Here is a 121,896-nt window from a genome sequence, read left to right as displayed (position 1 = left end):
TTCTCCAGGTTTAGTTTTGACTCTGGGGACAGAAAGCAGACCTGATCCCAGACCACCTGAGACGGTCTGGATGGTTTAAAACGTGGCAGAAGATCAATTCTCTGACGGACAGGAAGCCGGTGTAAAGACCTCAGGACTGGAGCGATGTGATCCTCTTTGTTGGTCTTAGTGAGGACTCAAGCAGCAGCGTTCTGAATCAGCTGAAGCTCTCTGATGGATTTTTTTGGAAACCCTGTACAGACACTGTTACAGTAGTCGACTCGACTGAGGATAAACGCATGGACAAGATTTTCCAGATCCTGCTGAGACATAAGTCCTTTAATCCTTGAAATATTCTGCAGGTGATAGCAGGCTGACTTTGTAATCATCTTATGCGGCTGCTAAAATTCAGGTCCATGACTACACCAAGATTTCTGGCTTGGTTTGTGGTTTCTGGAGTCACAAAACAAAATGTAACAGCCAATCAAATTAATCGGATCTGGGCTATGAATTGAGATATTGAGCATTAGGCCTGCAGCGTGATCTCAGCCTAAGATGGCTGCCTCTGCTGGCGGGGAGGCTTGATGCAGATCTCCGTTTTGTTTCAGAAAAGCTGCTCGGCCACATTTGTTCCAACTCAAGATGATCGGTCTTATTTTACAAATGAATTTATCTTTAACCTCATAATGATTTAACAACATTTATGCTTCAAAGCGCAGTATTGATCCTCTGACCTCAGAGGGCAGATCCATGAGTACGACCCTGCGGACTGTCCCTCGGTCTGTAAATGCTAACGTCAGCACGTTAACAATGATATGCTGATGTTTAGCAGGTAATGTTTACCATGTGCACCATCCTGGTTTTACTTGATAGCATTTTCTAAAGAGCACAAAACACAAAGCACAGCTGAGGCTGATGGGAATGTCATTAGTTCTGCAGGAATTTAGTCAAAAGCCAAATATTTGGACAAATTAAAACTTTGACCTGATGGTGGCTTAAGATCAGAAAATCAACAAAGGCAGTAAGATTCATCCTCTGGGGGACAATAACTACTAAATTTCATGTCAATCCATCCAGTAGTTGTTGAGATATTTCACTTCAAGACCTTGTTTACTGCTGATTTTGTGTCTCTCCTTTGTGTTTATTGTGTGCAGCAGCTCTTAAAGTAAAGAGCTCTACAAATACAGTGTCTTCTTCTTCTTCTTCTTCTTCTCTCTGCTTTACAAACTGTGTTGTCTGTCGGCGTGTGTGTGACAATGAGCAGTAAGAGCTTCAGGAAGGATGGGGATTAAATGGGATAATGTCAACGGTGCTAATCTCTGTCTGCTGCTGCACTCACGGCCCGTCAACTGCAGACAAACGTATCACACGAATCATTAAAATATTAACGACATATTAACGTCAAAACACGGATAGCAGTACATGGGACAGACACGACCACTAAAGGTGGAATTATACAGTTACCACTTTTGAAAAGGTCTGTAGTTAATATGTTGGTAACCATTGGTAAGTTAACCAGCCACCACAGTGAACTGGACCTTTAACTCTGGTTCGATCTGTCAATTTAAGGACCTTCATCATTCCCCGAACTGAGGCCTGTCGAACAGATTATCATCCCAAATGAGCCTGTAGCGTGAGGGCTTTACAGACATAATCTTAAAGTTGCCGACTCAACTGAAAGCTCCCTGATTTCAAATTGTAAATATCTGTATTAGAGGAAATGGGGGAGCCTCTACACAGAAACCCTTAACAGCCAATGACATGTTGTGTATTTGCTCGTGCTATAAAACGTAATATATATAACGTAAGAAATGACTCTTTGCTACAATGTAAAGTAGTGAGTGTGCAGCTTGTATAACAGTGTAAATCTGCTGTCCCCTCAAAATAACACATCACACAGCCGTTAATGTCTAAACCGCTGGCAACAAAAGTGAGTACAGCCCTCACATATTTGTAGATATTTGATTCTATCTTTTCACATTATAACACTGAAGAAATGACTCTTTGCTACAATGTAAAGTAGTGAGTGTGCAGCTTGTTTAACAGTGTAAATTTGCTGTCCCCTCAAAATAATCACACAGCCGTTAATGTCTAAACCGCTGGAAACAAAAGTGAGTACACCGCTAAGTGAAAAGACAGACACATCATGATACATTTCCAACAAGCTTAACTGTTGGGAGGTCTCAATGACAAAACAATCGCACCACAAGGTCCACTGTTCTGGAGCTTTCAATCACAATGCATGATCTTCAACCCAGTTGTTGTGGAAATGTAGATTCATTTTTCGGACCACTTTACAGACTTCTATTCCACGTCGTCGTAAATGTTGAGATTAAAAGTTCTGTCTTGACCTTGCAAACAGCAACTGACAAAACAATCTCACCACAAAGTCCATTTAGTGGCTGCTCTGGAGCTTTCAATCATATCACACAATCTCCCTCAGCAGATGGAGTTTGCATAGTTGTCCAGATCATCTCAGAATAATCCCTTTTTCATCATGGTTAAAAAAACAAGGTGTTTACATTCTACTCTCCAGTTCAGGAGACACAGAAAAACCTGAAAAATTTCCATCACAACCAAGCAAACTCCATCCACGGATGAAGAGCACAATATGTGGTTGAAAGCCCCCCCCAAAAAAGCTAGTAAGTAGACTTAGAGTTAATGTTATTTTGCCAAACTGAATCACTGTGTTACGGCAATCAGTGACAGACAGCAGCAACAAGGACAATAGCTTCCAAGTTGTTAATTTCTATTTTAATATTGTAAGGATTCACTGAACAAGCTCATAAGTGGGACGACAAAACACAATTCAAGAGTCATGAATGTTTTAGTGGTCAGTAACACAACACTAAGTCCAAGAATAAGTCGCTCAACACGAGGCTGAAAGCCGAGAGCAGCATTTCATAGCAAACAAACCACCAGAGACGAGCAGGACACACGTCCGCCTTTAAAAACTGCACTCTTGTGTCTGCATTTACATTTTAGTCATTTAACTGATGCTATTTTTCAAAGAGACTCAGAATCAGTGGCTTAAGAGAGAGTGTGATGCCCTGCTGAGATAATGTTCGGACTACAAATTAAAGTTTTCTTTGCCTGTTTAGTGACACTTTCATGTACGCTTTTGTTTTTGTCAACAAACCCCATGAAAAGACCAAACCAACACGTCCAGAACTTCCTGTCTGTGGCTCTCAGCTCCAAGCTCATTGGTTCCTCCTGGAGACGTAACGCCTCACAAATATATATAGTTTATTTTTATTTTTTTAAAGGCTCAGTAAGTTCCTAAAACAGCTGCTCACTGTAGCTCCTACCAAACAAACAGGAGGAAATAGTGGCTTTGTGTGGGACTATTTCCAGCGGAGGATGAATCCACATTTGGTGCAGCAGGACAGTGTATGTGTTCATGGTGATGAAGGAACATGTGACCCAGTGCAGCAGAGATGCTCACTGATGGGTTTAATAGTTTCTGCGGCGCTTTATTTGTTTGGCTTCGGACTGTGTAAAAGAACTGGACACAGCCACAACTACTTAAGTTTCATTTTGGCCGTCGCCATCTTGATTTTTTTTAGAACTAGAAGTTACCACATTCAGAGGAGAGGGTGGCGCTAGGTAGCTTAGTTAGCGAGGTGCATCAGTAATTCACAATAACCATGATATTAATTAGGATGCAAATTTTGGCAAGTGTAAAACAGGCTTAGAACAAAATGTACTTAGCGGAAAAATGAACAGCCGACTCCTCAAGAGCGTCTTTTAGTACAGCTGAAGACATTTTTGGGCGAACAAAATGCTAGTTAATTTTCATGAAGTGAAAAACACACTGTGAAAGGGTCAAAGATGAGTTCAAGTTCACAGCTGGTTAATTAAATTGTACATAGAGCAGCAGATTGACAGGTCACCATGGTAGCGACTTGTCACTCACCTTGTGGCCCCGCCCTAAAGCCTCCCCTGCTTCCTGGTCTCTGTTCTTCTAAATGGGACCATAATTTACTAAATGAACATCATGCTGTGTTGAAGAAGACTTGAAACTAGCGACTGAGGCCATAAACTCATCAGGAAAGTGTTTACTGAGGGAATAAATCAGCTGACAAGTAGAAACATTTTCTCAGAGACTTCTACACAATCGAGTGGAGTCGCCCCCTGCAGGCTGCTGGAGAGAATGCAGGTTAAAGGCTCTTCAGCACTGGCTTCACTTTTCAGACCGGAGACTGCCAACAAAACATCAGTTTCTCATCTGAAAAGGCCATCGATCCGTTTACAGGGTAACCCTCAAGTTTAGCAACTTCAAACGGCATCTAAACTGCAGTCACTGCTTCCACACCGACATCGCTGCCATTTACTGCTCATACTTTAAAATCCCCGTCGCTGTCATTGTGTACATTTCAGTTTCTTACACTTCATCTGCTTTCGGTGCTTTTAAACAGTTTTCAACTACTGATATTTTAAAGACATTTCAACCTGTTTACACCTGCATTTTCAACAAGACTGTTTGCAGTTCTATATACATTTATGCTGTCTTTTTAAGATCATACAAGATTTTACTATTTAGAAATTAATGCAAATATTTGAGCTATAGCATTAACCTTTAACCTTGCTTATACTAAGGCACAAGTAGAGTTAAACTGCAGCAATGTCAAAGAGATAGTGGCTTGCAATCCATAAAATGCGTTTCATTTTTATTTACATACTGGATATTTTCTTATATACTCAGTATATAATCAGTTTGTCTTATTTAAATCCTTTGAGTTGTGATTCTTTCAGTTTTAATTCATATTTAAAGGAGGAGGCGTACATTAAGCTCTTTGAAACTTCCCCAGTGTATAAATTGTTCCCCATTTTTTGCAAAAAGCATCCAAGTACCTGGAAATAATGCATTTAAGATCCAGATCTGTGTCAAGAAGCAACACGCACACACAAACACAGAAATCACCATCTATGGTAGATGAAGAACTTTCCGATGAAACGCAGCACAAATAAAGAGCTAAGGCAAACAAAGTGCTCTTGCATCTAGTGTCGCTTTTAATGCTGAAGATTCATCCACTCCACATCGAAGAGACACAACAAGCACCGAACTACGTATGTGACCCGTGACCGGCGGTCAACTTCTTGACAGGTGGATTATTAACTTACAAATAACAGCAACTTCCTCTATGTTGTTCTTTTTTTTTTTTAAATAGTTTTTCTTCCTCTACACAACTAGAAAGCATAAAAAATAATGATGCAAGAGCTCAGCAGTGTCCTTCCGCTCGGGGATCCTCCTGGAGAGAAGAACGTCTATGAAAACATAACTTAACGGGCCACTTCATGAGTCATAAAACAGTAAATTACAAAGGCAGCGGGAAAAACTCCAGCATATTTACAGTTCATGTTTTATTCGATACAAATTTAAAGGTGTGTTTAATGTCTGTGGTTAACGGAGGGAGTTAAGGAACGTTTCCGACGTGTTGAAGTGGAACCAGCAGCGTACAATCAGGCTCGGCCCCCCCGCAGGGCCTGGGAGTGACGGGGAGGAAGAGGAGGAGGGTGGGCTTGTTTCAGGGGCTTAAGTTTGGAGGCCCGCCCGTCGACCCAGAAGTCTCTTCAATCTCAGGCTCTTCAGGAGAGCCGGGCGGAGCCGCGACCCGGTCGGGCTCCTTCTTTTCCAGTTCTTGTTGCTCTTGGATCTTCAGGATCAGCTCCTTGATCTCCTCGCGCTTCGTCTTCATGCGCTGCTGAGGAAACCACTCCGACAGGTTCACCGGCAGGTGGAAACTGGGAATCGGATTCTGGATTAAGAAAAGAGAGGGAGAAAGAGTATTTAGTGATGAAACCGGGACGGTACGGAAGTCCAATCGGCGTGGATCCTCCTCTCACCTCGAAGAAGCTCTCCACATACTGCAGGATGTAAACTCCACAGTCGCTGAAGTTATCCTGCTGAGGCACACGGGGGCTGGAGCCCTTCATCACATCCTTCCCGAAACTCCGCTGAGTCCCTTTACGCACCTCCCACTCCACCTCCAGGTACCTAAAACAAACGCACCCTCTGTCTCAGTCACATGCGGTGTTGGTTTTCCTACTAATCATTACCAATGAAAAATGTTAGCTTCACTTAACAGTCACACAGAAATCTAAATAACTAAATTCTGAAGTCATCCTGGTTTAATAGTGTTGTAAAAACGTGGCACTCCCATTGCAATGAATTAAAAAAAATAAAAAGACGCTGGCGTCAGAAAAAAGACGCTTTGGTGGACACAATTAAATGATTTTGTTTTGTGTTTTGTTTTAACCGTGTTTATTGTTGTTTTACGATCGGGAGCCTCCACAGGGTGTTTTATTTTGAAAATTCACTGAATTCTCTCTGCCGTACTCGGTCTGACTTCCTGCCTGGTTCGATCTGCTCTGTTTGACGCGCCGAGCGGCAAAAATAGACCTGCTAACTGCGACGGCGTCTGCTGGACTCAAAAGAATAGACTATAATGGCCGCGATTAGCTCCGGCAAACCGGGGCGCAGCCGTAACGCGCCGTAGCCTGAGTCAGTGGATTTTAAGGGTAACACAGCAGCTTCAAATCCTCCCGCGCCTCCTACCTGCCCTCTGCTCTGTAACAGTGAACCCCAACCTCTGGGTCAGACCCCACAAAGCAGTCGCAATATGAATGTGAGGGGTCCTAAGTTGATTAATGGGATGGCAATAAATAAAAAAACATTTTCTCCTACACCACATGATGTATATTAGTCTGTCGTTTCTACAACAATTGTTTATTTCTAGTGAGATGCAGGATAGTTTGATCCCTTCGGGTTAATAAAACATATTTAAATTATAGGTTAATGCGTGCCACTGCTTTGTTTTATGGGGACAAGTCAAAAAGTTTGGGAATTACTGCTCTTAAATCAGAAAAATGCATAAAATGAAATCTCTCCATCCTCTGTAAAGCCCCTGTTTGGACACTCACTCTCTCAGAGTCTTCACCACAGTCGACCTGGCCGGACCTCGCAGGGAGTCCATGATGAGGATACAAGGCCTGATGGAGCAAAAAAACCTAAAGTTAAACACCAGATCTGCATTTTCACTTGCTCTCGCTGCTTGTTTTCTGCAGCGCAGCAGTGCCACCTGCAGGTGAAAAGGCGGGAGGTGCATCAACTTACTGTTTGCAGAGGTTTTGTTTGGAGGCCAAAGCAGAGACGTCAGAGCCGAGAGAGTCTTCAGCCAGAGTCCCGTCCTCGCTGCACTCGTCCTGGAGACAAAACACCCACCGGCATTAACCACTTTTCATTTAAGTCAAGGCTTCATCAACTCCTTCGCTGGCTGACGGTCAACTAATTAAATGACAGATGGAGGGAGATCGAGTGATTTGGGGGCGAACAAGACAAATGGAGAAGAGAGTACCTGAACGGAGCTTTGGTCATCAGAGAAGGTGAAGGTGTCGTCGTCTCCTTTTCCTGAACCGTAGCAAACACTGATTCTGTGCAACTCGCCTGAAAACACCAAACCACAAGCAAAAAAAAACACCTTTAATCTCTTACATAAAAAAATAACTTAAGTTCCTGGCTTCTCTTATTTTTAGCGGCGTTCATCAGCACATCTAAGAGTATTATATGTGATGTTTTCCAGGCATTTTAATTGCTTCTTGGAATCAGATTAAAGACCACAATCAGTTCCTGAGTGGAGGCAGAACAACGGACTCTCCACTCATCAGTTCATATCCAGCTGTCGTCTCACCGCATCATGAAAACAAAATTGAACAGACAAAAGGTTAAAAAACAAACAAAAAACAAATCATGTGTACACCACACTTTTGTTGCTGCAGCCACTTCAGGTACATTTAGGGCCCGTGTCCACCAAAGTGTTTTTTACCAGCTGAAAACGCCACCCGCTCTTCTGAAAACGCCAAGCTGCGAGCGCTAGGGTGCGTCTTGGATGCGCAGCGGGTTGTTAATGAATGTAAAAATGTCACCACAAAGTAGGGTAGGCCTACTTGCTGTGGCCCTCGCTCTGCATGAAGAGGAGGCTGAAACATGAGGGCACAGACTGGCCGTACGTGGGTTCATGGGATTTTGCGTGCGAGGAAACACCTCGGCGAGCAGGCACATCGTTTGTCCCGCCCCTCCTGCACTGTGATTGGACGGCTGGGTAAAAAGTGACAGTGACGAGGGCAGCGAACATTTTTCAACGCTTGGCGACCTCAGAGTTGAGCTTGAGAGCAACTTCTTTGACAACAATAGTAAGAGAACTATTTATTTGCTATATTTATAGTTTATTATATACTATAAATCAGATTTTGACACATTTTACTCGTAAAAAGTTCATTATCTGTGCTGGACATTAGTTTCTACCGAGTTCTTGCTCAACTCCAGTGAACACTGCGGCGTACGCTGACGTGGTGACGCTGTAATCAGTACAGTGCGGCCGGAAAGACGCCGCTAAATTTTACAGTCTGTTTGGACCGCAGCGCTTTCAAAACGAACAGGCCGACAGTCTTTACCGCAAAACAAAATAAACACTAAAAGAAAACAAAACTGAAATGTAAAGAGATAAAAAAGGTTTAATCTACTTTTTTCCCCACTTTAATGTAAAGCTTTCAACTGAAACCTGCAGGGGTGATGTGCTCTATCGAGCCTCGGGACATACTGGTGTGGTATCTAACAGGCAAAGCAGGGCCGGACGTGAAAGTTGTATAAACCTGATGGTTAATTGTGGTTTAAACTTTTCTTTATGGTCAGAACAAAACAGCGGATCACTTCACAAATCTGAGGCAGAACATTCAAAACAATTATGAGCAAATATGCACGAGTAAAATGAAGTAAAAGCTTTTTTCTGTCCTTTTTCCTCGACAAAATAAACATCTTAATAAAAAAAATGATTCAAGTGAATAAAATTAAAAATCTAACATGGAGAGAAGTTTTTAAATCAAGAATTTAAATCAGGACTTAAACAGGATTATAAATCTGACCAGACAGACTTATAATCAGCTCACTTGTGTATTGTTGCTCTGCGTCCGGCGGGCCCGACCCTGCGGGGGCGCCAGAAGGCTCTTGTCCCGCCTCTGTGAAAGCTGCGTTGTCACCGTCGGTCAGACCCTCTGTGGACGTCTCGGGGGCTCCGGGGGACGGGTCCTCGGATGAGCTGTCCAGTCCGTCTCTGTCCGGGGACAGAGGACGACAGTGGTCCGGGATGTTCTCCTCTGACGGGGGATCTGCAGCCGAGGCGGGGGCCGGAAACGGGCCGTGGTACAGCGGGTTCTGCTCGTACACCAGACCCTCGAGACCCGGGAAGCAGATGACGGCCAAGTACCAGTGAGCTCTGACAAAACAAGAGTTCAAAGTCGTTTAAAAATTTAAAAATTAAAATAGCGCAGGAGGGAAATCAAGCTCTGGGATTTGCAAAGCTGAAGACTCACGACTCGTTGATGGGGACAAAAATGAAGTCCTTCTGGAACAGATCCACGTGCCGAGTCCACGTCTTAACCCTGTTGTGCTTCCTTTTCTGGATTCTGGAAAATCCAAACCAAATATTTCAGCATTTAGTAGAAGATGATTTAAAACCACGGTGTGTTGGAAACTGCTGGACACTCACGGCAGGTTGGTTGTGTCGGGAACGTTCCTCCGCTCCCTCTGGTTTAGCCTCTTGTAAAAGAAGGAGCTGAACACGTGGATTCTTTGGGCATCTTCTTTTTTCAACTTCTCTAAAACTAAATATCTAATATGGAAAGACAACAGGAGGGCTCATCACAGCGTGAAGGCATTAATATTTTTTATTTTATTCTTGTGTCTCTGCGGCTGATTCGACAGAAATGACCCAAACACTTACTTTAAATAAAAGTCTATGATAACGTCGTTTAGGAATTCTCCATCGTTAAGGCAGTGGAGGTCTTCGTTAGTGACCGATATCCCACCCTGGCCGGAGGAGGAGGATACACCATTAATCTGGAAGACAAACACCAACAACACTGTGACACTGGGAGTGGAAGCAGCAGTACCGCTAACGTCCACGGGGTGCCGCCGTGTCCACAGTCTTAGACGACAAACTCACTCCGGTTCAGTCTCTGCTCTAACGTGGAAACAACAGGCAGGTGACAGAAGAGAAACTCACTTGACGATCGGTCCGGAGAAGGTGGGCTGGAGGTCGGTCATCTCCTCGTCTTCCTCTTCAAAGTAGGCGCTGGTTTGCTGGCGGGTGGCCATCCGTGTGCGTGCGGGCATGGCGACCGGGGTCACCGGGGTGACCTGCGTGACCTTGCTGACCGGGGAGACTTGGGTGATTTTGGGAGTGGTTTGTGTTGGTTTCTCCTGCACAGGAGGGACACGTGTTCAGTCAGGAGCAAGAAAATAAAAAAAAGTATTTAATAAGGCCAGCTGTAAACAGACAAACTTGTTTTCTCACCACAGTTTTCCAAGTCAAAATGTTTAAATTCAGAAAAAAAAAAAATAAAATCTGTAACTACGGCAGAAAGAACTTTGTTTCCATGGAGCACAAGCGTTGATCACCTGCACTGCACTATAAAATAGAAATTTAAAATAAATCAAACTAAAGTTAGTCGTGCACATATGAGGAAACTCTCAGATAATATTGTTCAATATTACGATAAACAAATATTAAGGAGAGCATTTTAGATGCCTTGTTGTTTTTCTGTTCACTACGGGATTAGAATTGAATAATTTAAATACAACTAATTGTTGTTTATAGAGCAGCAACATTAAAATTTACAGCAGCAGAGTCACTTTTTTAATGTTGTTTAACAAAACATTCGACCTCCGTGGCCTCTGACAAACTGTGAGGGGAATTTTCTGACATTTTAGAGACTAAACGGATAAAAGGATAGATCTAATCATTAGCTGCAGTCCTACTGATCAGCGTTTCCGTGCACTGCGCTCACCTTCTCCTCCTTCTGTTTCGAAGCCTTGTTGTAGTTGACCAGTCGGATGTTGGCCTCTTCGAAGGGCAGCTTGGCGGGGAAGTTGCTGACGTTGTTGGTCTTGCCGATCTCGCCCAGGATGTCTTCCAGGATCATCTGCTCCTTCATGCCCAGGCCGTTCTCGAAGATCAGAACAATGTACTTCTCATCCGACTCTGTCGGCGCAGGACAAGAGACAAAGTTTGTTGTTTTTAGAAAGACATTTTTGCACATTTTACGGCGTAATATTTGTAAATAATTTATATTTCTCATTCATACTCTTTCCTCCAGTCGCATCCTGTTTTCCTTAAGCAATTTGTATTATAATATATTTTCTTTTTGTTTTATATTTTTAATGCTACATCAGATACTTTCATGACAACTTCTGCTTGAATCTTCTACGAGTAATTAAGATTGGATATATATATTTTGGCAGAATATGAGCAATGAGAGCAGAAAGCGACTCTGCTCTGTGTGAAGTCACTGTGAATACTGTGTGCAGCACGAAAAAGTACAAACATCTAGTGAGTTTAGTTTATTACACAGTTTTACTACGCATGTGTTTCCCACACATGCACTCAACTTGGGCAGGCTGCCCAGGTTTATTAACGGCCACCCGGGTTTATTTGGCAACCCACATTTGCATTTTGCTGAGAAACGCAGAGAGAGATGCTATCAGAAGTTACAATCCTGATAGCGGCTCAACATTGTCACGTTTTCCAGCCATCGGGCATCGTCTATCGGCCCAACCCTGATGCAGACTCTGCCAGCTTCCTGCACACTGATAAGCTGACTGAACGAATTCGTTTCATCTGAGACCGGAGGTCAGTCTGATGCCGTGTCTTCTTTTGCATGTTTACACTCCACATTATATACTTTAAGGTGAGTCTGAATGAGGGAAGAGTTAATCAAGAGGAAAACATATCTGCAGGAGTGGGACGGGCGTGTATTTCTACTGTATGTGTGTAGTTTTGTACATATCTGCAGGAGTACAGAGGGACGGGCGTGTATTTCTACTGTATGTGTGTAGTTTTGTACATATCTGCAGGAGTACAGAGGGACGGGCGTGTATTTCTACTGTATGTGTGTAGTTTTGTACATATCTGCAGGAGTACAGAGGGACGGGCGTGTATTTCTACTGTATGTGTGTAGTTTTGTACATATCTGCAGGAGTACAGAGGGACGGGCGTGTATTTCTACTGTATGTGCGTAGTTTTGTACATATCTGCAGGAGTACAGAGGGACGGGCGTGTATTTCTACTGTATGTGTGTAGTTTTGTACATATCTGCAGGAGTACAGAGGGACGGGCGTGTATTTCTACTGTATGTGTGTAGTTTTGTACATATCTGCAGGAGTACAGAGGGACGGGCGTGTATTTCTACTGTATGTGCGTAGTTTTGTACATATCTGCAGGAGTACAGAGGGACGGGCGTGTAGTTTTGTTCTTACCGTCCCCGGAGCAGTCGTACCACTGGCCTCCCTTGGACATGTTGAGCTGCGTGCGCAGGCGGACGCACTCCTCCGGAGTCGTCTGGAAGAACAAGACCGGAAGTTTCCGGACGCTGCACCACTCGCAGCTGATCAGCGCCGACGCCTGAAGACAAACCTGCTCTATGACGTTGCGCTCGGGGTCTGACGAGAAACCGCACACACAGAGTTCTGAATCAAGATGCTTTCTTCAAAATACATTAAAAAAATATTTAAAATGTGATATAAAAAGCAAAACAAAAGAGCCCGTGTTCACTACATTAACTTTTGTTCCCTCTGTAGATGAATGCAGTTTTTTCATGCTTACTGAAGTCCTAATATGGGATTTTATTTTCCAGGAATGATGAAAGAATAAAAAAATAAATAAATCAAACAAATACAGAAAAAAAATTATGTTTGCTTTAACTTATAAAATTCTTCATGAATCCAAAAGGACAAGATGTGATGTGGTCCGTATTTCTGCACGTCTCCCGAGCTGCCACGGGTGAGACTGAACTAATCTCGACTGTGGTGCCGCCCCACGCCACTGATGTCTGATCCAGCAGCTCTGCACAACGTGTTTTATCTACTGAATTCATCACTGCGGCTTCATACCTTCAGTTTCCAGCTGGATGTGGTCGATGGAAAACTGAAAAGAGAAAGAACAAACAAAGTCATTTATCATTTCTGCTTCATTCATCTTTTTCTGGACTCACATCGCTTGACTGGATTTTAAAGCCTCTGGTTGATATTCTCTGTTCACCACGAGCCCTTTCTGTGAGTGATGTTCTCTGAATAATCCCGTCCCGGCAGATAACCACGGTTTTAACCGTTTAATGTCCAAGCTCTTTATTTATTTACCTCAACTGAAGACAAATCCAAGGTTTTAAAACACTTCATAAAAGCCAAAATCAAAATCTGACCCGTGGCTCATTCACTGCATGTCTATAATCAGCTGTTTTATCCTCAATAAAGACAAAATCACCCAAAAAATAATTATTATTAGATTTAAAGGTTTAATTTTGATCACATCTTTGTGTTATTTAGCTGTTGCTGCTGTTAATAAAAACACAATAAAAGCAGTGTGGGAGTCCAGGGAACGTAACACCTTCACTTCCTTGTGAGGCTTTAATTGTGAAACATCTAAAGGAAGTTTTGAAGTAGACTTTTACTAGTGAGCGATGGCAGTACAGTCGTCGTTTATGTAATTATGATTTTGGGTCATCAGTTAAGACCAAATCAGCCATTATCAAGCAGGTATTATGCGAGAGTAGTGAAATATATTAAGAAAATATTTAGTTAGATAATTTTCATGCTTTTCTCCACAGTTTGTGAAAAGATAAAATCCTGCCCAGGAGTTGTGTGTTATTCAGTATCTACACATACAAGTCTTGCAGGCTGTATTTCAATACGAGAGAAGCCAAAGTACTCACAATGACGGGCTTTGTCACCATCCTGCGTAGAGTTCCTACTCTTACGCTCCGACACTCCAGTATGATGCTGTCGCAGACGCTGGACACAACTTTGGGCTTCTTTGTTCTCGGTGAAAACTGCTCGGCGGGCTGATTTCCAAACTGTAAAAAAAATACAAAGAGGCAAGTAACTTTGTGCACCTGTGAGGTTTTGTTTTTACTTCACATTCAAGTCTAGTTTATGCAGAGAGAAATAAAGAAAGTGATTCTCCTCCTTTATACCTCTATACTCTTTACTGCTTTTGGCACTTTTCATTAGATGCTATACTGCATTTCTTGACCACAGTACAATGACAACAGAGTTGAATGCAATCTAAATTGAATCTCTTCGAATCTGTTGAAGTTCTGCCAACTTTGTGACAAATGCATTGCATTTCCTGTAACTGCTGATTCAGTTTCCAAAAGTACTGAGAGGTTGAGAACTATTAAAAAAAACAAACAAAAAAAACCAGCTTGGTCTCTGCAGCACAGACATGCCTGTTTTGAGCCCTCAGTTTATCACAGAGAGCGTCTCAAGTTGACTGCGGTCGTCTCTGCAACCACGCAGAAGCACGACGGAATCACGTTTTTACGGCGTGGTGCGATTAAAGCAGGCTGAACCGCGTCTGTGAAAAAACACCATTTGACTGGTTTATTATGACGACGACTGGCTGTGTCTTCCAATTAAAAATACACATCCAAGAATCCTCTACGTCAGCAGTAACCACACTTTTGTCTCTTGCCGGTAGTGATCAAAACGCTTGATAATTTAAAATACTCCTGGTTTTGGCGAGCCGAAGGGTCTACTGAAGTCTCACCTGATCTTTCATCCGGGCTCTCCGCGGTATCGTGATCTTCATGTTGACGTCTTCGAAGAACGCAGTGCTCAGCTCCTCCTGCTCTCCGGCGCTCTTCACCGCAGCCTCCACTCTTCCTCCAGAGGGCGCCGGCGAGGAGTGAGCCGAGTCCGCGGGTCGAGGGGAAACGCTGTCCAGTCTGCTGACACTTCCTGTGCTGGCGTTGTCGGCCTCCTCCTCGTCATCACTGGACAGGACGACTGCGAGGGAACATCAGAAAACTTTAAATATGATTGGTATTTTCTTACTTTTACCTGAATGTCGACCAGCTTGTTTGTTTGTTGGTTCTCAGAAACGTGTTGAGAGATTTCAGTGAAATGTTTGTTGCAGATCCACATCTGGATGCGGAAACATTCAGGGCAGCCAAACGGGGTATATTTTATATATTTTTATTAGTAAACTCATGAACTACTGTGCTTAAGCTAACTTTAGAATCATTAAAACCTACAAACACACCCAACACTAGAGATGAAATGGTGTGAAAACTTTCAGTTCTATCGCAGGATTGTTAAAATGTGCTGAAACCATTTCACCAAGTTTCATATTGAAAACCACAAATTAAAATTGGCAGCACTTTGTTTGCATGGACATTAAATTATATTAAAGATGTTATAAAGTATGTGCAGTGACCCAACGCACAATTTACATAAATGCAAATTAGTCTTTAAGGGGACAGTGAACGTAACTGACATGAGCTAAACCTGACATAAAACTGGGTTTGTTCTGGATCAATGAAAACATGGCGGAAAGCCGTGACGGCACTCCAGAGATTATTCTGAAGCCTGAAGAGGTGCCGTATTTTGTATTATTATAAGAGTGCAGAGGGAAACCTGATCACTTTAAAAAGGTCATATTATGCTCATTTCAGGTTAAAACACAGTTCCTAGTTAAGGACTACTAGCCAATCAGAAGCAGAGAAGGGCGGGTCAGCGGGAAGCCGGTAAACAGCTCGGGTTCAGCCGTACGTGTTGCCGACCAGCTCGGCAACACGGACTGGAGCGAGAGTTTCAGAGCGGTGAGTTATTAATCTGTATCCATAAAGTTTTAACTGAGCTCTGTCTCTACATCACAGGAACAACTTTATGTCCACTGACTGCCTGGAGGGTAGCTGGTGTTTGGAAGGGAGAGGAGAGCTGTGTGCTGCAGCTCAGTTATTTTCCACCGCTGTTTTTGAGGGCGTGTCGGAGAAGCCGCTTGGCGAGCGTTATATGAGGGCGCATTTAGCTTTCATCTCTGTGACCTCACAGGGATGAAAGGGAAGCTGCTGGACTACAAACGAGCTGTTTTCAGTTGAGAGCAGAGTTTTCTGTGGGAGATGGGAACTCACTTTGGGCTTTTTCACTTTGCAAACCTGTTACATGCACAAAAAAGATATAAAACTCAATAAAGGAGAGGGGAAAAAGCCAAAAAAAGCATAAAACCACCTCTTTAAAGCAAAAGTAGGGTGAGTAAACTTTTAGCTTGATGTCAAACATGTCATGGTTTCTCTGTCTGACTCGCTAACAGCTTGTAAACACAGTATAGCTGCAAAGATCAGTAGATTAAGTTGTCAACTATTAAATTGTTTAAAAATAAAATTAATTTCACTGATTTCAGCTTCTAAAATGTGAATATTTTCTGGCTTCTTTCCTCCTTGATGACAGTAAACTGAATAGATTTGGGTTGTGGACAAAAGAAGACATTAGGGGGCGTTGATGTGGGCTTTGGGAAACGCTGATCGACATTTATCACAGTTTTCTGGACCCAACAACTACTTGATTAATCGAGAAAATAATCGTTTAATCGTTAGCTGCAGCCTTGTAAAACTGAAGCTCTCTGTGTTACCTGCTCCTTTAAAAACACTACACATTATTCGGTTGTTGCATGTGTCGTGTGTCTGCAGACTAACATGTTATGTCCATGTGCAAATAAAAATGTTGGCAGTCGTCTAATTGGTTGTCAAAGTGTTCCAAAAGGACAAACGCTGCAGACTCAAGGGCTCATTGTAGTTATTATTATGTCTTCTTAAGACTCATTTGTACTTATGAACAGTGCATGGGCTCATTGAATATGTTAATGCACTTTTGATGTGGCTTTCATGTGTTTAAATAAGGCTGTTATTAATTGTATTTGTGGTTTTCAATATGACACTAGGTGAAATGGTTTCAGTGCTTGTTTCAGTACTTAACGCAATAATACTGATAACTGTTATGTTGTTATCATACCGTTTCATCTCTACTTAATACACTGAGTCCAAAAGAAAAGAAGTCTCCTGAAAAAAACATGTGGTTTTTACACACATGGTCTTTTGACATCACATCAAAAATTCAAACACGTTTTATTATTAAATAGTGGCGACCTCTGAGCGGCTCCCAGTACTTCTTTGTTGTCTAATTTTTATTATTTACTTATGTGGCTTACATTTGTTTTTCCATCTGGTTAAGAACTATACAAGGTAATTCTCCAAGTGGTGTTTTGGAAGGACAGCATGCTCTGAATATGTCGTATACAGTAAATGACACACTTGGCATCTACCTGCCTGTAAGTTCTGTTGACTTTTCCTGCAGCAGTGACGTCTGTTCGGTGGTGCGACGTTTGTTTGTGTTTTTAAGCCCGCAGTGAAAATAATTCCAATCATCCAAGTAGGTTGGTGCAAAAATCAGCATTCAGCAAGTCCAGACTTGTTACAGTCTTTCCACATCTAGGAAGATTTGGATTTGATATTTTAATTTATACTCCAAACAAAACTGTAAACACCAAACACGTCCCAACATGGATGAGGATGAAAAAGTATCTACAGCTTTAAGCGCAGAGTTTTTAACTGGACTTTTTCACCTTGGGTTCTTCACTTGCAATGACAGAAATAATGATATTCCTTTTATTCACCTTTAATTTAAATTTAAAAAAGCTTTCTGACAGGCGGAGTGGCAACTGACAGCTTGTCAGAAGATCTCCGCAGTTTCATCTCTGCTCCCTGTAGCAATTTATGTCGTGTCGCAGGTTGATATGAAGCCTTTGACAGTGATGTCTGTATTCATTTTAGCAGCATACAGGAGCTCATACCGGCTGCGGTAGTCTGGACGCCGATGCAGGAGAGAAGAGGGGAGGCTGAGAGCGATGACATCATGGTGAACACTAGTGGAGTGCAGCTTTGAGGTGCTTGTGCTTTTACTCAAGAGTTTTACATCATGAATGATTTTGATAGAAAGCTTTCAGTCTCGCTATTGAAGCCTGACTGCAGCCATCATGGTGAGAGAGCTTGAAAACACAACAACAGCTTTAAACTGAGTCTCAGTTCGTCTCCACTTTTCGTAGGGTTTAGTATCAAGTATGCAAAGAACCAAATTTTCAAGAACCATGGATTTGTTAGGAACCGTGGATTTGGATTCTGCTTCTCGGTTCCTGACTTTCTGCATATTTCAGCTCCTGACTGAACTGCAGTGAGCATTTTACAGTCCATCAAAGCGTCTCTTATGTCTCGACCTAACGTCAACTCATGTGTCACGTCAACAAAGGATGAAGAAGAGAGTCCTTCTGTTTCCAGTGCTGGACCGTGGCGGACCGCAGCTAACGCTCCAGAGTCTGGCTTAGCTTCACTAAAAAAAAAAAGAAAAAAAAAAAGAGAACAACGCAGCAGAATGCGACAGCTCCAGTAAGGAGGTTTGGTGCGAGGCAGGAAGCAGCTCCAACGTGACGAAGCGTTTCCTTCAACACGTCGTGAATCTGAAGGAACGCACCGTGTTGAACGTGTCGCGCTCTCCCAGCTACAATGACGCCCCAGATCCAGCTGACGCTAACAGTAGCAATGTCTCAGGTACAAAAGACAGGTGAGCTGACGTTCACCTTTATACTGAAGGGAAACCAATGATGTCTACAGATGATTAAATATATATTTTTCTTAGAGACGCCGCTCTAGCACAGAGACTCCTTTCACTTTAGTCACGAAGGGGAAGAGGATCGAGGAGGAAGAGGATGAAGGTCACCGAGCGCTGACAAGATCTGTGGTGAAGGGGTTGGAGTCAGAACAGAGACTCCCTAACTATTTGACAAACCTGGTGTCAGAAGTCAAATGCAGCACAAACACCCACTCAAGATCTGCACAAACACACCGCTACAGATCTTTTGACTCGCTGCTGAGTTTCTGTCTACGTTTGTTGGTTGTTGCTACAAACTTTTAGTGAGCGCCTCCCCCCGTTTTGGTAAAACCTATGTTTAGCGACAACTTCCTCTCGGGTCTCCTGTCAAAGAACCAACAGCCAGCTGACCGCCTGTATGCATGTTATGAGCCTGCATGAGAGAAAATCACGAGTCAGGAAGAAAATCGACTCTGTGTGACGCACTGGGATTCTCTCTCTCTCTCCCTCCATCTATTCACGTTCCATTTCTATCTTCAGACTTCTCTTACCTTCTCTATTATTTTCTCGCTACTGAGTCGACATCTTTTAAGGTTTTGCAGCCTTGGTAATTTGGCTACTTCTACACAGCACAGTTGTTTGGAGCACAGAGGGTGTCAGGTGATTAGAAAACCTTTAGGTCTTCATATCTAGTGCAGGTTTGGAGTTCGGCCTCATCAGAGAATTTACATCCTCTGGGCGACAACCGAAATGTTCCTCCTTCATCTTTTTTTACTCACTGGGGTCGTTGAGCTCGTGCTGCCGAGCCGCGGCCGCCCTCTTCCCTTTGGGCGGGTTTCTGGCTCCGCAGCAGCTCGACGTCCCGGCTGACAGAGGGGACCTGCCGTTGTTCAGGGGCACCAGAGTTCCCCTGGTGCACGAGACCCGGATCGGCAGAGTCTCTCCGCGGGGCGCCCTCATGGTTGTAGCCGGTTTGTAGAAGTTCTTTTGCAGGCAGTTTGGTCCGGGGGAAGGCTGGGATCGGATGGGGGCTCTCGGAGTTGGGGACGCTACTGTGGCCGGCTGACAGGGCAGCAGCGCCGATCCGTTGCCGCAGCTCTGACACTTGCTGCTGTCGGCGCTCGGCTTGTTGCACTTCACGCATACAGCCTGGTAGACGGTCGGCCGGAGAGGCTGCAGAAGAGAACGTCGTCGTTGCAGTAAACTTTCATGCATTCATAATCTTTACAAAGATAAAACTTTCTTTTTCCTTTCCTCTAACAATGATCTGATTGTTTTGCAAATTAACGCCATCATTCATACGGTGCTTTGGCAATACTGTATCTGAATACACTACTAAGTGACACCTTTCACAATCAAGTCTGGTGTAAAGCAAAGAGCAGATCAACACTGTGTTTCCTTCTTAATGTTTTAGGTCTGGTAGAAGGTGAAAAACTGCCTCCTCAAAAGGATGAATTTAAATTAAAATGTTGCATTTTTAGCTTAAATTACTTTTTTCCTGAAAGAGCTGCAGGATTAATTTCACTTTTAGATGATCTGTAATCTGCCTGTTGACAACACGCAGGAAGACATCTGGACGTCTCATACATTCATTTAACTTTAAGCTGCAGTGACAAACTTTCTAGAGGTTGCTGGCTGAGAAGAGATGAATACGCAGCACTACAGGCTCTGGATTAGCTCTGCGTCTGTGTGCAGCTACAGCGTTGTGACCAGACAGGTGAGGGGATGGCGGACAGGCAGAGCGCTCATTCAGCCGCCAGCTAACAAGCCTGAACCCCCCCCCCCAAAAAAAAGTCTGCACCGTAGAGATAATATCTCATATTTAAAGGATGGTTTTACATCATCAACTGCAATAAAAATGCTTTGGATATGTGCAACACCGTCTGCAGCTCAGACAGATTTGCAGTTCACATGAATCCTGGGTAATGAAGTCCTAACCTTTGTGCTGCTGCTGCTGCGTCAGCGGCGCTTCTCTTACCTCTGCTGCTTTGATCTGTGAAGGAAAACTACAGCAGTCTTCTAACGGTTTCCTCTTCTGCTGGACGCGCCGCTTTATGTTCAGAGACTCCTCTTCTGAAAGGTTAGAAACAAATCAACAAGACATAAGTCACTTATTTATTCATCTTATTTCATCTTTAAATATCTAATTTAATCTGTCATTTATATGATAGACTTATCAGTGTTAAAGGGATGCAACGGATCACAGAACTGAAGGTTTGGATCATACCCTGGTTTTGAGTCATGGATCAGTTCAGTTTTCAGATCAGCAAAAAATAAAAAAAACTTTTTAGGGTTGAATTCATTGAAAATAAACGTTTTTATTTATTTATAAATAGCCTACTTTTGTTTGGACTTTCAAACTTTTGTAGCTATGCGTTACTCTCCGGATGCCCGATGGAGTCCCAAAAAACAAGCACAACAGTAAGAACTAGCCGACATTAGGACGCTATTATTATTACCGCCTATAAAACACTACAACAGTCAGTCTTTTTTGTAAACTGTATGCTGAATTTAAATTCAAGCTGTGAATGTAGAATGTAACTAGGCTATAACATCTATAACAGCGGCGAGTGGATGACATCAAAAGAGCCAGCGTGTGAATGTGCCCTTCACCGACCTGCACGCTGAAGACAATGAATAAAATAGAATAAAACATTCTGTAAATGCCTGAAATATGGGGATGGTGTTTACAGGAAATGCACAGCCAAGGTGCTAAATGTTTCTCAAAGTGTGTTGGAGCAACATGTAGCAGAAATAATCACAAAATCACGGCATTTGTTAGCGGTTTTATGGCGGTTATAGGTATACAACGAACCCTGGCGGTTCTAGTGTTAAATCTGTTATTTAATAGATAAGCATTAAAACACTGGTATACATAGTCACGAGACAGACTTTCGATGCCGATGTAGGATGACCAGAAACTCCACAATAGATTAGGAACAGTAATCGAACTGTTTTAAACGATTTCTGTGATATGCAAAACTTGGACATTCTCAATTTTGCCACTACTGATATCAGCAGCGGTCAAGAACCACTTAGAGTCTACAATTTGTAAATGTGGGATTTGCCGCTAAAACGTCCTTACCAAAGACTATGACGGGAGTTTTAACATAGAAACACAATTTAATGCTATTAAGCTGACCGGGGATTACAAAAAAAGAACATGCAGAGGAAGTGGAACTATTTTTCTTAGCCCTGAATCGTTGCCTGCAGTCTTCCTTTCAGGATGAGCAGTCTCTCTAAAACCCTCCAGCAAGAAGACAGGGCAGCGTGCGCGTTACCTATGAGGCACTATTCAGGGCAAACAGCTTAAAAAGCACTTGCTTCTGCTGGTAAAGCTGCGAGTGCACGGTAACGTTAGCCAACATGAGACTCAATTATGACGTCCGCATAAATGTCTGCATACATTATCAGACTTTCATAGTCTAGCTATTTTGAGCACCAGAGCTTTAAAAATTATCTTGCAGTAACACAAGGACACTCTGTTTAATCTCTATCGCATCCTTTCACGCACATTTTCTTCCTTCTGAATTAAAAATAAACCCAGCGAGTGAAAAGGCTGATGACTAAAAACTGCTTTAGGCGCCGTTATCCTCCACGCTAACCTTTGTTTGTTTTTTTGTGCAAAACTGTCTGATTATTCCCCATATTTGGGGAGTTGTTTCTATTGGAGAGCGAGTGTTTCATAAGCTCTCCTCCCTCGGCCAGGAGCTTTGAGGATTAATGTGGGAGGCCTGAGATCTCCTCCTCTGCTGGCAGGAGCAGGGAGGAGGGCTCAGCCCAGATCTGCAGCCCTGCAGACGCTGCTGGCTGTCACACACACACACACACACACTTTCCACTCATACAAAGATACTGATCACTGCTCATCCTGCAGACACAGGCCAAACCCACATGCATGCAAACCACAAGCACACACAACTCAACCCCAGTTATCTGCCTGTAAATCCAACGTTGTCTCTTGAGAAACAGCTTGACTTTTTAAAACTCCTGCGTGGTGCGCTTGGTGAGCTGTGAACTCTAACCTGGGATCTCTGGACAGGTGAGGACGATGCTCTCCACTTCTACATCTTGCTGTGTGGGAGAGAAGTCATTTCTGCAGAAGAAAAAAGACAATGTGCTCAGTGACATCTCCGCTTATTACAGGTTTAACATTTACAGGTGCCCGGACTGAATTATCAATTATTAAAAAGGTATCATCATACAACACGTGGCTGTGGTGAGTGTAAACAGCAGCATCTTCACATAAAAAAAAACCCTAATTGAGAAACCGCGTCGTAATTTTGACTACGTTTACACAATCATCCAACTCAATTACCTACTCATTTCTCACCGTGTAAATATTTTATTAAAAGCAATGATAAACAGCTAAAAACAAAGAAAAAGAAAAATAGGACAGTAAAACTTACAGTGCCGTGTAAGTTATCAGTAAAAAGAAAAATCTTAAATATTTAATTAAAAGCAATAGTAAAAAGAAAAGTCTTCAGTCCTGACCTGTAAAACAATAATGATTATTATCGCAATATAATTTTCCTCAATAACAATATAATAAAATGTTCAATACATCGTCAAGAAATATTTGGTTTAATTCATTTGAATCACAAACAAATTAGCACTTTCTACTAAAATATTTATTTTGTTGAGGAAAAGGGACTGAAAAAAGATTTAGTTATCATATTTGTTGAAAAAGACTTCTACCTCAGATTTGTTTGGCATCGAGTGTTTGTCACATTCTGACCATTAAGAAAAGTTTAACCACATAATTAACAAACTGGTTTCTTCAACTTTCACTCAGGAGCAAAAATCTGCCTGTAAACTTGAAAGATATAACAATTTGACATTATCGTGATAATTATCGATATCGAATGATATGAAATGTTTTTATCGTGATAAACATTTTTGGCCGTATCTCCCAGACTTGTTAGGAGATACGTTCAGTGATAGTTTGGGTCTTTTTATGGGATTATTCGATGCCAATAAGAAAATTAACATCACATCCTAACATCTGGAACAACAACTAAAAAAAAATACAGACAGCTGATTGATTTCAGAGGGAGAGTCCAGTCAAAGGTCAGTGGATGGAAGCTGGACAACAGACATGACAGGCAGCAAGCTACAGGTATTTCACCACCGCCTGAAAAAAACAAAACCAGAGCGCCGGTTCTCTTCCAAGCTGAGCCGGCTAATCATCAGCCAGACTGCAGCGATAAGTTTGATAATGTCTAAACTCACTGCTGCCTGAACAACAAAGTCAGACTGTTTTACTCACATTTTAATAACCGAATTCCTCCATATGGAAACCAAAGACGACAGCACACTAGCGAATCGTCGTCTAATGCAACACGATCTCCATGTATCCGACAAAATAAACCTTTTAACGAATGCTGAACGAGCGTTAGCTGCAGCCCTACTGATATGAGGTGCTACAGTTTTTGCAGCTGAACTTGAAGACCTGCAGTCTCTGTGTGAATGCAGCATGAGTGAAAAAGGTTTGCTGCAGAGATCTCAAACACTGACATTAAACTATTGGCTTTGGATGTCCTGGCAAGAGGTCTGCTGGAAGAACATACAGGCCTGGGCTGAGCCACAGTGCATCAGGCTGCGATGTACATGTACAAACACTGACAGGGGATAAAGTATGAAAGTGGTAATCCTGCGTCCACGTGTAATTACTTATACTACAAGTTCTACTAACACTCTAAGAAGTGAACTGCATTACTGTATACTTCCTTTTGCAGGAGAGAGACAAGAAAAACCGAAGCAAAAGGAAACCAAACACTAACAACGTATCACAGTATGTAAACAGAGACGCTGCTGACGCACAAACAGAACCTCTTAATAAATGAAAATGAGGTTTCTGTGGACATGAATATAGATCCAGGCTGTTAAAGATTCACTCTGACAGATGCAGCTGGATCAAAGACTTACCTATGATTCAAATCAAGGCGGCTTGAAGATGCAAATCAAAGAGAGAAATGTCTCACTAATGCAATCAACTCATGCGCTATCATCTCAATTAAAGCGATTTTCTTTCCACACCAAAACGCAACATCAGAGTTTGATCTACTCGGAGGACGAATGCAACCAACCAGAGTGCATCTTCAGATTCAAATTACTTTCCTCTACATTAAAAGAACATCTTTCTGTGCATCTAATAAAAGCTCAGTCTCATCCAACACAAGGAAACACGCGCAGAGAGAGAGACGTGAGGTAAACACACTGAGGTGAAAGGGACAGGTGCATCCTGGAGATCTGAAAACGACAACAGGTTTCTTATTGTGGTCTGGCAGAGTCAGCAGACACACAGCTCATGGAAGCACTAAAGGTACATGCAGTAAAGTCTCAACGCTCGTGTTTTCAGATTCAGTGTCTTACAATATCTGTCCATATCCATCATCAGTGATGTACAAACGTCCATATATCTGCTTTTCTTGGGCGGCCCAGGTATATTTGGCCTATTTTAGCATTTTGCAGAGAAACACAGGAGAGAGATCTTATCTGGTATAACGTTACAAGACGCAGACATATTTTAAGAGCACGGACTAAATAACGCGACAGTGAACACACCAGTGCAGACCAATCATTTCGATTGATAGGATACGTCATTAACAAGCGTATGTGTAGTTACAAAAAACATACAGAATGTGTCTCTAAAATAAACAGAGAGCAGCATAATTAACTTTTCCCTCACAGTGACAAAAACTGTCTTAAAGTCGGTCTTACCTTTGGACTGGCTTCCTTATTGCAGAGGGCATTTGTGCGTGCTGAAAGTGTCGCCCTTGTAAAACGATTCCTTGTGAAGGTGCAGGACTGATGATGAAATAGTTAGCTCTGCTGGACATGGGGGAGGATGTTGCTACTGTGAGAGGGACCTCGCTGCAGGAGAGCAAGAGAACAGTCAAACACTGAGTCAACGTAAAGACAGTCGCTTCACACTGACGTAAACCAGAAAATACAGCGAATTAAAACGTGTAGGTACAAGCTAACTTTACCTGGTACGGGAACGTGCTTATGTTATCTTAAAGGGTTAAAAAGCTTTTGCAGTTGATTATCTACACAAAAAATTACAAGTTTTTAAATTTTAAAGCTCTTATCGATTTCCTTTCATTTTTATTGAAAGAAATTTTATTCTATTAATTAATTAACCAATGATTTATTCTGATTGTTGACTTTAGAAGACCTTAAGTTTATATTGTATTTATCAATTTCTATAAAATTCTGCCAGTAAAAAAAAAAAAAAAAAAAAAAAAGCAGAACAAAAACACTTCATTTCAGAATTTGTATTAAAACATCCAGATAAAAATGCAGTTTTATTATTGTTCTATTCTGTGGTGAACACAGTCAGGAAATAGCAGCAACTGAAATGAAACATGATTCTTCTCACACAATTTCTGAACTAAAAGCAGAACTTATTTTAAATTCACCACAGTGTTTTCATTTCCAAACCGTATTCCAGACCGTGACACCAGCAGAGTTTAAATAAACAGGATATCAAATACTGTACCCGAGCCTTTTAGGTGCCAGCTTGCTCAGAGGCCTCATGTGATTATTTTGCCGGTTTTCATACGTTCTCAAAGAATCGGAGGAGGTGAAGTGCCTAAGAGAGGGAGACTGGGGAGATGGCGCACACATGAATAAAAAGGGTCATCGGTTAAAAAGGAAACAAGACTGAAAGTCTACAGCCACGCTAATACCACAAGCCACAAGTCACGTGTGTTCAATAGATCGGCAATTTTAAACCCTGCTTCCGTCAGTGTCGTCATACATGCAGACATTTGTGGCGGAAACAAGTCAAAGCAATAAAACAGTCAGTGGATTTCACGTCACCACCGTGTTTTGTTTTTTAAAAAATATTTTTTAAACCATTACACTGAGGCTTTAGCGACAGAGGTCACACACCTCTGGAGCAACTCGGGGTTAAGCGTCCTGCTGGGGGACACATTGGTGGATGTGCATAGTATTTTCCAGCCACAAGCAACGACGTAATTCCAAGAGCATCACAATGTAAAGAGCTTCATTATTTCCGGTTTCTTGAAAGGTTTCCTATTTGGTGCTACTTATAAAGTAAACCCAGTTGCTCCTGTTAGCATGTTATTATAAAGTTGAGTATGAAACTTTTGGCCTGTTACAGTTGGTTAGCTTAGTAAAATACTAACATCTGTGTTCATTTTACTGTTGTCAGCATGATAACACTCATAGTCAAATGTAAAGCTGCAATGATTAATAGAATAATCACTTACTTGTCCACTCTTAAATGAAATCACCAACTATTTTGCTAAATCGACTTGAGTCATCTGTGTAAGAAAAATGATTTCAGCTTCTTAAATATGAATATTTTCTAGTTTCTTTCCTCCTCTAAGACACTAAACTGAATATCTTTGGGTTGTGGAGAAAACATTCAAGGACGTCATGTTGGGCTTTTTAACAATTTTCTGACATTTTATAGACCAAACAACTAATTGTTTAATCAGCAAAATAATCGACAGATTAATTGACAACAATAATCGTTAGTTGCAGTCCTAGTCAAATGTGTGCGGCTGATATGTATTGTTCATTGTATGCATGTTAACATTTACGTTAGGTTAACCTTGAAGTAGAGCTGAGGTTAACAAGAATCCAGGCTTTAGTTTCAGAGGTATCCGGTCATGGAAGGATGTGTTGGACAGGTTGACCTCTTGGTGGCACTAAATAAAAGTTCATGCGATCACCAAAGACACCGGGATTCACCCTCTGGAGATCATGCATCTAACAAATGTCACAGGAGTTTGCAACTGAGCAAAAACAAAACATGTTCATGAACTGGTTAAATTCATCTGACATAAATCTGTGAGAGGCCAACATGCCGCGCCCACTCCCAATTCCCCAGCAAAAATAGCAGCGGCTCCCGGGAACTCCTGCAGGGCCCCAGCAGTATTAGCTCACGGACTGCCGGTGTCCTTTGGGCGCCACTGCACTGCAGCGCCAGGCGCCAGCCAGCGTTTGTCATTGATGGCACTGTCTGCAGGGCTGATCGGTGCGCCCCGCGGCCCTCTGGGAGTCAACAGAGTTGAGAGTCAGAAGACAAGAGGGAGAGAGGAGAGAGCTCAGGGAGAACGGTTTACCTTTTTCTCCTCGGGGGAGGTCGGCTTCTGCCTGTCCATCTCCTCCACGCTCACCACGCTCGCACTGAGAGGAAACGGGAAAAAAGGACATAATGCTGAGACTCGTGTGTGAGAAAACACGTCTACTCAGCATATCTGGTAATGTCTATATGTCAGTGTGTGGATCAGTGTGAGCATAAAATGACGCGTCTGCACAGTAAATAGGGAATAAAGTGGATTCTAGGGTTTGACCGATATTGATGCCATTCTTTGAAGTCAATAGTTATAACACTGAACGTAAAAACAGCTGATATTAAACTCAACATTTCCACATTTTCAAATAAAAAAAACACAAGATACAGATTTTGTGTCCCTTAGGCCTTCACTCACTGGGGTGGACGGATTATTAGAAGTGGAATCAACACTTATCTTAAAAACAAATTATATGCATTAGATTTCAGCATCATCAAAATAAGTGATTGATATTTCAATGATTGATATTTCTATATTTCAGAGGGAAATATTGTACCATTTACTCCGCTACATTTGTTTGATCACTTAAGTTACTCTGTAGTATTAATACAAATTATAATAATAAAAACAAATTATCAAGTATTATTGGTTGATCCAAGACTTTGATCCCGAGAGGTAAATTCACAAGATACCCAATATTATATAAAAGTAATTAAAACAAGCTTCACATTTACCAGCTGCAACATTAAAGTGATCAGTGAACAGTCTGGGTGATTATGATTGATTAACTTGATGCAGACTCTGTCAGGTAAAACGTTTTGACTAACAAATGAACGTCTGTCGGTATAAAACCTCAGGTACTACAAAGCATTGACCATCATGAGAAACTACAACTCTGTAATGAAACTTGAGGCCAATTTATACTTCTGACTATGTGCCTGGGTGAGCTTTTACATCGGTGCATTGGTGTCTGCGTCGCTCTGCAGTTACACCACAGAAATGCTAGTTGACAGCAGGGTTTCTGTGTTTCACTATGTCGAGGTTCTTCTTCCTCATCGTTGTAGCTGCTACAAACAACGGCGACGGAAAGTGAGCGGATCATGTTGGAGCTGATCGAGGTTGGCCAGTTCCTTTTAGCGGTCTGCGCCGCCGGAAGGTGTAGTTACATTTTTGGGGAGGCAACAGTCAGGCTACGGTGTAGATTTGATGCAGAAGAATAAATTGGCCTATAGGCTGAAAGAGTCATTTCACAGCAAGCAGGTATTTTAGCATATAAACGTTCGTATTACAGACTGACGGATAATTATTAAACAAAAAATGTGATAATCAATTACACGTTTCATTCTTTCATCTACTACCAACATTTCTCTACTTTCTTCTTTCAAAAGTGGGAAAGCTGCTTTTCTGTTTTCTATTTATTGTAAACTGAAGACAAAAAACAAGACTAAAGACTACACCTGGAGCTCTGGGGATTTATTATGCCAACTATTTTACTATTTTCTAAATGACTGTAGGTCTGGGCGATACGGCCAAAAGTGTTGTCACAACAAAATTTCATATTTGATGTCACTAATTATCAGGATAAATTTAAAATCATTGTTTCTTTCAGGTTAAAGGCTGATTTTTGCTCCTGAGTGAAAGTTGAATAAACCAGATGGTTAATCTGTGATTTTAAACTTTTCTTTATGGTCAGAACTTGATGCCAAAAAGAGGACAAATCTGAGGCAGAAAATTCAAAACAATTATGATAAAATCTGATTTCAACAAACATGCACGGGTAAAATTAAGGAAAATCTTTTTTTAAGTCCTTTTTCCTCAACAAAAAAAATGTATTAATAAGAAAAATGAATTGCTGATTTGTTCATGAATCAAATCAATTAATCAAACATTTATTAAAAACATTTTTTATGTTGTTATTGAGGGAAATGATATTGTGATAATCACCATTGTTTTATTTCCCAGCCATAAATGACTGTATAGACTAAATTTTTAGATTAAATGTATAAAAAAAAGTATTAACATAATTCAGGTACAAAAAAAAGCTGCATTTCCCTGCAGGTTTGTGTTCCGATGAGCGATATTTACTGTCAGCCAACATATCGGTCCAACCCTAGCGGATTCCAGTATGTAAAAACAGAGGAGAGGATTTATATGCAGCCCACACAGATCTGTACCGCCGTACTAAAAAGACCAGTGCGTATATAACATCGGGGACGGGAATAGCCTGCTCATCAGCAGAGGTGTCACCGGGGTCTTTTCCTGTATGTGAAGCGAGAGCTGTGTGGTGGGAAAGTGATGCAGTGCTGAAAAACGAGGGCCGGAGAAGTGCTTACTCGTGTCTCCTCTCCTCTTCACTGTCACCAGAGAGAGAAAAGCTCCAGTTGTGCTTGTACTCTCCATCTCGCCTGGCTTCTGACCTATCCAGGGCTTGAATTAAATAATAAACCAGACTCACATCAGTGCAGGGACACAGGACCAAGACACAGCCATCAGCTGAAATGACCATTTAGATGAAGTTCCAGGGCTGATCATTTCAGCTTGATGATGTGAACAACTGGTAACAATTAGCAAAAAAGGGGAACCGCAGGCTCCTTGCTAATTATGCAGATATTCATCTGCAAAAGAATCATTATCTATAAATGACAAAAACACACTCATGTCACTGCAGTAAAGGGCACATTACCCATTCAAGTTCAATTTAAATTTATTTATTCAGCAAACTCAATTACTTAAGTGAGTCTTTTAGTTAATAATACAAAAAATCCCTCTGTAAATAAAGATTATTAAACAACAACATTATGAAATGTGACATGAGTGTAGGTATAAAAGCACTGGACAAGTGTAACATGATGCAGTACTTTTTTTTTTACTTTGATTCAGCGTCCAACATAACATTTTCCCCACACTAGCCCTCTGGGAGAAGACTCAACTAGGGATGCACCGAAATGAAAATTCGTGGCCGAACCCGAAGCCAAATATAATGAAAAACTTTCCCGAATATCAAATACCGAACAATGTTTTTCACATTTTTTTCCCCCCCATTTATTTTGCCAATTCAAAGTCAACAATGTGCTTTTTACTCAGTGTTTCCCACAGGATTTAGAGAGACTATGGTGGGGGGGGGGTCCGAGGCCCGAGAGGGTCCGGTAAAGTAAATTACATGTGTCTATTTACTTTTAATGGAAACATCTGTTTTATACTCTCTGTGAATAGAATCCAATTAATCTTTGCGTAACATGAAGACTTCACAGCCTCTCTTCAGAACTCTCACACTGCAACACTTGTCATTGTAAAAAGAGAAAATGGCAGGATAAAGTCGCTAACCTGCCTGTCAGCTCGCACTGGGCAGTTTCAGTTACCATAAAAGGCTTGCATACGTGTGCACTCCAAATTTACGCGCGGACGGCTTAATCGCCGTCTCAGAACCAAGTGACAGAAACACTCGAAAGCAGGTTAGACCTTTTGTTGCCTTTTCTAAGAAGTCAGCCACAGATGGAGTGGATGTGCCAGGAGACAATTCAGCAGAACGGCGTCTGCAAACGGCGTTTTTTGCATCTTTCTCGGACACTTTGAAATGCTTCCACACATGTCAACGTAAAATTTAACCCCGAAAGTGCTTTGTTTTCCTATTTTCGGGCCGATTCATTTCCGTGGCCAAACATTCGGAGCATCCCTATTCATATAACATAAAGTCTAATCCAGAAGTTCTTTTGTAGGGCTGCTTAACATCATCAGACCATGTCCATCTGCAGCTAATGCAAGGTTTAGATACAGTCCACAACAATGACAAAACGTGTTGGTTCAGTACGGACTTATAAAATATCCCGCTTCAATGCTCCTTTAGAGCGTGCACATGTGTGGTGATTACTTTGGTAATCTGACCCGGGGGTGAGAGTCAAATGGTTATTGGTTCGCTAAAATAAAAACACCACTTGATTCCACTAGTGCCAAAAGAGCTGACATAGAAAGTCAAGGTGTTTTTGTGGTCAAAATTATTGTGAGGCGATCTGGTTTCGTTTGGCTCAACATGAAGAGGAAGACATCAACAGTGGGGTGTTTTATTCACATTACAAGGTAAACTTTGACTTTGTTTGTTACTTTTTTCTGAAACTCTGAGAGAAACATATTCAGAGCTTATGAGCTCTTTCAGTTTCAGTGTTTCCAACATACAGAACTCTCTTTTTTGGGACGGCTCACACGTTTTGAAACCATCCAATGACATTTCTGCATCTTGACTTTATATTTATCCTTCTCGAGAGTCTGCCAGGAAATTTACTTCAAAAAAGTGTGGATTGATTGCAGTTTCTATGAGGAGTGCCAATCAAACTGTGGAGGGATAAAGTTGATCTATCAGCTGACTGTGGATCCACGCGGAGAAGTCGTCCACCTTCTAACAGTGTGAACAAACCCGCACTATAGACTGAAGGAGGAACATGTCCGAGGAGAATCATTAAACAAATCAGCAAATCAGACGATAAAGTGCTTTAAAACTGAGCTCTGGCACTGAAAATTGCAGTAAAGTCCAATTATTTTTTCCTACTACAAAGAGCATATTAATACATCGTGTATATGTTAAATAGCACGAATAATTCAAAAAGTACATTTTATGACTCATTTATCAGCTTCTGGGAAACTTTTTTTAGGTTAAAACACGACACCTCGCTAGATAAACAGCACGCAGAGCAGGTTGTACTAAAAAAAATAAAAATTACATTAATCCTGCAGTTTTATGATATAAAATAGTTTAACAAATCCAAGACCTGCTGGCTGTGTTTTGGTCTTTGTTCTGTTTAATTAGTTTTTTTTTGTGTTTTTGGTTGAATAGATGATTATTGTAACTGATTTTTATTAGAGGAAAACAAATATTTAAAGCATGGTGCACACCGCACTACTTTCTCTAATCAGGAGCTAGCTTGTCAATAAAAACGCCTTTTGCGCTTTACTTGCATGTGTCAGATTTCAGACAGCCAAAAATCATATAATGCTCTTATAAAGCTGTGAGAAACCCTCAAATAAATAGCAGGAATTGTGTTTTAAGAGTGATTTTATTCCTGTAATCTCTTTTTCCTTGCTCAGCTCTGTGCACAGTACAATTCAATTGGATGTCTATTGTCTTAGTTTTAGAGAAACAAATAAACGAAAGATGTTTTTTGGATTAATCCAGGCAGAGTAAATTGTCTGAAGTTATTATTAAGAGTTAAGACCATACTTGTTTGGAGACAGTTACTGCTGCTGTCCACTTTATTTTTGTTTATTTAAATGTCGTCAAAGAGTAAAGAAAAGACAAAATAAAAGTTTATATATTGCAACGACACAAACTGTTACTGCCAACAATGTTGTTTACGCACAAGTCTTTCACATCTATTGGTGATGATGGTGTTGTGAAGGTTGCACAAGTTACAGTTCTCCCACAATACCCTGGTTTCCTACTCCCCCCCCCCAGAATCAACTGAAATTTGTAAAGCAGATATGCAAACAACAGCCAATAACAAAACACTGAGCAGAGGGATTTCCTTCTTTAAACTGCAGACACATAACCCCTGGAGCCAATACTTTATTTTGATGACGTATTCTCTGCCTCATTCAGTCCTGTTGTTTTAAAACATACTGAACCCACTGACCTCACAAGCTTCCCCTACATCCTGGTGTTATTGCACGTTATCCATCTGGCTGCAGGCTCAGCAGGTGCACACCAGTTAAACCTCAATCTCTTCAGTTACATGTCTGTCATACATACATTTGGCTAAACTACAGGCCTTAAAAGCTGCTGCTGCTGCTTCTTCTTCTTCTGCCTCCCCCACAAACCAAATCCTGAGCGTCCCATCTCCCTCCCGGCCTCGTACGTAATGCTTCTGGCTTCCCTGTGCAGCTGCAGAAGTGGATTAGCAGACGCTGAAGAGATGCGACTAGGAGCAGAACAGTCTGAACATTTACCGTTTCAGGGCTTTTAAAAATGACAAGAAAAATAATCTTCTACAATCATATATTAGATTATGATCCCAGAGCTCTGCTGCTGCAGGTGGCTCAGTAATCGCGTTCAAATCCTGCACGCGCCTAATTACAAGTCAACTCCCAAATCTGTGAGATTCATGCTTTGGTCAATTTTCCAGAATCACAACCAAATGCCCCGATAATGTTGATGAAGGGACATTTAGGTTCCAGCTGAGCGTTAGTCCAATCATTCATTCTGTCTGTAACAGTAGAGCATTTACTGCAGGACAAATCCAAATGCCACAACTGCACACACACGATTTATCCAAACAGACCGGAATGAGTGTTGCTTGTGCAGCTGAAAGAGAGATTTGAGTCTCACATGACGTTCAAATCCCAACAGTTTGTACTCACTCACACCTGCACTCCAGCACCAGAGGAAACGTAGCTCACACATATATTAAACATGCAGGTAATGCACCAAAAACACGGCTCCTAATACAAACCTGGGGCACGTTACATGTTGTGACTTCTTCTGGGCGTTGCCTTGGCTCAGCAGTTAGGACACTAACAATGAACCACAAGGTCCACAGTTCAAATCCAGCTGAGGAGCTTTTTTGCATCTCTCCACCATTTCTATTTTCCTAAAAGCATTATTAACTACCCTGTTCTTTTGCTAATTAAAAACACACCAAACTAGCAACCAGCAAACTGAGCATGCGAAAGCCCTGTACGACTTGCAAATGCATGTGCGACTTGCGAGCGGCGAAACGTGTGGGGAAACGTGAATATTGCGCTTGCGCAGCGACTGGGAGGGAAGACTTCCTTCTCCACCTTATTATAGTGTTTATTCGCTAATTTAATCTGCTCCCTTTCCCTTCAGTTTCCCCACACTCGCACACACCTACACTTCTTGTCTCTTACTACAAACACACCTGGTTGCGATTCCGTATGTGAAGGAGGCGTGTTGACAAAATAGCCTATGAACCAACATGGTAGCTAACTAATAGTATCTGCGCTGGTGTGTTCACAGTTGCTTTACTTGGTCAGAGCTTGTGAAATATTCACCATGAATGATAACAACTCTTTCTGCGAAATGCTAATGGATCGCCAAATATACCTGGGCGGCCCGCCAAAGAAAAGAAGAAACACTGCCAACCTGTGGCGAGGTAGGTGCCGTTTTACATAAGGCTACTTGCTGAACCTCAAATACAAAGTGAAAAGTGTCCGACGCACTGGGTGTAAAAATCATCATATTTATAATATTGTTAACTTTTTCTCTCATTAGATAGTTCAGAATATAATTAAAATATTTCCTAATTTAGATGATGTTCCAGTTCGGCTGGTTGTTGACTTGAGAGCACTTCTCATTGGGGAACTTTTGCTTCTCTTTTAAAAGGTTAATCCTGGCATTATTCTATATTTCTCTTCTTTACAAATAATCCCACAAAAAGACCATAACCAGCAATGTGTTGGTTCGTCTCTCTTTCTGATGTCCTGTCCGTGGCTCTCAGCTCAAACCTTTAAAAGCATTTCACAAATAAATACCTTTTTTAGAGTCATTTCCTAAAACAGCTGTTCACTGTAGTTTTTAAACAAAACAGGAGGAAATAGTGCATTTGTCTGGGACTATTTTCAGCAGCGGATGAATTTACATTCGGCGCTCCAGCTAGGATTTCAGGCAAGCGGGACGGTGTATGTGTGACTGAGTCAGAATATGGTGTGTTTAAATAGTTTTTGGACAACAATAGAGCTCTGCTGCATCTCAGGCCTGAGCCTTTGAATAAAAAGTGAGGTTAACAAATTTTACACGTCAAAGTAAGGTATTGTTTTAGTCCTCAGATACGGTCTTAAACTACATATTTAAAAACACCACACAGGCTTAACGTTACTTCTTTAACATTTAAAACAGATCTGCTTTGTGAGGAGACGTTGGGGGCTTGATGCTGCCATTGAGCAAGGCAGTAATGACACAATCAGTCAGCTCTTTTATCTGAGAGGAGGCAGGCGAGCCTCTCTCTCTCTCTCTCTCTAAAGAGCTTTTAAATACGGTTTTAATTATATTTATTCATTCAAAAAAATGTATTTCCTCTAAGAATAAAGTGTGAACTATCAGAACAAGTGAATACCGCCACGAGAAATGTTATTAAACACTGGGAATATTTGCTGTTTACAGTTATTTATTATTTATGTCAGCTAGCTGATACTTGATGCTAGCAAAGTTAGCAGGCTAGCTTGGAGGCTAACAGCAGCCGGCTTTGCGTCGGGACACGTTTTAATATAATTTTACGTTTATTAGTAAAGTGTTTGTGTGTTTTACTGTGTTGTATAAGCGTTAGTTGTCAGCTAACCGCCTGGCAGGAAGGCCTGCCTCAGCTAAAAGCTACACCCAGCTCCCACATTGCTGCTAACGGCTGCGCTAATGGTGCTAGCTCAGGCTTCCAAGTCCAGATTCAGTTTTAAAAAATAAATCCACCGGATCGGACAGCCAAGACGGTTTTCCCTGTCCTTTCCCCCCGCTAGCTGAGGTTGTTCCGGCAGTAAACATTATGAGGATAACGTTAGCCACCTAGCCCCCACCCCCCACCAAGCACATATTCTGCACCGATGATTATGTGTTGACACCGGGGGACCCGACATCTGCCTCGGCGGGCAGGAATCCGAGCACCGTGTGCGGGTAAAATGGCTGCCGGCCGAGCGGAGTGTCACAGCTTACCTTCAAGGAAAAAGCTTCTGTTGTGGGCCATGTTTTGTTTTTTTTTTACTCCATGATCCTGCTCAGATGAAAGTGTAGCTCTGCAGCTCGGCAGTACGATCAGACTGCCTGGCTCAACGTCAGCCGCAGAAATCTGCCATGCTACCGGAAGCAACAGCCTCGCTTCAAAATAAAAGTTTATATTCTCAATGATGTGACAACAGAAAATATCCAGAATCAGTAGAAGTGCTAAAAGTACCACACTGTGACAAATCCTCTTTTACAAGTAAAGGCTCTGCTTTGACAAATGTTAGTTAAGTAAAATTATGTGAGTGTAATCAGACAAATGCTTTTGATGTGGAAGACCTGGGTTCGATTCCAGCTGCAACATCCGCCAGTGTGTCCTCCAGCAAAACACTTAACCGCTCCAGAGGCATGCAACCTGGATAAAATAGTCAGCTAAATGAGTAATTATTAGCATTATAATCAGGAAAATGTAGAGATGAGACATGAGAGTCTGAGTTATTGGGGGTCCAGGCCTTGTTAAGGAGGCCAGCTGCAGACGGGAAGAAGCTGTTCTTGTAGCAGGAGGTTTTGGTCCTGATGGACCGCAGTCTGAAATGGTTTTTGTCCAGGGTGTGAGGGTTTGGCCACAGTCTTCTCTGCAGAGCGAATGATGCGCTGCAGCCTGCCCTCGTCCCTGGCGGTGGCAGCAGCGTACCAGATGGTGATGGAGGAGGTGTAGAAGTGCACCTACTGAACTTCTGCTTCAGAAAGGTTATCCTGCTGGGATTTCTTGGTGAGGGAGCTGAACATCAGCACTTGAGGGCTCAAAAGTACTCAAAGCTTTACAGTACTGTTGTCCCGTAAGGTGGCTGATGAACTGTTCACTATTCATTCTCTTTACTTACATTTATTTATTGTTTGTTTATCATAATCAGAAAGAGCTTTATTGCCAAGTAGTATTTTACACGTATGAGGAATTTGCTATGCTGATTAGGAGCTAGACATAAGCATAAACATATACGTAGCTGATATAAACAAATAAAAACATGGAATAAACACATGTGCAAGTCATAAAAGAATATAACAGAACTATTTTTAAAAGAAAAATAAAACAATGTGACAGTTATTTACATGTGCATCACTCCGGCTTTGTGCTGTGCAGATTTGCATTTATATAAATAAATATAATATTGACAAATATAAAAGGATAATGAGGAATATGTTCAATATTGCAGTATATTTACTACTCTTTTATTTTGAAGGTTATATCCGGATGTCCAACGTTCTCATTTCAGTGAAAATGTACCTACACAGTTCTGCGCTCTGAGTTTGTATATGTCAACTTTTTATTCTGACAGCTATTAATCCCAGTGTGAAAGGCACTATGTCAGTGTCTGCAGGGATATTAATAAAATATTAATAAACTTCACTGTAGCAGATTTTTTTTTTTTTAAAGCGACAGAAAGTAAAATAAGCTCATTGTAATGTCATTTCTGAGGAATAATGAGACCATTGTCAGGAAAATAAATATTACAAGAGATTAAAAAAAAAAAAAAAAGAAAAACTCAAACATAACTTGTAAATCACAACAGGAAAATGTTTCTTTGTTTTTTATTTGGCAATTCAACTATCAATGAAGAGACGATGATAACAGCTAGATGGCGATGTTCCTCATTAAAATAACATTAATAACCACCATCAGTATCATGATGTCACTGCTCTCTGCACTGAGTTTATACTGACCGTAATGCATGTTACAGTTATTTTAAACTCCTGCATGTTTGCCATAATGTTGTAGATTATGTGTAAATAAGTAAATGTACTGCACCATTATTATTTCAGACACATGTTTTGACATGTTTTGTTATCATCAGATGATATTGTGGAGGGAGATTGTTTGTTATTACATGTTCTGTGGCTTCAACTAACAATTAATATTATAATATGTTGATTATTTTATAATTTTAATTAATCAATTACTCATTCAGAGCCTAAGGTGACGACCTTAAGAGATTTAATTTAAAATGATATGAAACAGAAAATCAGCACTTTGTTTGACCCATTTTTCTTTGCTTAATCATTTATTTTATCGACTTAAAACATTGTTGGGGATTTATCTTTATTTTTTTCTGCACAAAGTCAATAAATGAAGAACTTTAGTCATTCTATAATTGATTGAAGAAGTGTTGTGCAAATATCACAGTATAATTCTTGAGAATATCAGAGGCAACATATCAAAGATTAAAGAAAACGCTTTCCCCCGTAAATGACGACTTTTGTCCTTTTCACATTTTGTGCACAGAACATAACAGACAAGGTACAAAGTGTTAATCAAACAGAAAGTTTTAGAGGTGCTGCTCGGTGTATATTTGATCTTTTGGTTGGAGCCAGGCTGGCTGTTTCCCTCTGCTTCCAGTCTTTATGCTAAGCGAAGCTAATAGCCTCCTGACTCTGGCTCAGTTCTTAACACACTGACATAAGATTGGTTTCAATCTCATCTAACTCTTGGAAAGAAAGCATATTTCCCGAAATGTTAACCATCTCCCTAACACTTAAGACTTTATATAAGATAACAAAGTTACCAAACGAGGCGGTTATATCCTCAGCTCCCATTTTTTAATTCAGAGTGAAATGTGCAGAGTTGCTGGAGTAGCTCATTAGAGTGAACTGAGTCATGGCCTTCCCCTCCGTTAATGCACTGCGATGATTATCACCCGGCAGTTCTCTCATTCATCTGCAGTCCCTCCAGAGACGCAAATTAATGGAGAATTACAGATAAAGCATGAACGGTGGCAGAGGCTTGGTGACTGTGTGAGTGCAGGAGGAAGTCTGGGTGTGGTGAATGAGTGAGTGATGACAATTGTTATTATTATCAAATATTATTCCCGTGTTGCTCTGGGGGTCGTTCGGTCCACATCTTTGGTTCGGACTGAAATATCAACAATTGCTATTGGACACTCATGTTGCACAGAGGATGCGTGATATTGATGTTGGTGACTTGCAGGTAAAAATAAATCACTTCTCCTGTCAAATATCTCATACTTTTCTGCATGCACTGGAACAAATTTTGGTACAGATATCCATGATATCAAGATGAAGAATCCTCTGGACTTTCATGATCCTCTGATTTTCCCTCTAGCGCCACCATGAGGTTGTCTTTTTTTTGTTCTTTATTGCAATATCCCATGCACCAACTTTTGGATGGTTTGAAATTTGGTTCACCACATTCATGGTTCCCGGTGGTCCTCTGAGTTTTCTCCTTTTAGCCTACCATCATCTGGTCAACATTTTATTTTATTTAATATTTGGTTTATGGCAGACGCTTTTATTCAAAGCGACTTACATTTAAGGAACAACAAACGAGCATCAATAAAGTAAGCAATACGTGCAAAAGACATGGATGTAAACCGATTTCACTCTGGGGCGTTTGCTGAAATGACGATGCTGCTGTTCTTCTTGGAAGCACAGTCTCAGACATGTTCCAGGATGAAATATAATTCAGAGGTGATCCTGTACATTTTACATTTATTCAATGAGCTGACGCTTTTATCCAAAGCGACTTACTTTCCACTGTCAGAGGTCGCACGCCTCTGGAGAAACTAGGGGTTGAGTGTCTTGATCAGGGACACATTGGTGGATGGGTGACAGTGGGGGGGGATTGAACCCGGGTCTCTCACACCAAAGGCAGGCATCTTATCCTTTGCCACCCTGTAGTGTCAACATCAGGTCAAAATGTTTTATTTGTCTCTAATTCTACAAACACAGGATTGAATACTTTGGTTAATGACTCCATTCCCATCATCCTCAGCTGTACTGTACCGTGTTTTGTGCTAATTAGCAAATGTTAGCATGCCGACACACTAAACCAACACAATGAACGTGGTAAACATTATACCTGTAAAACACTCCAGGATTATCTATGTGAGGATGTCAGCATGCTGGTGTTTTTCCTGCATGCAGCTTTACGCCTGAATAATCTTTTCTTTACTTGAAGACATTACATGGCATTGAAGGGCATGTCTTAGATTTCTAAACATTGGTTTTAATAACAGAATTGGACGTGAGCTGCAACGATTAGTCAATTTATCGATTAGTTGTCAACTATTAAATATAGAAACAAACAGCAAAATGTTTCTGTTTCCAGCTTCTTAAATGTGAATATTTTCTGGTTTATTTCCTCTTATATATGACAGTAAATTGAATATCTTTCGGTTGTGGACAAAACAAGACATTTGCGGATGTTATTTAGGGCTTTGGGCAACACTGATTGGACTGACTGATTGGGATACGCATTGCTGCTCAGCCTGACAGTTTGGTGTGGTAGTAACTTGTCAATCAGCTTGTAGCCCCGCCCTAAAGCCTCCCCTGCTTCCTGGTCTCTGTTCCTCTAAATGGGACCATGATTTACTAAATGAACATCATGCTGTGTTGAAGAAGACTTGAAACTAGCGACTGAGATCAGAAACTCATCAGGAAAGTGTTTACTGAGGGAATAAATCAGCTGACAAGTAGAAACATTGTCTCATAGACTTCTATGCAATCACTCTTCCTTCTGCAGCTGGTGGAGTTGCCCCCTGCTGGCCGTTAGAAAGAATTCAGGGTTAAGGCTGTTCAGCACTGGCTTCACTTTTCATGGTTGAGTCAGGTTGCCCCTTGGTTTGGAGGGGAGCTCTTCACAAAATGTTTTACCGTTTCTAAACGTGTTCATGTTTGAGATCAGGATCAGCATCTGAGCATCGACTGGTGGGTGATAACTGCTTGTAAACTCTCCTTCCTGACCCCGTCTGTGAGCTCAAGTCACTGTAACACAAAGCAAAGCAGTTAATAGAAAACATATTGGCAAAAATGTATATGTGCACACAGTGTCAAACTGATTTAATTAATTGCCTTATTTTGTTGCAGAACAATAAAAGAAAAGAAAAAACAAGTACTGCAAAAATTAAGAATTCACAGAAAATAGAAACATTTAAAAGAAAAAAATACAGTATATTTTAGACTACTGAAAGTAGTAGATGTAGATAAATGTAATAAAAACAATTTAAAATACAGCATTTATCGAACTATTTAAAAAAATACATTTATGTTTAATATGACTGTGACTTTAATATTAATGTGACTCCATCAGAGAAAAAATGGACGACTTGACCCTTTTGAAACATCACCTTGTCTTTCGCTGACCTCCTGTCAGCACGTGGGTGTGTGAACCTCCAACAACTGGTTTTATTTCTTGGAACGAGCCTTCACACAGCAACATCACGTCTGTGATCGAACATTTCCAGGCAGCAGTAAAAACTCTGGAGGACAAGATGACCTCCAAAAATCTGTGAGTCGTCTTGGCCTGAATACTTTGTTTTATGAACTGCTGCGATTTATTTTTTTACTGTGTTTATTCATAAAAACATCTTTATGCTCGGTAAATCACCGCAGGAGTGACACATTAACACCAAGCATTGATGAGATGATGCTTTAGTGTCAGCTGTGTTGTGTCTGCTGAAGCTGGACGTCGCACTTTCTAACAGCACGCAGCTCAAATTCTCACAGTTTCTCATTTATAACACCCGACGCCGACTCGCCTTTATTAGGAACAAATGTTCTTGTATTTACAGCCGTGAATAAATCACTTTGTGTTTGAAAAGGCTCGCCTGGCCCTCGCCCGCTCCAGCTTCGCTAAAAACTGCTGAGACAGTCAGGAGAGCAGGTCCAAGTGGGTTTTTTTGTGTGAAAACAATGAATAAAGAGAAAATTTGTGAGCGCCCACACCCATTCATTTACATAGCTGAATCAATGCCACAAAATCTGACTCACATTTACAGGCCGACTGCTGACAATACTAAACTTTATCAATGATCATATATTCATCCTCCTGGGCTCTTTTTGTTTGCACTGATTAAGACTCTCACCCAATCAAGCACAACTCTTTTATGGCACATGCAGAATTACCTCTCAGACTTTGGACATATACACAATGACACCATATTCTGCTTTAATTGTATATTTTATACTTACTTTTATTGTTTTTTATTGTTTCTTTTACTCTTTACGCTACATTCACCTGTGCTGCTGTGCCAATGTGAATTTCCCCTACAGGAATCAATAAAGGGAACATCTTAGTTCCCTTTATTGATTCCTAATATTTAACACTTTAAACTCAAATATTTGCCTTTAGCAGATCCTTAAAATGTGTCTTTTATTCATTTGTTTGAGGCCTGAAACGTTTTTGTTGTTGTCTTGAATAGAAAGAATAATGTTTGTTTGAATAATTTGAATCAAAGTTGTTCCTGGAAACAGAAGTTTTGTCACAGTTGGTCCACGGTCCTACTAAACCTAACAAGTTTGACAAAAAGAAAAAGGGAGCAAACCCTGTCCACTGAGGAAGACCACGAGAAGAGCGAGCGTCCTCCTGTTCTTCTTCTCTTAACGTCAGCATCACGGGACACTTTCTGCTTTGGAGTGCAGATTGTTATTCTTATTCAAGCTCATTATTGTCACCGTGAACTTATTGTCCTGTTTTCCAGCGCTCACCTACACTACGGGGTTACACTTTCTTTCTGAGCACCTTTTTCCTTCTTATGTTTGACATGAAACAGTTTCATTCCCTCACTATGCGGTTTTCACAGCTTTAAAGGTTGTTTAAACTCTTCTTCTTCTACAATGGCTGGCAGTCTGTTTTGTGTGATCTTGTAGAAGCTCTTTGTTAAAGCTGCATGATGTTTACATTAAGGGAATTATTCAAACTCAAGACACGATTGTTTTGGCTGCATCGTTCCACTAAATGGAAATATTCTGCATGTCTTGTGTCTCATTTCACGCACATTTACCCAAAATCACATATTTGGTATCTTTGGAAACGTTTTTTAAATTAAAAATATACAAACTATATTTGGCATCACCGCATGATTTTATAATGACTGACAGGTGAAGAATTTTCACGCTTTTGGACATTTTCAGTATTTTACAAAACGTCTGACTGGCTGTCTTGATTTGAAATTAAACATTTCTAACCAGTCTCTGCTATTAAAAATACATTTAGAGGATTGTGCCTCCATTGGATGTCATTTTGCATTTAAAACCAACTTAATTTGATTTAAAATAATTTCCCCAAACTTCAGCCTAACATTAGGAGTGCGAATTTAACTCATGAGGCCCTCTACAGGAAAAAGGACAGCTGGCTTGTCTTCGGAGGCTCAAACGTTATCAAACAGGGCAAGCGGGTGAGGAAGGCCAGCTCAGCGGTGGGGATGTGACTGGACAGTGTAGAGACAGTGGCTGAGAGGAAGATGAGAATGAAGCTGAAAGCCATCATGGACGACCTTTCTCATGCTCTCTATGCTGAGCTGCAGCTCAGGAGCTCCTTCAGCCGCAGACTCATCCAGCCCTGAGCCTCAAAGTGCTTCGGACAATCAGCCATCAGACGCCACAGCACCCAACATCTCCCATCTCCACTGACAGACTTTATTATATTTGACTGTATTATGATTGTACATACTTAAAATGATAACATGCTAACTGAATCCACAGTACTTTTATTATATTTTGTTCTTCTTTCTTTACATTCCTCTGTGCCAACTTGAATTTCCCCTACAGGGGATTAATAAAGTTATATCTTATCTTCTTTGGTATCTTAGGAAACTTTGGAATCTCTTCTGGAATTTAAAATAAGCTTCTGTGGGTTTAAACTATATTTGGTGGCACAGCATGATTTTGTAATGCCTGACTCATCGGCAGGTCAAGTAAGTTTATAAATCTGACATCTTGATCCAAAAACGAAACATTTTCTAACCAGTCCTCTGATTTAGAGGATTGTGCAGCCTTGAGTGTTTGTTCGGCTGCACCGCTGGATTGAATTTTTTATTTAAAACAAACATTATTTGATTTAAAATCATTTCCCCAAACTCCATCTTGACATATTTGACTCTTTGGGACCTCCACTAGAATTAAAAGTTAAGGTTTGTTCCTCTGAGACATAGAAAACAACCCGCTAAACCAAAGTAAACCTATAACACTAACTAAACTAATCCAAACCTCATCAAACCAACACAAGCTGAGCCAAGCCAAGCCCCTGGCTGTGAGCAGGAGGAGGAGTGGTCAGGCTGCTGGACTGGCCGACTGTGCAGCTGTTGGGGTTTGTTAAAGCCTCAGTCAGTCCGTTGGTTCAGCTGCTAACACAGACTGAGAGCACAGGTTAAATATAGAGCAGACTCTAAGAGGCTGAACATCTCCTGTGGCCCGAGAGAAGAACTGATTTTATTTAAGCTGGAAGAAGGAATCAGTTCTAACTCTTCTTCTTCTTCTCTCTCGCCCTGTGAGCTCGCAGACCAAACTTGGAGAGGACGAAGCGTCGCGGCTCTCTCTGTTCACTGTGCCTCCAACTGAGGCTGAGAAGAAGAAACCAAAGAAGAACAGTGAAGGAAGATAATGACAGTGATGTTGTGAGTGCTGTCAGTGAACTCATCACGGGGGACTCAGATCATTTTGGGACTGAACAGCTGGGAGCGCTGAGACCAGGTAAGACAAAGTGAGTTTGATGTCATCACTAACAGGTGTCTGTTTTCTCTGCGGTCTTAAATTCAAATTTCCCTTGTAGATATGTGAGACTTATGTAGTTTTTACAGAATTAGTTTTTATTATTTGAGCATAAAAGTCTTTACTTGACCCTGGAAACAGAAGTTTGACAGAAAAATAATAGAACTTTATATCAGTTTAATCAAGTTATAAGAACCCATCATCCTAACGCTGACTTTGACAAATGTTTCTAAAAAGTTTGGACTTTAGTTGATAGAAAAACAAACTATTGAATAAAAAAACTAAAAGTTCGAATACATTCGATCAACAATGCATACATGAAAGTAAAATGCCTCTCAAACTGTTTAAATATCATATTAAATAAATCAATTTGACCGCACTTATTTATTTAAGTTCTGAGGTGATTTATCTTTTTCTTTTAAAATTATGTTAATGACAGTAATTTTAATAAATTAAAGTGAAAATACTAAATATGATCTGATAACAATTTTTGTTTCATAGTTTTTTTTTTTTTTTGATTAAATACTTTTGGCTTTCTGGACTTTGGTCAGAAAAAGTATTGCAAGCATTGGAAGAATCAGTACTGATATGCAGACAGAATGACCCTTTTCAGCATTAAAGTATGATATATTATATGACATTATTTGGCTGTGGAGCTCATGTTGAGCTGCATATATTGTTGGGTAGTTTAATTTACTTAATATAGTTTTTAAAAATAGTAATCTGTCATATAAATATAGCGGAGGAAACAAATGCTGTGGCATAAAAACAGCACTAGTTATGTTTCACCACTGGGACACAGTGAACTTGTCTGTTTCTGTATTTATTTATGTTGCTTGGTGATTCGCCCTGAGGTATATTTTTGTGAAACATACTTAATAAACTTGGATTTAATATGACGTGACAAAACAATTAGTTGTCACAAAACCCTCCCCAGACCTCAGGCAACACGAGTTCAACATGTGGCAATTAATTTGTATTAATTTGATTAATCGTGTACAGGGCCCCCAAGTTAAAGTCTCGTTTGCAGGACTTTTAAGCACTGAAGTTTATTTTTATTATTTTACTCTACATGATACATATTCCTCTGTAAATAAATTGTGCAAACTAACTACTGTGTGGTCAATAGAGCCCAACAGATCTGGTCTTGGTCACTGTCATTATTATCATAAATACATGTCTATTTAAAATGTCATTTTTCTTCTTATCTCACTAAATTGACCGCTAAATTCGGAGAAGGAAAAACTTTTAACAAGGAAGGAAAAGGGACAAACCTCAGGAAGAGCCACAGATGATCCAGGAACAGAGTAGACAGCAGCAGAGTTACAATATGGAGAAACAGAATGACTATTTTCAGTAAATTCAACATAATATTAAGTAAATCTGAAGTGAAATACGTTGTAATAAAGTAGTTAGGAGTTACTGGAATGAAGTTGAGTCATGAATGGAGCGGCTGTGAATCAGTGAGTTATTACCCCCCCCACTCACAGCACAGTAAGTGCTTGTTACAGGAAGCCATACATTAGAAGGCATTAATTTAATAGATCTTTTACCAGAGTACTTAAGCTCTGCTCCCTGGGGGACGAGCTGCACTTACTGATGTGTGGCTGCAGAATTTAAAAACAGAGAGGAGCTTAAAAAACAGAAGCAACATATACAGCTCCATGCAAAGTAACGGCGACTTCTTTAAAGCCACACTGCTGGTGACAATGTCAGCCTGTCTGTCAGTCCACATCCTTCGTCCAGACTGAAATATCCCAACAACTACTGGATGGATTGATCTGAAATTATGTACAGATATTTATGGCACAAGAGGGAGGCATTCTGGATTTTGCACATGAGGAAAAAGACAAACACATTTCTGTCTTTTAGATTAGAATTGTTCACCGTAAACAGGATTTCTTTGTTTAGTTTAGTTTCTGGATGTTTTAACTTCAAATGTAGATGATGATTAACATTCAACCTTTTTACTTACTGTGAAAGGTGAAAGGTTGATTTATACTAGATAAACCAAGAGCAATTTTTGAAGAGAAAGGCAACTGTAAAATAATTTATCAATCACATGATGTGTTGCATATAAGGAACCTGAAATAGCCTCAGGTAGCAGGTGAATAAAGCTGAGTGGTGTAAAAATTGTGCAGCGTGTGTCCCCAGAGGATGAATCCTACAGACTTTCATCCAGCGGCAACATCTAGATGACATTTTAGGTTGTCTTCAAAATGATTTGATGTTTGGCTCCAACAAGTCCTCCAAATTAAATGACAAAATACCAACTTAGCTGACTGATCTAATCAAATGTCTTTGCTTTCAAAAACCTTTCCAAACCACTTTTGAAAATAAATCCAGCTTATGATGTGACAAAGTTAAACCTTAAAAGTGCTTCTTTTTGCCACCGACAGGCTCAGACTGTTATACCAGGTGCCTGACAGCATCACGGAAAGGATCCCAGTGGCCTCTGGTCTCAAAGTCTGGCGTTTTGTTGACCTATCAATCCACCCCGACCTCTTTACTTGAACATATAGATCTGTCATTGTTGGGCATTTGTTGAAACCCTTCTGATGCTGCTGTTTTTCTTGGGAGGAGAGTTTTCTCGGGTTTAGTAACAAAAAGGAAGATCATGTAAAATATTCAAAGCAAAGAGATTAGCACTCATTTTCCACAAGTTAGTCTTTGTGTTCCATGTTAGACCTTTAGTGAATTATCTCGGGACAGTCAGGACAGTCTGTTACCCTCCAGGCGACAGGCTGGGCCTGCACTTCTAGTAAAACGTGGAAAATGTGCCCCATCTGATCTATGTTGAATCCACACAATAAAGAGTGGGGCTCTTTGGCTCGACCTCCTCTGTGTTATCCTACCCAGCATGCTTTGCCCTGCCCAGATCTCATGGGACCTTTCTCTCCATTAATAGCTTTTTCCCGCACTGTTTTCATTGCAAGTTCTTTTGAACCATTTTTTTTCTGACTCAGATATGTGGAATGGACAGCACCAATCATTCATTTTCATTTCATTTACAGAGATATTACATTTTTTATTTGGAGTTGGCCAAATACAAAAGCTGGCCTGTCTGTCGGCAGGATATATCAAGCTGAAATTTATCAATATGTTTCTGTAAAGTTTGATGAAAACAAGGGGCCGATGATTAGGTTTTGGTGATGATCCAGATCTGGGAATTCAACCAATTGTTACGCATCATTAAGGGAAGCTGCTGAAATGGTCAAAATATAAATTTTACTTAAAGTATAAACAGAAACACACTTTATCATGCATGGATAGTTGTTTAATCGGCTTATTCAACACTTTAGCCTGAAGAAAGTTATCTCTCAGATGCTGGTATTTATATAACCAGAGAAAGTTTTCTTTCCTTTGGTGACCCCCTGACATTTTGTTTCATTCGTAGGCCATCTGTCTCTTCAGGACACATCCATAATCTTTACCCCACCCAAGTGTAACTACGTCAGTAACTACGCCCTCTGTGGAGGAAACTACTCACAGGGTCTTCAGCCCTGTGGTAATGGATGAGTGACACTGCTGTTGAGACTGTAAAGACGTGAATAACGTTAGTCTCGCTCGTTGATAGATTTGACTAAATCATTAACAGTGTTAGTTGATGGATAGTTAAACCACGACGTCACCCATTGGTTTGTTTTTCGAAGCCTGAAGTTTGGCTATTTAGGCCGTCGCCATCTTGTTTTTTTGGAACCAGAAGTGACCATATTTGGACCAGAGGGTGGAGCTGGGGAGGGACAATTATTTTTATGCCTGACAGGTCGCTTTGGTACGTGACGTGTCAATCAGCTTGTAGCCCCGCCCTAAAGCCTCCCCTGCTTCCTGGTCTCTGTTCCTCTAAATGGGACCATAATTTACTAAATGAACATCACGCTGTGTTGAAGAAGACTTGAAACTAGCGACTGAGACCATAAACTCATCAGGAAAGTGTTTACTGAGGGAATAAATCTGCTGAGAAGTAGAAACATTTGCTCATAGACTTCTATATATGCAGCCAGTGGAGTCGCCCCCTGCTGGTCATTACAAAGATTGCAGGTTTAAGGCTCTCGTCAGACCCAGAGGCTATGTCCAATTCTTTTCTTGCAGGTTGAGCAGGAAAACCAAGATGAATGCAGTCAGATTTGTGATCTGCATACATGTGGCTGTGTGAAGTGTATTAAATCTTAGCTGGATGAGACACTTGAAATGACACGTGATGCGTGTTCAGACCCACGCAGGCCCTTTGGGTCGACCCTCTAATGGTCTCGATGGTTAACCTGAAGAATAAAAATGATGGAACCAGAATGGAAAGAAAAAGCATTTATGCTGGTCAAACGAAAACTAAAAAGTCGTCCTACCACGAGCCTCCAGAAGGGCTTGAGTGCTCCTTGTCTTATTTCTCCAAGTTTCTGAAGTCTAATAGGGGAATGAACTGAAATATTTCCCAAAAATATTCCCATATTTGGTGATTTGATGAATGCCGTCTAACATGTTGCTTCATTATCTCCCACAGGGGTTCAGTTGGGTTGAGATCTGATAACTGCCATATTTAGTCATATTAAGAAGTGTTAGATTATGAGATACATCTGAGGCATTCAGGAAGCATTTTCTCCGCTTTGACCTTCATCTCGACATCATCACGACCTCTGTCAGTTTCCTGGCAGCGTTCGCCTCGAAGTGAGCTGCTTCAGTTTGTAACAGTGTAACTGTGTCTTCCAGCGGCAGCCCGAGGCCAACTGATAACACGGGAGCCATGAGATCATTCTGCTAATTCAGCTTTATAATCTGTGTGGGAGGTTTGAGGCCCCTCCCCCCGATCAGCGCCGTCTACCCTCTTGTTTGGTTTCGTAACATCGACTGCTTTTCCCGTGACAGCATGACAGGGACCAGAGAGGAGGACTGTGTTTGTTTGCTTACAGTTTTCAGTTCCAAAGAGAGAGTTTCAAACAACTGATAACATCATGATGGATAGCGCTGGAAAAGACGAGATGCTGGATGGAAAACTGTTGTTGTTGGAGGTTCTGACAGCTCAGCTCCGGACCCCCAATAAGACCCTAACAAGAGAGACATACAGACAGTGGGAGGTCACCACGCTTCTTTGAGAAACACTGAAGCGCCGACATGCTGCACTCTTTGTCAGTGATCCAGATAACTTCTATGATCTGTGAAACTTAATTTGTAGAAGGGTGCAGATGCCAAATAGTTCCCCTAGAGCTGTGAGGAAAGGCGATTTGGTGCAGTCCTCCCATATTCAGCAGACGTCTCCCTGATCTGCTTTGTGTCCCTGCTGTTCCCCTGTGCGTGGCCTGAATCTGTCGGCGCTCTAATGAAATTTACAGTTTCTCCTTTCCAAAATAGTTCTGACCAAGCTGTAACACTCAAGAGCAACTTACACCACGATGGTGTGAGTTTTATTGCATTTGCTCCCCAAATTGGCACATATCAGCTACCGTGCGTTGACTTCTTCATCTGTCTGATTGATGTGTCCGGTGTGAGCAACAGGCGCCAACTGATCCCTGTCAAATGTGGCGAAACAGTGCAGCTGGTGTTTACTGCACTGCGGATTTATCCCAGTGACCAAACGCCGTTAAAGCATGTTCTCCATTGCCATTATAAAAGACACATCTATACAAACTGTTGACAGGACACAAACCTGGTCAGGTCTTTCTTGATCCTGGAAACAGTACATTTATAGTTTGTAGTAAGTTCATAGTAATACATCTGTGAGCTGTTCTTAAGTCCACGTTTCTACACATAATAATAGACGCAACAGTCAATTTTATCATTTCAGGTTCTGGTCCCTTCACCACAGATCTTGTCAGCGCTCGGTGACCTTCATCCTCTTCCTCCTCGCTCCTCCCCCCCTTCAGGGCTAAAGCGAAAGGAGTCTCTGTGCCAGAGGGGCGTCTCTGGGGTCTCGTAAGAAAAATATATATTGAATCATTTGTAGACATCCTTCGTTTTGTACCTGAGGCGTTGCTACTGTTAGCGTTAGCTGTATCTGGGGCGTCATTACAGCTGGGAGAGCGCGACACGTTGGACACGGTCAGTCTTTTTCGTTTTATAATTGCATTGTAGCGCTCATAATCATAATGAGTCAAAACGCACTTTGTTTTTATTGAACGTTTCAAATTTTCATATTTCCATGTTAACCTGCTAAATGTTGTGGCGAGACTTCTGTTTAACTATTACTAATAAAAAAAAGGGTAAAAAAGATTTCTAATGTGTCAGACAAGACACTTACTTTAGGAAACACTCCTTGAAGCTTGAAATTAGCAGATTCCTGTGAGGTTTCTGCAGATTTTGATTCTACATTGTGAAATTAATGCTCAGCGTTAATGTGAATGCATAACCAGCTAAGTGATATGAGAGATTTCATGCATGTCTCTGTCTTTATTGGTTACTGTGATGGTCTGTGACAGTGATGGGAGTCTTCCCTGAGGTCACTTATGGGATGGTCTGAGCCTATTACTCTCTCATGAGTCATTTCATTGTCGGTGGGCCGACCACCATCCACTTGAGATTCATCAGCGTTCGGGAGCTAAATGGCTTGTAAAAACTTTAAGTGACGTAAAATGAGCAGTGGGCAAAGCCTGTTTTACTCTCATGCTACCCTCCTCCCTCCCCCTCTCCCTCCTCCTCTCTTTACTCCCAGAGTTTATGAGGGAAGTGACTTCATGCTCATTCCATTTGAAAGGCATGTGAAAGTTGGCTGCTGCATGTTGGGAGTGATGTCAGCTTTCTGGACTGGTCACCGCTGATTAGAGCTCTTGCACAAACCGCCTTGTCTCAGCCCACGAGTTTCCCCTCTGATGACTGTGGTCCGGGAATGTATTGTGATTAAAGTCGCCTTGGGCAAGATTTTTATGTTGGGTGCAACAGAAAGGAGTGTCTAATTTAAGGTGTCATGATGGGAAACTGTATCTGTGCTAAGAAAATGTGTCCAAATACTGCCAAATACTATAAAAGTAGATGTTAATGTAGTAGCCTAAAATATAGAGCAGCAAGATTAAAATACCTGCAGTGATTTAGAGCAGAGATCTCATTACAACTTATGACTTTTTCTCAAGACGATTTACAAGTATGAGCAATGTTATATTTCCCAGCAAGCTCGCTAGTAAACTAACTCAACTTGCTATCTCTAAATATGGATCCTCCTCTAAATATGGATCTCACTGGGGATTAATTCACTCGTACGCGTAAGTGTGGTTACTTTTCTAAACCTTTGATTCTGTTGACAGACTTTATCTCTGAACGAAATTACTTACAAGGCTGTCTGTCACAGGACTAGCCTAGCAGTACTAGCAGTCACCAGCCACTAGACTCTCTAGCTGCAGAGATGGAATCTGGGAAACGTAGTCTAATAGCAAGAAAGGTACCAGGACAAAGTAAAATGTTCCCACTAAGCTTAGTATGTGCAACGGTTCAGACTAGCGCAGGACTGTTTTCTTGATCCCGCTCCTGCAACATGTGTGTTCCTCTACCGCCTGCACCCGCAAACATTGTGACATGCAGAGTAAAAAAAAGGACACAAATGTCAGAATAACTGACATAAATCATTGCATTCATTTTTGTCAGTAACAACCAAAAAGTTTTCTAAATTTCAGACTTGCCTTGCTTTGGTCTTTGGTATTGTATAAACCCGTGTGATGGAAGCCAGCGAGACTGTGCAGTGAGTAAACCTCACTCTACGACACGTTAAGAAACCCCATGGGTTTAGCCTCCTCGCCAACGTGTCCGCCTCCCGTACCCAAAGTCGCCGGTTTGGGTCAGGCTCGTGCAGTGCTCATTCCTGTAGCAGCCACTTGCACTCACTTTTATCTTATTTTCAACTTAATTTGTTGACTTGTTTGTTGTATCAGTGCTACTGCGGGATATTTTTTAAATGTCCGCTCCCGCAGCTCTCTAGTTCAGACCACTGAGCAGGAAACACAGTCTTCAAAAAGTGTTCATGTGCAAATTGTTTCCATTAAATAAATATTTTACAAACCTTATGTTGAAATAATTTATTTGGGGCGGAGCGGCAACATTATTTTTTTAAAAGTTACCCTCCGGATCTGCGCCCAGGGGAGAGAGGTGAAAATTAAGGATAAAAATTAACGTCTCCCTCACAGTGTTGGAGCCCTAGGTGAGATTTTAAATTGGCGTCCACCCCCATACCCAACCCTAAAAAGTCCACCTCAGGGGTTGGGTCATCACTCCTCTATCCTTTTTATTTAAGTTATAAATTCCTGGACTTGAATAGCTCCTGTGTTTCAACAGGTTTTCTGCTCGTGTTTAAAACTTTCTGCACATTCAGAATCTCTCCCACACATCTCTGACATGTCGAGAAAAAAGTCGTAATATTACACGACTAAACTCATAATTTAATTAGAATTCAAAATATTTTAATATAAGTGTACGGTCCTATACTCTGCTGTGCATTACTGATTGCCCCGCTGGTATTATCCCCTTTTAACCATTTGACCTACAGAGTTTGGGACTGCATGTTGTAAAACTCTTCGCCCAACCCTGTCACCTAACAATTATGTTCATATTCTCCAAAAATTTGGTTTGAAGGAAACTTATATTCACTGCCAATTTATTTTCTAACAAAAGCTACGTTAGAAATTATGGTAGTTTTGATAAAAAATAGTTTTCAATTCTAGAACCAAGAGCATGACCTTTCTGTGACCATAACCGAGTATCTTAAATTGCCTAAACATAACCATAAAAATGGTAATCATGCTTTAGTTTCTCTTGGTGTATATGGTACAGAAAACACAGCACATACAGCTCTACAGCGTCTCCATGGGTGTGTTTTGACATACCAGTGTTTTTTGTCATAAACAAGAATAAAATAGTGAATTAATCGTGATTATCATTATTAATTCCCTCTTGCCAAAGTTGTCTGACTACTAATGCAGATAAATGACAACATCAGCTCAAGTTAAAGATATGTAGAGCAAAGCACTGAATCTGTCTGAGTGAACCTACAGCAGACGTCCGCTTAAAAGATGAAGCCTTACTTTAGAAAAAATACTCTCAGCACTTGGCAAGAAAGAACATATTTGCGAATGACCTATCTTCCTGTCTTCAGCATATAAACTTTCCTGCAGGACTTCACACATGTAGGCAGATCTCTGAAATAACTTGCCCGCATTAAGTCCAAACCTCTGACCACATTTTCACACGTGGTTTTACATCAAACTGGGTTACACGTTTGATTTCTATTTCTGTAGCGGCCTCTTCACGGCCCCGCTGCTCACTCATCTGCGGACCCTGAAGACCCCCATATAAGGCGGCAGGTAATGAAGGCAGGGTCGCTGCAGTCAAAGGCAGAGGTCGTCTCATATAATTTAAATAAGGGAGCTACTGCAGCTGCTGTTGTTTTGAAGTTTCAAACTGTTCAGCTGTCAAAAAGCACACAGAGTGATGTGCTTACTTGTAGGTTAAAGACAACATTGGTACTTAAATAAGGTAGTTTGCAAAAATAGGTTTTACCATATCTTGGAAAAATGTGATAAAGCATCATTTGTTTCGATATGTATGATTTTTAAAAAAATAGGTCAGGGCAAAATTAAGCCTGAGGTCATTTCGTGAAGATACAACTATGTTTAAATTGATGATTATTTGTATTCAGACGTGTCGTGTTGTTTTGAGACACTTCCTCTGCATCCGGAAATTCCAAGTCTATCCGGCTGAACGTGAAGGAAGTTGAACTTCAAAATATTGTTTGTCCTGATGAGATTTATCGCGTCTGCTCGGCCCGTGTATATCACCCAAGTATTTTTGTTTGACGCTTTATGCAGACAGATAGAATGTCAAAAATGAACAAGTATAACCAGCTTCAGCCATGCAGAGCCTCCAAACCACATCCATTATCCTAATTTGTTGGCGGGAAGGAAGTATAGCAGCTGCAGATCATAGTAGATCAAAAATACATTGAAAATGTTATTACAGGTTGCAGTTTTAGGAACTATTAAAGGTTGAGTGTGTAAGTTTTAGTGGCATCTAGCGGTGAGGGTTGCAAATTGCTCACTGTGCATTCATGTGCTCCTCGGATGATCTAAGTTCCCGAGTTGTGAAATCGTTCTTATGACTTCAGTGTGTGTTCCTGTGCTCTTAAGTTGGAATGTGGAATCAACATGGACGCTACTACAGAGATGTGTTGGATTAACATCATCAAATCAATTAGATTTCTAAATCCAACAACAAAAAGGAAACTTTCAACTTTCCTCTATTAATATCTTAATATAATATAGACTACCTCTGGCAAAGTTGTTATTATTTGTGTTTTCTTATATATTTGCATACTGTATACTTCTTTGTGTCCCACGCACACTTTATTTCTCTTTTTGCATTAAAGATTGGATTCTGATTATTCCGACACCACATAAAAATACCACATACCCTTTGCAAGCGAGCAGGAGAAGCTGAACGACACACTCTGTCGGCTCTTGTGCTGAATAATCCGTGCCTATTTGTCCAAATTTACTTTTAATAAACCAGACGACTACTACTACGACTTCTTCTCTTCTTCGTACGCGTTGAACGAAGTGACGAAATGCGCTCTGTAGAGCCGTTTGTCCATTTGGGCTACTGTAGAAACATGGCGGTGCAACCTGGCGACTTCCATGTAAGCGGACCCGCGGTGTGCGTAGATAGAAATGTCTCATTCTAAGGTAATAAAAACATAACGGTTCATTATGTAAGGTCTTTACACACCACTGAAAACAGAGTTATGGATATTATATGGAATTACTGTTTTTACAGAAATGAGGACAGGACACCTTACAGCTAAAACATATTTTTAGACATTGATGTTGATATTTATGACAATCAAAATGTAGTTTTTATACATTTATAAAATGAATAATAAATATCTAAACATCATATTCAGTATCTTCAGTAATAAGTTTCACATTTTTAAGTACCAGGTGACAAAATAGTAATAAACAAATACAGTACAAATCCTAATAAAATCAGTATGGATCCGGCTACTTGTGTCAAGTTTATATGTGTGAGCCTCTTGAAGTGGAATCTGCATGCGTGTCTCTAAAGTCTGATGGCCGCTCAGGACAAATTCACCTTCACCTCTCAATGGTGAACTTACGATAAGCAAACAAATCTTTCAAACAAAAGTTAAGCAGATGCATTTAAGATTTTCCGTCTTAAATCTCAATATAGAAACACTGTTACTGGCAGCACGTGCCGTTGCTGCAGGCTGATTTTAATTGTCCTATTCTGGACATCGCCATGACGTGCTAAAGATGGTAATGTGAGGACGTAGTGACATTTAAGCCTCAACTGTAAGTGTCACTATTTCAAGCACGGGTGCTTGATAGACTGATATTAGTGAAGCACTGTACAGTGTATTTCAGCCTGCAACGTCAAGTGGTTTTCCGTGGATTCATTAAAACCGAAACGCTGATGCAAGTAAACTCTTCTGGGTTCTTGCAACACTGAATATGAACAAAAAGAATATGTCTTTTTGTTTCTGAATCATTTACTGTGCAGGTAAATGTACTTGTGTCACCAGAGATATCTACCGGTGCAAGCTTCACACTGTGATTTCACCCTGGCTGGGTCAGAGAGGTTGTCTGTGACTGAAGAGACGTGAAGGAGGATCCTTACTGAAACCTAGCGATGGTGCAGTGGATAAGATACCAGGGTGTGATTTCCACTGTGAGACATCCAGTCACTTTACAAAGCATCAGCTGAATGAGTAAATGAAAAGTGAAGTTGTAAAGTCAAACATGTCAGCTTTGTTATCGTTTTGGCCATGTCAGTGGACTGGTTACAGGGTGGCATTGTCGGCCTGCCGGGTCGTCCAACCTTTTGGTCCAGGCAGAAACTAACGGATGATTTCCATGAAATTTGCACAAAAACATTCACGGCCCCCAGAGGATGAATCCTTCTGACCTTGGCGATTGTCTTTTCATCTGGCGCTATCATCAGGTAAATTATGGGTTTAATTCGCAACATTTGGCCTCTTCTTCTCCTTCTTCTTCTTCTTTTTTAATGGCAAATGGTAACGGGGCGAATCATTACTGCCATCATTTGACCATGATTGTCGCCCGTCAAAAAATCCACTGGCTTGTTTGCTCACTTGTCTTCCACTAAATAAAATTATTCGAAATAAATACAAAATAACATGTTTTTACTTTTACAATTGCAACCACTGCCTGCTTCCTACATAATAGTAAGTGTGAGTACAGAAGGATTCAAATTGAGACACAGCATGAGCCTGAGAACAGTCTCACAGAGCTGTGGACTCTTGGTCTCGTTGCAAATATCAGTGTTTCTGCAGGCTGTGCCACGAGGCCAAACGCTGTGAAAGTTTTAACCTTGTTAAAATATCAGATATCTGCCCTCAAGATCACGACTACATTATCCCATTATGATGAGATACTGATCATTAATCAGTCATTTGTTGTTCTTGTCAGTTCTGTTACAGTTTGCCTGCGCAGACAAAGGTTGTGAAATACGCTCAAACAATTACTTTGGTATGTGTAACCGGTGCTGTGAGTGTGCTGTGTTTAGAAACACAGAGGCCCACGGCAGGATATATTTGGAGGCGATCTCCGTTTATTCTGACAAAAGATGTAAATAACAAAATCCTCTGGCCGATCGTGCAACTTGAGCACTGACTTTCTGCCCTGTCTGTGGAACAACACACTGAGCTTCACCTTTTCCCCTCAGGTTTTTGCTTCCTTACTTTATTATGCACTCTGTATATGTTGTTGTTTATTGTAATAAATACTTTTATATCTTTTACATTTAAACATCGACAGAATTACAAATTTTATTTTTTAAGAGAGGCTTGCAAATTAAGATGTGCGTGTGTTTTATTTACTGTGCATATGACGGACCTACCGTAGCATGCTAAACCAGAAAACACAGACATTTCTATGACCATGATGTCACTTACCTGCAGGTAAGCTCCCCCGTTCACAGGGAGGGAAGAAGGTGAGTCTCAAACGTTACGTCAGGTTACGACTATTTACATTTAACTTATTATATACATATTTCTGATATCACATATTACAGATGACAACATACCTGCTGATCAAAATGTTTATTTTCAGGAGGCCCTCTGTTGTAAATATTCTTTAATGTTGGCATTGATTAGTTATGAATCCACTCAATATTAGAGCTGCAGATTTTAAACAATATGTGACCATAAATTAAACCCAGTAAGGGAGATAATGACTCAGTGTCGCTGTTGTGTTTTAGTATTTTCATTGGATAAATACCTGCAGATTGATGTGCTGTCATGTCAAGTAAAAACTGAAGCCAAAGATAAAATAATCTCACCGCAGGGCCCACTTTGTAGCTGACTGGACCTTTCGACCATTTTACATGATCTTCCTCAGCAGATGGAGTTTACATAGTGGAATTGCAGATTATCAATTGTCCATTTTAAAAAAAAAACACTTTCATTTAAATTGAGCCACACAGTTCATTCTCGATCTTGGAAACTGCAGTTTCAGAAAGTCCATTTAGTAGCTGTTCTGAAGCTTTCCATCATGTCACATGGTCTTCACGAGTAGCTGAAATCTTCTTCGACTGCACACATTACATCTTCAATCACTTTTGTTATTTCTGTTGTGGAACAGTACAACACACTGGTAAAGTGTGTATTTTTAGGATAATATTTATCATTATTATTTCATTATCACTAACAGCACTATTAATATTATTGTTTCTGCGTAACTTTTAAGCTGCTTATTCTTGTCCCCTTGCTTCAGGGTCATTTTATTTCCTACCTGCTGGTATTTTATGGGGGGAAAGTTGAGAGTGTGACGGTAACGGGTGTAATAATAAATAATAATAAAAAGCGTGTCTTAAATGAATCCTGAGAGAGTGAAGTTGGGTTTGTTTACTGTCTTGCCATTTCAGTGTTGTTTAACCGCAACTTATTATTATATACAACCCAGAGTGACTGAATTCAGGATTACAGCAACAACCCTCCCATCTAAAACCAGGAAAACACTTAAATCTAATTCCCCTGTTGTAAATACACTCAAAACTTTAAACGGCAGTTTAAACTGCTTGTGAACCTGAACCGCCCAGCATAATGTGCTGTAGCTAAAAAAACCCTACTGTTGGAAAGTTTCTTGAGAAACCACCTTTTTCGTCCGCACAAAGGCCACAGGAGCTGTTACCTCCCAGATTTTTCCCCACTCACACTGTTTTATGAGCGCAGTTGGATAGAAATAAACCTCCAAACAGTCGGTGCCCCCTGCCAGCTGCGCTCATAGAGCAGGCAAACCTTTGGCTGGTGGCTGGTGGAGTTTCCCAGTAAGACTGACTCTTCTTACTGGGTTTGAGTTGTGGTAGCTGTGTGGATAACTGCTGCCCTGTTCAGCCACAGCATGGTGTTACTTTATTATTTGTGTTGCACATTTCAACAACAAGGGAATTCAAAGGGCTTTACGTAAGTCACAACAGCAGGAAACACATCAACAACACATGCGACGAAAATGTAATTTTAAGTAAAATAAGCTTAGATTAAAGATGAGTTGAAGTGTAAGCAATAACGAGGAGTTGAAATTGCAGTTAAAATGTGAATAAAACAAGCTGCCCCACTGCTCAACAGCGGCTGTATGTAGCATGTGTTGAAGGCCGCAGACGTTGCTAAGCTCATGGAAGGTTTTACGTGAAATAAATCTGAATAATTAAGATTAAGTTCTGCATCTATAACAGCATTTAAAAAATACTTAAAATACTGTAAGTCATACTGTTAAGACAAATTAAAATGGGCCCAGTAGACTCAGTACATCTGGCATACACATTTTCACAGTTTATAAGGGTTGCCTATGTTTAATTTTTCCCCGTGCAGTTTCATAAATGCATCGTTATGCAGCTCATGTACAGGAGCAGTCAAGCATTTTTGAGCTGATAAACAATGGGGAGGATTGTGAGAGAGGAGGTCCACAGATTTTACTGGCAGATCTGTTGTCAGAGGAGAAATAAGGACTTCAAACCAGTGATGCATTTAAGGTCAGACGCATTTAGGGAATAATGAAATCTACGATTAAACTTTATTACAGCTCTTAGACAGATCGAACAAATCATCATCCAATTCTGACATAAATATTAAACAGTGGGAAAATGACAGAAGTGTGTTTGTTTTGGCTCTACGGTAAAGTTATCCTGCGCCTGCTAACAGCCTCCGGCCTCTGAGGACTCTGTATCTGGAGCCCTCCTGCAGCACAGATGACTGACTACATTACTTTCCCCCTTATGGTGAACGACTGCCAGGCTTCTGACTGTTCCCTTATATAGTCATTTTTGAATCTACATGCCTACCTAAATTATTTTGCACATGATAAGCACAAAGTGTGAAGAACGACAAAGTTGAACTGGTGAGTTTGGAAAGCTGCCATCACTTAGAAAGCAGACCATAGGGAGCTCTGCAGAGTTGCATTAAAGTCAACTTGTATTAGATGTAATATTAACCATTTAAAAGCTACTGTTTCAAATCATTAGCAAGAGAAATAAGAAAACCACAGTTTAAAACAAACATATTAAACTTGCAAAACTGAATTCCCTGCTTATTGAGCAGATATCATTTCTTTAATTTAATGTATTTCCTCTTGAAACAGAGTGTTTTAATGCGACATAATGCAGCAAAGCATCAATGCTAAAAGAGAAAGAGAGAGGCGGTCGCTTAGTTTAAAGCTTTTAGTTTTTATTTTGCGCTTATACAAACAGCAAAAGAAACTACACAAAACAAAATGATGGCTGACCTGTCCACCTGTCCAGTGTTATGAGGAAGACAACCGAGAATTCTGTTTTAAAAAGAGCTAATAAAAGATTGTGGGACAAAATCTATCATTGGAGGGTGGGACAAAGGGGAAGTGATCGTTAAAACTGGTTGGTTTAATTTCTTTTTTGTCTTTTTCTGGGATTTTTATGAATAAAATGTAAAATATTTGTTGTAATTTTGTCATTTATGTATGCTAAAAAAAAAAGATAATGAATGGCATTTTTACTTTATGCAGACTTTATTCATTACCATAGTTGTAATGATATGTGTTTCTTCACCCTTGACAGATACTGACTTGTATCCATCTATCCATGGTCAACCGCTTATCCTGCGTACAGGGTCGTGGGGACTGACGTATCAAGTATCAAATAAATAAAGTTATAGATTTTTATGAGAGGTCTAACTTGGCATTAAACAAGCCGTGTAAGCCATGTAAAGTAATAACCCTTTGTTGCCACCACTGCTAACATGCTCTTGTAGTACAAAACATGAAAGCCAACCATGGCAGATGTCATGTCTTTGTTTTTAATCATGAGATAATGAACTGTTCAATGGTGCAGCTTGAGAAAACAATTACTGACCACAGAGGCCAGAAATGCCAGCATGACCAATATTTACCTCAGGACACATCTCTCATTACAGTGAAGCTCACACAAACGAAACATGACGTGGTGGATATTTGGTTTCTGCTCCGGCGTCTGTGTCGCAGGGAGTGACCGTACGTGAACTGTGTTTACTGTGCTGAGGCGCTTTAAGCTGGCGCGATAAACAGGCTGTTTGTTTACATCAAGTGGCGTTGCGGAGGAGTGTGGGAGCTGCAGCTGTGAAGTAAAATGGAGGTTCAGGCATCCGTGGGATTGCTGATGGATCATAAAGTGATAGCCCTGGAGTGTCCCCTTGTTGGACTCTGGACACAAGTGGGGAGACCCTAATAATACCCCTTTTAAAATTTCACCAAACAAACAGCTGCGTCTGCTGCTCAGGGTCCAGCTCACAAATAGAGGCCAAGGACGGACATTAGATTTAGTGAAGTGTTTAAGTTGTAGTGGGCTGCATTAACTTGAAGATGAACAGGCCACTCACTGGGACAATGTTGGTAACTCCTGATGTAAAGGAAGCTGGGCGGCTGTTCTGGAGTCCAGAAGGCCTATGCGTTGTATGTAAACATGCTAACGTAGTCTGTTAGCAAAGCTGTAAGTTACAGGATAACACACACTGTCTAAAGCCCCCGACACACTTGCTCTTTAACAATGCGTAGGTGTAGACAGGCGTCGGCGACGCAAAAGGCATTCTTCACATACTTGCCTGCGTACTTTGCGTGTACCTGGAGGATTAAACATGAATCCACTAGGGGGCAGATCAGTGCCCGACACTGGATCATCTTCCTTGACAACCTCCGAATTTGGTCGTAAACAAACCAAATAAAGTGACTCTCAAGGAGGTTGTGATTTTAATGAGACATCATAACGATCTTGGTAATTGCGGACTAGCTCCAGGAGTTCATCTCGCCATAAATCTCCTTTTTTAAAAGTCTGCTGCTGACCTTCTTCTTCTTCTTTTGCGTTTAATGGCGGTTGGCAAACCAACTGCATACCGCCACCACCTGGACTGACCCGTCTGTCAGCTCGACATACTGCCCCCACGTTCATGTGCCGAACTGCATCTCGCGGACGCGTGGCGTTAATTTCTGGAGACGTGCACAACCTACGCTCCAGAGGAACGCATGATACGCAATCTTGCGTACGTGAACGCGTAGTTTAAAGCAAGTATGTCCAGGCCTTTAGAATCTACAGCCATGCTAACTTCTGCATGCTAACAATTTTATGCTGCTGTTTAAGGAGCCTAATGTGTAGGCTGTGTTCCAACACGTCCTCATAACCAAATGACAAAACGGTTGATTGTCAATTGTCCCAAAATGACGCATTGCCTTGGACCGTTCCCCAAAACGATATAAACAACAACCGTTGAAAAGGCGCACTTGACCTTAAGTCACATGACGTCAAACATATGGTTAAAGTTGTGAAACAGTGATAATTAGGTTACAAACAACGTATTTTTCCTGACATTGATTAAAAAAAAAATCACATCTGAGTCAAAGATAGAAATAACAGAAGATTGTTCAGCTGCAGTGTGAATTTTTCAGAAACTTTTTCTCCAGACGAGCTGCACAGAAACATCTCACCAGGACACACGGGCCGTTGTAGAGACACTTCTGGGGTCAAACCTGTGACCTTCTCGCTCGTGGATGAGCTTTTTAATCACTAAGACACCCTGCTGCCAACATACCTCATCCACCACAGTCACCCAAAAAATAAATACTCTAGCGCACGCCAGGATACTAGGAGTATTTTATGAAGAGCTTACATTAAAAACAGAGAATTATCTGTTTTACATGTTGCTCTGTACTTGATCCAGAATCTATACTAGGATCTGCTCATCCTCTGTAGTATTGGAGATGGATTTGTACTCTGACATTAATTGTATCTCATTATCTTATGAAAAGGGAAATGTAATGTTGTGGTACGGTAGAATTATAGTTGCTGTTGCCTATAATTGTTATCTTTTTGTAATGCATTTGTAGTGGGAAATGTGACCCTGTCAGATTCTCTGCTACTTTACTGTGGTTTGCGCTGCACCAGCTGGCTCGCAGGAGAGAAGCACTGCGGTGCACGGGGTATCTTCAGCTTTTTATACCTCCTTTACCACTTATCCACTGCGGGTCTCGTGTGTCGACCGCGGGCCGCAGCTGTCTGAGGCTTGATCCGGGCTGAAGCGTAAATCAGAGGGACCAGTTTAGCCTCATCGCGTCTCCATAAATACCTCTCCCCATGGGAGGATCCACAATTTATATGGCGGGTTATGTTTTTGGTTTGTTTACATTTGTTCCATAGGAATTTGACATATAGATAGAAACCTTTTTTTTTTTTAAAGAAATTATAATGTAAACAAATCCTCAAAAGAGAAAGCCTCAAAGTACATGCAAGACTAGTTAGCCATTGTATATCTACAGCCCTTATATCTAAAGCTTAGATAATAAACTACATTATAATGATAGGTCAGTCATGTAAATGGCCAAAAGTATTTGGACACATGAGCTTTACACATCATATCACGTGTGACTGTTCAACATTTCATTCTAAAACAATGGGCATTAAACTGCTGCTCTAACAGCCTGCACGCTTCTGGTTTTAGTGTTTCCACCATGTGGCTGCAGGAATTTGGTCCCATTCAGCCAGAAGAGTATGAGTGAGGTCAAACACTGATGCTGTGTGATCAGATCTGGCTCACAGTCGCACACAAATGGTATGAGGGCAAAAACACAAACTGTTGCCTTAAAGTTTGAAGCGCATTATAGCCTAATATATAATTGTAAGCACAATATTTTCAATTCAATTTTATTTATATAGCGCCTAATGACAACAACAGTTATCTCATAGCGCTTTTCATAAAAGAGCAGGTCTAGACCGTACTCTGTGATAATATTTACAGAAACTCAACAATTCCCACCAAGAGCAGCACTAGGCGACAGAGGCTCGTGGTGGGGGGCCATCTGCCTCGACCGGTTGGGGGTGAGAGAGAGAGAGAGAGAGAGAGGGATGGGGGGGGGTAATGTTTATGGTAATAATCATAATGTTAATGATTATAATAACAATAGGATTAGTAACAATACTTGTTGCAGCAGAGGGTGTCGAGCAGGAACACGGGGGCAGCAGGTGACCTGCAACCACAGATCCAGACTCCACAGCTCCAGAGCCAGAAACACCTGCAGGAAGTGATAGGAGGAGAGAGGAGAGACGAGAAAGCACAAGACTACCAGAAAGGGGAGAAGTTGAGTTAGTAACATGCAATAATGGGATGAGGTTGCATACAGAGGGAGAGAAAAGCATAAAAAAACAGGTAGATAAGGTTCACCTTTAAGGAGCTGGTGTTTTCCATTTTGAAGACGTCATGTAGGCTTTGTTCTTGCACGAGCAGAGTGGACTGTTTTAGGGACGGTCAAACCCCCCAAGTGGAATCTACCATCAGCGCTTGACTGTTCTTCAGGTCACTCCTGTGAAATGACTCTATGAATCAGAGTTCCTCTCTGGAGAAGGTAAACTGTTTACGCAGATCAGTTTGCTTATCTAGGACTACATACGACACCGTGCTGGCATGTGGACACTCGGTTCAATTGAGACCTGCAAAACTCCTTTGACGTAACCCGGATGAAAACTTCTACACAACCTGTAAACAAACTGTCTCTATTTACAGACCTCATGCTCACTGTTTACTCACTTTTTGAGTCATAGAGCGAAGGTCCCTGTTTCAAGATCACTTCAATCTTAATGATGTTATTTCAAAAACTTGTATGAACTTAAATTAACTTGTGTGTTTATATCGACCTGCCCAGGGAAATTATTTAGTAACTCAATCTGGTAAAATATCTTTATTCTCCTTGTGTGTTCTTTTGTACATAGTCCATGACAAATAAATGTAATAAATTAAATGAAATGTTGATGTTGATGTAATTTCAATTAGTATGTTTTTTTTTTCTAGCATAAAAACATTTTTCTTAGTTACAAAGTTTTGATTCTACGGTATTTCTATAACCTTGAAGAAAACTCTTCATTTGTGCATGATGAAGAGGTCTGGGCTCTAAATGACAAACATTTTAAAGGGAGCTTCTCACTGGTTGATATCAATATCTATATCCAAAATGTATAAAATCCTAAACTAAACTCTTGTTAGCAGCAACGCATCCCCTGCTAACCATTTGTTGCAACACGTCCTCAAACCTAAACAACAAAATAGGTCGATTGTCAGGTGTCCCAAAACAACATATGTGAGCGTTGGAAAGTAAAATGACATAAATCACCGTTCCCCAAAACAACGACAGGCGTATACCGGACCTTAAGTACGTTACGGAAGTCAAGTTTAACACGTGTGGAAAGTTGTGAAATGGCCGTTGTTTGGTTAGGTTTAATAATAATAATAATAATCTCTATTTGTAGAGCACTTTTCAAAAACAAGTTACAAAGTGCTTTAACACGTGTAAAGACAATAATACAAAAACAATACAAGATAAAAGCATAAAAACATTGAAAAGACTAAATTACACGTTTAAGATTAATATAAAATTAGTAAAATACAATAAAATAAAAGGGATAAAATAAAGTCAAATAAGATCGGGAAAGGCTCTCCTATAAAAGTATGTTATAGAAGGGACTTAAAAGAGTTCACTGACTCAGCCGACCTGATTTCCTTGGGCAGGTTTTTCCAGAGCCTTTAAGCAACAAAAGTACTTGGTGAAGTTTATGAAAAAGTAACGCAAGTCACCTACGAAAACGTTATTTAACTTAAAACATGGCTTTCTTTCACACAGGACTAGAACCTCGGTCTCCTGAGTGAAAGTCCTGAGTTTGTTTGATGCATCCATCCACCCCACTACCTCCTTCATTGCTCCTACGTCCCCTGACTTCTTCTGCCACTAGAGGTTGTGGCCTAACAAAAAACAATCATAATAGGCTGCTGAAAGGCCATTTTTCTGGTGAGGATGGGTTGACTTCACACTAAGAGGAGCGGCTACAATTCATCGGTGGTGTCATGACAGAAATGATGATCTCCAGTCTGCCAACCGGAATCTCAACAGACAGAAAGACCTCAAATTAAGAACTCTTCCTAAATTTATCTGTAGCACCACAAAAGCATGTGAATGTGTGACATTTTGCTTACTGTAAAAAGTGTCTCGTATGCACAGTATGACACACATTACAGAGCTTGTTATTGACTCGTCCAGACCCCCCCCCCCCCCCCCCCTCTGAAGCCCAAACCTCCAGGTGCTGCTTCAGGCTTGTCTTGGCTTTGCCCACCAGTTCCACCAGTGACTCTTCCAGTTCACCGGTCTGACTGTCAGAGAGAAGACAGTGGGAGATCTTGGCTTCTCTCCTGAAACAACTATTAATAACAGGCAGCGGTAACGTGGTTGCTACCACTTCTCTGCCAGGATTCTCCCTGGCTGAGTCACGGCCCGCTTTAATCCAGACCTGCAGCCTCGGGGAACTTTGGCCTCGTTCAGATCCAATAACATCTAACCTGTTCCTTTGTCAGGACCTCCATAACAACCCCCCACCCCCTAATATCAGCCCACCCAGGTGTGGATTTCATCATTTGTTTGCGACTTTCACAGTCACTGGCAGCTGATTATCGAAGAAAGTACCTTTAAAAATGGACCTTTCTGATTTTTGTTTTTTTACTCTTTAGCCTCACATGATGTGGCATCATGTTTGAAATACTAGCTGACGGATTAAATACGTATCCAGACACAACATCGTGACTGATCCAATCATTTCTTCTTTCTTTTACTTTAGCACGAGACACGAAAATATTCCTTTTCCAAATCCTACTATTATTTTTTTTTAGATTTACCTTCCAGGCAGCTCTTGGTGCAAGATCATTTCAGTATGTGAAACTTTGATAGGTAATCCATCATGGTGAACATTTCATTGCCTTTATTTTCATGCTATCATCACTTGCAAATGTGCTTTCATGGTGCTTTCAAGAACAGTCAAAATTTGAGACTCGGGCTGCCAAAAAGCGTATTAATGGGTTACGTTGCTGGAAAATCAAGCAAAGAAGAGAAATGATAAGCAGATATGAACATTGTGGGAAGGTTGATGAAGACCACACTACAAAAACACTCCACCAGTGAGTTTCTTGAAATGAACTAAAACCCGCGGCTGCCTGTAACAGCGTAAAATAATCTATACATAGATATACCGTAGATCCAGTAAAGTATGGGTGACATCTGCCCTTAAAAACATCTGGTTCTCCAGCAGCACTGTTTCATTTTCTATTTTCTCCGTCCTCACAGGTAAACAATGCGATCCAGAAACTGCACCATGGAGGGTCCAGATGACGGACACATCCAGCCCACTAAAGGTTTTATCAAGCAGGAGGAGGAGAACACACCAGAGCTCACAAAGAGGAAGATGAAAGTCCAGCGAGAGGAGAAGGACGGGAGGACGGCGGTGTCTGGATCAGCTAAGAAACCTCAGAGACCTGCAGAGAGCAGGAAGGCAGCTCTGCCGGATCTATCAAAGACGGACCTGCTGCATCTGCTGGGAATCATGGAAGGAGAAGTTCAGGTACCAGATTCACTTTGCAGGCTTATCGACCACAACAAACTCATACCTAAAGTTGGGGGCGGGCTGTATTTATAATAAGTGTATTTAAAAAACAACGCAAAATAGGATTTTGATAGGGTTTATGAAAAGTGTTTTGAATTTTGGAGTTTAAAAATACTGTAAAAACCGCTGCCTCTGATTGGTGCATGCTCAGTAAACAAACATATGTGTGCACATTGGGCGTGCATGTGTGAGCACACGCCTTATTGTAATTTTAAATATTGTTAAATGTATATTATATTGATCTCTACTTCCTTTTAGGTCTGTAACTTATTGCATGTACTGGATTTATTTATTTATTGTATGTTTTTTAAAGGTTGTAAAATTACACTCAATAATTTTGTTTAACTTTAAAAGCCTAACCAGGGACAGGGGTTGCAAATTAGTGATGGCTAGAAACAAATAAACAAAAAATAAAACAATCCAGACCCAAAGAAGGTCAGTGTGGGAAACATGTAGGTCACAAAGTGCTGACCCAAACAGACCTAGAGAAGGTTTGTGAAGTGATTTTTGAAATAACAAAATAAAAAAATACATTAGTTTGTTTTGCTGCTTATTCTTATACACTTAAAATCAGGGTTAATCATTGATGATCTTACATAATCCCAAGCGGAGCTGGAGATGGTCTGCTGTTGGCTCTAAATCTTCACTGAGAGGTGTAAAATATGTGGAGGTGGGTGGAGAGTCTTACTCTCATAAACAAATAGGTGAACATGCTGGGAGGTGGTTTTCTAAAACCCAGACATCTCAGAAGCTGTTGAGTCACTGAACTTGATCGATAACTCCATCAACAAACAGCTTCTTGCCTTTTTAATCACCAGCTTGCTCAGTTACAGCTTCCTCACAGTGAGAGCTGGTGAACTGAGGCGCTATTAACTGAGATGACCGAGGAGTACTCATTTGACAATGCCAGCTGAAGATGAAGAAACTTGTCGTTTCTTTACTATAGTCAGCTATCGTCTTTTTCCGAAACATCCAGCTAATCATGAACCTATTTTCCCCTACAGCAGCGTAGGGCAGCACCTGCACCATAAAAAGAGAGGAGGCTGTCATCAGTTAGAGTTTGAAAATAACCTTTGCCGGTGTGGAAACAGCCCACCGGCTGCTGCTGGGTTCCAGTAATGATTTTCTAATGGAGGCACATTTATAAACTCCTCTCCAGAGAAGCAGGATGCTGCCTCACCCTCTGCTTCCATCTGTTTGGGCGTGTTAAATATTTTCCATTAGCGATGGGACAGAGGAGCGACATTTCACACAGGAAGAGCCGCTTTTGTTCTGCTTTTTTGTTTCATGTGACGACTTTCAGCTGCATGTTTAAGAAGAATGTGACAATGTTTTCATTTTCATTGTCATCCCCATCATGTCAAATGTGTTGAAGGAAAATAATAAAACATAAAAACAACCACTCAGGAAACAATTGCTGCTGGTTTGCTAATCCCACCATTAGTGAACGTATCTACTAACAAACTGTGTGTATCATAGCCTGATATAGTCTAGTAGCAGAAGAAGTCAGGTGGCGTAGTTTAAAAAGCTATAAAGTCCATGTAAGGGGGATGGATGTGTCAAGTAAACTCAGGGTGTTAAACGTCACGTGACTTATGTAACGCACTTAAGGTCCAGTACGCCTGACGCTGGACTGGTACTTGCCAACGCTTGTACATGCCGTTTTGAGGAACGGTCTTATATGTTGTTGTACTTTTGTTACAATCTGGCTCGAAAGGTCGTGATGAAAGAGGGAACGAGGCAGCATAAATGATCAAAAAGTGACAAACATAACTAAATTAAATATGCAAGGTGTGTCTCTGTAACACAAATAAACCCAAAGCGAGATGAGGCAGTCGGGGTGATCAGGCCATGGTTGATGTCTGGATTGCGGAGAAGGGAGAAGAGAATTTAGTTTGACGAAGTGGAGCTTTATCTCCACTGGCTCACAGGTCCCAGGTGCACCCGATCAGCTATCACCTCAACAGAACAAAGATGGTTAACAACAGTGAGGGATCACTCCCACAGAGTGGCCTCACTGGATCACACAGGAGCCGTCACACTTTCCAACTGACGTATACGTTGTCTTGGGACACTTGAGAATCACAGACATCTTGAGAATCGACCTATTTTGTCATTTAGGTTTGAGGTCATGTCTCTTCTTCCTCTGAGCCATCGAGCTTCATTGTTGTCGAGAAACTATTAAACCCCATCAGTGAGTCTCTCTGCTGCACTGGGTCACATGTTCCTCCATCACCATGAACACACACACTGTAGTTTATTCTGACTCAGTCCCACATACACCGTCCTGCTGCCCCAAATACTCACTAGAGCGCCACATGTGGATTCATCTACTGCTGAAAATAGTCCCCAACAAATGCGCTATTTCCTCCAGTTTGTTTGATATAGACTTCAGTGAGCAGCTCTTTGAAGTGAGATTTACTGGAGATCAAAGGGAGCTGAGAGCCCCAGACAGGAAGCATTGAAAGACGGGCGCATTGTTGGTTTTGGTCTTTTCATGGGGTTTGTTGACAAAAAGAAAAATATAGAATGACACCGGACTTATCCTTTAAGCATTATATACTACCCTCACAGACATTAACATCTAATTTTACATGCACGGTAACATCAGAATCCACTTTGTGCTGCAATAATTTGTACATGCATTTTAAAATCTTTTTTTCAGATGCCTCCAAATATAGGGAATCTGCAGATATTGAGGACTGGTGGGACACTTTTTTTTGTGAAGGTGTTTCCCTGATTGCGATCCTAGAGCCAAAAAATATCATCCAACCTTTTTGCACTCTGAGAACAGCGTTGAATTTTATGTCTTTATATAATAAAAAAAAAGGTTTCGTGGTTTCTACAGTCTCTGTGCAGGAATATGTGTGTCATGGCCTTGAATGAAATGAGACACTGTGCAGAGAACAATGATGGAAATAACTCCCTCTGGTGGTGTAAATCTGACTTGTGATTAATGGGATGTCAGTGATCCACATTGTTGCAGCTGCATCACATCCAGATGATGTTAGAACAGCAGCCAGTCACATTTTTGTTCCCCAGCTGACGTCTGAGCATCACTGTGCAAATATTCAAGGAGATTATGGTTGAAACAGAAACTGTAAATCTTTAAAAGATTTATTTTACCCTCCTCTGTTTATCTCCGGGAATTCATAGTGATTCAGTATAGAGGTGAAACTACTTTATATTTTAAGATTGAAACCACTGGTAGTCGATGATGTTCTATATTTGGCTGTGTTTGTGCTTTTTCAAGTTAAATAAATAAAATAAAACTGTGTTATTAGATAATTGAAGTGTAGAGCTTATATTGATTTTTCCAATTTTTTTTACAAGAGTTGTTTTTTTTAATTTTACTGGATTTTGTTTTTCCAGTTTCTTGTTTATTAGCAGGTCTTAAATGATTTTTTAAAAGTTAAATTTCACCATTTGTTCCAATTCTTTTTAGTTTTATTTGCAAATTACTATTAGACAGCCTTGTTTTGAAGTGATCCACTCAATAAGGATGAAAAAATGAATAATTATATTATTTATAACATCTTATATCATAAATATTTATAAAATAAATAAATACAAACAACTTTAATAAACTTAATTTGAAAGTTACGGTGCTTTCATTCCAGAGTACTAACTGCAGTATTTAAAAGATCAACGTTTCAGTTTATTGATCCATAAAAACAAGGAAATCACAGTGTTTCTATATTGATCAACCAACGCAGGAAACAAATACTCACAAATAAATAAAAACATCACAAAACTGCTAAAATCATCAAGACGTCAATGTTCTCCTCGTCTCTCAGGCTGCAGTTAGTGATTATACGAAGCATTAAAGACTCTGTTGTGTCTCCTCAGGCTAGAGAGGACATCATCAGCCTGATTAAGACCGAGAAAACCAGACCGGAGGCTCTGGAGGCTCACTACGGATCAGGAGTCCCCACCAAACCCCTGCAGGCCCTGCAGAGAGACGGACTGCTCATCCACAGCAACAACAGCACTGACGACGTGTACGAGAAACCCATGGCCGAGGTGAGAGAGGAAGATGCTGACGGGTTCACACTGACTGGTTTTACTGCTGGTCGTGGGTCCGCAAGTCTCAAAAGGTTTTGGACTTCTCAAAGTGACAGCAGCTGATCATGTACAGTAGACAGTATTTCCTGATATATCTGCATTTAAATGGAGCAGTTTAAGGAAAATGAAATAGTCTTACAGGAGTTTGTCTTCAGTAATTATTGTCAGATAGTTCCTTCCAGGAAATTATTAGGAATTTACAGACCTGCAGTGGTGGATGAAGTAGATCTGATCTTTAGATCTGTTCCTTCAAAAGCAGTAATAAAGTAATACCACACTGAAAATGCTCCACTACAAGTAAAAGTCCTGCACTGAAAATATTAAGTTTTATTAGCAAAATGAACTTAAAATATGAAAAACTGCTCATAAGGCTGAAAAATTACATGTGAGTGTTTTTCTATTATATATTCTGTTATATATTTCTTAAACTATTTTATATTCATTTTGGTAGTTTAATCTATTTGACGTACAAAACTTATAAGCAACTTATAAAACACGATGCATTGTTGTCATGTTTTGTGCGTAAAGTTTTGTGCTGAGTCTGCAAGTTGCTAAAGCTGTCAGATAAATGTAGTGGAGTAAAAGTACAATATTTCCCTCTGAATTGCGTTAGAGTAAGTTTAACGTAGCATAAAATGATAATACTCAAGTACAAGTACCTCATATATGTACTTAAGTAAACTACTTGGGTAATTGTACTCACATTTCCCTGTTGCAGACATGTAAAAATAAAGAGTTACCATTTTATTTATCACCAGGATGGTCTAAATGCTGTTTTAAAACTCTCCTCACCTGGCCAGCAATGAACTTCAGGTGGAGAAGGACTGAGTTCTGGTGGGAAAATACTGCGTCTAATAAAATACCAGAATCATTCTAAAAGTTTTAAACTGTAGAATAAAACCTCCAAATTCCTAGAAAAAAGAAAACACACTGAAATCATGACCTCAGCATCCTCCATTGGGATCTCCTCACAGACAGGAACTGGCTAAATTCAGCGACCAGATTTGAAGATAATTTAGTTTAACATGTCAGTGATTAAATACAATGTATATTCAAACTGATTTTAAAGAGTTTAGAGAGGTACAGGTAGACAGGTAGCCGTCACAGATGATACATGGAGTACAAATGTTGTCTGAACTTTTATTTTGGTGGTGCATTTACACCAGGGTTTATAAGGGGCCTACAGTCCTGTTCTTTTGTGTGATGAATGGCTGAAAATATAATTTGCCATGCTCGGTGAAGTCTGCAGGGTGTCACAGAAAGGCTGAACAAAATGTGCGTAATTGTGTGGAAAGAGTCTCTCTGCTCATTGTTATGCCACAAACAGAACATCCCCATAACTGTAGCTAATGCTTTGGGATATTGTGCTCTGCAGATGTGCTTTCAGAGAGCGAGTTCTTGTTAATAATGAGCGTTGACGTGTCTCCCGTCAGTTGGACCGTCTGGAGGACAAACAGAAGGAGACGTACAGACGGATGTTAGAGCAGCTGCTGCTGGCCGAGAAATGTCACCGCCGCACCGTCATGGAGCTGGACAACGAGAAACGCAAACACACCGACTTCATGAACAAGAGCGACGACTTCACCAACCTGCTGGAGCAGGAGAGGGAGAGGTGAGGGCACAGAGCGAGAGTGTGTTTCACCACTGAGTGTGTCTACATGCACACTGGGATCCTCAGTCTTATTCTGAGTTTGATCAAAGTCAGGACTGAGGCTGGGAACCATCTGAAAACTTTAGATTTTAGAAATAACATTATACTTTCGAACAACATTTCTCTACAAAAGAAGTTCTCATGTTAAAGAATAAAGCTGGCATTAGTCTATATTTTTCTTACTGTCAACAAAATCCCATGAAAGGATCAAAACCATAGACGTAGTCATCGTGATGTCACCCGTTGGTTTGTGGACTGCCGTTTTTAAGCCTCGAGTTTGGTAGTTCATAGTTCATAGTTCATAGTTCACCGCCATGTTGAGTTTTTGCAACCAGCGGCACCGGACGTGACCATATTTAGACAAGACGTTGGAGCTAACGGCCGTGTGTGGAGATCATTTTAACAGGGCTGATAATTTTGTCAAGCTAAAACTAAATGTACTCACCAGAGAAAGTGAACAGCCAACTCCTAAAGCACTGGGTACGAGTCACTCTAAACTGATTGACAGGTCGCCATGGTAATGACTTGTCAATCAAAGATAATCCCGCCCTGAAGCGTACTCTGCTTTCTGGTCTATTTCCCTCTAAATGGGACCATAATTTACTAAATGAACATCATGTTGTATTGAAGAAGACTTGAAACTAGCGACTGAGACCATAAACTTATTATGAAAGTGTTTACTGGTGTAATAAATAAAAGCCTCATTTTACCATTATTTCTAATGGAGCAGGACTTGTTTTTGCAACCAGAAGAGTCGCCCCCTGCTGGCTGTTCAATAGAATGCAGGTTTAAGGGACTTCCGGATTGGCTTCACGTCTCAGATCGGAAGCTCGATTAAAACCAAGACCTTAGTCCGTCTTTTAAGACTGTCAGACATCCTGTCTGTGTCTCTCAGCTCCAAGCCCATTGGATCCTATTTTTAAAACAGCCTGAAGTATGTATTTTCATTTTTTAAAAGACTTAGTCATTTCCTAAAACTCACTGCTCACTGTAGTTTTTAACAAATATTACACAAACAGGAGGAAATAGTGCATTTGTTGGGGACTATTTTCAGCGGTGGACGAATCCACATGTGGTGCTCTAGACATTATTTTTATGTGGGACTGAGTCAGAATAAACTACAGAGTGTGTGTTCGTGGTCATGATGAAGGAACATGTGACCCAGCGCAGCAGTGAGGCTCACTGATGGGGTTTAATAGTTTCTGGAGAACAATGGAGCTCTGAGGCTCAGAGGATAAAGAGACATCAGGCTGTGATATACACACAGTACGTGTTACTAGGATACAGTCATAATTGGCATTGGTCTTTCCATGGGGTTTGTTCAATATAAGAAAAATACAGAAACAAATCAGTTTATATAAATGTATTTTCTAGGAGGACAGGGAAACATCCACACTGCACAAAGGTTTAAGCTCTGCTTTTTTAGCTCATAGTTTTGTTTCACTGTTTTGCTTCAGTCTCAGCTCTGTCATCTTTTCCAGCAGTTTACTGCAAACAAGCTCTGTAATAATCCCGCTGTACACAACCTGCTCAGCAGCAAACAGCAGACACAGTTAGAGGCTAGCTGCTGAGGAGCAGCTAAAGAGCCAGATATCTATCTCAGAAGCAGGTGGACCAAACCACAGCTAAAAGGAAAGCGGATATTGGACTTTAATACTTAAGTTGCTCCATATCTGAATGTGTAAATAGGTAACTGTTTGCTAACAAGTTAACCATATAAACTTTATAAGGTGATCATATGTCAGTGTGGTGTTTGCAACTTGTTCCCGTTGGCCCAAAATGTTTTAATGCAGGTTAAAGTATACATGATGTACATATGTAGTTCAAGACTGTCTGACAATGGCACAGACAGAGTGACCAGCATGATGCATCTCCAGCAGAAGTGGAACCTAAATGTCAATCTGAGTGACTTGTAGTACCTCAGACCCCTGCCTGGTGGTGGCAAGTTAGGACAAAGCTGCTGAGATCACACATGCTGCTGAATGAGAGTCATGTCCTTTACTGTCCACGATGAAAGAACCTCAGGTTTTTGGAATCTGTTTTATTTTAAAAACCCTCATGTGTTTGTAAAAATGTATGGAGAAAAACGCATAGCTCTTTGAAAAACATGCGTGTTTTGCAGATGTATGTTTATTTATCTTGTGGAAGGCTTCAGATAAAACCCAGAGCATCAAGGGTTTTGGATGATGGTTTTGATAGGAAGGGTGATGAGTCGCGCCTTATCAAGCCATTGAATTCACACAGCACAAAGCACAGCCACGACACGAGGCTCTGAGTTTCTGCAGAATTAAAGGTGTGCAGACGTGTCAGACATCTTTCACATAGGCTTTGACTCCTAGCGTTTTGCTCTGTAGCAGAATAAGACTGGACCAAGGTCCACGAGACACGTACTGTTTTCACAGTAAGTAATGTGTGCCTGTATAATTCACTATGATCTAATCACAAAAAGCAAGAATTATTTTCCTTATTGTGATTTAATTTACTATTTCTATCTTTTTTTTCTTACGGACAACTTATTGACACCTTGAGCTGCAGTTTGTTTTTATGCTCCTACCTGCTGGGACAGCCTCCATGAGGACTCTTGCTCTCATAATAAGCTTTCAAACATAATTTTTTTCTGTTGCCTTTTAATAATGAGTGTTGCGCTGCATCATTTGCAATAATGGAAGACCGTTTGTGTCAGAATCAGACTCAGCGTTATTGGCCAAGTTTGCGTAAACATTCAAAGAATTTGACTCTGGTTTTAAGCTGCTCTCAGTGTTACCCACAGAGCAATTTACAGGGATATGCATACAGCAAAAAACAATCACAACCAACCTGAAAAAGATTTTTAGGCTTCTTCAGTTCTGACTGACTGGCAGGGAGTCCCTGCTATTTAACCTCTGTGGGGTCGTTATCAGGTTGATTGATACCGCTTGGTTTGTTAGTGCTCATGGCTGCTGTAACAACAGTTGTTAGGGTCACATGAGGCCAAGTGTGGTTGACCGTCATTTGCATTGTCCGCACTGCCTGAATTCTCCCAGAAGTAGAACAAGAAGAACTTAGTGATGAAACACGCTCTGTAGCGATAGAAATGTCGGATCATATACACCACTGAAAACATAATTATGGATCTTATATTGCATTTCTGTCAAGAGATCCACAAAAATATTACACACTGGACCTTTAAATCAGGATGTTATCACTGTAAAAAAGTTTCTCTGCATCACCACAGCAAACACAAAAGCAGCCTGATCAGCATCCGTTTGGCACAAATTAACAAATGCAGAAATAAATATTAAAATATATAAATAAATTAAAAATAAATACATTTGGTAATGAAAAAGGTTAATTGTGTATGTTTCCTGGGAGGAGATGAAGGACAGCTTTGTAAATGGGGGATAAGTGGTGTCACAAACGTCCTCCCCTGTTAAGAGTCTCTTAACAAAATGGTCTCCTTGACTCCTTAAAAATATGTACGTTGTTGATCTCAAAACAGAGTCCTTTATCCTTCAGATATTAGTTAGTTACTAGTTATATTTCAGATTATCAGTTTCTGTTTTTCATGCTCTTCCTGCTAAACAAGCTCAATAAACTATTTTAAATCCTTCCTCGGATCAGCTGGAAAATTCATCATCACAAAGCTGAAAACAGGGCTGTTAGACATAGATGGATCATTGATGCCAATGTTAAAACAGCTCTGCAAAGTTCTACCTTCATAGTTTGGAGAGGTGTTGATTCATTTTTATGGATAATTTGGATCCTGTAGTTGAAGTAAGATTGTCACCGATAAGATAAGACCTTCCTCCTCTGAGCCTCCTCTGATAACACATTCCTGTTGGCTGCAGTCAGCATGCAGATTCACTGCAGGTGACATCATGAATGAATGGGTCGACCCTCGGCACAGAGAGGCTGATGTCATTCCCAACAGAGATCCTGCTGGATGATTCGAGGCTCTGTTTGTGTAACAACTGTCATGGGCGAATACAACTACACAAGAAAAATGTTAAACCTGCTGCAAAAAGTACCATCAATGTTTTACTCTAGTTTTACTTGAGGAAAAGTTAAGTTATATGTGCAAAAAATTGTCTTCACTCTTTTAAAAGCTACCCAGTAAAGGCTCTGTTATTTTTTACACAGTGAGACGGCAGAAACATGTTCTAAGCTAAGCCTTTTGTAAAAGATGGTACCGTGTTTTAGAAATTAGATTTTCTTCTACCATTCCAGACTTCCATTAGTTTCCATTCATTTTAATAGTATGATGTACTTTTTTCTTTTTTGTTTCTTTGTTGTGCAGTGCAGACTTTTAAAATACGATACAGACTTGATGTTCACTCTGATCAATTAATTAACCTCCAAGAGTCTGCTAGTTGTTTTTCATAATGTATAAAAATGAAAAGAAAACAACGGCTGCCTGGAATGGTAGATTCAATAAAAAAAAACTGAAAGGGCGCAGCACTGGTCCGCAAAGTTAAATCTGCAATGCAACACATTCTCACTCCTAACTCACCTGATACGGACGCTTGGTCAAGAACTCTTGGCGTAGCTTTCCAACACCGTGGGTACCATTTAGAGTCATTTTTGCACATGTAGTTCTCCTCAGTCAAGTAAGCAAGAGTAAATTTCCCAGCAATTTCTGGATAGACTTTCAAAATAAAACTAGTGGTTAATGTTGTGAAATGTCGCAAGTTGGTCAGGTTTAGGCAACAAAACTACGTGGTTAGGGTTAAGAAAACATCATGGTTTGGGTTAAAATAACTACGTTATTTACGTGAGTTCACTAAAAAGAATCAATGTTGACGTCTTGTTTCACACGGGATACCAACCTCCTGGGTCAAAGTAAGTCCAGTTTCTGACCCACCTGTCCACACCCTCAACCTCCATACTCTGACGTTATTATATATTACACTTACTTTTAGCATTAAAAAATAATGCTAAAAGGTCTTCCCCCAATGTGATGAACTATGATGCTAAGAAACTATCCAGTGCGTTACAAACGGACGCCAACGGGTCTTGACCATGCGTCCATTTGTAACAACTCGAGAACAGCTTGTGCAAACGCTGATTTTTGGCCACTTGGGGCATCAGAACCAAGCTGGAAACACAAACCTGACATATTATCACTTTTTAAATGGAAATGGCAAACTTGTTAGCAAACAGTTGCTTATTTACACATCAAGCAGTTACAGAGCAACATAATCATGCCTTCGGAGTTGTGTTTGTGTCCAGTATTCAGTATCTTTTAGCTCTGCTTTGGTCTCCACCAACACCTTAGAAAACATATCTGGCTCTGTAGCTGCTTAATGTTCCACTTTCCTTCCCAGCTAGTCTCTAACTGTGTCTTTCTTCTGCTTGCTGTAGAGCAGGTAGTGAACTGCTGATTGGAGTGAATCAAAACAGTGAAGTTTTCAAGCCATAGAAGAAAAAAACTAAGAGCTGACACTAAAGTGCTCCTTAGAGCTGAGGGGAACTGCAAAGTCAGGTAATACTTCTTTCTCGGTGGGTTTGTCACTACAAGTTACACTTTTCATACGTTCTGTCACTGCTATAAGAAGCAAAATCGTGAGGAGACATCGTTAAGATCCTTTAAGTGAAACTTACAAACTTGTCAAAATCATTTTTATCATGCTTTTGTGCCATAAACACAGGAAACAAAAACACATACTGTTGACAGTTAACTTTATGCTGCGTTTAAAATGTTTCCTCATTATTTTGATAACTTCAGTAGTATATTAATTCAACTTTTAGGAAAAAGGAGAAGTGTTTTGAGAAGTTACCAGTAAATCATGTCTGTCTTCAGAAAAATGTAGGTTTGATCCTCTGTAATTTCACAGTGGTGGACATTTCTGATTCATGTAAAAATGCAGGGTAAAAAAAAAAAATCCCATTTCTATCCCCTCAGTCAACAACAAATGTGCCTCCTCGGGTGTCAAAGCGTTCTTTCGACTCGTCTGTTCAGAATGTTAATAAGGATGGTAATTATTGCGGCTATAACTAGCTGCAGATCAGCATCTTCTGGTCTTGTGTGTTTGCTGTGGGCTCAGCTCGGCTCTGTTTTATGAGTGTTTGGGGCTCTCTCTGCCTCTCCGACAGGCTTCTGTCAGCAGTGAGGCTATGAATAGACCCGAACAGAGAAAGGCTTTCTGCAGAGCAATCATCTGCCAACGAGGTCATAATGACAGATACTCTGCGTCCTGTGAGCGAGGGGGAGCACTTTGAGGTGGATGAATTTCAGAGGATTAGCTAAGGCTGCACTTCGAAACATCTTTGCATTAAAGTCCACTCATGGGTGAAGTCGTAATAACAGAGGAGTGTGAAATCTTGATTCTGACGGTTTTCAGAATTTTGGGCCTGTGCTATTCAACTTCTATAACAAATGTCATCAACATGTTGTCATTTGTTTTAAAGCCTTGTTTCAATTCTTGCCGATAGAAATTAATGAAAGATATCTTAGAGGATTTAGTAAGTGATTTATTTCCACATCTCAAAATTACAAGCATGCCAACAAAAGCGCAAGTATCTAAGCCACAAAATATAGGTAATTAATAGTGCTCTTGCATCCTGGTCATATTTATCTGTTGCATGTATCTGGAGCAGTGAAAGAAAGTTTCTGTGCATCTGTAAGCTCTTTGCGCTGCTCATATTTGGCTCATTTAGAAGCCTCTGCAATGCAAACCACAGGCCTCCTCTGCTGTCTGAAGCTATGATCTCACTCACATACAATTTAGCCACTATGGAGAATTTATACCCTTGTCCTGTCCCTTTGCACGATACAGGGGGATTTATAATGAGAAAGGCTGTGCAAGTCTGGCATTGTCCTCTCCGAAACAAAAACTCTCGCCTTGCATTGTTGCCTCATTTCTATGGAAACACTGCTGGCTGCAAGACAGACAGGAGACAGTTATGTCAAACTGAAGCAACATTTAATGAAAAGGATAAAAAAAGATGAAAAACAAAGAAATGTTTGAACTTAAAGGCTTAATGTGTTATGTCATACCTGCTGACCAGTCGTCCCTCCTCCTCAGAGGGGGAACAAAACAGGCAGACAGAGGAGGAAGAGCTTGCTAAAAAGCCTCCCCCCCCTGGCTTGAACCCGTCCCCCTCAGTGTCCAAACAAGGGCAGGGCCTCTTTGGCCATATATGGAGCGGTGGATGACATCACCAGCCAGCGGAGCGGGGCTGTTTAGTACAACATTCACCTTTTTCATTGTCCACTGTTGACATGTTTGGAATGTGATGGCTAATTCCCCACGGAGTCAGGGCCCCTCCTTCCTTCCCTCTCTGACCCCGTGAGAGACTCAGCAGCAGTTTGGCTCCTGCTCAGCTTTAAAAACACACTCAGATATGGATCAACCTGCTTTGCATCACAACTTGTTGGTAAGTTGACCAAAGTTTCAGGGGAAGACGTTTTTGACACTGGAGGATCAGACGGTAAAGGGATGGAGTCCGTGAATGGAATTTGCAGATTTGTTTTCTTTTTACTGAAACTTGTTGTGCAGTCTGAGACCTGTATCATGTATCTGATGTGACATTTGTTCATGTGGGTCTCATGAGCATGAGACCCACATGAAAGGGTCTCATGCTCATGAGACATGCAAAGACTCTCTCAGACACACACAGACTCCCGCAGAGATTAGTTAATCATCTACCCACAGGACATTAACTCTGGCAGGTTTCTCAGAACTTTGTTGGCTGCTGTGCAGTGTCTCTTAGTATTGCTTTATCTCAGGGGTTTGGTGCGTTGAAATTTGTGATAGTGTGAAAAGCATCATACGTATAAAGATTCTCATTCATCCAGATACATCAGTAAGATCTCTATTATGTCAAGGCAACCGGATTTTCTTTTTTATTCTTATCTGTCAGCCAAAAGCCAGGTGAAATGTGCCACACTTACATTGAAAGTGGCTGTGATGAGATGGAAAAGGAAAAAAGGTGAGAGACAATCTTGTTTTTGCTGACCTCCAGTGCTTTAAGTTCTCACCTTGCTGTAGTGATGTACAGGTGGACTCCAGCATCCCATGACATTACTGGTGGGTGTGGTAACAGATGCACAGCAAATCACTGTTTCTCAGCCCGGTTACTCTTTAAAAGAGAGCAGACTCAAACATAGTGCGTGACAGATTGTCAACCAGCATCTGACCCCCCCCCCCCTTTCTGATGTTTGTGACTGAAACAGACAATGCGACATTCACACCCACTTCACGCAGTGATTGACTAGTTGTGCGTAGTTGAGAAAGTAGGCAGTATTTGAAAGCTGCTCTCAAGCACTGTTTTTTTTATTCTTTACACAAATACTCCCATCACCAGGATTCCTTTAGAGAAAGTATGTCTCCATTTGTATAATTGAATAGGTTTCGTGTTTGGATAACACTTCATACAAATGAGTTAAGTTCAATCTTAGTAGGTGGCGCAGTGAGTAAACACATGCCCTTGGTTTGAGTGACCTGGGTTCAAATCCACTGTGAGACCCTAATGCGTGCCTGAGCAAGACACTTATCCTCTAGTGGCTCTAGAGGCGTGCGACCTCTGACATAAATAGCAATTGTAAGTCACTTTGGATTAAAGCATCAGCTAAATGAATAAATGTAGTACATCTAGATGTAAAAATCAACAATTTTTCGTACAAAACAAACTCTCCAGTTCATAATTATTAGGATATATGCCGGTGTCAAACCCATAATTGTATTTTTGACAAGCAGCATTTTTGACCATCATGGAGCCCACTGATTAATTAAAACCACAGGATTAATCCTGTTAGAATTATCGTAGTTGACCGGGATCAGCTGGATGATCAAGCTCCCAACTCAACACACCTGCATATTAAAGTTCCTGACCTGCAGGTATAATTCTTTCCTTTACTCTAGACCGGGCAGGGTAAGATCTCTAAGCTCTGATCTTCCTGTTTGTTATTTCCTTTGTTTTCTTGTAATCCTGCTGCTGCCTTTTATTCTGCTTCCTCGCCTCCCCAACCAGGATCAGGTATGCTCTCTCAGCGTGGTCTGGTTTGTTTAGAGATGTGCACCATATTTCCCCATCTGATACAGGAATACGGTAAACTATAGAGTAGTTGACACGGTGGTTATTTTAGTTTGGTCACAGAGAGTTGACAAAACAAAACTTTGTCACATGAGGGTACCACGAGGATCCTTTTCTGCATCCAATGATTAATTCAGGATTGGTGTCATCTGCACTGAAAAGACAATATAATATAATAATATAATATGATATTTATATGATATAACATATATGATTAACCCCACTGACAATTTGCCTCTTTCTTAGACTCAAACGACTGTTGGAGCAGGAGAAAGCTTACCAGGCTCGTAAGGACAAGGACCACAGCAGGCGGCTGGAAAAGGTCAGAGCGGAGCTGGTTAAGCTGAAGTCCTTTGCCCTGATGTTGGTAGACGAGCGGCAGCTGCATATTGAGCAGATTGACCAACAGAGCCAGAAGATCCAGGACCTGACTCAGAAGCTGCAGGATAAAGAGCAGCGTTTGGCAGCGGTCACCGACACTGCCAAGGAGGACGGCCAGAAGGTCCTCAAGCTGGAGGCCGAGCTGGAGCATAGAGCAGCCAAGTTTGCGCAAGAACATGAGGAGATGACCGCCAAACTGGCCAACGAAGAGTCCCAAAGCCGACAGCTTAGGCTGAAGCTGGCCGGATTGTCACACAAGATTGAAGAGCTGGAGGAGAGCAACAAGGTGCTGCATAAATCAGAGGAGGACCTGCAGGAGCTTAGGGAGAAGATCAGCAAAGGGGAATGCGGGGATTCATCACTCATGACCGAGCTGGAGAATCTGCGGAAGAGAGTGCTGGAGATGGAGGGCAAGGATGAGGAGATAACCAAAACAGAGACTCAGTGCAGGGAGCTGAGGAAAAAGCTGCAGATTGAGGAGAACCACAGCAAGGAGCTGAGGTTGGAGGTGGACAAACTGCAGAATAGAATGGTTGAACTGGAAAAACTGGAGGGGGCTTTCAATAGGAGCAAAACCGAGTGCTCTCAGCTTCATACAAACCTGGAAAAAGAGAAACGTGTTGTGAAGGATCTGGCCGCTGAGCTGGAGAGGGTGAAAACCCAGCTGAAAGAACTAGAGTGCTCAGAGTCAAAGCTTGAAAAGACAGAAATGGTCCTCAAAGACGATCTTATGAAGTTGAAGTCCTTCACAGTTATACTGGTAGATGAAAGAAAAAACATGGCGGAAAGACTTAAACACGAAGAACAGAAAAATGATGATTTAAGTAAGATGTTAAAAGCAGAGCAGTGTAAGGTTACGGAGGTCACCGAGAAGCTGATAGAAGATAGCAAAAAACTTCTGAAATTCAAATCAGAAATGGAGATCAAAGTGACAACTGTCAGTAAAGAGAAAGATGAGTTAAAAACTAAACTTGCAAGTGAAGAGGAAAAGTGCAGGGTGCTGAATACCAAGCTAAGTGGTATGAAAATAAGAATAGACGGACTTGAGGAAACAGAGAGGGAAATGCAGAAAAAGTGGGCCAACAAGGACAAACACAGAAATCCAGATGAAGACAACAAAGTAAAAGAGCTCACGATAGAAATTGAAAGACTTAAGAGCAGGCTAAAACAACTTGAGGTGGTAGAAGGAGATTTAATGAAAACAGAGGATGAGTATGATCTACTGGAGAAGAAATTCAGAACAGAGCAGGATAAAGCAAATACCCTTTCTAAGCTACTGGAAGAAATGAAAAGTCAGATTGCCAGAAACAAAGCCATTGAGAAAGGTGAGGTCACGAGTCCAGAGGCTGAGCTCAGAATTCGCTGCAAGATGGAGGAGGCTAAAACCAGAGAGCTGCAGGTGGACGTCCAGGCCCTGAAGGAGAAAGTCCATGAACTGATGAACAAGGAGGACCAGCTCTCCCAGCTGCAGGTGGATTATTCTGTCCTCCAGCAGAGGTTCTTGGAAGAGGAGGAGAAGAAGAAAAGCATGAGCCAGGAAGTAGTCAGCCTTACCAAGGAGCTTGAAGCCACCAAGCGCTACAGTTGCGCCTTGAGGCCCAGTATGAATGGTAGGAGGATGGTCAATGTTCCGGTTACCTCCACTGCAGTGCAGACAGATGTGATGGCCAGTGAGCCTGCTGAGGACGAGACGGCGGCAGGCTTTATCCGGAAATCAGTCCTTGAGGAAAACCATTTAATGAGCAACCTCAGACAACGGGGCCTTAAAAAGCCAACTGTTCTTGAGCGATACCCTCCAGCATCAGCAGAACTTGGGGCAGGAAAATCCTGGATACCCTGGATGAAAAAGAAGGAGGCCATCACACTCACTCAGACCTCTCCTGAGATGACCATGTCCCAAAAGCCAGGCCAGCCACTGCACATCCGAGTGACCCCAGATCATGAGAACAGCACTGCCACCTTGGAGATCACCAGCCCCGGGCAGAGGATTTCTTCTCCAGCACCACCATCATCCCGACTCTCGGCCTTCAAAAACCGCGCATCACAATCGTCCCTAAACCCACAACTGTGACCTCAAAGAGCAAAGGCTGTGAGCCGACGGGAGGTCTTGATCGAGCCAAATCTCCAGTCACAATAACCACAATCTCCAGGGCCAAGAGTCCGGACAAGACCAAGGACCGCAACTCTGACAGCCTTCAGTCGCCGGTGTCCATCATCACAGTCAGTGCCACTCCTGTGGCTGAAGCATGTGCTTCACCTGAGCCTCACAATGTTACCACAGGCCGAACGGTGATCAAGGTAACCCCGGAGAAGCAACCTGGGCCAGCTCCTTACAGGAAATACAATGTCAAGAGCAACATCATCACAACAGAGGACAACAAGATCCATATCCACTTGGGTCCACAGTTTAAGAGGCCCTCTGAGGGCTGCAGTAGTTCAGTGTTGACGCTCAGAAGCTCAGAAAGCAGCAAGGAAATGTCAACAGGAACGGTGCTCCGCTCCCCAAGCCAAACCTCACTGGGGAAGACGGCGCCAAGCAAAATGACAAGCAGTATAACAATCACCCCATCACCTCGGCATCCTCCAGGCCGACACAGTCAGTGGTGAGAGCTTTAGAGATCATTATGTTTGATGTCCTCCATCTTTCGGAATATGTAGAGACTCCACAAGCTACAGACATAGAAGACATTTTGCCTTTTATACACAAACAAAAAAATCTGAATCATGTATAATCTTTTACGTTGCAGTTCCTTCTGAAATGTTTCACAATGAAATCAGGTGGTGTGTGCTCCCTAGATAGCACTCTCTCCAGGTATAAACAGTGAATTTATAAACATACGATCTCACTGGTATGAACTAACACTGGAATGATCTTACATCCCAGAGAGGCCTCTCTAAAGCTGAAGATACACGGGGCAAATTTTAGAGCAATGTTGCTGGGCAACCAGGTGAGACACAGGCCAACGGACAGTTGGCAACAACCAGTCAGAGGCGCAAATCTATTGCCAGGGACACGGACACTGCAGTGATGGACACTAAAATTTGTGCAGCTGTGACTGTTATCTTAGCTTCAACAGTTCTTTTTCTTAAGTAAGAATCATGTAAAGCACAAAACTGAGTAGATACTCTGGTTACTTGGCCCATTTACTACATTCATTGATTCAATTACCTACATGCATTCCATCGTTCTTCTTTTTTTGATGTGTCAGCTTTCAAAATGCTAGAAGTATATTGGACTCTACAATGCGACCAATTTAGTCGCATATGTCCCTAAAAATAGATACCTGCGAACCGGAAAAATAATTTACAAGCACAGTGTGTGAGTAAAGATTGCTACTTTACTCGCCCCGCGAGAAGGATCAGTGTTTTCAGACACACATGACAACTTACTGGCATAAAAAAACGGCTCCACTGCCATCTTATTTAATTTTTTCTGAAATCGCCAAGACCTGTCACGTGATCGTGTGCTAACATTCTAATTGGAGGAGCTCAAAAATAGCCAACGACCGATCTAAAGTATGCAGATAGAAATGTGTTGCCCATTCTCTGTGGGAAAGTGCCTGAGAAGTATTGCCCAGCAACATTGCTCAAAAGGTTGCCCCATGTATCACCAGCCTAAGGGTCTTGTACAGACAGACACAAATTTACCAACTGACAAATTCACTCCTTTTAACCAAACACGGGCAGGAAGCGATCCATTTGGATGTTACACGTTTGCTATTTAAGAAATGTACAGATGAGCAGCCTTGAACACTCTCTAATAAGATTACCCGACCTGATTACAATTAATATCCAAGAAGGCCAGCTAGTTAACCCTCACACACTTGTTTAAATGGACCCAGTAAGCATTGATTTGAGAATTTGCAGGTCACCAAATCAGAGGTGTCGAGCCCTGATTCAGGACCATCAGTAACTTGGACATTTCAGTCACTTAGTCAGAAACGCAGTGGATGGGTAGCATTCTTCTTAGCAACTTTATAAGGTGAGAAAAGTACAACACATTTGATCTAGTCCAGGGCGGGACATGGTGGTGTGGTGGTTAGCACTGTTCCATCACAGCAAGAAGGCTCCGGGTTCAAGCTGGTTGGCTGGAAGTTTGAGGACTTTACATGCTTGCATGGGTTTGTCCGGTTTCTCCGCATTGTCCAGACATGCAGGTTAGATTAACTGGCGACTCTTAATTGACTTTCTGCGTGTGAATGTGTGTCAGCCCTGTGATAGACTGGCTACCTGTTCAAGGTGTACCCCACCTTCTCCCCATTGTGTGCCGGGATAGGCTCCAGCCTCCCCTCAACCCTGCAAGCGTAGATAATGGATGGGTGAATAAATGATTCACTCCAACCAAGGGAGGTCTCTTCTATGAAAGTCATTGACTATAACAACTGGAAACTATATTACAGCAACACAATCTTTAAATATTTAGTTCTAGCTAGAGATGTTTCTTGAGTTAGTCATGCTTTTTTTGCCACTTAACACACGCCTGGGATTGTTTTTTCCCGCCATATAAGTTGCTAAGAAGATTGTCTACCATCCTGTTTGTTTGTATTTTCATCATTCTTCCAGAAACAAATTCTACAAGCTGCTCCGTGACCAAAATGTCTGAGTTATGATAGGTGGTGCGTGATCTTTTGTACAGTGATCCTGGAACAGGGCTAACCAAAACCATGCTAACTGGGAAGCTCACCTTGTCCTTATGTGCAATCCCTGCCTAAACACAACAGTGATATCTACATCACAGTTACAAATGAACAGTTAACAGATCAACTCTGTTGTTTTTGTGTACCTTTGATCCAAATCCTTTCCTGAGTCTTATGTCACTTTGTTGTTTATTCTCCAGCCCAGTTCGGATGTGCAGTCAGCTCGGGGCGCCGCCACACGGATCCCCGTGTCAAAAGGTATGAAACCGAGCAGCAAGGCAGTTCTGGGTGTGTCGACAGTGACAAGGTTAGAGTCTCGGGCCGAGAGCCAGTCAATGAGAATCGAGCTGAGGAAGTCGACGGTTAGCGGCTCGGCCTCCGGAGCAGGAGGCAAGAGCTGAGTGATCATGATCGAGTTTGTCGCCAAATCTGCTGCCACATATGAGCTCAGGCTACGTCAGTGTACATACACAAATGAGACTCTGTGCGTGATGTCGCCTAAAACAACACTATTTAATTTCATTCAGATGTTCAGTTTGTATTTACACGTTTTCAGGAAAGATTTGATCTAATTTTAAGGTCATAATTATGTGTTATTTTTAATTGTTTTTCATGAAGCATCTCTTTGCATGTCTCTTTTGCATTAGAGTGCATTTTGATTAACTTCATCTTGGTAACCTTTGGCAGTAGCTCTATTCGCACTTATTCGCATCATGTACATTTTTCATAGCATGTGTTTATTTCACCACTGCTTTTGGAGGTTTCCAGTCACTGAGGCACTGTGCATTGTTTGTGACAGTATGAATTGTCATCATTTGTGGCACCAAAATAAAAAACTATTTATCTCTGAACCAAGTGTGGCATTGCTTCTTAGTATTCATTTATTCATGAAGTGTGTGAGGTTTGTGTGAAAATCAAACAGGAAACCTCTATAATATTAACCCATGCTGCTATAAAAGCCATGAAAACTAATTTTCATGTTCATGTACATTTCATGTGATGTTTCCATGGCCTGTGTGAAAATTATTTACATTTACTTGATATGGATGTAGAAAAAAGATATATTAAACTCCAAACAAAATGTACCGAGTCAAGCACTGAGTTCGAACATAAAGCTTCATAAATCTTGTTGCTGGATAGATTTAAGGTAGTGACAGAAATTCAAGGTTCTGTCCTCAAGCCACTTTACACAAACTACAAAAACAACATCATATTTTTAAAGGTAGAAAGTAGTTTCAATGAAGAAGGTTATCCATGGGTAGTGGGGAGTACGGAGAGAGAGATATCTGAGGCGTGATCCGTTGTTCTGACTTGTATGCTGCCCTGTCAAAAGATGCAACCGTAGTGCAAATCGATCGCAGAGGCTACCACACTGAAGTTTGAAATGAGAATAACTTAACTTAAGTTAAGTTATTCTCATTTCAAACTGACTCATACAGTGTGCTTCTTTTCACACTGTAATGTTTAAGCCCACCAAATATACGCTTATGGGGTTAATAGGTACAATTACCCTAAAGCAAAGCCCACGTGTACATGCAAATATCTACATGCTTACAGGCCAAAAGTCACAATGAAAAAAATATTTTTTAGATTTTGCTCACCATCAGGCTTTGTCTCGATGGCATGCCCGACAGCAAGGTTGCACAGATTTAACGACGTGGAAACAGAAACCAAGATTGTGGGTTGTGCACATGCACATGCGCATGCGCAGGACCGCTAAGTCGAACATCTCAATAGGTTGCATAAATTGACAGAACACCGCAATTTGCTTCAAAATATGTCATCTGAACACACATCATGAAACACATATTTTTAGATACAGGGTGACTTATGATATCATTATCTGCAATGTCCATTGCAACTAAACATGTATAAACATTAACATTTACTAGAAATTCATTTGCCTGAGAAGAAGTTTTCTTCAGTATCAAAGTAATCCAGTGAAAGATGTCTGTAAATTCACAGGTACATTGCAAACAGTAACTGCTAATAGCTAATTTGGCATACTTTTAATGGTGCTAATTTGCGAAAATGAAAACAAATTTGGGCAAAACAGGAGCACAAGTTAAAGTACTGTAGACTCCATTGCCCTCAGTGTCGACTCCTGCTCCAGAACAACAGGGATATTTTGCCTGTGCTGTTTTTTTAAAGGTGATTTGTAATTCTGTCAAAAACGAATTCACCTCAACCCTGTTGTATTGGAGTGGGAACAGAAATACCACATAATTGTCCCTGATTTGATTTGTGCTGTGGATCTTCCCTCTCTCCATATTTTGTTAAATATGCGCTAAATGTAAACTGTCCAACAAAGGCGAAACAAAAACAGCAAAAAAAAAGACTGTCAGAAACAGATATCTTGAGCTTTGGACATACAAAACTAAATCTATCAGCATGGATAGATAATTATTACATTTAAACCATTTAAATATATTTAAACAAATGTAAATGTCGCAAACAAACAAGATACTACCAGAGAATAAGTGAGTAATTCATTTTGGTGATTTGGGTGAACTGATCACCCAATTTGAAAAAACTGCTGGTTCTACATTTTTGCCAGGAAATATGCAAATAGATACAATAATGATTTGACCTTTTGGACATTGTTGGACGTTCAGGTTGTCCCAAAAATATTCATGTGCTAATATAATGTTTAAGTGAGTGTTTTTAAAGGAGAAGAATAGGAACGTAAAGATGGTCAAAGTAACACAAAGATCTAATTCTGCAAAAGACATGTCAAAGTTACTGATGAGCTCTCCAGACTCACTGATGGATCAGGATAATTGCTCTGTTCAATAATGCATGATAATGTCATTGGCTATATTATATTTGATACTTTCAGCATAACATAGGAGACTTAGTGAGGTTCCAGCTCCCTCTTGTGGACAAGTAGAAGAATACAAAATGACTAAGTATTCTCTTTTTCGCAGGGAGAAACTGATACCATTTAGAAATCTCTAAATGTATAAATCAGATTATTCCCACAGTAGAGGCGTCACACATCCTCTAATGATTGTCTCACTGCAAAATATGATTAAACACAAATCAATAAACTACAATTATCTGCAGCCTATCATGTTTTCTAAAAGGGGGCCGGGCAGAAAAAACCCCTCTGCTGCCTTAATTCGTTTCTAATAACCAAACAGCCAGGTGAATTAGACAGTGGGAAATACTGCTGATGGAAGGAAACAAGGGGATGAGAGAGGGACATTAAACAACACAGTGAGGACTAAGAGATGAAAATGAGATCATAACAGACTCTGGAAGAAGGATCTGGTAAACAGGAAGGTAAACATTAAGAGAGTAAAACACTGATTCATAACAAGCAGAGTGTTTTTGTTTCAGCTGCAGCACATTGGCCACGACTCCCCCGAGGCTGCGGCAGAGAGATTTAGGTGGATCAAATGTTCTTCCTGGGAACAAGTTCAGAGGCTGAGCAGGATTTTTAAAATCACGTCTGAGCATGATCTTCCTGTCCGCAGTCCCTTTTCCACTGAGAAAACTATTTAGAAACAGCTTTGAGCAGGGCTGGGTGATACACTGAATACTTAATTATTTCAGTAATTCCAGTCAAAAAGTGAAACTTGTATAATGTATACATTCATTCCACACATACTGATATATTTCAAGTGTCCATTCCTTTTAATTTTGATGATTATAACTGACAACTAATGAAAACCCCAAAATCAGTATCTCAGAAAATTAGAATATTGTGAAAAGGTTCAATATTGAAGACACCTGGTGCCACACTCTAATCAGCTAATTAACTCAAAACACCTGCAAAGGCCTTTAAATGGTCTCTCAGTCTAGTTCTGTAGGCTACACAATCATGGGGAAGACTGCTGACTTGACAGCTGTCCAAAAGACGACCATTGACACCTTGCACAAGGAGGGCAAGACACAAAAGGTCATTGCTAAAGAGGCTGGCTGTTCACAGAGCTCTGTGTCCAAGCACATTAATAGAGAGGCGAAGGGAAGGAACAGATGTGGTAGAAAAAAAGTGTACAAGCAATAGGGATAACCGCACCCTGGAGAGGATTGTGAAACAAAACCCATTCAAAAATGTGGGGGAGATTCACAAAGAGTGGGCTGCAGCTGGAGTCAGTGCTTCAAGAACCACCACGCACAGACGTATGCAAGACATGGGTTTCAGCTGTCACATTCCTTGTGTCAAGCCACTCTTGAACAAGACACAGCGTCAGAAGCGTCTCGCCTGGGCTAAAGACAAAAAGGACTGGACTGCTGCTGAGTGGTCCAAAGTTATGTTCTCTGATGAAAGTAAATTTTGCATTTCCTTTGGAAATCAAGGTCCCAGAGTCTGGAGGAAGAGAGGAGAGGCACAGAATCCACGTTGCTTGAAGTCCAGTGTAAAGTTTCCACAGTCAGTGATGGTTTGGGGTGCCATGTCATCTGCTGGTGTTGGTCCACTGTGTTTTCTGAGGTCCAAGGTCAACGCAGCCGTCTACCAGGAAGTTTTAGAGCACTTCATGCTTCCTGCTGCTGACCAACTTTATGGAGATTCATTGCATTGCTGCAGTAATTCAGGCAAAAGGAGCCCCAACTAAGTATTGAGTGCTGTACATGCTCATACTTTTTCATGTTCATACATTTCAGTTGGCCAACATTTCTAAAAATCCTTTTTTTGTATTGGTCTTAAGTAATATTCTAATTTTTGGAGATACTGAATTTGGGATTTTCATTAGTTGTCAGTTTTAATCATCACAATTAAATGAAATAAAAATTTGAAATATGTCAGTCTGTGTGTAATGAATGAATATAATATCCAAGTTTCACTTTTTGAATGGAATTACTGAAATAAATCAACTTTTTAATTATATGACCAGCACCTGTATAATCAAAGAAAACAGTGTCACAATTTCATCAAATGTTGTTTTCTTACAGCTCCATTAACAACCATTTGGCTGCTGATTTGTTTTAGTTTTGCTAACTGCACAAATCTGGGACAAAGCTCCAGTGATCAATATCTTTATATTAACATTTTGTTTGTTTAACCTCTTCTGTTGTTGTCATGATTTTAGCAAACAAGCACTGACGACAAAACGGCAGAAAGACAAAGTTGGTAACTAGCTGGTGAAGAAAGGGGAACTTCTAACAGCTAAATAGCTTAAAATTTAAATGAATAAAATTAATATTTAAATTGACACAAACATGACTCATGAGCTCTATGAGCCGGCTCCTTTAAAGGTTCAGTGTGTTTTATTTGGGATATTATATTGCATTTCTGTCACTACATCCTCCTAAATATTACACACGAAACCAGGAACACTTATTTAATTGAAATGTGTCTGTATAGAGTTGTGTAATTATTATTAATCATACATTCATTTGTTACAACAAGGATTGTTATTCTTGACATATCACAGTTTTAACCATCAATATGAGAGAAAAATTCAGTGTATTCAATGTTGTGGATGAAGAATCATGCACATTTATTTATGGCAATATGAATGTAGCTTAGGCAGTGATCAGCAGAAGTGGTAATAAATGAAGAGCCAGTTGGGAGCCATGATATCCGGCGCCCTTCAAAGAGCCGTAATTTCCGTCACTAGTGGAGGTAACTGTTTGCAAACATGTTAGCCATAAGAACTTGATATGAAGATAATATGTCAGGGCTGTAGGTTTTTATAGGTTGTTGTGGAGTTCTTCTGCCCCCTAGTGGCAAAAAATAAACGAATGCAGTTTTAAATTAGTAAGTGGTTTGTCTTTGTCAAATTGTGTCTCAAGTTAGCTATGGTGCAAAGAATTAGCAAAGAAGAAAGTAAATTGGATTGTTGAGCAAAACTGGCATTTCAAGGACAGACGCGTTGTAATTTTCCACCACAGGTCCGCTGATGGACGCCGCCTCAGCAAACAACGAGCGCTGAGCTGAGATCTGTGACATCATGAGAAGAAATCTGAAGGTGTCTGATGGCAGGCTTTCCTCTCTATTAAGACTCACCGTTAACAACCCCTAATCCCTTATAGCAGTTCCTTTACATGTTGTTGATAAAACATGATACAAAAAGGCTGCACTTTGAAATGAATGAATCAAGAGCTTTCAAAAAAAGTTATCTACGTACTTCATGCAGTTTGGAATACTGCCATAATCTGAAATTTTGCATTCACTAGCTAATTCAGGCTTTTATGTTTACATCTTCACATCCAGTTTTGATTTTTTAAAGTTTGAGCCATATCTTATTGTTGTGTTCTCAAATAAAATGACCCACAAAACAGAAGGAAGCTATTGCCATCTGCACTGCATACAAGCAAGACAGAGATTATACAGTAAAACTTTAATTAATAGCCCGAGTTATTGTTTGCTGCAATCACTGAACTCATCCTGCCTATACAGGCTTTTAATTTCTTTCACACAAAAGTCTTGTTCAGCAAAGATAGGAAACAGGCTTCTAACCAAGTTGCTTAGATCAACCAGTATGAATATTTCTTGTCACTCATTGTTACGACCCCGGCTCGAGGGAGGCAACATAAAGGAATCACTGACACGATGTACTCAGCAAATGAAAGTTTGTTCCACAAAATAAAAATGGTCAGACAGTTAACTTAGAGATGTGGTACGCTGCTGCAAAAAAAACCAATGGTGATTGCATGGGTGAGAGCCCTTAAACTCATCTGCGGTGCTTCTTTTATTTCCCATTCTTCATCCTGGTTGGCCAGCTTCAACTTCCATTGGCCAATGTGCAGCTTGGCCAGGCTGCACAGGTGCGAGCCAATCACCCATTCAGCACCTGAAGAGAAACCAGGCCGGAGGCAGAAAGCAGGAGGAAAACAAAACAAAAACAGACAGGCATGTAACACTCATGCTGGTTAATCTGAAAAATTAACTAATTAATGATTTAATTGTGGAGAATATGGACCGATTTTACGATGTGTAGCATGTCTAAATTACAAAAGATTAAACATTTATATTTGTATGCACAATCTAAGTAGCTTAAGCAGGTGACCTGGGCCCTGTTTCAGATTCAGTGAAAATTTTGAGTGTGTTAAGCCTGAGATGAGGGAAACTCTGGGTTTTCCGTTTCAGAGAGCGAGATCAGATAATCCCTAGATCAGTAACTCCGGCAACTGATGCTGTGAACCTAACCTCTTCGGGAGGATAAAAGCCCTCCTGTGGAGCCTGAGGCGGCTGTCATTCATTCTGTCGATATCAAAGCACATATCTGAACGCATTTACATTTATAAAAACTTTAAAATCCCGGTTAGATATATAGGTAATGGGCTGTAGTACTTTATCATTCATTAAAAAAATTCCAGTCTGGTAAATGATGAATGAGCAACGTTAATAGCCTAATAATGTTAACGCACTGATTCTTCTTCCACTCCTGCGTTTTAGAGCCAATCATGGTCTGTGTTGGCAGAATTCATATTTCTAGCTCCACCCGATTAAAATGGAGGCCCTGCCTTTATTTACCCGTTGCCATGGTGAATCGTAGTATTGTAGCTCCATTGATGAGGCTTTTTTTCATCCCCACGCACACGCTTCAATCATGCTCAACATACTCGGAGTTGACTGAACTTATTCTGATCAGCTGTTCTGGAGCCGAAAATTCAGTGTTTACGTTGGATTTAAAAATTGCTTTTGAAAGTGCAGTGGAAAGTAACAAAGGTAAAATCAATAGCATGTAGGTTTAAAGTGTATTTGATTGTATAATAAAACATAAGAATGCATCATTTGTGTTGATAAAAACAGATACACACATACAGTGCTTGGAAATTTGGAGTTTTCAGTGTTGATTTCTTCTTTAGAAAAGCACAATTTTAAAGAAAGCACTTTTGTTTGTTTTTCTGTTTATATGTGGTTATTAATATGATACACTTTTAAGTCCATGTGATTATTTTTTCACTATTGGGACACGAAATCACACAGACATGACGATGCACAATGAATGACCTTTTTAGGCACAGAATAAATGTTGACTTTGAACTGCCCAGCAGTGGGTTTGTCTGATAACAAATAAACTTCTATCAATACTGAAAATAAAAACATTCTTTAGCCTGTTTTGTGAATCATTGTTTCATCCTGTTCAGCCCATTTGAGACAGACAGTAGACCAATATTTGACATGTAGAAGATGTGTGATAAAAAAAGTACAGACTGAAAATATAAACATGCAGATGTTTAAGTGGAGTACTGAGCAGTTACGTGGCATTATATTCTCAACTGTTCTCTCTAAAACTCCCACATATTCCTTCTACCTGTTTTTCAGTCTGTACCTTCTCGATTCCTCTCTTTGCCTCCTTGTATTGCGTCTTATTTTCAGATTCCCTATGCATATTGTAACAGCGTAGAATGAAAATCAGAACCGAAGCGTAGGGTGCCATCAGACTTAGGACAGATCTGTTGCTATCTTAGACAGAAGTTCTGAGTTGGACAACCTACTCCACCGTTGACCATCACTAAGCTCTGTTAAAACATCATCGCTGTCTAGGAAGCCACGCAAATCACAGAAGCAGATCGGGGGCAGCAGTCTTCGTAGTTCTTTCCTGCCTCCCCGTAGCTTCATTGGAAAAAGGTCAATGATAAGATTTAAGCATGTTAATGTGGCTTTTCCTTTTAGCCATGTAAGGGCCTAAAAAACATGCAGTGGTAACAAAACTAAGACAAAGTGACGCTTAACTGCTTTTTTGTCATATTGTTGCTTCATACTCTCCTGAGAGGAGGAGATGATCCACGATCAGGAAAGCAAAGACGGAGAATGCAGTGAAGATCCACAATCACTTCAGCGACACTGGGGACACCAGGTCATAACTGACTATTAAACCTAACCACAGGCCAAAGACAGTGATATCCATCTTCCTGACAACCTACTTCTATGCACGGTTTCAAGCCCTGAACAGCATACCGGCAGGCAAGTCACCTCCTCACCCCGAGGAGCAGGCACCCTGTCTGGACGTAGCTGGCGTCCGGAAGACTCTATTGAGAGTCAACCCATGGAAAGCTGCAGGCCCTGACAACATTCCCGGCCGTGCGCTCAGGGACTGCGGCAAACAGTTGGCCAGTGTACTCAGACATTTCTGACACTTTCTTCAGACCTTCAAACCCACCTCTATCATCCCCGTGCCAAAGAAGACACCCATGAAGTGTGTTAACGACTACCGCCCTGAATGTCTGAAGATTTAAAGTTAAGATAAATGTTTGGAATAATGCAACTTGTTTTCTTAATATTTTAATTGTCTGAGATCTGCTGGTTCCTCATTTTGTATCTTTGCATTTTGTTTTTCAGACAACTGAAGAGGAAGAGTTTTGGTGAGAATGTGGGTACCTAGAGCAGCAGAGCTCTGGAGGTTTTACTCTCTAATGATGATCAGATAAACATCAGAAACACAGGAAGTTTTCTTAAGGCCTTGTGCTTTTTACCATTTTACATCCAGCGTGCCGGCCTTGCACTATAGAGGCAAAGCAAGGGCGGGGATCAGCTGCAACTTAGCAGGGTCTGGGGGTAGCTGCTGCTCGGCTGGATCAGAGGTTGGCAGCTGCTCAACTAGGACCTGCGGCTGCTGTGGCTTGCGATGGCAGTCCAATCATATTGTATGTAACCCGCCCCTGGATGTGATGTGGCACCCAATACGTGTAAATGTAACAATCAAAGCGTCTCTGTTCTGTACTATTCAGACTTCAGCGACAAGGGTAGCTGCAGCATAACAGATTCAGGGGGAAGCTGCAGTTCAGGAGTCGGCCGGGCCACCAACTGGGCATGAGGAGCAGGTGTTGGTTGGGTACACAGGAAACTGACCCAGTTTTTCCTTACCTCAATCGAGGGTCTAAGGACAGACGGTGTGGCATGCTGCACAGATTGAGGCAAATTTATGGTTTGAGATATTGGGCTGTATAAATTAGTCAGTGAACTCTTTTAAATCCCTTCTTAAAACATACTTTTGTAGGAGAGCTTTTCCTTTCTTTTAATTGTATTTTAATTAAATGAAATTGCTTTTCGTGTATCTTGTTATCAGGTCTGGCCCGTGGCATAGGCGACATAGGCGGTTGCCTAGGGCGCAAAATGTCAGGGGGCGACGCAAGAGAAGGTTTGATGACGCTAGTCTCTTAATATTACGTCTTTTTTTTCTCCGACATGTCAGAGAACACAGATGTGGGAGAGATTCTGAATGTGCAGAAAGTTTTGAACATGAGCAGAAAACCTGCTAAAACACAGGACTTATTTATTTTTTAAGTCCAGGAGTTTTATTTGAGGTGAAAAGGTGCCACATGCACACCCTCATGCAAAAGACACAAAAGAGGAAGGAAGACTGAATCATGCCTCCATGTGTGCTGACTCAGCAGGGATTTTATTAAATTAGAAAAGTTGATCTACTGGAGAAATATACGCTATTTAAAAGCAATAGCTACAGAGTGTCAGAAAGCCTCACTGCATTATATTCTGTACATTTTTATATTTTGAATTGTCACCTGCTGCCTGAATTTTGTGTTCCCCTTTAGATAAATGAAAACCTTTCCACATAAATTGAGGCAGAAAAGGCAGAAATGTCACCAGAATGCAGGAAATGAAGTCCTCTGTTTGAAAATCTAGCCTAGGGCGCCAACATTGCCAGGGCCAGCTCTGCTTGTTATCTGTTTTATGTGTTGTATTGTCTTTGCACTTCTGTTAACACTGTGTACCATGGTTATGAAAAGTGCTCTATAAATAAAAAAGATTATTAGTATTATTAGTATTATTATTATTAACATATTATATTAATTAGATTACATTGATGAGCATCCTGACTGAACTGTCTTTACTTGTCGGTACGTAGCCCGTCAAGCCTCCACAGTAAGTAGCAGCAGCTCTGTTCATATTGTTTTGTCAAGTTCTTCTGTACACAGAGACATGAAACTGAGCTGCAAGAAAACAAAGAGTGAATCTTAAAATCAGGTCTGAATTCTTCAGCTGGAAGACGATTTAAGGAAGTTCCCAAGAGTTAAATGCTCGTTCCTGTTAAATGAAGTTGAAATCCAGCTGCTGTGTTCTGAACTGGCTGCAGAAAATAAAGATTTTCACAACTGATGCAGAAAAAGACATTTTATAAAACTCACAGTGGGCTTCCTGATATGAGATGAAATCAAGACTGAAATAGAAAGTCTCCTTTCGACCTCCTTATTGCATTAGAAAAAGGACTTGTCTCTGTACTGGTTTTATTAGATCTTAGTGCTGCATTTGATACCATTGACCATCAGATCCTATTGCAGAGACTGGAACATTTCATTGGCATTAAAGGAACCGCTCTAAGCTGGTTTAAGTCCTATTTATCAGATCGATTTCAGTTTGCACATGTTAACGGTGAGTCCTCCATGCATGCCAAAGTTAGTCATGGAGTTCCTCAAGGATCTGTCCTCGGACCAATCCTCTTTACTTTATATATGCTTCCTTTAGGCAATATTATCAGGAAATATTCCATAAGATTTCATTGTTATGCAGATGATACTCAGTTTGTCTTCTTCTGTCTATATCTACACTTCAGAATGAAGAGCAGATGTCACAAACACTGGTTTGCTGTGTAAAGTACCAACTGTAAAAACATTATAAACTCACTGTGTTTTCATCCATCTGTGTTTTTGTCCCTGAAAAGAAAAGAGAAAGAGTCGACTTTAGTTTCCACAGTGAAAATCCAGCTTTATCAAAACTTCCTGTTTCTGAGTTTCATCTGTGAATGTTCTCACCTTTAGTTCTTGTCCAGATGTTGACTGCCACAACAATTATTATGAGTGCTGCTAAACCCACAGACACAATGATGAACCTCACCCAACCTGGAAAAGAAATGATAACATAAATATCTTTTTATATTAGATACATAAATATCTGTTTAATATAGTGACTAAAAGAGCAGAGAAAATGTGTCAAACATTAGTAAACATGCATCACTTAAATCTCAGAATGCCAACATTGGATTATTCTCGTCTTTTGAAAATACAATCTGCTAGTAAGGGATACAGTAGAGAAGCTGAAGGACTACATAATCTGCTGTGGAAAAGAAAAGAACAATTTATTTTTCTTGTGAAACTTACTTCTCTATGCTGTTGTTTTATTTTGATTTGTTGAAAATTGAATGAAGGAACCAACTTAAAAAATAACTGTTTTCCATTTTCATTAACTAAATGACATATTCTATATAATATTCTCTACTTGTTTCTCACATGAGGACCAAAGGGTGAATTTTCACATAGCGCCATCATCTGGTCAAAATTTGAATTTGTCTTATATTTTAGTTTCTCAGTAAAGACAAAACATAATGACGTTGTCATCAGCCACAGCTGTAGGCCTACTTTGTGTTTAGTGCCAATTAGCAAATGTTAGCATTTGTCTCGTTAATGAACAAATAAAATATTTTGGCTAATTGTTAACATTTTCAGAATCAGAATCAGAATCAGCTTTATTTGCCAGGTATGTGTACACATGCAAGGAGCCTGACTCTGGATTGTACATTGCTCACAATGTGTGTACTCATACACAATAATAAAATCAAACACATGCTACAGTAGAGAGAACACCAATATATACACTATGAAACAAAAACAATATAGACAGATAGACAAATTGTGCAGTGAGCAGAGTGCAAAGGATGTAAAATTATTAGTATTATTATTATTTTATGTACATGTCGGAGGTAAATGTAATATACAGGTACAGATACACATACATACATGTACATAGTGTGATGGAGCATATAGTGCAAAGGATACTGAAATAAGTATTAAGTGCAGGTGTTATGTACAACATAAGAAAATCAAATCCAAATCAAATTTTTATAAAATATGATTGAACAAGTTCCATATGTCCTTCAATGATACAAACAATAATAATAAAGTGTAAATGGTGAATGCTATATTTCCATTAGTGAAGGTGAATTAATTACTCAGTGTTTTTCTGAAGATGTTATGATTTTGGTTTGGGGCATTAAAAGCAGAATAGTGGCTGATGCAAGAGAGAAAACAGGTGTGTTCTTCATTTCTAAGTGAGTTTTGAGCCCATTGACAATAATTTCATCGAAAAACTTACATATAGCACCTTTAAGTTTATTTTATGGACTTGCATGACTGTCCCTGAACGCCACACACCTCACCTCACCGGACAGAGCCTGCGGCGACCGAGACGAGAGTCCAGCCGGCTGTAGCAGCCAGTGCCCGCCAACGCAACATCACTCGGGCCTGGGCGGACAGTTTAACTCGCCCAATCCGTGAGTAGGAATTTTATATTTCAACTGGTGGGCACAGATAGGACCTGGACCGGGGTGGCTGTGGAGGCGGGATTGTGGAGTACAGGACGTAACTTGAACGAGAACACACTACTCAGTTGTCGGAATGTCTTTTTAAATATATTTTATCCAAATCTTTTAATTGAGAACTTTACTTTTACCACAATGGCCACACAAACAACTGTTGATTTAGACAATACCTCATGTTTACCATCTGCTGTCACTAAATGAGAAGGAATGATGTCATCTTAAAAAGTCATCAAATAAACAGCTCAGCATATTCTCACCTGTTTTCTCCTCTGAGGACTGAGGGCTGAAGGTGAACAGCTGCACTTTTCCAGAGTAAATATCTGTCACTTCACACTTCAAGTTAGACTTTGATATGTTAACAAAATGAGAATCCAGGAAAGACACAGTGGCGTAGCAGACAGACTGTGATGTCTTCATGTCTTTGTTATCTTTGTCCACATCTTTACCCTCATACAGCCACTTCACTGTGTGACTACAGAACTGTTCATATTTTCAACACAGAGCAGGTTAACGTCACCTCATCAGCGTCCTTACGTTCAGTCACTGGTGAAGATGGAGATATTGTGAGAGAAAGACAACAAGAGTAAAGTTAACTTCATCACTGTGATCATAATTATTGTAATGTTTCAGCATATTGTTCTAACAAGACAGTTTGAGCTGAAAACATTATGATGGAAATACTCACTGGGTAATAACAGACAGATAAACATCAGAGTCTTCACCATGTTGTTGTCCTGACATCAACTGTCTGCAGGTGTAGTAACCAATATCCTCGACTGTGACCTTCTTTATAACCAGAGAACAGTTCTCTGAAACACTCAGTCTGTCTGATTTAGCTTTGGCGTTTTCACCAATCTGCCCAAATCTAACCAGCTCTACTGCTGCTGTGTGTCCTGAACCAGCAAAGAGCCATGTAGTATTTTCACATTTTTGCTGACCGTCTATCACATTTTCACAAGGCAAAGTGACGTCATCTCCAACTCTGACAGTGAAGGAGAGGGGAAGTTTTCCAGCTGCTGCTGTTGAGAAAATTATGACGATTATTTCTTTATCCTTAGTTTCCAAGAGTTCACTAAACTCACCACATTAGAAACAACAGATTTGGTTTTCTTAGTTAAATCAAATGTAGCTAATAAAGAATCTTTAATAATATTGATCAAGTTATTTTTTACAATGTGCCTTCCATTTATATATGTGATATATGTATTCTTACCTGTAAACTGAAGCACCGCTGGAAGAAATAAAAAAAAATCCATTTGAACTCAACCATCATGATTCTCTGAGTCTCTCCTTCTTCTGTCTCTTGTTCTCGTGCTCAGAACTGTCTGAGTTTCTAAACTAGTGCTTTAGTAGAGAGACGCTGCAGCTACTTCCTGTGTTTAGGATGATGTCACTTCCTCATGGTGACTTTTAATTTTTTTGACTTCACGCCGTGTCCATTTCCATTGTATATTTGTGATAATGACGTATTTCACTGAAAAGAAGAAGAGGAAGTTGAATGTGTGAAGATTTTAGTTAAGATAAACTTGTTTTCTTCAGATAGTGTTTATTAGAAAACAGACAGGATCCATGGTGATGTTTGACAGCACACATGAACAGACAGGTGAAGAGTCAAACTCCTCTCCCACCAGAATCTGACTCCTGATGTCCATGGTGCAATATGGTGATACTGTAGCAGCTGCTGAAGAACACAGATAAGATGATATTTTACTGGTCATTGTTACCCTCTAATGATCAGGTAAACATCAGAAGCACAAGGTTTTCTTCAGCCTTTGTACTGTTACCATTTTCCTTCAAGCTGGTCAGCCTTGTACTTGTAGTCCATGTTTGTCCTGCTAATAAGAATACTGTAAACCTTCAGACAACCACTGCATCTTTCTAGCCATCTGTTTGTTTGTTGTCCAAAAGCACAGCTGTAAACTTAGCAGGTTGGTGCTGAATGCAGAAATATAAGATATAAGATAATTCAGCCTAATAATTTGATGTCAGCAGCTGTTTGCACTCGTTTTGTTATGATCATAGCGGCTGAATTGTATGATACATGAATCGGCTCTGACATTAGACCTATCTGAATCTGTATGTGCGCATAAATCATCCACCCACTTATAGAAGCTATAATCAGATAATTTCAGAGCCGATCACACAATTCAACTGCTATTACTGTGACAAAACGAGTGCAAACACTGCTGACGTGAAATTATTAGGCTGTAATATCAACCATAGCATCTCTGCATTCAGCACTAACCTGCTGTGTTTCATGTTGTCATATAGTAATAATACTGCCCATCATGTAGTTTGCACTTGTCATTCCAACAGTATAGTCCTGTGATGACAGTTGTAATTGGGGCTGTAGGCTGTAGACATACAGTTACTGTGTCATTTCTAACAGGAACTGATGATGAAACGTTCACTCTCTTCAAGCTGAGTGCTTCAATGATCGCCTGTTTACAGGCAATAGGAAAGCCTGGGAGTGAGTTACAGGGTTTCCATTGTTATTGTAAATCCACAAAAATGAAATTGTAAAAAACAACAAATAAACTTTAATTCAAGGTGATAGAATTGGCAGGAATATCTGTTTAAATGTGCTTCACTCTGACAGAAACGTAACAAGAGAATCCATCTCATGATTCTTCTTATTTATTTAATTTTTACTTTAAGCAATCATCTCATAAGATAATATTGCTTGAAGTAAAACTGCTGAATACATTGCTAAAGTCATCTTATAAACTTATGTTGCTGTGTAGTTGTCTATGAAGATTCTCAGTCATCCAGGACATAGTTATCCAACGAAGGTTAAAATCAAGGGCAACTGGACTTGGTTGAAGATACTGGAAGACGTTTCGTCCCTCATCCAAAGGACTTCTTCAGTTCTGACTGACTGGCAGGGAAACTTAGCTATTTAACCTCAGTTGAGTTATGTTGCTGTGTAGTTGCTAAAACACATTGTGACACATTGTAGCATTGAAATAATGTTGCGCAATCACAATGTTTAAACAACTCTGTAACTTTATTCATTAATCAAAATAAGATAAGTTCCAGCCTGCACCCAGGCGGCTGAGTTGTTTGGTGAATCTCTAGCACCATGTGAAGTTAGTGCTTTGGGCTGACACCATAATGTTTAATGTACTGACAGATGATATGAAGAAGAGACATTTATTCAGTGTGACCAACAAAGGAGTCTGACAACCCTGACAAATGCGTCATAACTCAAGAGTCTGGGTCAAGAGTTGAACAACTCAAACAGCAGCAGCACTTCCCATTTCTAAATATACTGAAATGTTTTTGCTTGTAATCAGCTACATCATTTTGAAAATGTCCTGAAATGCTTAAATGTATTGGAAGTAGTAAAAAACTATGTCCGAGGAGGATAGGATGCATACCTGCAGATAGCAAAGAGGGAGGTTGTTTTGCTGATGATGAAATCAGCTCCATGAAAATGTGTGAGATGTTAAGAAGTGATGAACAGGATGTTTTTAAGAATGTAATAAGGAAAATAAATAATGTAAAACTATTCAGGAGGCTAAATTACCAATAGTTTTAATAACAAATATGTGTTTTACATCAGAATAATTTTACGGATATGAATGGGTTTATAATTATTTGGTTTATTTAGTTGTAGATTTGATAAACATTTGTTTTAATGGAAAATGTGCAATGATATTTCAGATCAACACAAATGTTTTACTTGACAAGTGACTTTATTGATACTATTGTTTATTATTATGTATTGATTGATTTGTTTTGCAGTCTGGTTTGCTTTAATACATGATTTAATCATCTCATTTAGCTAAGTATTTCAATTATTAATTGATTCTTTCAATCAGTGACTACCAGGAAAGGCTGGTTGACAACCACGAAAAGCGTGGTGACTACTGGAAAAATTCCCCCAGGGGCCCGAGAGGGGCGGAGGATGAGCACCCCAACCAGACGGATTCAGCGGTACTATACCAAGGCAATGGACAAACAACCACAAGTAAGCAGTGTACATGTGGCAGAATCTGTAAGAACGAGCGAGGCCTAAAGATCCACCAAGGGAAGAAGAAGTGTATGGTTGGGACAGGACTAACACAACGCCCAGGTGTTCACGCAGGAGGAGCCAGGCCCGGAGTCACCCCACAGTGCACGGAACATCCAAGCAAATGACTCCCTCCAGCATCAAGTCTGAGAGGAGGCGGATCAAGTGGCTAGCAGCTAACATGACCTCACTGTGGAACCAGTTTGACATCGAAGGAGGAATAGTCATAAGAATTCAAAGCCCACAGGTCACCACCACGTTTCTAACAGATTTTCCCCACTCAGTGGCACACCCGCTGAGAAACCAACTCTGATCACTGGCAGCTCCATTTTGAGAAACGTGAAGTTAGCGAAGCCAGCGGCCATAGTTAAGTGCATCCCTGGGGCCAGAGCGGGCGACATCGAGTCTTATTTGAAACTGCTGGCTGAGGATAAATGTAAATAGATTAATGTTGAGTCGGTGTGTACATATGCAAAAAAAATGTCGGACACCGTAGTTTTCTCTGGACCCCTGCCAAATCTGACCAGTGATAACATGTATAACCGCATGTCGTCATTCCGCTGCTGGTTGTCGAGGTGGTGTCCAGCAAACGATGTGGGCTTTGTAGATCATTGGTAGACTTTCTGGGGAAGACCTGGTCTGATTCGGAGAGACGGCATCCATCCCACTTGGGCAGCTCTCATTTCTAGAAATCTGGCCAAGTTTATTAGTGGACCAAATCCATGACAACCCAGAGTTGAGACCAGAAGGCAGAGTCGCAGTCTAACACCCTTCTCTGCCCTTCTAATTCAGCAGTTACCCACCCAAAACCCTCCGCAGAGTCGCAGTCTAACACACTTCTCTGCTCCTTCATTCCAGGAGTTACTTAGTGAAATCCTATAGTGACGGTGTCTGCCCCCCGACCACTGAAGTTATTTAAATCAAAGGTAAACAGAAGAGGAGCTGTGCATAAAAACCTCATAAAAATTAAAGCCACAAGAGCAATAATGCAAACGAATAGGAGAGTTTATTTTGTCTTACTGAAACCTGGCTGGGTGATGGAGAATATGTTAGCCTAAATGAATCCACCCCTCCCAGTCATATTAATACTCACATTCCTCGAGGCACAGGCCGAGGAGGTGGAGTTGCAGCTATCTTTGACTCTAGCCTACTAATCAGCTCTAAACCTAAACTAAATTATAACTCAATTGAAAGCCTTGCTCTTTCACACCCAAGTTGGAAATCACTGCAACCAATTATTTTTGTTATATTGTACCGAGCACCGGGTCCGTACTCTGAATTCTTCTCTGAATTTTCAGAGTTTTTGTCAACTTTAGTCCTTAAAATGGATAAAGTAATTATTGTAGGGGATTTTAATATTCATGTGGACGTTGAGAATGACAGCTTCAGTACTGAGTTTATTTCTCTCAGAGTCTTCATGAACCGACTCACTGTTTTAACCACACCCTCGACTTTGCTCTGGTATATGGTATTGAAATTGAACAGTTGAACAATTGAAGTGTTCCCACAGAATCCCTCTTTATCTGACCACTGTTTGATAACTTTTGAGTTTGTATTGCTGAACTACACGCCATTAGTGCTGTAGATAAATTTAAGGATGCGATTCCATCAGCTCTAAATTCATTACCAGATCACAAAGTAACGGTAATTTCAGTCCCTCCCAAGTCCATCATCTTGTTGATATTGCTGCAGGCTCGCTGCGAATGACACCCGAGTCTGTAGCCCCTCTAAAAAAGAAAATACTAAAACAAAGACGGTTAGCTCCATGGTATAATACTGAAACTCGCAAATTAAAGCAAATATCCCGGAATCTTGAGAGGAATTGGCGTTCCACCAAACTGGAAAAATCTCATTTAATTTGGCAAGATAGTCTTAAAACTCATAGGAAGTCCCTCTGTAATGCTAGAGCAGCGTACTACTCGTCATTAATAGAGGAAAATAGGAACAACCCCAGGTTTCTTTTCAGCAGTGTAGCCAGGCTGACAGAGAGTCACAGCTCTATTGAGCCAAGTATTCCCATAGCTCTCAGTAGTTACGACTTCATGAGCTTCTTTAATGATAAAATTCTAACTATTAGAAACAAAATTGGCACTGACTTATCTCTAAACCTTAGAAACGGCTGTAAAACCAGATATATGTTTAGACTGCTTTGCTTCCCTCAGTCTCTACCAACTAACTTCAATAATTTCTTCATCTAAACCATCAACCTGCTCTTAGACCCCATCCCGACTAGGCTGCTTAAAGATGTTTTACCCATAGTCAGTACTTCTATTCTAGATATGATCAATCTATCTTTATCAACAGGCTATGTACCACAGTACTTTAAAGCAGCTGTAATTAAACCTCTTCTGAAAAAGCCCAAACTTGATCCGGATGTTTTAGCCAACTATAGACCTATATCTAACCTTCCATTTCTCTCTAAGGTTCTGGAGAAAGCAGTTGCTAAACAGCTGTGTGACTTTCTACAGAGCAATATTTTATTTGAGGATTTTCAGTCAGGATTTAGAGCTCATCATAGCACAGAGACAGCACTGGTGAAAATTACTAATGACCTCCTTATTGCATCAGAAAAAGGACTTGTCTCTGTACTGGTTTTATTAGATCTTAGTGATGCATTTGATACCATTGACCATCAGATCCTATTAAAGAGACTGGAACATTTCATTGGCATTAAAGGAACCGCTCTAAGCTGGTTTAAGTCCTATTTATCATATCGATTTAAGTTTGTACATGTTAACGGTGAGTTCTCCATGCGCGCCACAGTTAGTCATGGAGTTCCACAAGGATCTGTCCTTGGACCAATCCTCTTCACTTTATATATGCTTCCTTTACGCCATATTATCAGGAAATATTCCATAAGCTTTCATTGTTATGCAGATGATACTCAGTAATATCTATCGATCAAGCCAGATGAAACTCATCAGTTAGCTAAACTTCAAATGTGCCTTCAGGATGTTAAAACCTGGATGGATAAAACTGAAGTTATTGTTCTGGGGCCTAAGCACCTCCGTGACGCATTATCTAAAGATATAGTTTCCCTTGATGGCATCGCCCTGGCCTCCAGCACCACTGTGAGGAATCTTGGAGTTATCTTTGATCAGGACATGTCGTTTAAGTCTCACATTAAGCAAATTTCAAGGACCGCCTTTTTTCACCTACGTAATATTGCGAAAATTAGGAACATCCTGTCTGAAAATGATGTAGAAAAACTAGTCCATGCATTTGTTACTTCTAGGCTGGATTACTGCAATTCCTTATTATCACGCTGCTCGAAAAAGTCCATTAAGACTCTTCAGCTGATCCAGAATGCTGCAGCTCGTGTTCTGACAGGAACCAGAAAAATATATCATATTTCTCCTGTTTTAGCTTCTCTGCATTCTCTGGAACCATTCAGCTTCTCTGGAACCAGGGTTCAGAAGACACCATCTCCACATTTAAGAGTAGGCTTAAGACTTTCCTCTTTGATAAAGCTTATAGTTAGGGCTGGCTCAGGTGAGTCCTGAACCATCCCTTAGTTATGCTGCTATAGGCCTAGACTGCCGGGGGACTTCCCATGATGCACTGAGCTCCTCTCTCCTCTACTTTCTCTCCCTCTGTATGCAACCTCATCCCATTAATGCATGTTACTAACTCGACTTCTCCCCTTTCCGTAGTCTTGTGCTTTCTCGTCCCTCTCCTCTCTCCTCCTATCACTTCCTGCTGGCACTGGAGCTGTGGAGTCTGGATCTGTGGTTGCGGGTCGCCGGCTGCTCCCGTGTTCCTGCTCAACACCCTCTGCTACAATTATTACTAGTCCTATTGTTATTATTGTTATTATTAACATTACGATTATCATTATAAACGTTACTGTATGTATCTGTACTATTTTTCATTTAGTCTATAGCAACATTACCTTTACTGTCTGTACCTCTGTGTGTTTATTGTGTAGGCTGCCTCCCTCCCCTCTCTCTCTCTTTCCATCCCTTTCTCTGTTCCTCTCTCTCTCTCTCTCTCACCCCAACCGGTGGAGGCAGATGGCCGCCCACCCTGACCCATGGTTCGGCTCGAGGTTTCTGCCTCTTAAAAGGAAGTTTTTCCTTGCTCTTGGTGGGAATTGTTGGGCTTCTGTAAATAAGATCACAGAGTACGGTCTAGACCTGCTCTATTATGAAGTGCTGTGAGATAACTGCTGTTGTTATTTGGCGCTATATAAATAAAATTGAATTGAATTGTAGATGTATCAGTGTCAGTAGATGTATTTGCACATTCTTTTGATCATTACTCTTGTTTACCTTTGACTATACCTGTCTATATATACCTGTTTTTATCCATTTCTTATGGTACCTGCTGTGTTCATGAGTACCATATTTGGTGTGATTTGAATAACAGGCCAATAAGTACACAAGTCCCAAAGTACTTAACATGCTTTGCCAGAATGGACACCCTAAGACATCCAGTCACTAAAGGACATGTCTGCATGAACACTAGAGATCAACCAATCTCAGCCAGCGTGGATCATGCAAAGTACTGCCACATCCTGTCTATCTGTATAAGCTGCATTTTTTTGTAATACATTTAATTGTATTTGTAGTGTATTTTAAGCGCATTTTACAAATATTTCCTTTGAGTGAACAGCTCAGGGTACAATAGAGTAGGTCTTCAAGGACTCTTTATTATTTATTTATAAAGAACTTTTCAAAAAACATTTTAGAAAGTGCTTTCAAAAGTAGAAAGACAATAAAACAGAATACAAGATACACGATAAAAGCAAGAAAACACACATTAAAATACAGAAAAAAATACACAAAAGAAAAGAAAAAGTAAAGAAAATAAATAAAAAATCAGGAAAGGCTCCTCTATAAAAATATGTAGGAAGGGACGTAAATAAGTTCACAGACTCAGCCCCCCTGATTTCCTCCGGCAGTCTGTTCAGACAACAGACCTCTGCCCAAGGATCACCAGGGTTCTGGACAGTCTGGAGTCGATCGTGATGATATTAAAGTCATGCAAGATGATCACAGTGTCCTTAAAAGTTAACGTTGATCATATTTTTCATATATTTCTAAGATGGTAAAAACATGATTGCACAAGCTTTGTGGTGTGCTGCTTGAAACTTAAATTACTGTCGAACCAGACGCAAAGATTCAACAGGCCTGATATGATCCACCAGGGAACCAGCAGATGGCAGTATTTGCTTGACATTTGCTGGGACCCAATGACCAGGATCTCTGTTTTGTCTGAGTTCAGCTGGAGGAAATTATTGGACATCCAATTTTTGACATCACAGAGGCAGTCGGTAGTGAACTCAGTACTCCAGGGTCTGGAGATCTGACTGGAAGGTAGATCTTTGAGTCATCAGAATAAACATGAAAAGAGACACCATGTTTCTGAATAAGGTGTCCAGGGAGAAGCATATACAAGGAAAATAAAAGCGTTCCTAAGACCAACCCCTGAGGCACTCCATATTTAGCTCACGAGAATGATAGCATAACATAGTTATTCACAGAGACACAGAACCTCCTATTGGACAGGCAGGATGAAAAACATTTTAAAGCTGTACCAGAGATCCCCACCCAGTGCCTCAGTCTGTCTAACATGATGTTGTGATTAATGGTGTCGAATGCAGCACTAAGGTCCAGGAGTACTAGGACTGAGAACATGCCATCATCCGCAGACAATAGATAATATACAAGATCATTGACAAGGTCACTGGTGACTAATCAGGGCAGTCTCAGTGCTGTGGTACCTCCAGAAACCAGATTGAAACTTCAAATACTTGATGCTGTTTTTCTGGTTAAAACTATCTTTTGCAGGCAAGGAGGTGAGGAGGCAGGGAGAGGAATCGAAGAATTACAAACTGAGAAATGAGTAAAGGCTTCTTGACGTAACATGACACTGGAAGGTTAGAGGTCCCCCAGAGGGAAGGTTTACTACCAGACGGGGAAAAGAGGAGGGAGGTGGTACTACTAGTACAGCGAGGCTGTGCAGTGAGTAAACCTCAATCCCCGACAGAGAGACGCACTGGCGACCGACACCAGAGCCCATGGGTTTTGGCCTCCTCGTCAGCGTGTCCGCCTCCCGTACCCGAGGTTGCTGCTTCGAGTCAGGACCGTGTAATATGTTCTCGGGGGCAGCCGGTTACATATGGAAGTTTTTAATCAGTGGAGTCTGACAGAGTTTTCATAGATCGCCACGCCATCATCTTCACCTATATCATTATTAACCTGTAAAACACAAACAAACCCTCACTCTGACATGTTTCCAGTGGTGTACAAAGACCTTACATAATGAACCGTTGTGTTTTTATTACATTAGAATGAGACACTTCTATCTACATACACTGCGGGTCCCCCTTACATGGAAGTCACCATGTTGTGCCGCCATGTTTCTACAGTAGCCGAAAATGGACTAACTGCTCTACAGAGCGCGTTTCGTCACTATGTTGTTCTTCTTCTTGTAGAATTCTGGCAGCGTAGAGGCTTGTCACTACGTTGAATGTGTACGAAGAAGAAGAAGAGGAAATAATAATAATAATGATGTACAGTCTCTGAGTAGTCGACTGATTTATTAGAAGTAAGAAGTGAAGTTAAATTGGGACAAACGGAGGAGCACATATATTACAGAGCACAAGCCAATGGAGCGTGAATCTTTGTCGTCACTTAAACAAAACACGCTGTTGTTTGAGAGCTTCAGGTAGAAGCTGGCCATAATGATAGAGAGAAGTGACTTGTTTCCCTTGTCAGTGGTGTAAAATATATGTAGTTGGATTCTCCAGCGCTGTGTTTTGGCTTTGCTATGAGGGCAGAAATGTGCCACTTCCATTCGCGAGACAAACAGCTGATGAAATTATTGGCAATAAAACAGTAGCCTACAGCAGGGAAGCTCAGATCAGCAGCTAAACTTCACATTTTACTGCCCTGGAGGAAAACACTTTTTTACTTTTCCTGTTAACAGTGTTAACGATAGCAAACGAACAATAATGCTTATAATTTCAGAATTTGCATAAAAAAATGTAATGCATTTGTTTGTAGGCTATTGCTTCGCTACTGTGCACACAAAGGTGTAATTTGATAAAGTGTAAATGCCCATTATGGCTGTTAATACTACTTTGTGATTACTGGATTTCAAAAAAATGAAAAAGACATTTTAGTTAGATTTTGCCAATTGTTTTTCTAATCTAAAGTGGAGAGGAGCCTCACCTGACTATGCCTCTGTAAACTTCATGTATTATGTGGTTTATAATGCACTGTGGTGCAGAAACAGTGAGGCCTACATTGTCCTGGTATCTGTCAGTGGTCATACTTGATGCACTAGATGTGATAGTGTTTGAGATGTTCTTTGGTTTGGTCAGTCCAGATGAGCCAACCCTCCCAAGATGTAACAAAATGTACGATTACAGTAAAATAATGTATTACAGGAGTATGAGACATAATGTAGTACTTCATTTCATGATGTTGCTGTTGTTTGATGAACAATTAAAAATTAAAAAACAAACAAAAGGTTTTACTGAATAATTACGTAAGTTCCTGTTTCTGCCACTGAAAGAGGAAGTGTTTTTGTTGCAACGAATGACATGCAGAAATAAATTAACTAAGAAAGTCAAGTAAAAAGAAGATAAATATATAGAATATTAAACCAAAAGTAGGCTACCCCAAACTGTCACATGTTGCTCCAGCTGACTGACCAGAGAGGGAGTGTCTACACAAAACAGATGTCACAAACACTGGTTTGCTGTGTAAAGTACCAACTGTAAAAACATTATAAACTCACTGTGTTTTCATCCATCTGTGTTTTTGTCCCTGAAAAGAAAAGAGAAAGAGTCGACGTTAGTTTCCACAGTGAAAATCCAGCTTTATCAAAACTTCCTGTTTCTGAGTTTCATCTGTGAATGTTCTCACCTTTAGTTCTTGTCCAGATGTTGACTGCCACAACAATTATTATGAGTGCTGCTAAACCCACAGACACAATGATGAACCTCACCCAACCTGGAAAAGAAATGATAACATAAATATCTTTTATATTAGATACATAAATATCTGTTTAATATAGTGACTAAAAGAGAAGAGAAAATGTGTCAAACATTAGTAAACATGCATCACTTAAATCTCAGAATGCCAACATTGTATTATTCTCGTCTTTTGAAAATACAATCTGCTAGTAAGGGATACAGTAGAGAAGCTGAAGGACTACATAATCTGCTGTGGAAAAGAAAAGAACAATTTATTTTTCTTGTGAAACTTACTTCTCTATGCTGTTGTTTTATTTTGATTTGTTGAAAATTGAATGAAGGAACCAACTTAAAAAATAGCTGTTTTCCATTTTCATTAACTAAATGACATATTCTATATAATATTCTCTACTTGTTTCTCACATGAGGACCAAAGGGTGAATTTTCACGTAGCGCCATCATCTGGTCAAAATTTGAATTTGTCTAATATTTTAGTTTCTGAGTAAAGACAAAACATAATGACGTTGTCATCAGCCACAGCTGTAGGCCTACTTTGTGTTTAGTGCCAATAGCAAATGTTCGCATGCTAACACACTGAAAATGAAAAGGTTAATATATTAAATACCTGCTAAACATCAGCATGCTAAAATGCTAAATAGCTCAAAGTACCATAGCTGCTAGCATGGCTGTAGACTCTTATTTGTCTCGTTAATGAACAAATAAAATATTTTGGCTTGTTAACATTTTCAGAATCAGAATCAGCTTTATTTGCCAGGTATGTGTACACATGCAAGGAGTCTGACTCTGGATTGTACATTGCTCACAATGTGCAACTCATACACAATAAGAAAATCAAACACATGCTACAGTAGAGAGAACACCAATATATACACTATGAAACAAAAACAATATAGACAGATAGACAAATTGTGCAGTGAGCAGAGTGCAAAGGATGTAAAATTATTATTATTATTATTATTATTTTATGTACATGTCGGAGGTAAATGTAATATACAGGTACAGATACACATACATACATGTACATAGTGTGATGGAGTATATAGTGCAAAGGATGCTGGTGTTATGTACAACATAAGAAAATCAAATCCAAATCAAATTTTTATAAAATATGATTGAACAAGTTCCATATGTCCTTCATGATACAAACAATAATAATAAGTGTAAATGGTGAATGCTATATTTCCATTAGTGAAGGTGAATTAATTACTCAGTGTTTTTCTGAAGATGTTATGATTTTGGTTTGAGACTGTGAAGTGATGAAAAGTCTATTGGAAATAATTTCTACTTCTACAGTAGGCCTACACTTGTAAAACACAGCATCTTAAATGTTTTGTAATGTGTGAGAAGGGCTCAGGAGAATAAACATTAACGGTTGTTATATAGGCTATTTGAGTTCGCCCAGATCCCCAAAACATCCAAGACCACCACTGTAAACATGCATCTACATTTTAAAGGGGCATTAAAAGCAGAATAGTGGCTGATGCAAGCAAGAGAGAAAACAGGTGTGTTCTTCATTGAGAAGTGAGTTTTGAGCCCATTGACAATAATCTCATTGAAAAACTTACATATAGCACCTTTAAGTTTATTTTATGTACTTGCATGACTGTCCCTGAACGCCACACACCTCACCTCACCGGACAGAGCCTGCGCGACCGAGACGAGAGTCCAGCCGACTGTAGCAGCCAGTGCCCGCCAACGCAACATCACTCGGGCCTGGGCGGACAGTTTAACTCGCCCAATCCGTGAGTAGGAATTTTATATTTCAACTGGTGGGCACAGATAGGACCTGGACCGGGGTGGCTATGGAGGCGGGATTGTGGAGTACAGGACGTAACTTGAACGAGAACACACTACTCAGTTGTCGGAATGTCTTTTTAAATATATTTTATCCAAATCTTTTAATTGAGAACTTTACTTTTACCACAATGGCCACACAAACAACTGTTGATTTAGACAATACCTCATGTTTACCATCTGCTGTCACTAAATGAGAAGGAATGATGTCATCTTAAAAAGTCATCAAATAAACAGCTCAGCATATTCTCACCTGTTTTCTCCTCTGAGGACTGAGGGCTGAAGGTGAACAGCTGCACTTTTCCAGAGTAAATATCTGTCACTTCACACTTCAAGTTAGACTTTGATTTGTTAACAAAATGAGAATCCAAGAAAGACACAGTGGCGTAGCAGTCAGACTGTGATGTATTCATGTCTTTGTTATCTTTGTCCACATCTTTACCCTCATACAGCCACTTCACTGTGTGTCTACGGTAACGTTCATGTGTCGACACAGAGCAGTTTAACGTCACCTTATCAGCGTCCTTACGTTCAGTCACTGGTGAAGATGGAGATATTGTGAGAGAAAGACAACAAGAGTAAAGTTAACTTCATCACTGTGATCATAATTATTGTAATGTTTCAGTATATTGTTCTAACAAGACAGTTTGAGCTGAAAACATTATGATGGAAATACTCACTGATAATAACAGACAGAAGAACCAGAGAGTCTGGACCTTGTTGTTGTCCTGATATGAACTGTTGACAGTAATAACGACCAACATCCTCGACTGTGACCTTCTTTATAACCAGAGAACAGTTCTCTGTAACACTCAGTCTGTCTGATTTAGCTTTGGCGTTTTCACCAATCTGCCCAAGTGTAACCAGCTCTACTGCTGCTGTGTTTCCTGAACCAACAAAGAGCCATGTAGTATTTTCACATTCTTGCTGACCGTCTATCACATTTTCACAAGGCAAAGTGACTTCATCTCCAACTCTGACAGTGAAGGAGAGGAGAAGTTTTTCAGCTGCTGCTGTTGAGAAAATGATGAAAAATAAAGTGAAATGAGAAAATGTCTGTTATGTTCATAGTTAGTGACGATTATTTCTTTATCCTTAGTTTCCAAGAGTTCACTAAACTCACCACATTAGAAACAACAGATTTGGTTTTCTTAGTTAAATCAAATGTAGCTAATAAAGAATCTTTAATAATATTGATCAAGTTATTTTTTACAATGTTCCTTCCATTTATATATGTGATATATGTATTCTTACCTGTAAACTGAAGCACCGCTGTAAGAAATAAAGAAATCCATTTGAACTCAACCATCATGATTCTCTGAGTCTCTCCTTCTTCTGTCTCTTGTTCTCGTGCTCAGAACTGTCTGAGTTTCTAAACTAGTGCTTTAGTAGAGAGACGCTGCAGCTACTTCCTGTGGTTAGGATGATGTCACTTCATCATAGTGACTTTATTCTGTTTTAGATTTCAGTCTCTCTGAATTTCTTGTTGACGTCCAAACAGCAAAACATTTTTGAAATGTAGTTTTCTCTCATCCACAGTGACTGACAGAGACCCCAGATTCTTCATCAGCTATATGAGATGCAGCCGTCAGAGTTCACACTGAGTATCTGTGACAACGATGCATTTCACCTTCGTAAAAGAAGAAGAGGAAGTTGAAGATTGTTAGTTAAGATAAATGTTTGCAATGATGCAACTTGTTTTCTTCAGATAGTGTTTATTAGAAAACAGACAGGATCCATGGTGATGTTTGACAGCACACATGAACAGACAGGTGAAGGTCAAACTCCCAGATTTTGAAACGCTCTCTGACCAGAATAGAATGTACCATCTACTTGGAGAAAATAGTGTCAGCGCCATAGAAGCCGTGAGATATGTCAGTGCACGTCACAGCCTGAGCCTAAACATACAATTACATGGATATGCTTTTGGACAACAAACAAACAGAGAGATACTGGGGCTGTATTCTCATCAGCAGGACAAACATGGACTATAAGTACAAAGCCATCGAGCTGGAAGGAAAATGGTAAGAGGTACAAGGCCTGAAGAAAATCTCCTGTGTTTGTGACGTTTTTCTGGTCATCATTAGAGGGTAAAACCTCCAGAGTTTACATTTAATTCTTGTAAAGAACTTTATTCTGATCTCTTCATAAGTGGGCAGAGAGCTGACACGGTCTGTCTTCTCTGGGCAGCCGGTCTGCCCGTGTCGGCCAGTCTCTGTGGCCAAGCTGCGGTCACAGAGTCTGTAGGCTACATAGTTACTGTCTTCCTCAGTTTCTGATCGCTCACATTGCTCAGATAGTCTGCCACCGTGTACTGCTTGTTAGAGCTAAATAGCATTAAAGTTTGCTTTGAGTTTTTGTGTTAGATGTCCAGTAGTTAATGTAATTTGATTGGGCCAGATTGTGTGAGGGCTGTCCTCAGGACCAGCTGCCTGAGGGGACGACTCTCTATGTTCTCCTCTTGGCAGTGAAAAGCTACGAATGGTAGGAGTTCAGGTCACTTGCCTTTGATTTGATTTGCTCTTTTTTGTATCCTAATTAAAAACGGGGAATTGGCCTAGTTCAATTCTCAGACATAGTTGGGAGGACCCCGCTCTTCCCATACAGTAGAAATGGTTTGATTATAGAGTTCCTCCCTGGAAAATTCAAGGTCTGGTCCTACAAGTTCACCTTACACCAAAGTCTGATGTGACCCCTGAAGTTGTGCGACATCCCCTCAACAACAGCTCAGAAGATGGATTCAAAAGCCAGCACCTCCATCCGTAAATGGCTGGGCCTTCCTCGATGTCTTTTCAACACAGCTCTGTTTGGTTGAACCACCCTAAAGCGTCCTCTGAAATCCATTAGCCTGGGCTAAAACAGGAGAAGGTGAGGCTTGCGTTCGAACTGAGAGAGACTTCAGCCGTTACATTTTATTTGGATCACCTCTCAACTCCAGAAAAAGATAGATATGGACACAAACTGCAAGTGTTGGGCACGCTTGACTGCGGTAATGTTTACGTTTACCTTGTAGGGAATCCCTGACCTACACAGCCCAGGCTTGTCTCCTCGTCGATTAGTGCATCCGAGAGCACAACCATCCAGCATTTTGGCAACGCAAAAGTAACAAACTCAAAGTAACAGTCACAACATCACTTGCTTCCCTTCTTTTTGCCCTCCAAGGGAGCGTTTTCTTAGGAATGTGACATTACATGAAAACTATGAATTGCCAGGAGGAGAGCTGTGTGTGTAGTGACCAAAGGAGTCCCCCCCCAAGCCGGCCCGTTAACGAAGTACAGACCCATTGTTCGACATAGCTGCAGCCCACTTTTGTTGACAGTTTTATCAACGTTGTTCCTAGGAGGGAGGGGAATGCTGGTTTGGTCAGGTATAGGATTGTCTCCCTGTGGGTTAACAGAATCTGGATCTATACCTGTCCTAGCATTAAAGGTCCCCAGAGATCAGTACATTTCACTGGACCTGGTTGGTTGGTTGGTAGGTAGCAACTGTGCGCATGTTCAGGATGTGCAATTTATCACTTGCAAATACTGAGAGTTTTGAGCATGATGTTTACTATAATAAACATAACTATAATGTAATGTCCTTTATCAGTCACGAGTCCTTCAGTCTCCTCTCCCCGCACAGAGGAGAGTTTTGTATTGTGATGGCAGTGGGTAGGAATGACTTCCTGTAACGGTCCTTGCTACAGCGGAGTTGTAGGAGTCTCCAGCTGAATGCGCTCTGCTGCCCGACCAGCAAGTTCTGCAGCGGATGTGAAGTGTTGTCCATGATGTTAAACAGTTAATTTAACATTCTTCTCTCCACAACCAACTCCAGGGGCTCCGGAGCAGCACAGAGCCAGCCTTCTTTATTAGCTTGTTCAGTCTCAGTCATGCAATAATTCGACGTCAGCAGCTGTTTGCACTCGTTTTGTCACAATTATAGAAGTTGAATTGTGTGATGCGTGAATCGTCTCTGAAATTATCTGAATCATCTCCACATAAATCACCCCCGGGTGCTCACTTGAACTCACGAGTGAGTATGATCCAAAACACAACCGTTTTCATACATACACTGAAAAAAAATTATAAATGCAACACTTTTTGCCCCCATTCATCATGAGCTGAACTCAAAGATCTAAGACTTTCTTTATTGACACAAAAGGCCTATTTATCTCAAATATTGTTCACAAATCTGTCAAAATCTGTGTTAGTGAGCACTTCTCCTTTGCCGAGATAATCCATCCCCCTCACAGGTGTGACATATCAAGATGCTGATCAGACAGCATGGGGACTGCACAGGTGTGCCTTAGGCTGGCCACAATAAAAGGCCACTCGAAATCATAGCAGTCCTTCAATCCTTTGCAGAAGTACACAATGAACCAAGAAAACGCTTAATAAATTAAAATAGCAGTAATGGTCTCAGTGTCCTTAAAAGTTAACATTGATCATATTTTTACATGATTTTTTGATTTCTAAGATGGTAATAACATGATTGCACAAGCTTTGTGGTGTGCTGCTCAAAACTTAAATTCCTGTTCAAACAGACACCGAAATTCAACAGGCCTGATATGATCCACTAGGGAACCAGCAGATGGCAGCAGTTGCTTTGCCATCTGCTGGGACCCAATGACCAGGGGCCTCATGTATAAACGCTACCTATGCACAAAAAAGGTTAAGTACGCTGGTTTTCACGCAGACATGAGATGAGATAAAAATGAACATAACGTGAGAATGTGCGGACCCTCCGCAAACTTTTGTCTGGCTCTGTCAGTGAACTCCAAAGTGCCAAAACTCACCAAATGTTTCAAAATAGCGTTTCCACTCCTGTTACTGTGCAGATGCAAATGAAGTAGTCAATCAAAAACCTAATTATGTCCGTTGTTGATAGGCTACACAAAAAAAGTTTGATAATGTATGTAGTGGTTTAATATCAAAATAAAACTGAATGTGAGAGGAATAGATAATGATGCCTGTCACATATTTAATTTCACTTCATATCACACGTTATCACTTTATCATTTAAACATTCAAACCAGCAGTGTTATTTGTGCTGGCGCTAGTGAGCCATAACTATTCCTTACTGCACCTTTCAATTGCGGAAATAAAATAAGCCAAATTAGTGCCAAAATCTTAAATCAATGTCCGCTAGATATTTCATCAGCTTCCCGGAGCGCAGAGGAGAGAGTCTCTGAGCCGGCTGTACAATAAATACAATACAATAAATATAAAATATTTCAAGAGAAATTTTTGAGGGGGACACAAATAATACAGCCAAAACTGTACTTGTATAGGATACGTGTACACAGAGAGAAGTCTTACTACTATTTTTCTGGCCAACAACACAAAGCAATAGTTGTTTTGGCCGATTCTGATTTTATTTCTTTCCAAAAACTATAATTGACAGCACACACAAACTATTTATTGGAAAAATCTATCTTAATAGGATCCCCATCCGCATCAGTATAAATGTTAGCAATTCTCACTGGTCTCAATTGTATGGTCACAATGAAACATTGATTATAAAATAAAATTTTCACTGGAAAGAGCAGAAAATAAATTGCACACCATTTTAATTCTTCTTAATTCTCCAAGTTATTTTTGTGTTTGATCACAAACCACAGTAATCTGCTCACCTTGCTATTCCCGTCAGACACACAAGCACACACCTACACCTGTCGTCTCTCTCTGTCTGCTCTGACTTTATTTAGCAGCAGTTTTATTTCAAAGAAGTCGTTTCTTACTTTTCACCGTGATTCCGTTTTCACAGCAGCAGATGAGCCGCGTGTGGAGAAGGCTTGTTGTTAATTACAGACAGAGACCACCGTGGTCTGAATGACATCGCCACCAACAGCTGGGTGCTGCTTTACCTGGTCCATGCTTTACAATATCCACAGCGTTTCTTTCTGTGTGTTTCTCTGCAGATGTAGTGAGCGTTGCATCTTCTCACTCTCCTGAAAAACCTCCACACACCTAAGACATGTTTCAGCCTCTGCATGTGGCTGTGACATGAGGTTACTGTCTGTGCACACACGTGAAACAGGGCGCAGCCTGTTTGCAACTTTCAATGTCACCGGCAGAAAATTGGATATTTGACACTGCTCAATCCCTGGTCAGAGCAGAGTAAGCGAAAATAAACGGTCTATTTGAGTGGGCTCATAATAATTGGTTATCATAACTTTTTGTCATGATTAATTTATTTATGACTCAGCATCATCTGTATCAAAGACAAAAGAATCAGTTGATCCCATGTTTAAAGTGCATAAAACAGCCCTGAAGCCTGCTTAACATTACTGGAGCTCCAAACTACTGACGGATTTGAACTGGTTTTCTGCCCCTGACTCCTGTGGGAGAGAAAGCAGGCAGTGGACCAAACCACTGTGAGGCAAGAGAGGGGGGACTCAAAATGTTTTAAAACTTAAAACGCACTTTAATTACCCTGTTTGCGTTTGTGTTGTTTTACTATTTACACAATACTATTTTAAGCATATATCATTATATTATTTGATGGTTTTTAAGAGGGGGACATGACCCCCCTGTGATTTCCACCTATGCGTTTGTTGCTCATCAAAGAGTTCAAACCGTCAAATAAAATATTTCTTCTCGCCTCCACTTCACTGATCAGCACCTTGATCTTGCACTTAGTGAAATTTCTCTTTTTCACGTGTTTTGCAGCAGGATTGGCTGCTGTTATTTGGACCTTAGGAGGTGACTCTTGCATATTTATGTTCATTTGCATAGTCATTTATGGGAGGAGCCAAAGCGGGGTATGTGGAATACTCACGCATGTGCAATTTCACGTTGATTGGGATGTATAAAGGAAAGGTGCGCAGGACCTGGTGTATACCTGGTTTTATACATGTGGATATTTCTGTACATCCATACTTTTCTGTGAGTATGTGAGTATGCCATTTCAGTATGAAATCTGCGCAGACTTTTATACATGAGGCCCCAGGGTCTGAGTTCAACGGGAGAAAATTATTTGACATCCAATTTTTGACATCACAGAGGCGTGATGGTTAGAGGTCCCCCAGAGGAAAGTTTTACTACTAGAAGGGGACAAGAGGAGGGAGGTGGTTCTACTTCACTAACAAACACCATGCCAATGTGCGGTATAAAAAGGTAGTTTATTCGGATAATGAGGAGTATTTATGATGAATGGATCGAGAACGGAGGGATGAAGGGGGTTGCTTAGGGTTTGGTGGTTGGAGCAGCCAGGAACCCGGGGACCGAGACATGAATGGAGTCAGATGGTTGAATCAGTCAACCACCTGCACATCCCAACAAATATGTCAACAACAATGTTAACTGAAAGTGAATTAATATGAGTTCTTCTGTACACAGAGACGTGAAACTGAAGCTGAAGCTGTAGCTTCAAAATCAAACAGTAAACCTAAAACCAGGTCAGAATTCTTCAGCTGGAAGACGATTTAAGGCAGTTAACAAGAGTTAAATGCTCATTCCAGTTAAATGAAATTGAAATCCAGCTGCTGTGTTCTGAACTGGCTGCAGGAAAATACAGATTTTCACAACTGATGCAGTTGTGATGCAGTTGGTTCCTCTCCAGTAACCATCACCTTATCGTGGTGGAGAGGTTTGCGTGCCCTGGTGAGCCT

At 40.7% G+C, this 121,896-nt stretch overlaps 3 protein-coding genes across 3 annotated transcripts; 1 reads left to right on the top strand and 2 right to left on the bottom strand.

Moving 5' to 3' along the window:
• Positions 1–4,969: 4,969 nt before the first annotated feature.
• On the bottom strand, positions 4,970–36,298 carry senp6a (SUMO specific peptidase 6a). Its single transcript, XM_038726659.1, is given in 24 exon segments — positions 4,970–5,738; positions 5,827–5,977; positions 6,904–6,972; positions 7,097–7,185; positions 7,338–7,426; positions 8,926–9,251; positions 9,349–9,441; positions 9,525–9,647; positions 9,759–9,846; positions 9,849–9,874; positions 10,041–10,237; positions 10,825–11,018; positions 12,293–12,475; positions 12,926–12,959; positions 13,744–13,884; positions 14,580–14,818; positions 19,231–19,624; positions 20,430–20,524; positions 22,477–22,547; positions 25,175–25,327; positions 25,956–26,062; positions 27,553–27,616; positions 29,838–29,931; positions 36,152–36,298. Coding segments are annotated over 24 exon segments (3,282 nt in total). The 5' UTR covers positions 36,183–36,298; the 3' UTR covers positions 4,970–5,507.
• A 7,976-nt stretch (positions 36,299–44,274) lies between these two features.
• LOC119909137 (filamin-A-interacting protein 1-like) lies at positions 44,275–88,171 on the top strand. The gene is given in 8 exon segments (XM_038727217.1): positions 44,275–44,641; positions 67,252–67,525; positions 71,417–71,590; positions 73,066–73,244; positions 82,545–84,655; positions 84,658–85,245; positions 85,248–85,282; positions 87,517–88,171. Coding segments are annotated over 7 exon segments (3,555 nt in total). The 5' UTR covers positions 44,275–44,641; positions 67,252–67,258; the 3' UTR covers positions 87,718–88,171.
• Positions 88,172–114,138: 25,967 nt separating this feature from the next.
• Positions 114,139–115,298, bottom strand: LOC119908572 (the record flags this gene model as incomplete). Its single annotated transcript, XM_038726359.1, has 3 exons — positions 114,139–114,221; positions 114,562–114,840; positions 114,983–115,298. Coding segments are annotated over 3 exons (678 nt in total), but the record flags the coding sequence as incomplete, so codon positions are not given.
• Between the last annotated feature and the right edge of the window lie 6,598 nt (positions 115,299–121,896).

This window comes from Micropterus salmoides, unplaced genomic scaffold (assembly GCF_014851395.1).
Source record: "Micropterus salmoides isolate LMB-PRFRI ecotype aquatic unplaced genomic scaffold, ASM1485139v1 Ms_hic_scaffold_18, whole genome shotgun sequence".
Lineage (NCBI taxonomy): Eukaryota > Metazoa > Chordata > Actinopteri > Centrarchiformes > Centrarchidae > Micropterus > Micropterus salmoides.
This window is presented reverse-complemented; position numbering and strand designations above follow the sequence as displayed.